The sequence below is a fragment of the Lissotriton helveticus genome, chromosome 9, assembly GCF_964261635.1.
Source record: "Lissotriton helveticus chromosome 9, aLisHel1.1, whole genome shotgun sequence".
Classification (NCBI taxonomy): domain Eukaryota; kingdom Metazoa; phylum Chordata; class Amphibia; order Caudata; family Salamandridae; genus Lissotriton; species Lissotriton helveticus.
In genome coordinates this window covers 125,769,546-125,913,724 of record NC_136070.1, presented here as the reverse complement: position 1 = coordinate 125,913,724, position 144,179 = coordinate 125,769,546, and positions in this window count along the sequence as shown.

The window sequence follows — 144,179 nt, the reverse complement described above, 5'->3', positions numbered from 1 at the left end:
GTTTCAGTGCTCTGGCCATCATTTCCTTGTGTTTGCTTTGTTCTCCCTAAGTTGGCAGGGTATGCCCAGACGTGGGTCCCTTGCTCACTTTGCCACTGGATTCAAGCTGGCCTTGCTGATGAAAGGTGTTATCCAGAAACCGGTTCCCAGGATGCTTGTTTCTGGTCCAGGGAAGACCTGGATTGGCACTCCGGGCTGGACTGTTCCCACGAGGCAGCGGGTCAAGACTGATTTTCATATAGTTGGGACTGAACTGAGGTGGCGAAGTGAGCTAAAGAATGATGATAGATTCAACCCAGATCTGTGACTGGGGGTGACTGTCTGAAAAGTTTCAGTGCTCCGGCCATCATTTCCTTGTGTTTGCTTTGTTCAGGCTAAGTTGGCAGGGCATGCCCAGATGTGGGTCCCTTGCTCACTTTTCCACTGGATTCAAGCTAGCCTGGCTCACATGTTCAGTGGAATAGTGCTCGTCTTTGAGCGAAATGAATGACTGATCTACTTAAGGAGACAATAAAGACAAGAAAATTATGTCATGCATTTTTTTATGAATAAATCAGATTTGCAATTTGTGACTCCTTTGCTCTCCTATGATTTACTGGCCCCACTGCCGAATATGACATATCTGTGATCCAGGTTAGGCTGACTATATGAACCAACTAATATACATTGAGCGTTGTAATACAGTGAACAATACCTTTTGACTTCTGTGGACTCCCAATGAATCAATATTGGAATTTGGGGGCCCCACTGAGTAGTTAGTGGAAGTCAGGGCCATGCCTAAGCATTTTCAACGATTTGAACAATAAATAATACACAAAAAAGTACGGGAACAAGCATTCATCAAACAAATATACAAATGATGAAATATTTTATTTAATTCACAAACAAATTTCAAAAAACGTTTAGTAGGAAGGCTGGAGCTTTTATTAATTTAATTGAGGCCACTCGTCGTCCATCCTATTTTCTTCAGTTTGATGCCCTTGCACTGCTTCCACAAATCAATCTGAGGATGCAAACTTAATATTTAGCTTCCTTCACATTTACAGAATATTCACAGATAGGTTTAAAATGTGTGATTGTACATTTTGCTTCTTTAGTTATATGTTAATTTTATTTCTCTAAGCAGTTGCAAAAACCCTGGGTAGACTTAACGGACTCCCAGGGGTCCCCTGACCACAGGTTAAGAACCACAGTTGTAACATGCTGTCTAAAGTGTTGTGTTGTGTGAAGTTTTGTCCTGTAAGAATTTATCTGGCAACAAGAAACTATACACAATTCATCAGGACGTAAGACGTGCTCCACACTATATTTTGTATAGTACAGTGAATGCAGTGATCTACGCTTGGCTCGTTCTCGCATCACACAGCTCTGAGAGCAGAAGTAAATGTTAAAAATATTACATTGCAGTGTGAATGAATTGTCAGTGCCTGAAGAGTTGAATCAATTAGTCCTAAACCCTTTATATTCTACAAAGAATGACTGTTTTGTGTTACTCATGTAACTAGCCAAGGTGAAATTTCCGTAATGCTGGCGTAATTTTGAGTAATATCAGTAATTTCATATTACCAGGACCGTTTCTATCATTAAGCAAGACTAGGCGGCCGCCTAGGGTGGCAAAAGGGGGATTTTTTTCATTTCAAGGCAGCAGCACCTGTATGTGAGTGCAAACGCACCTGCTTGTACATGCTGCGCAGCGCACACTAGCATAGTAGTGTGTGGAGCTGGCCGGCAATCCCAGTGTGTGGGTCCCCAGGGCCGTCAATCTTGTAGCGCGGGAAGGCGCTACCAGTGACAGCCCTGGGCATCATTTTTGGCCAGTCCCTGAGTGGTGCTTTATCCACCCCCTCTCTCAGCACAAGGGGGACTGACTGTGTGTGTCAGCTGCTCTGGTGCCTAGGAAATAAAATAACCATGTCAGGTAATTGGTTTATAATTCATGAATTTCATTTGTTTTTAAGCAGTGCAAACAAGTGGCTAATAGCACGCCACACATAAAAAAATGTATGGTGTCAAGAGGCAACATATATTTCCATCACGTCAATCTGAAATTCGCTTTTTGTTTTTTCACCCCAAAATACAGGTTCTGATCTTATTATGGTCTGGAAATAGTGAAAAAAAGATGAATAGCTATAATTTATTTTCTAACCTGCAATAAAAACAAGTTCACATTGTGCTCTGCCTCTTGCTCTTTAGCTTTTGGGGTTGTTTGTCACGATTTATGTGGCGAGACATATCAGTGGCGGCTAGATATGAAGTGTGTGATGCTTGACCTGCGTGAATACAATCATATAGCGAGACTCTCCAATCCACCTGGTTCTAGAGTAAGTTTGGCAGCTCTATATGATTTACCACTCAAATATACCCAGGTAACTATTGTACCGCGCTGTGATGTTCTACGGCTAAGTTTGCGCACTACACGCCCACTTACAAAACACACATCGCTAATTAAATTGTGCCTCAGTCTTAGATAATAGGTCAATATTACTCAACACAAAGGCACTCCTTTTTAACTTGGAAAGCTAAAAGGCTGAGTAGACTGTGCAAATATTTCAATTGGTGACCAGCTAACACTGCAGATCTCTGCAGCAAGCGGTTAACCTACTCAGCTGTTTTGCCATGTGCTCTTTGATTGTTGGTGTTATTAATACTCAGGGTAACTTGAAATTAAGCTGCAGGGGGAAGCAAATTATGCGGAGAGTTGGCTAAATTATGCGTCAAAAAAAGGCAAATTATGCGGCAAAACGAGGCACATTTTGTGATCTAAAGCAGTAAGTCTTCTAGCCTGGATGACAGGGGGAGAGAGTGATGGTAGTAAAAGGGAGGGGGTGGCATTTTTCAATTCTCGCCTAGGGCGACAAAACACCTAGAAACTGCCCTGCATATTACGCTTTTAACATAAAAATTCCTGAAATTACATTAAGCCACATCATGTTATGCCATTAGTGACAAAATGTTTAGCATGACCACACAGGACATTGCAAATGACCAGAACATGAGCAGCTCCTGTTTGTGATGCTTGTGTTTTTGCGCTATTTTTTTAGCCGATAATGCGTACTCGATCCAAAGTGGGCGTGAGGAAGCGTTTTACGTAATTACGCGTAATCTTATGTACCTTTCCCGAGATTTCACTTTAGTACGCTACAGCATTCCACCCATGCCAGCAAGACGAGCCAGTGCAAATAGATTACATTGTTTGCTTCCAGAACAGATTCTTGCAGAATATCTGTATTGTTTTTAACCCCTTCCCTGCGGCGGTAATTCCGCCATGGTGCAGGGGTTGCGGGGGGTGAGCGCGGCGCTGCGGTGCTCGTGACGAGACCAGCTCATCATGAGTCACGGTGGAGCGGTGCTCATGACGAGCTGGTCTCGCCATGACCCTGCCACTGATTAATTCTCCCTCAGAGACGGGGAATCAATCACGCGTGGGCGGAGCGGAGCCGTTATGACGAGACCAGCTCGTCATGAGCACAGCTCCATTCTGACTCATGACGAGCTGGTCTCGTCATAAGCACCGAAGAGGTTAAAGCGGTGATGGGGTCTGTGTATAAGGTTGAGCTAAGGCTAGGCAGTGGCAGAGCATGAAAACAGGACTCCCCATGTGTGCCCCGAGCACATTGAAGGACAGGATTCTAAAGATTCAAATTAATGAAGGGTGTTTTCTTGGCCCCTGCAACCATGCCAGCCATTTAAGTAGCAGGAAAGATGCAGAGAGCAGTTTAGGTGGAAGCAACCATTTGCAATCAAAAGCTGCCATCATTCCTGCAAGGTACTGTGGAGAGTGTGAGTGTGCACAGTTATACGGATCTTGGACATAATTCAAGGAATGATGAAAGTGAATGTATGCGGCCAATCGGGTTCCTGATGCGAGGTCCCCTTGCGGCCAGGAAGCATGTTTCAGGGTAATCAATCCACAGATTACAGAGAGCAAAGAGATTGGTTGAGGTGGACAAAGCAGGGCTGTAGAAAAATAAATATATAGTGTGTGCTGTGGAGTGGAGGTGAGTGAGAACCAGTTTATTTGCAGAAAGAATATATTAAGTCAGCCCAGGTGCAAACTACTCTGGAACCCTAGTGAGGTACTCAGAGTTAAGGTACTATTTTTATAAGGCCAGCAATCCTGCTTTATACCTGGAAAATAGGGAGTGACTCAAATCCTATGATAAATATTTATGAGGTGAAATCAGAGGCGATTTATAATGAATGCAGAAAGAGGCTGAGTTACTCGAGAATATTTATAAGATCAATGTACGAAAAGTAAGACTTAGGAAACATATTTATGAGGTCAGCAGTCAAGATGGAAATTACCTACAATATAGAGTTACTAAGTTCATACGAAACTTTATTAGTTCAACTAAGATGCTTTTTTAGAAGGGACAGAGAGTTCCTAGGCAACATATTCATGAATTTGACCTTGATGTGATTTTCAAGGAATCTAGTGAGTTACCCCACACAAGCAAAATGTAGCAGGTACACCTAGATGATTTTTTTCCAAACATAGAGAGTTCATCCGTTCTTAGGGACATTTATGGGATTAAAGGAGATGTGATTTCTAAATAATGCAGAAAGTGATTGAGTTCTTGGAGAATCTTTATGAGCTCAATGTACATACAGTTTCTCATGACTGGAAATAAATGATTGCAAATATGGGGAATGTGGAGAGTTGTTGGGCAAAATATAGTGTGATAGGTCATCTTTCAAGAAAAATGTGATTTAAATAGTAATTCACATTTTAGCTCCAGTAATAAAGTCTGTAAGTAAGAAGCACTACTGATGAAGCTATACTTAAAAGAGCTACTCTTCTCCAGCAAGAGGACATCTAGTGAATGATCTGTGAGGAATGAATATAGACATTTCCACCGTAAAAAATACTTATTATAGACTTAATTTCCTTGCCAACTAACAACTGGCATTGAGAGTGGGAGCTGCTGGGAACAAATATGCCCTATTAGTATTTGCAATAGTGCTTGTCGTAACACCCCAAACTGCTTGGCCAGGTCCTGGATATTTGGATAGATATAATTTGGATAGATATTTGTTTGATATTTTGGAAGAGCCTTATCATGTGAGGAAAGGGCGCCCAAGAGAATTATTTTCAGGTTTTGAAGTCGAGTTGCACCAACCTTCTATGTCATAGTGTGATGTGGGTCCATGCACCAACTCAGGTTTTGGCCCATGGAACCATCTATGACCAACAGACACAAGCGGTGGAATCGTCAGAGCCAAGGGAAATTTACCACAATGTCTTTTACTGAAGGGCGCTCAAAAGAAGGAATGCCCTAGGTGGTGAACTTAAGTAGATGGACTCTGGACCACATGGTCAGGAACAACACATCAGGATGGATCTGATTGGGGGTAGTGGTGACACGAACCCACTAGCCAGGGCCCTGCCCCTCTCTGTGAGGAGGCTGCTTATCACCATTAGTGGCAGCGATGGAAGGGGGGTGGGAGGCCAGTCTGGAGTGATTCAGAGGAGGTGTGGAGGAAATACAGAAAGGCTATGAGAACCACACAACAACAGCACAAATGCACAAGCCAAGGTCACAGAAGGATGGGAAATGTACTAGCAACACATAATCATGACGTCACAGACACAGGGAAAACTACACAATCTATGTGCATCAGAGGGAAAAAGAAAATACATATGAGGAGTCACACATAATTAAGAAAATATGACCACACAAGGGGTCAAACAGGAAGAATAGATAGGATAAAGGATGAGGGGAGCAGAAAAGCATTCATCTTAAGGGAGCAGGAAAAGCAGAAATAAGAAGGAGGGAAAAGTGTGCAAACCAGGGCTTACAGTGGACATGAGAAAAGTATGTGAGGATTCACAAACATGGGAAAGCAAACGTCCCTGAGAGTTCGACTGGAAGGGAGATAGATCACAATGTAAGTCAGAGAAAAACAATTGAAAACGAAGATGTGATGGGTGGAATGTTTGAATTGATCACAGCCGATGACAATTACTCAGACCTCATTCCAGTCCATTATTTTTATTTTGCACACCAGCCCTGTGCAAATCAGCCATAGCCCTGCTCTATTACAAACTCTCCAACCAGGTCCCCTACAGATGGGAGCACAAGCAATGCCAGACCATTTATTGTGGCCTATTTAGCCTCATCAGTGAGGTGTAGTTTGATTCCTATGATACAGTGAGTACGGGGCCTACATCTGTGCATATCCATTTAATGTAGGGCTTCGCAATGAGGAAACTAAAAGGGTGATGGATGGATTTATCACAGCGTTCATTCAATCAATTTGCTGTTTGTTGGAGAAGATGCCCTATCAATGACAGCTCTGCCAGACATGGGTCCTGCACTTACTGTGCCATAAAACTCAAGCTGTACCTCCCTGATGAAACCAGTCTGGGATTGCATGCGTCCCTGACTGGAGGGGGTCTGGCCTGTCTGTCCCCAGTGGGGGGCGCTATGGACACTAAGGGGCCCATTAGGATGTTGGGCGGATTACTACCGCCATGCAGGCGGTGGCGATCCGCCCGACATCCATGACCGCCCGCCACCTATTTCCCCCCCGCCATATTACAATGGTGGGGGGTACCGCGGCGGACAGAAACACTGTCCGCCACTTTTCCACCCCGCTCGCCTTGTGGCCGGGGCGGAAAAGGGTTCAAATGGCTGGCGGTGTCTATCAGACACCGCCAGCCATATTATGATGTCCTTATTTAGATACCTTTCCGTGGCGGCAATGCCGCTACGGAAAGGCATGTGGTCTTTACTTTGGGGGCTCCCTGCGGGCCCCCATGGTGAAGGCGTGGTGGGGGTGCACATGGGGGGTACCTGTGGTACCCCAGCATTTTCATACACAAAGCGGCAGGCACCGCGCAGTGCCTGCCGCTTTGTTGCTTGTGTTGACCTTCAAGGGGTGGTGCCAGAAGAGTAAACCGCAGGCTAAAATTAAGCGCTGATTGCTACATAACCAGAAGTTTTGCAGCAAGTTTGAAACAAAGAGAGGGTGCAAAGACCAAAGTAGGCACCACCTGTGCATAGCAGGTATACTGTGAGACCGAAGAAGGCCAAGGGCCTGGTTTAGAGTTTGACAGACAGGACACTCTGTCATAACGCGGTAGCCAATCCTCCAAAACTTCAGTCCGCCTGCTAAACAATGAGTTAGACTGGGCTATCAGTTTCCTGACAGCAATGCACCTAGTTGCTCTGACATCAGTAGATGTACTCCCATTAAAATAAGGGCATCAGACCGCCCACCCTATTTCGACTGGACGAGCTTTTTTTCTTTCTGTTGTGTTTTCTGATCGCCTACTTCTGAACAGAGAAATAGAATAATGAACTCCTACATGTTGGATAAAAATACCTAAGATGTGGCATCATTATTTTTTGTTTTTCAGAAACAAATTCGGACTTTGGAAGTTTGTTTTTGAAAAAACACAAAGTTTGGTGTGCAGCCGTCAGAAACATGGCTGACATGAAGCAAACTTTGTGTGCTCTCACAGGAGCCGCTCTGGCGGTGCCTCCTGTGAAGGCACAATGACCAGTACAGGGCGGGTGGTAATGTCTTTATGTAGCAGATGCTTAATTTGAGCTGGTGGATTCCCGGCACTTTATTGTCAACACAGGCGCTTGACAGACTTCCACAAGGTGGCGCTATCTGGCTAATTTAGAGATGACCACAACAGTTAATTAATAATTCAATCTACATTAAAAATGACTATGACGTGCTGCCGAAGCCATTCTTTTAGCTTTGAGGACCTGAAATAGTTCAAATTGTCACACTTGTAGGAGTGAGATGAGTAGTAGTTGTGTTGTTACTATCGTTAGCAGCTCTGGAAGAGGTAATGTGTAATGCAAGCTGCAGTGGCCTCCTGAAGAGAACCCTGGCACTTATGTTTTTTAACAAATTAAGCACTGGGTGGGTGACAGTCGTACAGGGCTTTAAGTAGGCCGGGTCTCACCGGTGCTGAGCAACGGCAGTTTTTTATAGGGTGGCTCGAAACGGGTCTCTATCGGGCTCCGTTTTGTGCCTTGGCACAGGCGTTTCATTTTTTTCTGGACTGCAGTGACAACAGGCACATCGATCTGCGCGTGTTCACACTGCTCACTTCTCACTAGTTGAGAAGTTACTGCATGACATCATGCCAGGTGAGCGTTGTAGGGGAAAGGAAATCCTTTAAAGAGAGACATTTTCTCTCTGGATTTCCCTTCTCTTTTTGAAACTCAGGAGCAGCAACATAATCGTGGTATCACCAGGGCTTTAAGTGGAAGCTTTTTCAATATTATATACAAGCCATAGTTGTAGGATGACCAGAAGTCCCGGATTTTCCTGGACAGTCCCAGGGTTTCAATGACTGTCCTGGTGTCCAGACACTTCTTGCAAAAATGAACAAATGTCCCTGTTTTGAGAGATGGTCAGGTGAGCACACACATTTACACTGTGCTGGGAAGGCTCACCTTCACACCGGCCCTCTCAAGACACCAGGGAAAGAGTACTGTTTCAAAGATTCTCCTACTGTGCTGCCTGACTTAATTCAATGAACACAGCAGGGTATAATGAAGGGTGAATCGAGCCCTGCAAAGGACATCACCCCAGGCCAGAATCACAACGTTCCCCTTGCAACACAACCCAGCTTGGCTGAGGAAGTCTTTCATGTTTAAGCTACTGGGGTTGTGCACGTACCTCTGTAGCAAGAAAATTACAGACTTGCTCGGCCATACTGTATTGTGTACCATATGGCTAGCCTGAACACAAACATACATATATATATATTTCTGTGATTGCATCCAGATATATGATATAACAAGTAACATCAAACCCACAACAAGTCAGGACTATTGGCTTTGTCAATGGTTGTTAGTTGCATAAGATACATCTATGAAGGGTGATCAGATTTTCAAAACAAAAAAACTGGACAGTCATTGACATAGAAATTTGACATGAATTTTCCGAATTTTCTGAAAATCTGGTCACCCTACATAGATGCTGCTTATTTATCTTATGCATCTAACAACCATTGACAAACCCAATAGTCCTGACTTGTAGATATGATGTTACTTGTTGTATCATATATCTGGATGCATTGAGAGAAACAGCGAAATACAAGTTGGGCGACAGGCTGTGCTAAGCACAGATTTTTAGCGTACTTGTTTGTAAGCATCGCCCTTAATTACATTGGCCATGCTCCTTTGAGAGACCTCCAGTTTTTTCATCCCACTTAAAGCCCTGTCTTCAAGTATTGCTTCAAGCTTCTGTTCAAAGAAAAGATGGGTAATTCTCGACAGTTTCAATAGCACCTGTTGTGTGAGCAACTCCTGCTGCAATAAAAAAGTTCTCTCTAAAGCGCTGCCTCTTACTGGAAATAGGAGCACACTACATCAAACTCCTAGTATAAAATATGAAAGCGTACTTCAAGCAGCCACTCCCTTATGCATTTTTGTAATGGTTGGTGGAGTTAGAACAGCTAGAAAACTAGGCAACTATATAGAACTTTGGAGGAGTGCGCCAGGAAACTGGCCACAGTGGATGTCTCTTCGAGGCTTTATCTGCCGACAGTGTGTTCAATTATTAAAAAACACAACATCAACAACAAAAGAGCCCTTCTTTGTCTCAGGGCTTAGAGGCTTAGGCAATAGAATACATCCTAATGGATTTGACACACAATTATTGTATTATACTCCAATAATGTTTCAAAATCATTAAGGACAGAGAGGACAAAATACACGGAAATGCTGATCCCTTTTACATCCCTCGCCTCTCAATCTAACACCTGGGGCACAGGAAATTACTTCTGCTCGTTCCGAGCCCTGCCTGGAATGAAATGATTAAAAGTGGCGCGCATGCTGGCATAATACCTGCTTTATTCCTTCTGCGCCCCTGCGAGCGGTTTAGTCGGTGATCGGGAGGTTTGTGGAGGCAGCAGCAGGACTGATGAGGTAATAACGGAGTCACAGTGCTCTGTGCTTAAGAGCTGTAAATGAATCTCACGGTGTTGGTTTAAGGCCCGATAAGAACTCAGTAATGTCACCTCTGGGCACAGACATAGGCGTGGGCTTAGCTGTTGGAGCAGAGAGTCATAGAGTGGAGTAGGGGGAGTAGAGTTGAGTAGAATTGAGGAGATCGGAGTAGAGTTCAGTCACAGGTTCAATGGCAGAGAGTTTCGTAGAGTGCAGTGCAGCGTTTTGAATGTTCTATAGGTTCTTGAAGAAGTGTGGCTCACTGGTTAGAAGCGGCAGTCCCTGATGCAGAGGTCTGGCCCGACGCGGCAGGGTCTTGGGCTCAATGTCCGCGGACTCGATAATTCTCGCCTCTGTGCCTACTCTAATCATGGGTCTCACTCTGCAACTCTGGGCAATAGCTTGCTTAATCTCCACAACGGCCCCAATAACGCTGGGATGCCTGGCTTCACCTAGGGGGTGCCCAGTAGGGAGCATCTCACAGGGAAAGCCAGGAAGGGTTCCACAGCGGTATATAGCGCCAGGATGCCCCGAGATGGGGCGGCAGTGCGCTTTACAAGTATACCTACATTTACATTTACATTTGAGTTGTTTCCGGGTGATGCTGGTGAAGTGTGTTGTAGTCGAGTCTGCTGGTGATGAGTGCGTGGGTGACCATCTTTCTGGATTCTGTGGGGATCCATCTGAATGTCTTTCGACGCAGCTGGAGTGTGTAGAAGCAGGCTGAGGAAACTGAGTTGATTTGGCTCATTGAGCGCGAAGAGTCCAGTATGATGTCAAGGTTGCGTGCATGGTCCGTAGAGGTCTGAGGGGGTCCCAGATTGGCTGGCCACCAGGATTCGTCCCAGGCTGAAAGGGTGGGACCCAGGATGAGTACTTCGGTCTTTTCCGAGTTGAGCTTGCGGCAGGTGTCTTTCATCCAGGTGGCGACAATTTTCATTCTGCTGTAGAAGTTGATTCTGCCGGTTATGGGTTCGTTGGTGAGGGAGAGGATCAGCCGTGAGTCTTTGGCATAGAAGATGATGTTGAGTCTGTAGCTTCTGACGATGTCTGCGAGGGGGCCATGTAGGCATTAAAGAGGGTGGGGGGCTCAGGGAGGAACCCTGGGGCACTCCGCAGCTGATATCAGTAGATTGTGAGAAGGACAGGGGTAGTCTGACTCGCTATGTTGGCCGGTGAGGAAAGAGTGGATCCAGTCCAGTTTGAATTGGAGTGGGGTGGATTGGATTGGAGTGGGGTGGATTGGGTTGGGATGAGGTTGACTGGATCGCAGTGGGGTGGGGTGGTTTGGAGTGGGGCATATTGTTTTGGATCGCAATGGGGTAGATTGGAGTGGGCCAGATTATTTTAGATTGGAGTGGGGCAGATTGTTTTGGATTGGGGTGGTGTGGGGTGGATTGTTGTGGATTGGATTGGAGTGGGGTGGATTGGGGAAAGAGTTAGGTGGATTGGATTGGATTGGAGTGGGGTACATTGGATTAGGCTGGATTGGAGTGGATTGGATTTGAGTGGGGTGGATTGTGGTGGACTGGAGTGGAGTGAATTGGTATGGAGTGGGTGGATTGAGGTGAGCTGGATTGGATTGGAGTGGGGCAGATTGGAGTGGGGCAGATTGCAGTGGTACAGATTGAAGTGGGGCGGATTACATTGGGGCCAATAAGAGTGAGGCGGATTGCATTGGAGCTAATTAGAGTGGGGCAGATTGGGGTGGGGCAGATTGCAGTGGCACGGATTGAAGTGAGGCGGATTACACTGGGGCCGAAAAGAGTCAGGTGGATTGCATTGGGGTGGATTAGCATGGGGTGGATTGGATTGGGGAAGATTAGAGTGGGATGGGTTAGAGTAGGGCCTATTTTTTGGTATAAGGGTGGGGCAGATTGGAGTGGGCTGGTAGGTGTGGGCAGATTGTTCTGGATTGGAGTGGGGGGGTTAGAGTTGGGCAGACTGTTTTGGATTGAAGTGGGGTGGATTGGAGAGGGGCTGACGAGAGTGGGGCAGATTCTAATGGGGCATATTGCTTTGGATTGGAGTGGGGAATATTGGAGTGGGATGGATTAGAGTGTGCCCGATTGTTTTGGATTGGAATGGGGCAGGTTGGAGTAGGCAGATTAGAGTGGGCAGATTGTTTGGATTGGAGTGGGGCAGAGCGTTTAGGATTGGAGGTGGGGAAATTGTTTTAGATTGGAGTGCGTCAGATTAGAGTGGGTAGATTGTTTGAATTGGAGTGGGGCAGACCGTTTTGAAATGGAGTAGGGGAAATTGTTTTTGATTGGAGTGCGGCAGATTGGAGTGGTTTAGATTGGAGCAGATTGGAATGGAGCAGATTGGAGTGGGGCAGTTTGGAATGGAGCAGCTTGTTTTGTATTGGAGTATGGCAGATTGTAGTGGGATAGACTCAAGTAGGCAGATTGGAGTTGGGCGGATTGCAGTGGGCAATTGTTTTGGATTGGAGTGGGATGGATTGGAGTGGGGCAGATTATTTTGGGTTGGAGTGGGGCAGATTGGTTTTGATTGAGTGGGGCAGATTAGTTTAGATTGGAGTGGGGCAGATTCTTTTGGATTGGAGTGGGAGAGATTGTTTGGATTGGAGTGAGACAGATTGGACTGGCACAGATTGCTTTGGAGTGGGGCAGAATGTTTTGGATTGGCGTGGGGCAGATTGGAATGGGGAAGATTGGAGTGGGGTTAGTTGGGAGGATTGGGATATGGTGGATTGGAGTGGATTGGAGTTGGGTGAATGGTTTGGATTGGAGTGGATTGGATTGGTCTGGTGTAGATTGGATTGAGTGAGGCAGATTGGTTTGGGGTGAGGTGAGGTGGCTTGGTGTGGATTGGAGCGGTGTGACTTGGAGTGGGTGGATTGGGGTGTACTGCACGATTGTGTTCAAGCATCATTTCAGAAATTACACATGAGAAAGAAACAATGTTGCTTTGCAATAAATAAAAAAAAATCCTCATGTTTTGAGAACAGGCCCATGAGCAAAAACAAAAGAAAAACATAAGTGCAAGGTGTGAAAAGAAGATTTGGCAAGATTAAAGAAAAGAAATCCTTGCAATTTTGTTTGTCGTGCGAAGCACGCCGTCTGTTTGCAGGGCACTAAAAGATAAAAAAAGTAAATAGTACCTCAATCACGTCAGGAGCAGCGGCAGGGTTCTGATGAAGTTGAATCAATTAGTGACTGGTCCCTGCTCCACAGAGGGACACGGAAATGATGACAGTCCTGCCTTGATGAATTGTGAGGCTGTAAAGAAGAGTGCAATGCAATACAACAAATGGCAAGCAACGAACAATATTTTTTTTTGCTTCGACTTGCCCTCCAAACAATCTCCACCTATCCCGGAATCACCGGTTAAAGGAAGCCCAGACTCCGCCTCTGCCCTAGAGGCTATCATGCTTAAACTCAATACCGTGCACGACATAGCTCAGAGTACAAAAAACAATACTGACCTCCTTCAAGTTGAAGTGGCTGTGATCCGAAAAGATTTTAAAGAGCTATCAATTTGTATGTTAAATGCTGAAACATGAGTAAGCACGGAAGACTACACAAATATCCAAGCCAAACACACTCAGAGCCTAGAGCGATCTATTTCATCCTTAAAGAGGGACCTTACAGAGCAGGAAGATCGCAATTGGAGGGTGCCGGAAGAATTTGAAAAGTCTGCCCCATCGGTCGCCGATTTCTTGAGATCCTGGAACCCAGAAGTTCTCCAAGTGTCCTTTAAAAAGAATTTCGAGATCACAACCGTGGCCTCTCCAAGAGCCTTGATCTTTAAGCCTCTGCGTTGCCAACACACTGACCAAATCTTAGCCCACATGAGGAAGGTTAGAGTGATACAGTGTGAAGGTCACAGCATTTCTATTTCTCAGGACTATGCCAGGGACACAGTAATTAGCCAAAAGGGTTCCTTAATCTGTGGAAAAGGCTTATGGACATGGGAATCCCATATTTCTTCTCAGGCCCCTCGAAATTCTGAATAACTTTTAAAGGTCATCTGAAAACTTCTATGAACGAGGAAGGCCTCTCAGCTTTCCTGGATAATCACTCCGAATCTCGGACAGAATCAGACTCTCTACCTGGCGCCTCATATCCTTAGCATAACCCTCGATCAGTGGGATCCTGTCAAATCTCCGACGGTCCACGATAGAATGTATCCTTTTACTGTCAACTGCCTACCCACTCTCTTGCTGTCCTCTTACTCTTCCAAGTTCATGTTGGATGCTATATAACCACCATAGGTTGACTTCATAGTATGTGTTAATGCTCCATTTTTGTGGTTAACTACTTATTGTACCTTACATACTGTTTTTAATTACAGGATTCTTCTGCGGTATTCCTACCTATTTGGTCCTATTGCTTGCTCTCAGTTTTTGACTCCATCTCAAGGTGTTTGATACCCATCCCACGTGGCTCTGTTGTCTTACATGGCCGTTTGTCATGTATACTTGCCTGCTGCAATTTTATTGACTTCTATTTGCCCTCTAACATGTGATGTATGGATGCATAATTTCTTACATTGAATAACTATGTTTAAGGCATGCTACTATGTGGTACATACATACTTACTTTGGTGCTGGAATACAAAACAAAGGCACCATGTTAGTTGTTTAGACCTAAATACATAGGGCCTTATTTATGAGGCCGTGCATCACTTTTATGCTGCAGGTGCGTCACTTTTTGTGACACACCAGTGGCGTAAAAATGTGCCTTGTTGCACCATATTTACAAAGTGACACATCTAGGTAGGTTTGTAAACCCCTGCACCACATTATAACTGCCCCAGGTATAACGTATGCAGGGAGAGCGTTCTGACGCTAGAAAGGGTCATAGAAGTGATGCAGTGAAATCTATAAGATTTCACTGCGCCACGTCTAGGACACAAATGCGTCAATATCTTACGCCTGCCTCACAGCAGGCGTAAGACTGACGCAGGCCCTTTCACATGGGGCTTGCCACATGTGAAAGGACACATTGTTGGAGTTGCGTCACTTTTGTGACACACTCCAGCAATGCGTCACTTTTGCGCCATACAGATACGTCAGAAATACTGACGTATCTGTAACTCCTTGCGACATGATGCGTCATACAGTAAATATGACACATCAATCAAGGAGCAAAGAGTGCACACTGAGAAGTGACGCATTGCAGCTTTCTCGCAGAGATGCGTCACTTCTCATAAATGAGGCCCATGGTATCTTGGATTTAAATATACATGGTGTTTCTCCTCCTACATTCGTGTAACTACAATACTTATGTTTCTTTCACACTCTGGGTTAATCTGCAGGTTTTGGTTGAGGTTATCTCTACCTACCATGGCCTGCTGCTTACTCTCAGCAACTTCCCACATCTCCAAAGTAAGCGCCCTCCCCATCTACATCCGTGTCCCTACCTCTATATTCTCCATTCACCCAAATCATGAGTGATGTTGTCTCATTACAAGTACCAACCTTTTCCGCCCCAATAAGCTCTGTAAGGCTATTCCTCTTATGCCCAAGGTTAGTCTACTATGCCTCAAACAAGATCATTACTACGATCACAGAGGTTGTTCACACATCTGAGTGTACGAATACAGGCCAAGACTGGGTTAACTGAAAGAACATTGAACGGAAAAATTATTTGTTAGAATCATCATTTGCGTTGGCAGATAGATCAGCTAATGTCTCTCCATACTGGTCTAAAGCTACCTCTCTATTTGGTGTATATTCCCTGTTTGACCAGTATGGATAAAAAAAGCAAACAGAAGTTCATGGCTAGAGCCAGTCTTATTTTCCCATGGGCTTTGAAAAGCAGGCATAAGTTAATATTACAACTTATAGCAGGTTTCCGCACAATTGCTCTAGTCGTGGGAGTTTCCTGACTGAAGCTTGCTGTGTATTCAATATGTGCGATCACTCAAAGTGTACTTTTGCAGGTTTATGAATTTCTGTCTGGTGAAGAAACAGTTCGGTGCTTCAAGTTTTCACTTTGTATTTAGGCATTTCTCACCTTATACTTACAATGCAGCCTTACTCTGTCAGTGCCCGCGGTGCTTTTAGGCGTAGCGCCGCTTCACTGTTGCCTTGTTTTCCATCGATGGTTTTCACTTGTGACAATATTGCTTATGTATCCTTAAAGGGAGGAAAACAAACATAGGGCTACTGTGAGTAAAATGCCCATAGTTTCGATGTGACACATGTAAATTCATTAAGCCATATAAAGCCCCCAGACCCCTTCAAACCGACCAGAAACATTTCATCATCATTCCCAGAATCAAGAAAGCCCCAACAGGTGGAAGGCGCTTCTCAGTTCACACTGCACGCCTCTGGAACACCCTTCCTCTTGACTTAAGATCTGAACCCATCTACCTACGGTTCAGGAAGCGATTGAAAACACACCTCTTCCCCTAATCCTGTCCTATGCCCCCCCTTGCTGAACCTCAATTGTATGGATCTTAGCGCTGGGATACTCACGGGTGACTACGCGCTCTATAAATTAAAATAATAATAATAATAATAAATGTAATATTTTAAAGCGCTTCAGTCTTGCTGCTCTCTCTACACGCCATCACTCATTAGAATGTGAATTGCAAACTCACTTAGTCAGTGCTCATGGCTTCATTATTGCATTATAGTTTCATGACGGTTCCACTCATAACAATTTTACAAATGTACATTTGAAAAGAAACAGGTATACACAAAACTAATGTTATTGCCAGGCAATGTAAGACTGCATTGCGATTGTTTGACTAATGCTGACTATACAGAATTTATTGCAGATATATCACACTATTTTTTGAATTAACTGTTTCTTCACTAGCCAGAAATTCATAACCATGAGCTTCTGTTTGCTTTTTTCAATAGTTTTTTACAGTTCTTCTTTCAACCATAGTGGACAAAGAGGGAATATACACTAAAAAGAGATGTATCTTTATCCCAATAAGGGGAGGCATTAGCTGATCTATCTGCCAATGCATACAATGGTTCTTACAAATAATTTTTCCATTCAATTTTCTTTCAGGTAAACACAGTCTTGGTCCTAAGGAGACCTCTACGCATTAGGAAGTTGTTGGACGAAGCAACTATATAAAGTCAACCCTGAAATTCAAATTAGGTTTCTGGTCTTTGTTAAAATAATTAGTTGTTACAACCCCTTCACATGCTAGAAATTCAAGAGTCTTGACACCTGAGCTACAACAGCAGACTCCTCCTGTCGAAAATGTAAGACTAGTATGTTGTATTTTATATGTAATATAAAATGTTTATGTGTGTAAGAGCATTGTTTTTTTATCTCCATATTCTTTTGTAGGCCAAATAGCACATACAGCTTTTGGCAATGCTATCCAATGTCTATGATTTGTTAATGTACAATGAATTCACACAAGTGAATGTTTAAGCTACTATGTTACTATGATACCAGAACTCCTGAGGCGAAAAACCGGGAGCTGACAGATCGCTTTTAAAATTTACTGAAAGTCACTTACTTGTTTGTTTTTTAAAATCTGCACTTTACTCTTGGCTACTCACGCCTTCAGATACCCGCGCAGCGGAGTTTAGCGCTACCGCGGGACGGAATAGTCCTTTGCCGCCATTACCACTGGCAAACCACTGGCCACGCCCCCTCACGAGGCCACGCCCCCTGACTAGCGTATTTAAGACGCTGAACTACAAACGCCATTAGATACCAGAACTCCTGAGGCGAAAAGCCGGGAGCTGACAGATCGCTTTTAAAATGTACTGAAAGTCACTTACTTGTTTGTTTTTTAAAATCTGCACTTTACTCTTGGCTACTCACGCCTTCAGATACCCGCGCATCGGAGTTTAGCGCTGCCGCGGGACGGAATAGTCCTTTGCCGCCATTACCACTGGCAAACCACTGGCCACGCCCCCTCACGAGGCCACGCCCCTTCCGGCCCCTCCCACAAGGAGATAAAATGTGCATCTTCCGGAAGCGCAGCGGACGAGCGCAGCGGGAGCGCCGTTTGCGCGCCGAAGGCGTGCCTAAGTCAAGCCCGTCTGCGCCCGTCCGCGCCTGGCCCGTGCCCAGGGCCAGCCCCCCTGCCTGTCCGGCTGTCTCCGGCCTCACGCGCTGGACCAAATCCCAGCTTCTCCTCCTAAAACCCTCAACTTGCTCCTCCACTACACGATGCAACCCCGATCACTTGGAGGATGCCTCTTTTAACTGCCCTCAATGTAATTTTACGCTCCCGCCTTGGAGCCTTCGCCCCTCTCCCTGCCCTAACTTATCAAACCGCCTGTCCCACCCCCTGACGCTGAAAGCAGGTCTGATCAACTGCCGCTCTCTGCCCCGCCATGCCAATGAGATATGGACCTCAATTATCTCCGACGCCTGGGATATCCTGTTCCTCACCGAGTCTTGGCTCACCGATTCCTCCACTCCCGATATCCATCTTGCCACCCCGCCAGGCTACATCTTAAAGGGCATCAATCGTGCAGGGGGTAAACTAGGAGGCGGTCTTGCTATCATCTTAAAATCCTACCTCAAGCTGTCTATTACCAAATTGACAAACATCGGGATGATTGAAGCTATGTACTTCACCATCTCGGATACCGCGGCAGTCATATTGGCGGGAACATTAGTCTACAACCCTCCCACCGCCTCATCTCTCTCACTAACTGCGCTGACCCACCTGTTGGCACATCTCTCCCTCAAACACCAACATTTTTTGGTGCTAGGAGACTTCAACCTCCACGTGGACAATTCCCTCTGCTCGAAAGCTAACAACCTGCTAGAAACAATGCAGAGTCTGAACTTACTTCAGCTAGTCAAGGGCCCCACACACATAGCTGGACATACCCTTGATCTAATTTTTCCTAACTTCTCAAATATCATAGTCCTTCCCTCCCTCCCTCTCACATGGTCTGACCATCATCTTGTCCCTTTTAACCTTGTGCTAAGCTCAGAACCCACCCCTACGGTCCTCAGAAAAGAGCTGGGGAGAAAATGGCATAAAGTCACCTGCGCCACTTTTGACCCCTCATTCCACTTTCAACCTGACCCTCTTTCCAGGGACATTGATGAAAACGTCTCCAGACTCAATTCTGCATTGCTCCGTGCCATCGACTCCATCGTCCCCCTCAAATCCATCTCTTCCGCTAGAACCCGCCCCTCTGCCCCTTGGTTCTCCACTACCCTTCGCGAGGAAAAAAGCAGATGCAAACTACTTGAACGCAAGTGGCGGCATAACTACGACCCTGAAGCCAAAATTATTTACAAAACCGCTCTGAAAAAATTTCTTAAACAAAAGAAAGCCACTATGAGAGACTACTTCTCATTACAAATTTCCAACGCTAAAAACTCCTCAAAAACCCTTTTTGATATCGTCAAGGAATTCATAAATCCTCCCGCCAGGGCCACACAGAACACCTCCAGTCAGGCACTATGCGATGGACTCTCGGACTATTTCCTTGAAAAAATTGACAAAATATGTACATCATTCCCTACTGAGGCATCCCCCCTGATCCCCCATGTGAGGGCCCCGGAATCCGCCTCCCTGCTGTCCTATAATGAGCTGACTCTTGAGACCGCACTCAGGCTATTCACCCAATGCAGATCTGGCTCCCCTTCCGACCCAATCCCTGCCAAAATCATGGGTGACCTAGCCCCCTCACTGGCCAACTCCTTCCTCTCCATCTGGAATGCCTCCCTCCATCATGGCATCTTCCCTACCACATGGAAGGAAGCACTGCTGGTCCCCATTCTGAAAAAGCCCGATGCCGATCCTACCAATTTCTCTAATTATCGCCCCATCTCCCTCCTCCCCAAACCCGCAAAAATCCTGGAAAAGGCCGTGCAGCTGCAACTAACAGAGTACCTGGAGGACAACTCTCTGCTACACGACTCCCAATCTGGATTTGGAGCAGGTTTCAGCACTGAGACTGCCCTTCTGGAAGTGGCTGAGACTATCCGTGAGTGTGTGGATAGGGGCGAGGAGGCCATGTTGGTCCTCCTCGACCTATCCGCCGCCTTTGATACGGTCTCCCACAAAATCCTACTAAATCGTCTACAGCAGGTCGGAATCGGTGGCGCCGCTCTCGCCTGGATTGAATCCTTCCTCACTGGCATAAATCAGAAGGTGATGCTTAGGCCTTTTAAATCAGAGGTTAAACCCCTGTTGTGTGATGTTCCGCAGGGTTCTGACCTCAGCCCTCTGTTTTTTAACGTCTATCTCGCCCCCTTGGCCGCTGTGGTGGAATCTTGTGGAGTCAGAGTGGTATCTTACGCTGATGATACTCAGCTGATATTCTCCTTTAGAGACCACTCGGACTCCACTTTTACCAACTTCCGCCATTGTATGGACAACATCTGTGGCTGGATGACCAACAATCACCTAAGACTGAATACTGATAAAACAGAAGTCCTGTTTTTTAACCAGAAAAATTATATTTCCCCCTCCCTGTGGTGGCCCACAGCACTTGACCCTGCGCCCACCCCTGTCCAATCAGCACGTAACCTGGGCTATCAGTTCGACGACTCACTCTCATGCAAAGCGCAAGTCAACAAGGTCACTTCTGCCTGCTTTGCGAAGCTGCGAATGATTAAAAAGATTCTTCCCTACCTCCCCTTGGACGCCCGCCGAACTGTCACTCAGGCCCTCATTACTTCTCACCTCGACTACGCCAACAGCTTATACGCCGGCGCTCCTCAATATCTGATGATCGGCTTCAAATCGTTCAGAATGCGGCGGCTAGACTGATCGGAAATATCCCCTACCGTCAGTCTGTTGCCGCCTATCGTAAAGAGCTCCACTGGCTTCCCATCGCAAGCCGCATTCAATTTAAGATCCTCACCCTCGCCTTCCGAGCTATCAACGGCCTTGGACCTAGCTACCTGAAAAAGCGAGTGTCAATATCTCAATCTACAAGATCACTGAGATCTAACAACTTACGTCTTTTGATCTCACCTCGCTTCCAACGTTCCAGAATGGGCGGCAGAGGGTTCAGCGTACTCACTGCTAAACTATGGAACTGCCTCCCAATCGACCTCAGGTTTTGCCCATCTGAATCCATATTCCGTGCTAAACTAAAAACCTGGTTGTTCTCCAGATTATGATCCCTGTCTTGTAATCAGCCAACTCCTCCTCTCCTCCTTTGAGGTCTGGTTCTGGCGCCGGAACACCCCTCCGGGGGTAGCTGCGCGCTGTATAAGCTACATAAATAAATAAATAATAAATATGTTTATAAAAAACAAGATCAAGCTAATTATTTCTTGATCTGCAAAGAATGAATAACAGTGTTGGCTAAATAATTATCGAGGTTCTTTTTTGTCATTATAATTAAAAGTGGTCTAACCTGGATGATCAAACACACCAAACACCTTAGTCAAACTTTCTAAAAAGGTCATGTTCAGACTTACAATTTAACATCTGACTTCAACATAAGTTGGGATTTTAAATTGTGAGTCCAGATTCACCAAACTCCAAAATTCGCTCTGCTCTTAATTGGAAATGACACTTAAAAGCTAGTAACGGCAATCCCAATGTTAACCTATGGAAGAGCTAGGCCTTGCAGTAGAGAAAAACACATTTAAGATTATTACACTACCAGGACATGTAAAATATAAGAATACATGTCATAATTTTTAAATACATTGTACCCTGCACATGTTAATGTTAATTTAGACTTGTAAAGCGCTTCATACCTGCAGGTCTCTCAGCGCTTTGAGCAGATCTACTGGAGTTCTCGGAAGAGTTGTATCGTGGTGGGGGGAAGGTGGGGAGGGGTGATATGCCCAGGCTTTTGTGAATAATAGGGCCTTAAGTTTTTTTCTAAATGACATGAGGCAGCTTTCAGAGCGGAGCTGACCTGGCAGCTTGTTCCAAAGTTGCGGCATGAGAGCTGAGAAGGCTCGGCTGCCTTTAGAGGTGTAGTTGAATTGTGGGCATTTTAGAAGGCCCTCCATGGAGAACCTTAGTGAGCGACATGGGACATATTTCTCCAGGCGTTCCTTGATGTAGCTGGGTGCCTGTCCATACAGGGCCTTATGTGCCTTATATGCTCTTTGTCGCCTGTCACGCCATCTAGAGGGGTCGTGTGTCGTCCTGTCTCTCATCGTCATCCTCGTCCTTAGGCCTGGTAGTGCCTCGTGCGTGACATCGCTCATGGTGAGTGCAGTGCCCCCCCCCCGCCCCGTCCCTGGGCCTGTCCCAGGTTGTACAGGGGCCATGGCATTTTTTGTGATATTTGTGAGGTTATTTGTAGAGCGCGACGTTCGCTCCGGAGGGAGCATCTTGGCGCTAAGATCCTGAGTGGCAAATCCTGCGGTTGAAAAAGGGATTAGATGGCCGCTTTAGAGTAGTCATCGGGGAGGTTGAAAATCCAGGTTTTTAAGAGCTTTCTGAAGGGTTTTTCCAGCGTTTGTTGTCTGAGGGTTTTGGGCAGGTTGTTCCATGCTTTCGTGGCCAAAAAGCTTAGGGTTTTCCCACCCTTAGTCTTTAGGTTATATTTGGCCGGGAGGATAAGATTGTCAAGAGACGAGCGTAGGGGACGACTAGGGGTGTAGTGGGGAAAGCGGCTGGAGAGGTATTTCGGGCCGGTTTTGCTGAAGGCACGGAAGGCAGTGACCAGAATTTTAAAGAGGATTCTCTTATGGAGAGGCAGCCAGTGTAGTGAACGGAGGGCGGCGGAGATAGAGGATCTGCGCGGTAGCCTAAGTACTAGTCGTGCGGCGGAGTGAAGCACACTTTGAAGTTTTGATAGTGTGTTCTTTTTTGCCCCTGCAAGAAGGCCGTTGCAGTAATCTAGGCGGGAAATTATAAGCGCTACTGTAACGGTTTTCCTGGCATCGATAGGAAGGAAGTTGAAGAATTTTCTGAGAGATTTGATTATTCCAAAGCATTTTCCAGCTACCGTTCTAGCGTGTAGGTCAAAGGAGAGGTCAGAGTCAAAGATAACTCCGAGATTTCTGGCGAATGTAACAGTCTGGGGGGGAATAGCTGAATCGTCTGGCCACCAGAGGGCTGGGTTGAAGGAGACGTTTCTTCCAATTGGAAGGATCTCAGTTTTGTTGGAATTGCATTTTAAATGGTTGCGATCCATCCAGCGGAAGATTTCAGTTAGACAGAGTTTGAGATTGAGCTCTGCGTCGGTGGAATTGTCATCTAGTGGCACGATGAGCTGTGTGTCATCGGCGTATGAGGTGACTGGTATGCCGAAGGAATCGATCAGGGACAAGAGGGGAATGAGATAAATATTAAAAAGAAGGGGACTCAGGATGGACCCCTGCGGTACACCTGATGAGACCATCTTCTCTTTCGAGTGAAAGGGACCTAGGGCGACAGTTTGTGAACGGTCGGTAAGGAAGGACTTAATCCAGGCTAAGACAGTGTCGGTGACGCCAATGTCCCTCAATCTACTGATGAGGATGGAGTGGGATATGGTATCAAACGCCGCCGTTAAGTCAAGGAGGATGAGAATAGAATTTTTCCTCTGATCTTGTAACAGTCTGATGGTGTCTGATAGCTCTATTAGTGCAGTTTCAGTCGAGTGTTTTGGACGGAAGCCTGATTGTTTAGGGTGTAGAATGTTGTTTTCTTCCAGGTGGCGTTTTAACTCTCTGTAGACTAGTTGCTCCGTTATTTTTCCCAGGGCAGGGAGTAGTGAAATTGGGCGGAGGTTGGTCAGGTCTGTCGGGGACTTGTTGGCCTTTTTCATTAGGGGTTTAACAATTCCCTTCTTCCAACGACTGGGGACATGTCCTGTGAGGAGTGAAGAATTAACTATTTTGTTTATCGTCGGGTTCAATACCTCGATTAGTTGGTGAAGAATTTTCGGGGGACAGGGATCCGAAGGGGAACCGGATTTGCAGGCCAAGATAATTTCTTTGGTTTGCGATAACGTGGCCGGAGGGAAGCATCTAAGAATCCCGACACTCGATTCCGGGAGGGAGGGAACAAGGGAGGCATCCGGGATAGGAAAGTTGTTTAGGATGGAAGCAATTTTATCATCGAAGTAGTCAGAGATTTGGTCACAGAGGTCTTGAGAAGGAGGTATTTCCGGTAGGAGTGCTTTGGGCTGAGTGAATGATTTTGCTATTTTAAACAGCGTCTTTTGTTTTTGGCTGGCATCTTTAATGGCGTTAACGTAAAAGTTTTTTTTGGCTGATTTAATTTTTGAGAGATACGTTTTCCTAATTAAAATATAGGAAAGGCGATTGACCTCATCGTAAGTCTTACGCCATTTACGTTCTGCCTTCTTACAAAGTAGATGAGCGGTAGCTAGGTCAGGAGTGAACCAAGGGGCATTAGTTTTGGTTTTTTGTTGGGAGGAATAGGGACGCTTGGGGGGGATTCTGGATTTAATTTCCTGAGAGATCCAGTTGTGGAAGTGGTCGGCGTCGATTTCGACGTTCCCCGATAGAGTGGGGGATTGAGCAAGCATAAGGGGTTTGAGACTAATGTTTTCTTGGACCCTTTTCCAGTTAATGGAGTTAGTAAGGTGGGGGTTGGATTTATTGCCAGGGGGCAAATTCTCTGTTTTAATGAGGAATGGGATCAACGAGTGATCGGACCAAATCTGTGGCAGAGGGGGAAGGGTGGTTAGGGAAGGGAGGTTAGAGCACACACCATCAAGGGTATGACCAAGAGAGTGCGTCGGAAGAGTGACGAGCTGCTGGATGTTGAACATATCCAGAGTTTGCGAGAAATTGATGGATTGTGCATCGGTTTTTGACTCAAGATGTAGATTGAAATCGCCGAGTAGAGTGAAGTGCGAGTATTTTAGAGAGAAATATCCCAAGGAGTCACATAATGAGTCAAGAAACTCAGTAGCATTGCCGGGTGGGCGATAGAGAAGGCCGCCTGAGAAGGAGGTGTGTTCATTCAATTTAATTGAGAAACCTAACCCTTCTGTTTTTTTCAATGGTTCTAAGTTGAAAGTATGACAGGAGAAGATGTTCTTAAGTATAATGGCGACCCATTGGGGGTGGGGGGGTGAGAGCTCGTTGCAGGCGCGTGTGGCGGGGATGCGGGCACTTTCGCTGTGCAAGGCGAGTGCCCCTCAGGGGGCAGTGTGGGGCTTGGCGGTGTTGGGCCAGTTGAGGTGTCCTCCGGGGCTGCCCCTGGTGTTTGGTGGCATGGTGGGGGGTGATCAGGGGACAGTGGTGCCCCCCTCCCGACATGGTGGTAGCACTCGGTATTCATGGGCACTTATGCCCTTGTGTCGTATGTATTCGAGGGCCGATCAGTAGGGAGCTCTGGCCGGGAGCTCCCAGGCTAGGGATCGCCTTTTCGGAGAAATTTCCCTGAAAATAGCCCATCTCGACTTCACCACACCCAGAGATCGGTTGGCTGCAACACCGCAATTCTCCAGTGCCACCTAGCTGCCGTCCCCACGGGAGATGAAGAAGAGCCGCAGATAGCATCAGTGGAGTGCCGCCAACACTGCTGCCGAAACTAATCCACTGCCCGCCGAATGTGTTATTACGGTGAACGCACGTGGTCTCAGAAACCCCGAGCACTCCAGCGAGCCTCGTCTAGCCACTCACGGTGCAGGAGATCAGAGCGGAGTTGGCGGCTGTCGATGTGCTTCTTGAGGGAGAAAGCAGCGCTGAATACATGAGGTCTCCACTGTTTGCCATCACGCACCACGGGATAATAGACTGTGAGCGGGGGCACTGCTGATGACCCTGGGTTCCCCTGATGTTCCGGTGTTGCCGGTAGGGGGCTCCGATGACCTGTCCCACCACCAGCCTTAAACTCCCCGGGTCAGAGACGCGCTTTCTGGGCACAAGATGGCGGAGTGCTCCTCGGCAGCGCTTGCTGTTGGTCCCTATTTGTTCAGAGTCTCGCTCCAGTTCTCAATCTCCATGATGTGCTGATCGTCAACCCTGATGCCCTCGTGGTACTGTGTCTGTGCACGTAAACAGCAGCCATTCTACTGCCCTCCGTCCTCCCCTGGTGCTATGGCTGGGTCCCTCCCACCCCGACCCTACTTAATTGAACTCTGCTCTCCAGGTTTTTTGGGGCTTGATTTGGTGCATCTGGCCTTTTTGTGATGGTTTCCTTTGATGCCCACGACCCGGATCTGCCATTTTGTTGATTCTTGTCCTGTCCTTCAGTCCGTTAGACTCCATCTGACAAACTTCAGACATTTCTCTTTTGCTGGACTGCCTTATCTCTTTCTCCCCCTCAGGTCTCCCTCTCACCAATCTCAGCCTCCGACTCTTCTCCCCCCCACCTCTCTCTACCCCTTTTGATGTTTTATTTCTCCATTTACTCTGTAAATATGTAATATTTAATTGTCCAAGCCTAATTGCTGGTAAAATGTAATCATGAGTAAATTTACTATTTGTATATATATTTATGTATAACTCTAACCACTAGTATATGTAGTAGACCTTTGTACTTACTACCATTCCTATGAGTTTGGAGTTTATCCGTTTGTATCTCTTCCTTGAGTGACTTTACAACTTGTACATTTGCAATTGTTTTCTGTGTGTATCTCTTCGTTGTGTTACTTTACAACTTGTACATTTGCAAATTGTTCCTGTTTGTATCTCTTATGTAACTCGTGTAATCCAAAGCCCTTATGTAACGCAACTGGTTCTTTTGTAAAGCTCTCTGACACCTTCGGGTAATGTTTGCGCTATATAAAATCGCATTAAATAAATAAAATAAAAATGTATAATGCAGAGGCCTTTAAATTTGGCCCTCTGTTTGATGGGTAGCCAGTGCAGTTGTTGCAGTAGGGGTGATGCCCGAGTGCGCCTGGGTGGCTTAAAAATCAACCTGGCTGCATCATTCATCACCACCTGGAGTTTGACCAGCAGTGAGTCCGGTAGTCCGATGTAAAGCGAATTTCCATAGTCAAGCCGGGCCAAGATCAGAGCAGCCACCACTGTCCTCATGGTTGAGAAGGAGAGGATTGAGGAGAGTCTCCTCAGCTGCCTAAGTATGCTCACACAAGTTCCAAACACAGTGGTTATTTGATTGGTAAGAGAAAGTTTGGCATCTATCTTCCAAACTTTTCACGACCAAGGCTGGTGCTGGGGTATCACCCAGCTCATTCGGCCAGAAATGGGAGTTCCAGGGGTTGCTTTCATTGGTGACGGCCACCACCTCCGTTTTGTCCGGGTTGATCTTCAGTGAGTTGGCTGTCATCCAGCTAACCACAAATCGCAGGACTTCTTTTACCCGAGAGTGGGCCTGAGGGGTGTTATCTATTTGTACGGTGATTTATGTATCATCCGCATAGTTAAATACCTGGCAGTTCATCAAGGCAAGATTCTTTATCAGGGGTCTGAGGTATATGTTAAACAGGAGAGGGGACAGTGCCGACCCCTGTGGAACTCCACAGGGGATAGACCCCCTCTCTGACACCCAATGCCCCATCTGAATTTTTTGGGTGCGATCTGTCAGGAAAGACTTGGTCCATTGGAGGATTGACCCTCCAATGCCGATGTCTTTTATTCTATCCAGGAGTTGTGAATAGTTGACCGTGTCGAACGCTGCCGACAGGTCAAGGAAGACTAGGACACTTGGCTTCTTGTTGTCTGCTTTGATCCTAATTTCATCAAGGACAGATAGCATCACCAACTCCGTACTATGGTGAGCCCTGAAGTCAGCCTGCCTATCTCCAAGTAGATGATGGTCCTCCATGAACCTGGAGTGGGTGTGCAGGACATGTTGCTACAAGATTTTGGCCAGGAGAAGGAGTTGAGATATGGGTCTGTAGTTCTTCATATTAGAAGTATCTGCTCCTGTTTTCTTGAGCAGGGGGGCTACTCTGGCCTCTTTGAAAGGCCTGGGGACCATCCCAGTTTCCAGGGAGAGGTTTATCAAGGTGAGGATTTCTTCCTCGATTGCTGGGAGTGCAAGTTTAAAGATCCTGGGTGGGCAAGGGTCACCGGGTGAGCCCGATTTGATTTTTGTTGCAATACATCGCAAGGTCTCTAAATCGAGAGTTTGAAAGGAAGAAATCAGCTCTTCCCTATTTTCCCGTGTCTCCACCTCCACATTGAGGGGTTGGTTGAAGGGAGAGTTTTCAAAGTCCACCAGGATATCTTGAACTTTTTCAGAAAAGTAAGATAAAAATTTACTACATAGTTCTTGGCTAAACCAGCGCCTGTTTTTGACTAAATTCTTTGAGTATTTTAAATGTTTCTTTTTGTTTGTTAGTTGCCACCAGGATCCTATTCTCATAATATTCTGCCTTCCTGCTAAGGAGTGCTTTTTTATAAGTAGAGAGTTTTGTCCTGTGTACTGCAAGGGCCTGTGGCTCATAGGCTTTCTGCCACATTCTTTCGTGGTGGCGAAGCGTGCGTTTCAGAGCTCTAAGCTCCTCCATGACCCTGGGTGCACCCTTACCCTTGTTTCCTGTTTTTATTTTCTTGACTGTGGCTAGATTATTCATGGCAAATGATAGATGGCTGGATATGGATTCAGTCCACTCTTACTTATCTACTATCATAGGCCTCCTAGCAGGGTTTTCTCGGAGGGTGCTCTCTAAACTGGGTCCCTTGATTTTGTTCCAATTTCGTACTAGTTTCCAGTTGGGTGGCGGGTCAGACTCTCGCCTCGCTCGAGGGAGTAAAAGATTAATAAAGTAGTAGTCTGACCACTCACCAGGTGTAGAATTCACTAGATTCACAGAAGGGAAGGTTGTCCAAACCAGGTCTAGGATGTGTCCCTTCTCGTGGGTAGAGGATGTTATTAACTGTTTAAACCCAAGAGTGGTGAGCGTATCCTCAAGCTGTTGGGCCTGTGCCCCTCTTGTTTTTTTTATTCCAGTGGTAGTTGAAGTCTCCTACCACCAGAAGTTGTTGGAAGCGTGAGCGGAGATTGGTAACACATTCAGTGAAGAGATCCACGAAAGACGGCGGGCATTTAGTCGGGCGGTAAACTACCATAATTGCTATATTTGAAGAGCTGTGGCAGACTTTAGTTATTAGGATATCCGCCGCTTCAAGATTTTCTCCTGACAGCTTCTCAATGGTCAGGTGATTTTTGTAGAATAACGCCACCCCACCACCTCTTTTTCCTGCAGGCCTGTTGTACCAAATGCAAAAACAACAATTGATGGACAGAATGCAGAACAATGTCATACATTCACCCCAGTACAAAGATCTGGTCCTAAATCCATCGTTTCTTTGCACTACACACCACCCCAGGTCAGACATGGCCATATGCAAATCAGCCTTGACCCTGTGCCTCATGGGAACAGTCCAGCCCGCACTGCCAAGCCATGTCTTTCCTGGACCGGAATCAAGCATCCTAGGACCGGTTTCTGGCTATCAGCCGTCTTCAGCCAGGATAGCTTGACTCCAGTGGTGCTCTCCACACCACTGGAGTCAAGCTATCCAGGCTGATGAGTGTAAAAAAACGATGGATTTAGGCCCAGATCTCTGTACTGGGGTGAATGTATGACATTGTTCTGCATTCTGTCCATCAATTGTTGTTTTGCTGTTGTACCAGATGGCATCATAGCCATCAGGAAGGGATGCAGTTATGATAGATCCAGAGTCCTCGTCGAGCCATGTTTCAGTCAAGGCGAGGATGTCAGGAGCTTCATCTTGTAGTAAGGTGAAGTTCTCAAAGGCATGTTTTTGTAAGGAACGTGTATTGAGGACAGAGAGTTTAATGTTGTTACTACTCCTAGAGGAGAAGTTATCCGGGGTGTGTGGAAGTATGGGGCTCGGTGTCTCCCTCCCCTGTGAGATAAGGAGTCCTTCTCTCTGGATTATGTTTGCTATATCTGCCTTTAGAGGACTTGGTCTAGAGCCCAGTGCTCGTAGTTCATTGCCCGAGTATGACCGGATTAGGCCAGGGTTCCTGACCCCTGGACCCATATCAGAGCTCCTGTCATATGAAGTCGTGCAGCATGGTGGCTTACACGGGCATCGGAGAGCTATGATATCTACTGACTTGGAAGGTGAACCTGCCACTAATCGGGACCTCGCCATACTAGTACCCTTAATAATTGACTTGGACTGGGCTACCATAATTGGTGATTCTCGCCCTAATATATAGAGATCGCCACCGCAATTCTTAGGACGTCCCTGCTTGGAATACATTTATAATTAAGCCAAGGTCGTTCTACTTTTGGGGGGCACTCGATACAAGTACTCATCCCGTTGGCACTCCTATTGGACTCGTTTTACCCGTTAAATAAAGAGACGTGTGACAGGTCGCTCTGCTGTTGGGTGCACTTGATATGAGTACTCATCTCGTTGGCACTACTATTGGACTCGTTTTCACCCGCTAAATAAGCGTCAAGCATATTAACTTTTGAAGAGTCCGAAGTCCTTTGTTTAATCTCGTGAATTCTAATTGCTGAACCTGGATGACGTTATTTGGTTGTGACTTTCCGATTACTCATCTATGAGCGATCACGAAATATTCTATCCTTCAGGTTACTGAACCTTTATATATTAAAAGCTCTGACGTAGTTCCCGTGACACTGGGGAACAAAACGCGTTGGCTGTGTGCCGGTGTTTTTTTCAAGAATTCAATAAAAAGAAGAACTTATGACGTATTTAATTGTCACTTTTCCTGACTTCTATGTATTTTTTTATAACTGTTTGAGTGTGAATAGTAATTTGTATCTCTCCGCTGTCCAACACTCTCCTTAATGTTGCACTCACTGGAGTGGGAATAGTAATTTTTACCTCTCCGCTATCCAGCATTTTTCCTACTATTGTACTCATTGGTTTTAGGCCTCAGGGGGAGGAAGGGGCAGTTTTCAGGGCTGTGGGTCAGCAGACAGGAGTAGTTTTAAGGGCTGGGGCAGGGTGGTTTGCAGGGCTTGGGTATTGGGTGTTAGGACCCAGGGCAAAGGGGCTGGGGTGTGCAATTTACCATGTATATTCCTTTAGCAAATAAGCTATTATAGCAAAAAATGTTGTAAGGGCATGCGTGGTAATGGCATGCATGGTAAAGACGCGGTCATCGTTCTGACCGCATTGTTTAGGCATGCGAAGTTGTATCATAAAACCCAGACAAAGGGCTGCATACCACCCTGTGAGTCTGGAGCCAGGGCAGGAAGGGCAAGGACACTGTACACTTCAATGACCCTTCCTTGAGGTCTCCCTTCTTCAAAGGCACAACTGAGTATAAGTATTATACCTCTGACTCCACCTAATCAGATGCTCCTGGCCCTGTGAAGAAATTCTACCCCGAGGAAGGACTGGTGTGCTGCTTCAAAGGACTGCAACTCTGCTAGACTACTGCTCTAAACGAACTGCTTTTCTTCTGTTCTACCCTGCTGCCTGCTACCCTCTGGCTGCTGAGGAAGAACTGGACTCTTTAACTTGAACTCAGAGTGATCTCCAAGGCGTGCATAAGGGGCGTAACACAGGCTCCCTCATCCCACGTGGTGCTGGGGCCCCCCTGAGCTGCAGGGAGGTCCCCTCAGCACAGTACTCAGGACTGAGCGCTCCAATCCAGAGTGGGGGCCCCTCATTGTACATTGCAGGGGGGCCCCTAAAACATTTGTTACGCCACTGGCATGCAGGATTGCCTCCTGTTTTAAGACTCAGGGATATAAAAGTTGTTCCCACTGCTCCTGTGCCTGGTCCATTGAAAGTGGATCCAGATGCTAGCTCCAGTGGAATTGATGCATCCTCTGCTGCGTGAAGCAGAATCACCGCACTGCCTCAACGAACTTGGAAACAGCACTTCACCATCGAAAACGATGCATCGGAAGTACCACATCGCCGTCGCTGCAGAAAAGATGATCAACGCATCCCTTTGACTAAGTGAAGAAACCCAGCGCATCAACTTCGGAACCAACGCATCTTAGAACCGGTGCTTTGTCTTTGGAACTTTTACATAAAAAGGGTAAACCCAATGGTACTGGGACCTGGGTAAGTACTAGTACAATAGATAATGGCCCCAGTATTTAAGGACTGACTGACAAATAGAATCATAAAAGCATAAGAATATTCTCCAACAAGGATTTTTCAGAAGCAGATGTTATTTATTTACATTGCTACACAAAATTTACTTGTCATATAGAAATAAAATAATACTATATGTACAAAAGGTGCCCAGCAGGACAGAAAATTAAGGAGGATGGGTAAGTGAATTGGAGTGAGGATAAGTGATCATAGGAAACACATGGAAAAAAGGGTGAAATCGTAAATCAATTTTAAGAACCAGATCAGACTTCCAATATCAAGCCAATGATACATGAGATTTCATACAATTTGTACATAGCTAGGCCCAGTTCATGAAACACAATAAATATAGTCTCTGATATTTCAAGGGCTAGCATCAAGCAAAGTCGACGTTTCAACCCCAAAATTATCAACGTAGGTTGGTTAGCACCTTACACCGGGGTCTTCATCAGGACCCAGATGGGGGAGTGCACCGAAATTCTTCAGTGAGGACTCAATGAAGATAAAGGGCCAGGTAGCTCCTATGTGTAGAGTGCGACAGCGACACTCTAAATGCGGAACATGCAGCGTGTCCCTTCTAAACATACATCATTTTATATCTAGGTCACTTCTTTGGCTGCAAAATCAGTGGCAAATATCTGAACTAGATCTTGATGGGGTAAAAATGACCGTACTGGAACAATCTTCGGTGAGTTGTAAGTCAAGGTAATCAAGCGGTGCTCAAGTTGCTACTTGCTGATTTGGCCGTCCTTGTATGCAGACATACAAGGACGGCCACATTGCACCTGTTTTTAAAATGTTTGATATTAGATGAAATGCTCAGCACATGAATAACTTGCCACACAGCTACAACACTGCTGGCCACTCTACTAGAGTGTGTAGAGTAGTGTTTCAATGAGGTATCTACTGCACTGATAGTATGAATAAATGCCCTAAAGCAACACTCCCCATCTTCTCAGGCAGTATCGTATTCTTTAGATTTAATTAGCAGACACACTCCTTGCTTTCCTTTTTTGTAAAACAAGTTGTATTATTTTTGCATAAAAGAAGACAAGAGACAGAGCATGAGGTTTCAGTCTTTTTTTCCTGTAGCACATATAATAAACATTAACAAGACATTCCGTAGTACCAATCTGCATCACAATTCTTGTCCATTAGCACTGTGCATTCATGTCTTAACTAAAACCTATGAAATGTAAATGAAATCTCCTGGGATTATTGAACAGTGTTGCATGAAGTCTCGACCTATAACAAAGTCTAGGTTTCCCGTATCCTCCCCAACCCTCTATACTCATATTCAATCTTTCAGAGCTACTAGTCCATGCTCTCTGTCCTCTTTTAATTTGCAGCTCATCGCTTTCTATTGCTTTGCTAGTACCATGGATTACTTGGGGAATCTGATGGTGGTTTCCCTGTTCTGCTTCTGAGGCATGGGAAGAGACCAAGCAAAAATGTCTTTGGTGTATTGTCCACAGGTCCAGTGGTGGCAGGCATGGATCGGGGATTGTGGGGCAGGGCGGGTGAGGGTACAGGGATCGAAAATAAGAAAAAAAGTACCTTACTACCGTGTCTCTCCTCCGCCTCTCCGCCTCATCCCTCTCCACCTCCGGAACAGGAAGCACATCCAGGCTCCCCAAAGCCAATCACAATTCTGCAATGCAGCTCTTTGATTGTTATGAGCGCCGTGGTTTGGCGCTCAGCCAGGGAATGGAAGCCTGGGCATGGTCTCCACCCAGGCTGTAATGCAGCCTGGGTGGAGAACATGCAAAGTGCGCATGAATGCTGGGCCAGTCGTAGACGGCCGGCCAAACATTCATGCACACTTACAGAGTGTGCTCAGCACCACTCTCCCTGCTCCTGTTGACAGAGCAGCCCCACCCTGCAAAGCCGTGGCAGCAGAACAAAATGAAATGATAGTAACCTCGAGTTATTATCATTTTATGTATCTTTCATTTCACTGCTGCAGAGCAGTGGGGCGAATCTCCTCCACCTTAGCGGAGGAGCCGCCACCGATCTGTCTGTCTGTGACTTAATTAATAAGCTTCACTACCTCGTCCACATTTAGATCCATGTCAAAATAGTCTCAGGATTTTCACACACCTAGGGCATTGAACTGCTGCACCACACAGTATTCAATGCGTTTCCTAGTGATGGTGTAGGTTCTACGTAAGAAATGAAATTGTATCAGCTTGAATGGAGTGTTGCTCATAACACCTGGGGTAATTCTCAATACCACAGCCAGTCTTCCTATTCAATGACTTTATCAACGTCTGCTGCCCACTTCCCTTGTAGCTCATTTAGTGAGCATTTGCTATAATTCTGTAATGATTCATTCAACAGGATATATGCTTTGGACACATGGTAGTCTTGTTTTAGGCCTTGGCAGCTTCAAAGGATCCCTTCTTTGTGCAGTTCAACCACCCACATAATTCCCTTCACCCTGGTCTCAGGTCCTCCCACCTCCACCCTTGACCGCATGTAGCCATGGTAGCCCTCTTAGTGGTATCTCTGGAGTGGAGGGCCCAAGCGCATGTGTCCCGCAAAGGCACCGTGCAGCAATACGTGAGGACCCTCGTCAACCGTGGCAGGTCCTGGGTACCACCTAGAGATATAATCGGGTGCTCATTAATTCTCTCATTGCATGGACATCAGCGCTCCCTCCTTCCCCGGCCCTCGCTGGCCCACCCAACCATCCGAGCATTCATGCTCATGGAGCGAGCTGTTTGAAAACTTCCCTTTTTCCTTTTCTTCACAATGTAGCACTGAGAGCTTTACCATCAGCACGGGGGGCTTTCTCCCTTGGCTTCAGTAGTAATGGTTACACAGTGTAATAAATGCATGTGATTTGAATGTATCAGATTTAAAATGATCAAGACTCCCATCTACTCCCTCTTATTTCTAAGCTCTAGGCAAGTCTGAGAGAAATACTCACAACACTCTTAACAGTCATTAAAAAGATATCATTTATTTTTGTAGACGTTTTAATATAAGTAAATAATTTTTTATTATTTTCCATTTCTTTTCCCCACAAATTCTGTTTTATAGCTCTTTTTCTTTACTAGTTTGCAGCAGTGATTTGAGTGGATAGTGGTTTCAGGGATGTGGCTCTGCATTGCATTTCAGATAAAGAAACTTTGGGGGGTCATTAGGATGTCGGGCGGATTGCCCCCGCCAGGCTGGCGGTAGCCACCGCCAGCCTGGCGGGGGCAATCCGCCCGACATCCTCACTCGTTTCCCCCCCCCCGCCATATTTGTAAGGCAGAGGGGCCTCGGCGGACGGAAAGACCGTTCGCCGCTTTTCCGCCCCGGTCGCCTTGCGGCCGGGGCGGAAACGGAATAATATGGTGGCGGTGTTTATCAGACACCGCCAGCCATATTACAATGGCCATTTTACAATGCCTTTCCGTGGTGGCAATACCGCCACGGAAAGGCATGCGGTCTTCACTCTGGGGGCCCCCTGCGGGCCCCCAGAGTGAAGGAGGGGTGGGGGCTGCACACGGGGGGTACCTGTGGTACCCCCCACATTTGCATAAACAAAGCAGCAGGCACCGCGCGGTGCCTGCCGCTTTGTTCATGCAAATGCTGAAATGCATTTCTAGCTAGAAATGCAGGATGTGCCCGCCACTGTGGCAGGCACATCCTAATGCCCCCCACGGGACCCCCGCCCTTATGGCGGGTGTTCCCAATCCCCGTCAGGATGGCGGACGGGCAAAGTCCGCCCGCCATCCTAATGACCCCCTTTGTTTTCAAAATTTAACTTAATGAGCCTTATTCTGATGTCGGGCGGACTGCCATTGACAGGTCGTCTGTGGCGGTCAGCACGACATCCAGTGTTTCGATCCGACTGCCGGATTACAATTCCGACAGTTGGAGCGAGTTGGGCGGGGGAATAGACCACCGCCTCCAACAGGCTCAAGGAGCCCATGGCGGTGGCGGTCAGAGCCTAATCCCAGCAATGGAGGCAGAACCTATGGAGGCACTGCCGTAAGGATTAGAATGTCCCTTTCCTTCAGCCTTTACATGGTGGTCCCACTGCCAGGTAAATGCAGACGAAAAGGGACTTTGGGGGCCCCAAGCAGGACCCAGCCCCTGTATGCCACTGGAATTTGGCCACGGGCACATGTGGTGTCCCCCCAAACATCAATGCAATGTGTGGCAGGCACCACATATGGTGTCTGGCACATGGTGCGTAGAAATTAAAAAACTTGCATTTTCCAATTGCATCTTGTGCTGTGGCCCTTTTCTGGGCCGCAGCACAAGCCGCAAATGGAAAAAGCATGTTTCCAACTGCCTTCATGGCAGGTGGATAGTACTATGGCAGGTGAAGCCACCTACTACATGAAAGGCAGTCTCCATCCAACAACGATGGCGGTCGGACGTCATCGTAATGGGGCCCTATATTTTTGTCTACGATTTTCTTGTCAACAATATTTCTGATATCTTGATATTCTTGTCACAAAATTTTTGTATGACAATTTTTTTTCCCCAAAAATTGGTCTAATCACCTCGGCCAAAATGGCATTACAAGTGTCCAGGTATTTCCGGGGACATTCCCACATGCAAAAAGCAGGTTGACACATGCATGAAAAAAAAGCGAGGATTCTGGGTAATGTGGAAAATGGAGCATGCTGCAACTCAGAATCGCTCAGTACTGGTTTGGTATTACCGCAGGATATGAGTGATACAGGCTGTGGTATTACACCACCTTCTGAGTGGAATACTTGTGATGGGCCCTTGAGTGTATTGGCCCTGTATGAAGGGTCTGGGTGAGTTTTAGTAGAAATGAAAGAAGATCTTAATTGGGTTGGACTGGATCGCGAAGGACGGGTGTAGTATTCGCATGTTTCATATTAATGTGACATTCACCATGAATCTAATTTCATCATCATTTAAAGGCAGTAACACAGTTCTGCGTGGCTTTTACCGTGGGAACGCCTACCCTGCATACATTATGCCTGGCACTGGTATAATATGCTGTAGACCTCTACAGACTAATGCATTGCCTAATGACTCAGTTTGAAAATATGGAGCAGTGTGAAGCACTGATTACGGCGCCGCTGCGTCAAAAAAAAGGATGCTACAGCAGCGCTAGCTACTTGTAAATATGCCCCTAAGTGAGCAACATTCTCCGTTACCTAGTCAAGGGATTTTCTTTTTTTCAAACTATTTGCAGACATACCAAAATTATCAGGGGTCAAACAAGTGGGTATTTTTAACTAGCTGAATGAATTTGTTTTAAGACAGGCTCCCTACTATTTTACGTTGATATGCGGATTTTCTAGGACCAAAAGCATGACATTTAGTAAAAATTAATGGAAAAGAAACCCCAGTGCTCTTTCGAGCACCGCAGGTTCTGAACTCGAGCCACACTTCATACATTGACTTTCGAGACTGGCACATTTATGGGCATAATTAAGCGTCAGTGTTTGCCCAAGAACTGGCTCTGGTAAATATTTCTTAAAATTATACGGGCAGGTTTAATTTGGCATTAAAAGAAAACTGCTAACCGAGGAAAACTAACAGGCCTGGGTATCAGTGCCAAAGAAGTGGTCTGTAATGCGAGAGCACCTCCTCTGCCACCCACGGGCCTTGTAATTGAAATTCAAGGCATGTATTTCCCTAGCTTAGTGAAAGTGCAGCCTTACAGACTGGCATGGGATGGACCTGTGGGACAGCTCCCTCCCACTAGTTCCAGGGCCAGAGATGCTCATCTGACAGGCCCTGCTAACCCCAGTGGCTAAATGGATTCTTGCACTTCTGCACACCACCATTGCAGGCTGCATGTGAAGACCTAAACTGAATAATGTAGACCGCAAATCAGCCATTACTATGTTGACAGCTTAATAAATACCTGACTTCAAAAATAGTGACACTCACATAAACCCAGTGCCCCTAAACATGCTAGGAGCGGATTTGGCTAGATTTTGGTATTCAAAACACAATTAAATTTTTGAACTGAGATATACATTGTATTGCATTGAATTGAATTGTATTGTATTGTACTGTATTGTATTGTGGCATTTTGTTTAGCACTCACTAACCCTTTGAGGGGCACTCAAGCACTTAACCATGCAGATAACAAGCTACACCGTGTGCTGTTTGGGGTGTGTGGCTGGAAGGGCGTTGTTGTGCGTATATATGAGAGGTGTTTTCATGTTGTGTGTGATGACTATCAAGGTCCGATTGTTGTGTTATGGGATGCAGCACTTGGCAATGCACCAATTGTCTTTCTTTCTTTCTTTCCCTGCGCCTGAAGAAATACATCCCATGAAGGAGGAAGTATGTGGAAGAGCAGTCCAGCCTGGCAAACTGAGCAGAAACTACACAAACTTTAAAAGGCCCAGATTCCACCCAATCCTGCCAGGCCAAAGGAAGCAAAAATTTGACCAGAGGTTTACTCTGCAAGACCTTCTCAGGCTCTCAAAAGTGGATGAGTACAAGTCGGGGTAGTACTAGTCAGGTTATTTCCCAGGCCCCAGCTGGACAGGCCAATGTACACGTGAGAGTGAGAAACTAAGCGCTTGGTAGGTTGCTGCACTGATAGCACAAGAGTGAATCAGCTTACCTACTCTTACCCTGCTGTCATCACTCCTCCATCTTTCCCAGTACTTTTCTTAGAGACCCTTGTTCTTTTCAGTTTATATTTATATTCTGGTTTGTGTAGGTATCCCCATACCTTCTAGAATGTCCTCCCAGGACAACTCCCACTTTCACTATTTGTAGTGAATGACTTTTCAGTGTAGAAAAGATGAACCATCTTGCTTCCATCATTTTGGTAGGAGAGCAGCATGGCTTCAGTTTGGTAGTTCTCAATGTGTCACATTCCCTTCCTTTGTCTGGGCCATTCCCAATCTCCCCAATTCTGTGCCCAGTAAGTCAGCTTTCTACTCTTGCCTGAGGCCTTGAACTACAACAATAGTAGCCTATAGCTGACATTTGCTGTCCTGCACAACTCTTAGTTCTTCCTCTCTGGATATTGGCTCCAGGCAGCAGTGCGTTGTTGAGTCAAGTGCAGGTGTGCTCTGCTCTGAGAGAGCACATCCTTTGGCTGTCTAGTACATTCAAGAACTCTGGTCTTGGGCCAGACAGTCACACTGCAGGTAAAATTAGAATACACCTTACTTACTATTTCAAGGCTGGCTGCTATGTCCAGGGCTATCCTCGCTGATTTCTGGGCAATGGTGGCCATTCTTCTGACCCTTTGCAAGCATAGATATCTGCATTTATCAGCAAAGAAGATGCAAGTATGCGGAGTCCTGCCAGCCAGAAATGATCTAACTACCCTCACCGCATGCATTAATGCAGGCCACCATGTCTCAGGCTAGCCTTGCTGATTCCTGGGTGCGTGGTCCCATCCTGCTCAACCTTCACATTGATGCGACATGACCCACAATCTGCCCTCATAGGCGTTGGAAGATGTATGCTGAGCTCTGGCAACATCCTCCACCACTTTGAGGTTGTTTGAAGTGTTTCAGGCTTGCGTTGCTGAGTCCTAATTTTAATATTATATTTTGGATTCTATGTTATGTGTTTTTAACTTTATTTTTCACATTGAAGCCATTCTCTGGGTAGAAACAGACACTTATTTTCTTGGCAGCTCTCTGGTGTTATGGTCAATGCCATGTCATACTGGCACCATGGCACCATTTGATAGTTCACTACTGTATAACGAGAGACGTTGTGGAAGTGTGGCATCGTAAGCAGGCAGGACGCTTTCGGACCCAAGAACTCGGACAGGCACCACAGCGCCAGGATGCCCTTTGGGTGACAGATGCGCTCTATAAGTATGCCTACATACATACATCTCTTCCGCAGGATTTAACACTGAGGTTATTTCTCATGGCACATGATTTATGATGCCCATGTCTCCACTGGGACCCAATGCATGGGATAAGCAGTACTTTTCCTGCAGTGCCTCAAGTTTTTCAGCTGGTCACACTCTCTGCAGACATAAGCAGTTTACTTGTATTTGCTGTTGCAGCTCAATATTGCTGCAGGAGACTGTGTCACACACTGAAGTATTGGGTCATTATATGACCTCCTATTCGGTTCTGAGTCTCACATCTGAGTATTGCAGCCATGGCAGCAGCAAAATGTTTTTTTTAAATGCACCTTATGGCCTTGTTATTCCAAACATTTCCTTGTGGGCAGTTAGAGGAAAAGAGAATCCCTTCATGTAACAACTAGGGGCCAGATGTACGACTATTCCATTTTGCAAGTCGCTAATTGTGATGTTTTGCGATTCGCAAAATGGAATGTACAACAGTGTCTCGGACACTGTTTGTGATTCCTAATGGGGGTCGCAAACCTACCTCATTAATATTTATGAGGCAGGTCGCAATGTGCAACCCATTGGAAATAGCCAGCACTGACAGGGATGGTGGCCTGCTGGGTTTAGCAGACCACCACGACAGTGACTTCTTTTTAAATAAAGCAGTTTTTTTTTAAATGCTGCCTGTTTTTCTTAAAGGAAAACGGGCTGCATTGAAAAAGAAAAATGAAATGTTTCTGTTTCTTTTTTTAAGAGTAGACAGTGGTCTGAGGGACCACTGCCTGCTCTTTAAAAAATATGTTCGCATCCATCCACAAAGGGGAAGGGGTCTCCTGATGACCCCTTCCTGTTTGCAAATGGCTTAACACCTACTTAAAGTAGGTGGTAAACTGCAAGTCTTTTGTGGTTGCAAAACAATCAGTGCGACTCGCTATTATGAAGAAACGTCACTGAGTGCGACTCGCTATTAGGAAGGAATGCCCTTGGCACGCCTCTTCCTAATAGCGACACACAAACCCTTTCTTGCGAGTCGGTAATAGGTTGCCGACTAGCGAAAAAAGGGTTTGTACATACCACAACCCTTTTTAGCAGTCGCAAAAGGGTCGATTACCAGTTTGCCACATCTGGCCCAGGGTCACTTAGAAAAGGTAGGGGCCTATTCGCAAAAGCAATTTTGGAGTACCTAAATAAGTATTTTTCATTCTCCAAAATGTCAATAAAAAACCCACGCAGATAGTAAATATTCGTTTTATTTGGGAAGTTGCAGCACAGTGAATGCAAGTCTGTTCCAGTAAAATAAACAGCCTGACGCGTTTCATGCTTCACACAGCATTTCTTCAGAGGCTGGAGTCCTTGTGAAGTGAAGCACTCGGCATTACAAAAATAGTCTCACCAGCTGCCCCAGTGGGCGTTGGCTCTCGCTTAGTCTGCTGGTTGTTGTAGTGCCGACAATCAAACCCCAGTGGGTTGCTATCACTCGACAAACTTTGGACAAATTTAAAACCAAGTGGTTCTGTAAAAGAGTCCTGCTCTCACCATGTTGTGTCTTATTGCCTCCCAAACGGCTATTCTGCCTGTAGTGCTGCCTCTAGTGAAAAGCAGCGCAGTCCAAACATCCATGGCAGGTCTCTCCCACGACCGGGACCGGCCGTCTTTAATTGATTCTCACAAAGCCCACTTAGGAGAGCGCACGCAGATAGCAAATATTCGTTTTATTTGGGAAGTTGCAGCACAGTGAATGCAAGTCTGTTCCAGTAAAATAAACAGCCTGACGCGTTTCATGCTTCACACAGCATTTCTTCAGAGGCTGGAGTCCTTGTGAAGTGAAGCACTCGGCATTACAAAAATAGTCTCACCAGCTGCCCCAGTGGGCGTTGGCTCTCGCTTAGTCTGCTGGTTGTTGTAGTGCCGACAATCAAACCCCAGTGGGTTGCTATCACTCGACAAACTTTGGACAAATTTAAAACCAAGTGTTTCTGGAAAGGAGTCCTGCTCTCACCATGTTGTGTCTTATTGCCTCCCAAACGGCTAATCTGCCTGTAGTGCTGCCTCTAGTGAAAAGCAGCGCAGTCCAAACATCCATGGCAGGTCTCTCCCACGACCGGGACCGGCCGTCTTTAATTGATTCTCACAAAGCCCACTTAGGAGAGCCCACGCAGATAGCAAATATTCGTTTTATTTGGGAAGTTGCAGCACAGTGAATGCAAGTCTGTTCCAGTAAAATAAACAGCCTGACGCGTTTCATGCTTCACACAGCATTTCTTCAGAGGCTGGAGTCCTTGTGAAGTGAAGCACTCGGCATTACAAAAATAGTCTCACCAGCTGCCCCAGTGGGCGTTGGCTCTCGCTTAGTCTGCTGGTTGTTGTAGTGCCGACAATCAAACCCCAGTGGGTTGCTATCACTCGACAAACTTTGGACAAATTTAAAACCAAGTGGTTCTGGAAAAGAGTCCTGCTCTCACCATGTTGTGTCTTATTGCCTCCCAAACGGCTATTCTGCCTGTAGTGCTGCCTCTAGTGAAAAGCAGCGCAGTCCAAACATCCATGGCAGGTCTCTCCCACGACCGGGACCGGCCGTCTTTAATTGATTCTCACAAAGCCCACTTAGGAGAGCCCACGCAGATAGCAAATATTCGTTTTATTTGGGAAGTTGCAGCACAGTGAATGCAAGTCTCTTCCAGTAAAATAAACAGCCTGACGCGTTTCATGCTTCACACAGCATTTCTTCAGAGGCTGGAGTCCTTGTGAAGTGAAGCACTCGGCATTACAAAAATAGTCTCACCAGCTGCCCCAGTGGGCGTTGGCTCTCGCTTAGTCTGCTGGTTGTTGTAGTGCCGACAATCAAACCCCAGTGGGTTGCTATCACTCGACAAACTTTGGACAAATTTAAAACCAAGTGGTTCTGGAAAAGAGTCCTGCTCTCACCATGATGTGTCTTATTGCCTCCCAAACGCCTATTCTGCCTGTAGTGCTGCCTCTAGTGAAAAGCAGCGCAGTCCAAACATCCATGGCAGGTCTCTCCCACGACCGGGACCGGCCGTCTTTAATTGATTCTCACAAAGCCCACTTAGGAGAGCCCACGCAGATAGCAAATATTCGTTTTATTTGGGAAGTTGCAGCACAGTGAATGCAAGTCTCTTCCAGTAAAATAAACAGCCTGACGTGTTTCATGCTTCACACAGCATTTCTTCAGAGGCTGGAGTCCTTGTGAAGTGAAGCACTCGGCATTACAAAAATAGTCTCACCAGCTGCCCCAGTGGGCGTTGGCTCTCGCTTAGTCTGCTGGTTGTTGTAGTGCCGACAATCAAACCCCAGTGGGTTGCTATCACTCGACAAACTTTGGACAAATTTAAAGCAAGTGGTTCTGGAAAAGAGTCCTGCTCTCACCATGTTGTGTCTTATTGCCTCCCAAACGGCTATTCTGCCTGTAGTGCTGCCTCTAGTGAAAAGCAGCGCAGTCCAAACATCCATGGCAGGTCTCTCCCACGACCGGGACCGGCCGTCTTTAATTGATTCTCACAAAGCCCACTTAGGAGAGCCCACGCAGATAGCAAATATTCGTTTTATTTGGGAAGTTGCAGCACAGTGAATGCAAGTCTGTTCCAGTAAAATAAACAGCCTGACGCGTTTCATGCTTCACACAGCATTTCTTCAGAGGCTGGAGTCCTTGTGAAGTGAAGCACTCGGCATTACAAAAATAGTCTCACCAGCTGCCCCAGTGGGCGTTGGCTCTCGCTTAGTCTGCTGGTTGTTGTAGTGCCGACAATCAAACCCCAGTGGGTTGCTATCACTCGACAAACTTTGGACAAATTTAAAACCAAGTGGTTCTGGAAAAGAGTCCTGCTCTCACCATGTTGTGTCTTATTGCCTCCCAAACGGCTATTCTGCCTGTAGTGCTGCCTCTAGTGAAAAGCAGCGCAGTCCAAACATCCATGGCAGGTCTCTCCCACGACCGGGACCGGCCGTCTTTAATTGATTCTCACAAAGCCCACTTAGGAGAGCCCACGCAGATAGCAAATATTCGTTTTTATTTGGGAAGTTGCAGCACAGTGAATGCAAGTCTGTTCCAGTAAAATAAACAGCCTGACGCGTTTCATGCTTCACACAGCATTTCTTCAGAGGCTGGAGTCCTTGTGAAGTGAAGCACTCGGCATTACAAAAATAGTCTCACCAGCTGCCCCAGTGGGCGTTGGCTCTCGCTTAGTCTGCTGGTTGTTGTAGTGCCGACAAACATATATATATATACACACAAAATCAGGGGACATCACTAACGACTAAATTATATACCTTAATACAAGAAAGAACGATTACATACATATCTATCCTCTGGTGCGTAGCTCTTAACGAGCTCTACTTACTCCAATGTTGCACAAACTGTAGGCCGACACGCTCTCCGACTCAGTGCTGTAATTCCAAACGGCAGACAAGGCTCCCGGCCATGTTTTTAAATCCTACGCGAATTACACAATTCTCGCGATGTTTGATAAGATGCCGGAAATAAATCACAAGCGGCGGAGAAGAGCTAAAAATAAAGAGCGGACTGCGATTGTATTTACGAGGGTAGCAATTTAAATATAATGCAACACAAGACGATAGAAATGTAATGTCCTAATAAAATACATCCGTTGAGAACGATCAAAAAAGTTTTTTGTGGAAAATCCAACTATTGGGTTCTACCACATGTTATAAACCCGAACGATAAAATCACGGGCTATATAGGTAGAGCAAGATGTTACCAGGATTTCATGAATGTAGTGAGGTAGAGGTTCTTGTGGAAGCGCCTCTTACCGGACACCAAAGTCACAATATAGTAGAAAAACAAATCTAAAGAAAAACAATGGTTTACATGCGAGATGCGTTGAAGAACAAATTATCTCAAATATAGCCGGTCGGTGCCGAAGAAAACAAAGGTCACCAGAGAAACTAAATTGTATAACCATCATTAAACATTTAGCTCAGAAGCTCGAATAACAGATAACAGCTACGTGTAATAAGATGGCATCTATTTCGTGACATGCCAAGCTATTTCTTCATTAAGGCCACGTTTTACACAATCATGGTTCATCCTTGTGATATCGTCCTCCATGGACAGAGAGTAGAAAACTGTTTTAATCGTAAGTAAATGCGCATTTAACATTGTCCCTAAATGCGTTTACCTGCAATAATCCTGTGGAAATGTACTGTGATCCTGAGAAAAGCCTATAGATAATTATTGACGTTTATCAGATTCATATAGCATTAATCACACTTTTAGTATTTTATTAATTTCTTTTGGTCTTCCGCACAATTGTGGTTAATGTACACTTACTGAGGACTCGTTCGTGTTTGGTCATGTGATGAGTTACAGTGTTACTTTGGGCATTGTTACTTAGTGATGTATATTGTGGTGTTTTCTCTCTTCCCTTGAGTATATATGGTGACAGTATATATTTTTTGTGTATATTCTAGGTCCCCTGGATATTTGGTCTTGATTGTCTGAAAGAGGTCCTGAGGAAGGTGGCCTTGAGCCACCGAAACACGCGTCGACCAAGTGCGGGGTCTCATACTGAGCCTTGAGACCTATAAATTGGCGGGTTGTCCCTGCTGATTATAATTCAGTTCTCTCTCTTTTCAGAGATTGTGGTTTTGAATGAAGTGAGAGTATGATTGTGTGGGTATGTTGTGATTGATTGTATGTCACCAGGGGGATAATTATTTGGATACATTGTTTTTTTATGTACATAGCTATTGTTATATTATATATTTTCTATTGTATGAACCATGGGAATATTTATGAAATGTATATTTGGTAACATGTTTTTTATGAAGTATAATGAAAAAAATACAAAAATATTAAAGCACTGAGAAATTGAAAATAAAAAGCTTTACATATTTTCGAAGAAAATAAAAATGACTGTTGTGTATCTGTCACCTATATCATATTAAGAATAGGATTCATACCAGTATTGAAATATTGTGGCCATTGTGGGAACACCGTCTTTCTAGTGTTGTCTTTATTTCCCCTCTGTTCCCTGGCCGTTATTAATATTGTAGGGGGTCCCATCATCTTGCTAATAACATATGGCTAAACATGAACAAATGAAATGGAATACAATTTTTTAATTAAACTTGTTTTTTCCATCCCCTGTGCCACTCTTATGCTGATGTCATTTCTATTCTTTGTAAGTGGAATATATTGTACTGCAATCTGATATATGTTTGTAGGAGGGATCTGCTGACACCATATTATGTACTTGTATGGTTGGTTAATTGTCTAAAATGTTAATAAAAACCTACTTAAAAAACAAATAATTACTTGGAATTGTGTCAGAAGAAACTTGTTACAGGGGTGTATCAGGCGTGAATGAAACTAGTACTGGGTTAGATATGAAGTTTTGTAAACAATTCTGGAGAGCCGGAACTAAAGTGTTATATTATTGAATACATAAATCAAGGAGATTACATTTTTCTTGCAATTGATGGAAGGGCAAAATCAATTTGTTAACTATCAATTGATTAACATAAAAAATGCCCTTTTCTCTCCAATGTTTGTAGTAAAATGATTTATGATGAAATTTGATGTATTTATTAAACCATAGTGAAGAGGGCAGAAAAGATTGATAACTGTCAAAATTCTTGAAAAAAGTGTATGTAAAAGGTATTGAGAGTATTTCAAAATTGGGTATTTAGAAATAAAGGTACAATTGGTCATAAATATAACATCCTGTAAAGAAAAATATTTTAACAGTGAACATTCAACAGTAACCCAAGATGGCCTAAGTAAATCTTGATAATCTTTGGACATGGCATAAAATTGACGAATCAAAAAAGCATTCTGATATAGTCTAAAATCAGGAAATCGAACACTGCTCTCGGTTTTAGGATGAATCAATTTAGATAAAGCAATCGGTGCATGCCTATTATTCCATAAAAAGTTAGTACATATAGAATTAATCTGTGTAAAATAATAATTGGGGATTTTGAATGGTAACATTTAAAGTGTGAATAATACCTGGGGAACAATCATCATTTTAATCGTATCTAGTCTGCCCCACCAAGACAGAAATAAAGGTGACCAAGAGGCCAACAAGTTACTAATTTTAAGTTTTAGAGCAGTAAAATTGTGGCATAGGGTGTCAGGAATGTTAGAGGAAAACCATGTTCTTAAATATTTAATTTTTTTGGGGCACCATGTAAAGTTGGTTGAATCAAACATATGACGATAACATAGTGAAATTAAAGGTAAAACATTGTCTATTCCTCATTGGGACCGATTGTGGCAAAACAAATTCAAGACTTCCAAGGCCGCCAATATCACACAATCCCTATATTTTATTTATAATAGAGTTGTTATTACTCCCCTTTTTCTTCATAAAATCAACCAATCTGTTTCACTATTTTGTTGGTCATGTCTCGCTCCTGAAGGATCTTTGATACACTTACTTTTCTATTGTCCTATGGTTCAAATTTTTTGGAAAGCTGTATGGCCGAAATGCCTTTTGCTTTTTTCTTATGGGATTCAAGTTAACATTCACAATTTATTTTTAGGTACTCTATCTCCTGACTTTGAGAAACTTGCTTCTAAATCCATTTTATTTGATTGATGTATTGCTGTTGCTTTTAAGGTCATATTAACATGTTGGAAAGACAATTCTAAATGATCCTCTTTACTCTGGTGGAATTTAATATATGGTGAACATAGAATTGCTTCTGTATCCCACGCATCCATCCATCTAAATATTAAGTCTGATTTACTATGGCTACCGTTCACTACTTTTTTGTCATCACACTCATCTTCCCTATAATTTCCTCTTTTATTCAGTATCTTCTCTTTCTTTTTCTTTTTTCTGTCTCTTTCTCTTTGCTAACCTTTTTCTTTCATATTTCTCCCTTTCTTTTAATAAAATAAAATTCACTAATACATTATACTCTCCCCTAATTTCTACCAGAACACAGTATTTTAGTACAAAGTTCAGTTTTATAATTATTATGTTTCTTTATCGAGCAGTTTTAGGAGTTTTCATACAATTATATGCAATCTTTTGATTCCATATATAGCTCTTACTTTTCATAGATTGTATTATAGTACAATATTTGTTTATACTTCTCTTCTGAGCGCAATTTTGTATTTGTATTTCTGTGTTCTTTCTCTTAAATAAAAAATTATTTAACAAAAAAGCAAATAATTAATTTAAATTATTTGTAAGTTAGTTTAAGTTTACTATTAAATATTTTCAGTTTAAAAAATAAAAAATACTTTTTTAATATACACAACATTTTAAAAAACTTTATTTTAAAAGATACATTTTTAAAAACAATGTAAATTACAAACCAAATAATGCATAATGTGCATCGAAGATTCATGCATATTCAACACAAATGACACTGTAAGGAACAAGGAAGGGAAATTTAACTCTGAAATTCAGGTACAAACTACGACATCAAGTAGTCTCCCTGTCACCCGCGAAATGCTCCTGGACCCCATCCTATCATCATCTTCATATGGAACCCTTGGTCTGCCTTGAATGCATCCAAACTGGTTGTCAACAAACTATCTGATGTAAAACCCTCAAAAGAGTTAATAGGCGCGGCGCACTGCTGGGTTGATGGGTGCAGAAGATGCGTGGAATTTCAGGGAATTTTTTAGAAAGTTTCTAGGTGCACCGGCAGGTGGCGTTACTGTCCGGGAACGCTGAATTCAAATTAACGGGTTGAGTGCATTACCTCACATGTAAATGCATCCCTGCGTTTGGGCACACTAATGATGGTTCGTGGTTGAAAAGACAACCGACTCCAAAGAATGTACTTTGCTGATTCACTATTTATTAGTGTATTTTTGAATTGATAACTTCTCAATTTTCCAAATATATGTTCATTTACTCATAGTTCATGGTTAGTTATTCAGTTCAGGTTAACCATGCGAGCTCCGATGCATTTCGGGCTGGAATTGCCCTTTGTCAAGGAGCACTGTAAAATAATGCAAAATTACGAGCTCATCAATGATTGGCGTATGCAAAAATACTTTACATTACATTGCATCATCCAAGGTAGTGATAGTGATGTGTGCATGTGAAAATGTGACATGCAAATGCATACGCGTGTGGTTACAAGTGTGTTCGGTTAGGAACGGGGTGAGGGGTGTCTAAAGGGGAGTGTGTAGAAAGAAACGGTTGTGATGAAAAATACAAAGCGGTAGGATCGAGGATGGTGAACCGGATTACGGGTGGTGGTTTAAGGAGGATAACTGGTGGATCGGTAAAGTGAGCCATGCAATGATTAATGGAGCGGGGTGTTCGGGGTATAGTGATGCGCTGGATGCGCCATTGCGGAAACAGTAAGCTGTGCCTCGTGAAATACGAGACTTACGTATCAAAGCTGGGTCCCAGTGTGCGGGAGCCTGAAAATAATGGGCAAACGTTAGTTGTAAAGCGTAACTAGGCAAACGCGTGGGTTGGGTGCTCAAAGGCGGTGGTGAGACACTTACGGTTGAAGGTTGTTAACGTCGCATAAGCGGGAGTCTTCACCTAGCGAGGGTTGAGGACGACGGAGTCCATGAACTCCGCGGGGGATCAAGCGGAGTGCTCCGTGGGTTCGAGTTAAGTAAAGTGTGGAGCTGGAAAAGGGACTGGGGACTGAGACGTCTAGGGGGCGGCCATTTTGGAGTGGAGTGAGGTGAATGAGAAGAATTGAGCAAAGTGTCAGGGTTAATACGGAAGATGTACGGATCATGCAGAAGGATTAAGCCGTTGCAGGTGGCAATGTGTATAACATGTACCAAGGAGGTACTATAAATAACAACTAAATTCTTTTTTTTTTTTTTAAATATTTTTATTGTCGCAGGAGACGAAAAAAAGCACAGCCTAATACATAAATACATTTTCAAGTATCTTTAGAAAGCATAAATTTACATTGGTTATAATTAAAGGGTTAGGATATTGGGAAACAGAGTAAATAAATAAAAAAAAAAAAAAGAAGAGAGTAGAACAAGGGTTAAATTATACAGCCTCCGGACGGCCCTAGTAATAAAAAAGGTAGTAAACAAAAAACAAATAATGGTGATTTAATTATTGTTCACATATATCTTCATCCATCTTCACTAACCCCGGGTTTCTTTTTTTTTTTTTTTTTTTTTTTTTTATTTATACCTCAAAAAATTGCTTCCAAATCTTTTCCTTTCTAGCTAGAGTTTTTGGTCCTCTATATTTTGCGAGTGTAAGTTCCATGGTTCTGATTTCTATAACCAATGTTAGCCACTCAGCAACAGTTGGAGTGTTCTTAGATATCCAAGCTCTTGCTATAGTTAATCGTGCACAGGCTAACAAGATTGTTATGAGATCTTGGTTGGGACAGTGAGTCTCATATATATCAAGTAAGACCAGTTGGGGGGATAAATCCGGTAACTTAATCTGACTATCTTGAAGGTGTTTTATGATTCCCATCCAGAAGCTAGAATACGCCGGGCAAGAATAGAGCATATGTTCTATATCAGCAGCATAAGTGTTACACTTCACACATTTAGTTTTGTCTGATGTTTGGTTCCCTTGAGCCCAAGCAGATATTCTCTCTGGAGTGTAATATAATTCTGTAATAGTCCTATATGATTGCAGTCTTAAGTTGGAGAAGTGCACAACATCACTTATGTGAGTTAAAGCTTTACTAATCTGTTCTGAATTTATGTCCCGATTTAGCCGGCGAGACCATTTAGTAGCAATTTTAGTAGTATTTTCGAATTTATCCTTGGTTAAAAGTTGATATCCCAACTTTATAAGTGATTTAGTTTTATCGGAATATATGCACTCTATAATTTCAGACTGAGTAATTGTTGTTATTTTCATTTTATTGATAAAAAAGTCTCTCAGCTGGCGATATCGATAATGCATATCGTTTGTTACGCCATTTAATATTTTCATGGTTTCAAAATCTACCATACCGTTATTTCCAAATATGTCGCCTAGTGTATTAAGACCACAATTAATCCAACGATACCCAGTCCCATCCGAAAAAGTTCCCGGAAGACCCGGGTTGTCCCATAGCCTGAGTTCCGTATTATAAAATGAAGTCTGACTGATGTGCATAATTTTCTTCCAAATATTTATAGCATGTTTAGCAGTCTTAAATTTCACCCGTTTATAGTAATTTGGGTCGTGTGTGCGGAGTAAAAATTGGTTAGAGTCGGTACCTAGCAAATATTGATAAAAGAATAGGCAAGCCTCTTTCTTTAATAAGCTCCGAATTCGAGAAAAAAAGGTTGCCAAAAAATATAAATTAAAGTCCGGAAAAACAAGTCCCCCTTTTGAAATTGGTAGTGTCAGAAATTTTATAGCCCTGCGTGCCTTTTTGTATCCCCAGATAAAGCTGCTACAGACAGAGTCTAGTTTTTTAAAAAAAAATTGGTTCGGTTGTAATGGTATAGCTCTAAACAAATAGAGTAGCTTGGGGAGTATTTTCATTTTGATCAAATTTAGTCGGCCTAGTAGACTAAGAGGGATTTTGTGCCATTTTTTAAGAGTTATGGAGGTTTCTTTTAGAAAAGTATCGTAGTTTGTTTCCAATATTTTCCCTACTTTAGCCATTAACTTGATACCTAAATAAGTAGCTTCTCTGCAAGTGTCATAAATATGTATATCAGGAGTATAATTAGCTATAATTTGAGTTTTACTCACGTTCAATTTGTAACCTGAGATTGAGCCATATTTTTGTGCTTCGTTAATAATTTCTGGCATAGCTCTATTAAAATCACTCGTATAGATAGCTATGTCATCAGCATAAGCCGTTAATTTCAAAACAGTACCTCCATGACTCACTGGAATAATGTTTACTTGGTCATTTAATGCGTTTAAAAAAGGTTCTAAAGATAGGGCAAAAAGTAAAGGGGAAAGGGGGCAGCCCTGTCTCGTGCCTCTTAGTATTTTAAAATTCGCTGATTCTTTATCTCCATAACTAATCAAAGCTAAAGGTTCGTCAAAAAGGGACATAACCCAATCCAGGTAAGACCCGGAAAGCCCCAATTTCATTAACACTTCCCACAGATAATCCCACCCCACTCGGTCAAAAGCCTTTTCTGCGTCTAACAAAATCATACCGAGTGAGGTGTGTGTACCTTCAGCCACATCAAAGGCAATTATTGAAGTGTTAACGTGTGTAGTAGTATCCCTTCCCATAACAAAACCGTGCTGTTTTAAATTAACAATAGAAGGCATACTAGGGGCAAGCCGATTTGCCAGTATCTTAGAAAAGATTTTAACATCAGTGTTGAGTAAGGAAATCGGTCGATAAGACCCACATTCTTTTTCTGGTTTCCCTTTTTTCAAAAAAAATATTATTTTCGCTATTTTCCATGAAGGAGGTGCCTTTTTAGAGAAGCTAATTGAGTTTATCACTTTCTCTAATAGAGGTAGTAATTCTTGTGCGCAAAGTTTATAAAGTTCGCCTGGTAAACTATCTTCTCCGACCGCTTTCCCAGATGGTAAACTATCTATGGCCCGTTTTATTTCGTCTAGTGTTATTACAGAATTGAGTTGTTCAATTGTTTCAGTACTAAATATTTGGGATGCGGTTAAGTGTTTTTCGAAATATTGTGTTATTGCTGATTTTGCAGGTGATGTCTCTGGAGTGTACAATTGTTGGTAAAATTTAACAAACTGGTTTAATATTTGATCCGTTCTGTCATATGTATTTAAGTCATTCCCTACTATTTCTTTAATTTTTGTTTTCGCTTTCCTATCCGCGGTTTTAAAGGCCAGTAATTTCCCAATGCGATCGCCACCCTCATATTGTCTGAATTTATATTTTTGTAGTTGTGAAGTGTATCTTTCTCTCAATGTTTTTAATAAACCTGCTTGTAATTTCGCCAACTTTAGCCTAATACTCTCAATGTTATTCTTTGCATATTTAGTTGCCTCTGCCAAGCTTATTTCCATATTTCGTATCTCGTCTATTATTTGTTTCTTCTCATGGCGAATCTCAGCATTTTGCCTAAATATATACTGCTGGGCGAAACCTCTGATACTACATTTACATGAGTCCCATACCATGTTAATGTTAGCCGTATTAATATTAATAGAGATAAACTCCTCAATATGTTGCTTAAGTAAGGTTGAAAATCTTGTATCTGTTAATAAATGTCTCGGGAAAGTAAATTTGCGTGTTTCTTTAAAAAAAAAAAATAAAATAACAACTAAATTCAAGGCGATCGTTGAGACCATGAGGCTTCATGGCTTGAAGTCTATAAATCGCACTCAAACCTTCCTTATGTAAGAACTCTAAAGCATTCCAAGAAAGATGGAATGCCATCTTAAATAAATGCAGTTTGGACCTCATTCTTCTCATAGTGGAAGAATTGTCTGGAATACTTTCTGAACTCTCCAAAGAAATTACAGAGATTGAACACGAACTGGAAGAAGCAATGGATCCCGAAGAATTAAAATTGATCCTGGAAGATGTTAATAAACAACTAGACAAACATACAAAAGAAATAAATGAACGCAAGATTCGTAAATTCCGCCGGGACACCCTGGATTACAAGTTAGGGGAAGTTTATACATGGGCAGATATATACGCCCAACGCAGACGCAATAAACCATTCAATCAGAACACCGACACCTCTTCTTCAGGAAGCGACACTACCAATCGTCCACCGAGAAAAACAGGTACGGAAAAGACCACCTCCTCGGATCCACAAGATCAACATCCTAACCGCACTCCAAATAACACCTCTTCTACTATTTCTGTACCTTTTTTAGAATCAGGCCAAAACACAACCAACGACCCAGGCGGGGCAAGAGAGCAGGAAAAAGATACAGAAGGGGCCCAACAATCGACAAAAACGAGACAAAAGACGAAGAAGAATCGTTAGTCATTAACATCTCAGACACACAACTCAATGATCACGAAATGCATGTGCTTCAGAGGGGGATGTCATTCGTTCCCACCAACAACACCAATCTCCTAGAACTGGAAGTAAGCACATTTAAGTTGACCCGCAAATTACGCTTGAGACATTTTTTTGAGAAAGTTTTGGAACCTCCAACTGAAGTTAAACCAGATCTACTTTTGGGTTTGAGACCACCTAGCACCTACATGCCTCCATGCAGCCACAAAAGTATAGACACCTTTGAAACGCTGGTTAAACAAGACATTTCCAAAATAAACTTTCGCAAAAAGCACAAACAAAACTTAAGCACTAAAGACAAGGACACCTTGAAAAAGATTGCTAACAACACCTCGATCAAATGCCTGAAAGCTGATAAAGGAGGAGCTCTTGTGATCCTAAACACCGACCTATACGATCAGAAAGTTATGGAACACATCGCTGACCCGGACATCTACATGCCATTAAGTGGGAATCCCACCAGCCAATTTAAAACGGATTTGATGTTACTGATCACTAAGGCTTTCAATGAAGAAATCATTGATGAAAGAACGAAAAGATTTTGACAGTAGAACACCCAAAAAGCCCCACCATAACCATGTTGCCAAAAATACACAAGAACTTAAGAAATCCGCCTTTTCGCCCAATCGTCTCCACAAGAGGATCAATACACGAACCGATAGGCAAATTCATTGATCGTTACCTTCAACCGAGTGTCACCAGCCTAAAAAGTCATATCAAAGACACGACTGAATTCCTCATCAAATTGTCTCAGATACCGATAGATGAAGATGAACAAATCATCCTGTGCACAGCCGACGTAAAAAGCCTCTACACCTCCATCCCCCATGGAGGCGGCATCGAGGCAGTTGAAAAAGCTTTGCTTCACAGCGACATTGCGGAACAACTTCAAACTTTCCTAATGGAATTGATGGTTTTCACCCTTTACCATAGCTATTTCTCACATGAACAGAAATGGTACTTACAAATGTTAGGGATGGCCATGGGAAATTGCGCAGCACCTACCTACGCGAACATCTATATGGGTGAGTTTGAATCCAACTTCATTTACTCAGACAGTAACTGGATGAACAACCTTAAATTCTACGCTCGTTACATAGACGATCTTTTTTTCGTCTGGAAGGATTCACGTGAAAACTTGGAAACCTCGTTAAGAACATTGAATTCTAAAGACAACCGAATTGAGCTCACATGGAACATCAGCAGCGACGAAATAACTTTCCTTGATGTACTCATTAAATCAACCAACCAAGGCCTACAAACAGATCTATATCGAAAAAACACAGACCGCAACAACACTTTACATTTCACAAGCTTCCACCAGAACTCCCTGAAAAAGCATCTTCCCTTCAGCCAGATGTTGAGGATAAAGCGCATAGTTTCAGATCCCGAAACAAGTAAAACACAAATGGAAACTATATCAAACAGATTCTCAAAAAGAGGGTATCCCAAAGAGGTTATTGATGAAGCTCTCACAAACGTGTCTACCATCTCACGATCTCAAGCCCTTCAGGGCACTCCAAAGCTGGAAAACAAGAGGACAGTAATTGTCAGCAAATACTCGACATCCAGTCAAGCGTACAAAAAAATCATTATGAAACATTGGCGAATCCTGTCCTCAGAACCCGATTTCGGTGATCTATTCAAAGAAACACCAATCTTCGCTTACACTCGAGCTCAAAACATCAGAGAAACTCTATCGAAAAAAACTGCGAAAGAATGCACATACACCGGCACCCGCCCGTGTCATCACTGCAGTAACTGCAACAACATCATAAAAGGGAACACCATTAACCATCCGATGAGGGGTTTTGACATAAAACTGAAAGTGAATGCTACATGTGATTCATGCAACTTAATCTACTTGTTGAAATGCCCCTGCGGCATGATTTACGTAGGCAAAACATCCAGGAAAATAAAGACTCACATTACGGAACACAAGTCAAACATCAGAACTAAGAACGTCAAATCCAACATCGCCGCTCACTTTGTTGAAGCTGCTCACAACATCGCACAATTGAAGTTTCTCGTCTTAGAGATGGTACCCAAATCGGAAGGAAAAGACCTGAATAAAATACTCCTATAGAGAGAAACATCCTGGATTTATAGACTTCAAGCCATGAAGCCTCATGGTCTCAACGATCGCCTTGAATTTAGTTGTTATTTATAGTACCTCCTTGGTACATGTTATACACATTGCCACCTGCAACGGCTTAATCCTTCTGCATGATCCGTACATCTTCCGTATTAACCCTGACACTTTGCTCATTTCTTCTCATTCACCTCACTCCACTCCAAAATGGCCGCCCCCTAGGCATCTCAGTCCCCAGTCCCTTTTCCAGCTCCACACTTTACTTAACTCGAACCCACGGAGCACTCCGCTTGATCCCCCGCGGAGTTCATGGACTCCGTCGTCCTCAACCCTCGCTAGGTGAAGACTCCCGCTTATGCGACGTTAACAACCTTCAACCGTAAGTGTCTCACCACCGCCTTTGAGCACCCAACCCACGCGTTTGCCTAGTTACGCTTTACAACTAACGTTTGCCCATTATTTTCAGGCTCCCGCACACTGGGACCCAGCTTTGATACGTAAGTCTCGTATTTCACGAGGCACAGCTTACTGTTTCCGCAATGGCGCATCCAGCGCATCACTATACCCCGAACACCCCGCTCCATTAATCATTGCATGGCTCACTTTACCGATCCACCAGTTATCCTCCTTAAACCACCACCCGTAATCCGGTTCACCATCCTCGATCCTACCGCTTTGTATTTTTCATCACAACCGTTTCTTTCTACGCACTCCCCTTTTGACACCCCTCACCCCGTTCCTAACCGAACACACTTGTAACCACACGCGTATGCATTTGCATGTCACATTTTCACATGCACACATCACTATCACTACCTTGGATGATGCAATGTAATTTAAAGTATTTTTGCATACGCCAATCATTGATGAGCTCGTAATTTTGCATTATTTTACAGTGCTCCTTGACAAAGGGCAATTCCAGCCCGAAATGCATCGGAGCTCGCATGGTTAACCTGAACTGAATAACTAACCATGAACTATGAGTAAATGAACATATATTTGGAAAATTGAGAAGTTATCAATTCAAAAATACACTAATAAATAGTGAATCAGCAAACTACATTCTTTGGAGTCGGTTGTCTTTTCAGCCACGAACCATCATTAGTGTGCCCAAACGCAGGGATGCATTTACATGTGAGGTAATGCACTCAACCCGTAAAACCCTCAAAGACAGAATTTCTTCTTGTCGGACCTGGCTCTCTCTACAGTGTCAACCCAAACCATTTTTTCCAATTCGATTTTGTTGGCCTTAGGACTCTAAGCATCTTACTACTGTTAACCAGTGCTAAAAGGGGTTGTGCTCTCTCCTCTAAACATGGTAGATTGGCTTATACCCATTTGGCATATTAATTTGTGTTGTGCCACCCATTTAATTATCCCTTTAAATATGTCTGTAGCCTGTGTATGCAATTTTAAACTGACATTTCAAAGCACCTGACAGACCATTTGTGATAACAACAGGATCTTTGTGCTACAGGAACTACTATCCGTGACGCTTACTTGCTCTTCTCAGCCCGATACACCACAAATGGGAATCTTTGCGCTGGACTGAGAAGGTAACTTTTCAGAGGGACCTACCTGGTCCATTTATCCAACCCGCACTCCATTGCAGTCCCCTTGAGCTTTTTGGCACCATTTTAACATAACTCTTTAAAATTGCATATCTCCTTTTCTACTGATTGACTTTTTGTCATTTTGGTCTTGTTTTATTTATTAAAATCTACTCTATTTTTCTAATTTAGTGTGGAATAATTTTTATGTAGTGTTTTCAATGTATCACTATTTGAAGTGATGCAAAAATACATTACACTTTGCCTCTAAGTTCAGCCTAACTGCACTGTGCCAAGCTTCTACAGGGTTGAGCACAAGTTAATTCAGTGTTTGCTTATGACTTCACTGTTACCAACATTGGGGCTGCTGCTTGAGAAGGGTTTCGCCCTTCTCAGCCAGTAACCCAATTTCATACAGTCCTGTTAGCCAACAACACCAAACATTCTATGATTCAGTCATGGTTCTCCAAAAAACACTAATGGACTTTATACTGCATCTATTAGGACAGGCCGAATCACTCTGGTTCACCCTCAGCTTGAATCTATCACTCAAAGAATACACTACCAAGAAGACTAAAACAACATGGGGCCCGATTCACAAAGGTAAACTTAGACTTTTGTGCAAGTTTATAATTATATGCTATTCACAAAGGTATTATGCAAGTGGTATCTTTACAACGGTGGTGGCTCCTCGCAAAAAAAGGACAGCCCTATTGTTTTATGTGCAGAGACTCTGCATTGTAAACCTATGTGAATAGCAAAGAATAGTACATTTACACAAAAGTGTAAGTTTACCAACAGTGAATAAGGCCAATAGTTTCAACTCTTGCTCCTGAAAAAGTCAAAACCTTTTCTCATAGGACAAGACCGCAGAGCAACCTTTCAAGACAAGACTTCAGAATAATATTTCAAGTCGTAGTCCCCTCTGACCTAGATGGTGGCAATGCCCAGCTCAACAGTAACACAGAGACCACCCTGGCATCTTTCATGCAGCAGCATGGCTCATCAAGGGTCTGAAGGCATCCATCCACTTTGCGCTAGTGCTATAGGATTCCCTGCAAGCCCAGGTCATAATCAAGATGAACGGTATTTCTTACAAAGCCTTTACACCAGCACCTCTGTTTACCTAGCTGCAGTGCTAACAGTATCTGGAGATCAATTACAGGTGAGGAGCTCCAAAATCGTCTGATTTGAGACTCAACAAAAGAGAAAACACGACACAAGCCTTCTCAGCAGCAACTCTCCTGGATCTGGAACAATTTACCCTATAACATCTTAACAGTACCAACCCTACTGCAATTCAAGAAGAAACTGAAAACCTTTCAAGGAGCACAGCCTCAAATAGGCTGACTTATCACCCCTTCCACTAGCATTGCTTCCTTAATTTGTCCCCCTCCTCCCATGTATCCTCACAGGGCTTGCCCCGTGTACAGTGCTCATTTGGTAGTCAGCTAGGTTTGTTCTTTCAAAATACCAAAACATACATATATACATTCTAGTTTAATGAAAAAATAATTTTAATAAAAATAAAAGATAATTAAATTAAAATGTAATCATATATTACGTTTTACTGCAGGTGTATGGTTCCTTGTTGCTGTGGTAGTCATAGGTGAATAGGAGTTTGGGAAATGTCTTTTAATATTAAAAATAAATAATCAGTATACTTTTCTTAAAATTCCATCCTGGGCACCACCAGTGCTAAAGCAGGCTCTGCATATGCAACGTGACAACAGGTATGTCATCATAAGATGCATAAAAGGGGATCTCGAACACACCAGCTCACTCCCTACTAGTTTAACTCCATGTCTGTGTCATTATTTGCGCTGCCACCTTGTTCACATCACACTGGAGACCAGGACGTGAACCTGGCACATGACCTCCTTGCTATAGATAACCTTATCAGCATTGGGGCATGTAGTGTGCCCTCATTCTACCATGGTGGTTCTTGGTCAGGACCACTGCACCTGCTCTTCACCACCTCCAGTCCATGGCACCTGAGGCAGCTCCATGACACAGCGGCGTGAGGTTGGCTGATGCCTAGCAAGTATTCTTGGAAAGGTGCAACACACCACACTGCCTGAATGCTGTGCGATGACATGTCCTGCTTACAGATAAAGGGAGAGCATGTTTCATGGTGATGCCAAATGGGCGTGGCAGAGAAAGATTGTAGCAACACAAAAAGATGATAGACAGAATGCTGAACATTATCCAATATGTTTAAAGAAACAAGGGGACCCAATTGTAATGGTCAGGAACCTTGGGTAGTAGTAAGTTACAAACACAGTAGTCCCTGACAGGGAAAATACAAAGGAAAAACAATACATATAGACCTGAAATCAGTCCTATATTTGGGCTGTCCAGCCGGACAGAGTCATTTTAATAATAATTCAGTTTGCAAAGGATAGAACGGGACATAATCCTGCGTCCAACGCAATACATATAACACAAAAACACAAGTAACAAAGACTCAGGCAGGACAAACGGCTTGTATGTTATACAAAAAATGAAACAAGCGAAGATAGGTAAGGTCGACAACGTTTCGATCCCGTAAAACTAATACTGGGATCATCATCAGAACGTGAAGTTACATACCTGAGAAATATTTGTCTGTAAACAATATGGAAGAATTAGAGTTGGGGAAAAAAAGGAAAACAGTGAGAAGATCAGGAGAATCTAGAACACATCCTTAATAGCAAAGTGCTGATGAAGAACTGATGGTAAAACATCCATTCGGATGGCGTCGTGTGCTAGGTGTCATACCATAAAACATGCTGGACACTAATGGTTACTACTGATGAGTAGCGGAATGTGCGATGATCCAATACCTTAAAGTGTTAAGGTGAAGATGTGACCCAGTCTGTCTAGTGGCCTTACACTGTCATTGCCCATCAGACAGGTCTCTGCCCTCCTGGGTAGTTGTGTGAATGACTCCCAGACTTAGGAACAATAGTGAGATGTTACCTCCCCTTTGCAGGAAGCCAATCAGGGTGTTTTCCAAAAATGGAAGCTTCAATGGCGAAGCTGCCTTTAGTGGGCAAATGAAGATCACACTCTTGAGGGGCTGCACTTTTTTCAGAGAGACAGGTTGGAGGTGGGGACAGATTGGGGAAGCCCACAGATACCCACACCTGTAGGGTGGGCTACCAAGCTATTAACATCCGAGGAAGGGTCCAGGCCTCTTAAGAGTGGGCAGAATAATGCACTATGGGATTGCTAGATGCCACACACAGCTAGAAAGTCATCATCAAAAGAAAGGGGACCTGGTAGCCAATTGGCTAGTGACTGGAACCTCCCCCCAGGACACTTTCTGGTAATAAATATGGCATAAATATTATTATTATTATTATTATTATTATTATTATTATTATTATTAACCCTGGCAACCTGAACCTCAGATCACGTCAGAACTGGAGAAAGGACTTAAGAAGGACTGCCCTGCACTTGACAAAGAGAGGCTGCAACGTCTGTGTGACTGCACCTGGCACACCTTAGACTACCAAAGAGGAGACTGTTCCTGTGGATCCTGTCTGGGGCCCCAGAGCAAAGAAGTAACTCCAAGGGTCAGTCGGCTGACTCAAAGGAACCAGCACCACAGCCAAAAAAAGTAACCCAACTCAGCAAGTCAGTATCCACTTCGGCAGAATCGCCACTGATGGCCACTGGGCAACTCAAGAGACAGATCCTCAACAGCCAAAATTTTACACCCAAGCCAGCCAGACCCGGGAGTGTCATCTGAGTCCAGGGAAAAGGGACACAAGCCTTCACCGAAGGATATCGCTGGGACTGTTGTGTATGGAAACTGGTAGCACAGCCGCAGCTGGCCTTCTGCTGTCTTAAAGAGGACTTCGAGGGGACTCTGACCTCAGTGTCCAAAGTTGTCCTATCTGACTCGTGGACTGAGGAATAACTGCAAAGGCACCTCCATCGACTGCATTGCACCCAGAGCATCCTTGAGCATCTTCCATCTCCTGCATCCACATCATCAAGATCACTCCATTGAAGACTTCGGCAGCCATGCTGTAAAGTTTGGAACTGGACTGGAAAATGCTTTGGTGGCCAGGTAACTGTCCAAATACTCCACATTGCCCCACCCCCGATCTTCTCGCTGTCAGATTTGGTCACCCTAGTTGGGCTGGAGTAATCAAACTCAATTCTTGCAAACTTTTCAAAAGTTTACAAACTTTACAGTTGCCAGTGCTTGTTTGGGTTTAAACGGAGATTGAAGTTTTCTTTAAAAATCTGTATCTCCAGAACCCTCGAATGGATTTTGCTCATCTTGGACTTTAAAAATTCATAAACATATCATCTATTTTGAGAAATTAGTGTTTGATTTCTTTGATCTCGTGTGGCTTTATTTTGTTGTTTGGTACTTTTAAATGCTTTACACTAGTTCCTTTGTATAAGTTTCGCTGCTCAAAGTCACAGCTACCCAGGGTTGAGCTTAAGGTTTTACAAATTAGCCTGACTGAACCCAAGACAGTTTTTGCAAGTGTATTGCACGGTAACGCTACACATCCATACCATATGATACACCCAAATCTTCCCATTACTGAATCGCAAAATCATATTAAGAAATCATAAGAAATCTCTATTTTGAAGGGATGTGTTTAGGGTGTCCATTCCAAATATTGATTCCTTATGGTATGTAATAATGTGTTTTGCTGGAATGCAGTCACAAATCATTAATATTTTACAGATACTTCAAAGGAGTTGGTAACTTGTTTGCATATGAAAAGCGGTCCCCCAGAGACTCCTTTCCCTTTATGATTGGTTAACTAAACACATTTTAGGAGTAGGTAGTGGTCTTGGGACAACTGCCTAGTCTTAAAAATGGGTTTTAGAAACTTTTCTCTGTTTTTTTGTCGACACATCCCGTTCTCCGTTAAGGAAAATGGGCTGCACTTAAAAAAAAGATTCCTTTTTTTTAAAGCAATCAAAAGACATTGTGTCACCATCCCTGTGATTTCAGCCAATCCTATTGGGTCGCAATTTGTGACCTTTCTCATTAATATTCATGAAGTAGGTCGAATTGTGACTCACTGAGATTGGGTATTTTGTGCATTGACCTTTTAGTACATTGGGTGGGTTTATAAAATACTGTTCGATTTGCTAACAATTGATGTACAAATTAAGACCATTTTCAGTGAATCCTATGTACGTACATCTGGCTCACAGTTCAGAAGTCCCTACAATTGACCTAAAAAACGCAGTTCAGGTGCTAGTTATTTCCAGAATTGAATACGGATGCTCTGCCCTAGCTGGCCTACCAAAGACATTGACAGTCCCCCTGAAAGCTTGCCACAACGCAGCAGCTAGACTCTTTTCTGGCTCAAAAAAATGTGACCAGACTTCATCACATCTGTAGCCCTTGAATTGGCTTCCTCTTGAAGGCCGAATCCAGCTCAAACTGACCTGCATCACTCACAAAGCCTTGTACACAAACTCCCGAAATATCTCGCCCAGAAAATTGTCATATCCGGTAGAACCAGAAACTCCCGGTCCGCCAAAGACCGTGTGCTGCAGCCTCCCAGCTTCTGCAATGCAAGAACATATGACCGAGCGTTCTCTGGGGCCGCACCAAGAATCTGGAACTTACTACCTCCCTCCATCAGAAGAACTCCTACTTTGCCGCGCTACAAAATGAAAGCGAAAACATTCCTAATGAGCAAAATCCTCCAATAATTTCCCCTTTGCTGCACTTACCGCCTTTTTATGGCTTTGTGTCTCTGCATAATCTCCTGTATTCGCTAGGCCCTCTCTGTATAGTAACTGTTCGTCCTGTTTTATTGCTTCTATGTCGCTCGCTGTTTTTGTACTGTACTACTTATTGTATATAACTCTTGCGTTTATCCTACTGCAGTCATTTCCCTAACCCTCATCCCTATATTTTACCAATGCCTATCTTGGACGTAACATGTTTTTCCCTGTAAAGCGCTCTGATCCCCTAATGGGTCATGTTCGTGCTATATAAAACATCAAATAAAATAAAAATAAATTGCTGAACTTTATAAATTTAGAGTATGAAATAGAGGTAAAAACCTAGCAGAGTTCCAAGGAAACTAAGTAGTGCCGAACGCAAGTGTAAAAGACTCTCTTTCGGTTTACAGACTCTACTGGATGCTTTCTCCGATTTTATGACGGATCGGGATCTGGCCATTAATCACACTAAATCTTTCATTATGCATGTGGGCCAGAGACCAAAGAAGGCTTTCCAATTCAGGGTGGGATCTGCTCTTATTCCTCGCACTAGTGCTTTTTCATATTTAGGAGTCCTTTTGAATGATAAGTTAAATTGGGGACCTCAAATCAGTAAAAACAGGGGTGCCATGGAGAGGGCCAATGCAGCTATTTTTAATTTCTCCTCCAAGACAGGGAGAAGACCAATACGTGCAATGCTGAAGTTGTATCATGCCAAAAGTGTGGCATCTGCAAGCTATGGGAGTGAAATCCGGGGCCACAAAAAGGTTAACATCTTACAGATAGCAGAGAATAAATTCTCAAAGCGTCTGCTTTCGGCCCCTCAAAGTCTCTCTAATATGGTGGTTCATGAGGAATTGGGTGTTCAGTATCTGTGTGACACTTTAGCATTGCGCCCCATAGTATTTTGGGTAAAATGCTGGCTGAAGCCGGAGCTATCCCTCTCACACAATATAATACGTGAATGTATGTCCCTAGAAAAGGCTCCCAGAATTCCGTGGCACAGATACATTAGACATAGCTTTGAAGGGATAGGGCATGCAGAACTATTCCATAAGCCTGAAACAATTACTAGGATGGATGTGGAGCTTATTCAGGCTTCCTACCTGGCATTAAAAAAATTGGACAGGGATGAGCAGGAATTGAAAAAATTAAGTGTTCGTAGACACATAATGCTCAAAACAACCCCACTATCAGAGCCATATCTTTTAGGGTCAATGCCAACGCATGAAAAGTTTCTCCTAACCTGGTTTAGGATGCACATGTTACATCTCTTGTTAGCAAGACCTAAGGGCAGTTATACTAGTCATGAGTTAGGACCCTGCGGCTGCGATGGCCTGTCTCCGCAGGACCTATCTCATTTTATGTTTTTCTGTAATTTGTACTCAGTTCCACGAAAACATTTTCTGGTCCCTATTCTAAGAAAGCTGAATTTTAGGCCAGTGCGACCTGCACTTTTATATTTGCAATAATTAAAGGATGATTGTATTCCATTTGTGGTGGGGTACCTAAAGTCAATAATGAAATCAAGACAATGTATGGACAACTGACCTGGGGCCTGATGAAATCTTGGAATATTTATGATCGGATGAGCTGTGAACTCTTAGTGCACCTTGCAAGCTGGTCTTGTCTCTTTTAAAGTTATTGATTATGGCTTTTAGCCTTTTTATTGTATTTTATGTATTTTTATATATGCCTGATCTTTTTATGTATTGTTGCTATGTATCTTTTATGGTTATCTTTCTATAGCCGAATAAAGTTTATTTGTATTTGATTTGACTCTCTTTCATCTAACACTTCTTCTGACAATGTTTTCTTTTAGCGACTTAAGGACTTGTGATTAATGTTATGTTATATGTTATGTTATGTTAATAACTTTTATTCAGCGCACAGCTGCCCCAGCGAAGGGGCGTCCTGGCGCCTGATCCAGTACCACAACACAACAAATCACCACTGAAAAGAAACACGATCAGTCGACAGAGGTGAACAGATAGGTTTTAATCGCGCGTCTAAAAAGAGTCAGGCTATTAAGGGCACGGATGTGGACAGGAAGGGAATTCCATAATCCAGCCGCCATAACGCGAAATGAACGGCCGCCCATCCTACTCAGTCTGAATCTAGGCACACTCACTAGATGAAGAGATTCCGACCTGAGAGACCGCCTGGGGACATACGGGGAGACCAAACCCACCAAGGCAGGAGGCGACGAAAATTTCAAGATCTTAAATGTCAGACAGAGTGCCTTGAATTTAATTCTCTGTCTGACCGGCAGCCAGTGAAGGGAGGTTAAAACTTCAGATACAGAGCACCGTCTCGGGAGGCCCACAATGGCCCGCGCAGCGGCATTCTGCACCCTCTGCAGTCTGGTGGCCTCGGCCTGGTTGACACCAAGCAGCAGAGCACTCCCATAGTCCAGCCGAGAGAGAATCGCGGCTTGGACCACCAGTTGCCGAGTAGGGGGGTCGAAGAATTTGAGGACTGGTCTCAGTCCTCGCAGAATACCATAGCCGGTAGCTGCAATCTTCTTAGTATGGCTGGTAAAAGAGAGATTGGAATCCAGCCAGACCCCCAAGTTCTTTACTTCGGCCGCTGGGATGGGAGTCACCCCCAATTCAGTAGGCCACCATTGATCACCCCACAGTTCCGCTTGCTTTCCTAAGATCAGGACTTCGGTTTTCTTAGCGTTTAACTGCAAGCAGTTAGTACGCATCCAATTCGCCACGGCTAAGAGCCCTGCGCGAAACCTGGGGGCAGTCACCTCAGGGTCCCCACTGAGTGTCACCGCCAGCTGCGTATCGTCGGCATACGATGTCATAGTTAAGCCAGTTTGTCTGACGACAGCAGCCAGCGGTTTCACATACAGGTTAAACAGAGTGGGGCTAAGCGCAGAGCCCTGAGATACTCCTAGTCCCAAAGAGTGGAAAGAGGACTGACCAGGTGGAATGGCTACTTTAAAAAACCGGTCCGAGAGGAAGGAGCGGAACCATTGAAGAGCTTTCCCCTCAAGACCCACTTCCTCCAGCCTCCGCAGCAGAATGTCATGAGACACCGTATCGAATGCGGCGCTCAGGTCTAACAAAAGGAACGCCGCTGTCTGCCCCGCATCCAGCACCGAACGCAGATGTTCGCTCATAAAGAGCAGCGCAGTTTCGGTGCTGTGTTGTGCGCGAAATCCATTCTGACTCTCGTCAAGAATGTTATTGCGAGAGAGATGGGCAGACAAGATGGAATTTACGTGTGCCTCAGTGACCTTGGCGGTCCAGGGCAGGAGGGAGATGGGGCGGTAGTTCTCAGGTAACAGAGGGTCAAGACTAGGCTTCTTCAAAATGGGGCTGACCACTGCTTGCTTCCAGGAGGCAGGAACCACGCCCTCAACTAGTGAGAGATTGATCAACTCCAATATCGGCTCACAGCATAGAGGCGGGAGAAGAGTAATAAGCTCTGGCTTCAAAGGGTCTAGAGGAGAGCCAGATTTGATTTTGAGGCTCAGAGTATCAAACGCCTCAACCGATAAAGCAGGTAAGGAGGACAGAGGTTCGCAGTCCGGAACTCTTACAGCCCTGGGCTCGTCATCTTGCACAGATGGCATAAACCCTCGGTAGATTACCTGCACCTTCTCCACGAAAAAGGATGCCAAGCTTTCACAGTGGGAGTCCGTGCAGATTGCTAACGAGGTGGCCCGTTTACCCATCAGATCTTTAAGCACCTTGAATATTAATTTGGATGGGTTGGGGCTGTTTGAAAACTCAGAGGCATAGTATGCCGCCCGGGCGTGACAGATAGCTCTGTGATAGATCTTAAGCTGGGTGAAATACAGTGATTTTAATGTGGGCTCGAAGGATTTCCTCCACGCCCTCTCAGCTTGCCGGCAAGTTCTCTTGAGCTCGGCAAGGGTCTCATTATACCATGGGCTGCGAGTTTTAGCATGACATTTCGACCAGCGCATTGGTATAAGAGAATCAAGAGCAGTATGGACCCAGTTACAGAACTGTTCATATCCCTGTTCCACATTCGACAGGTTGCCCAAGGGCTGAGCCTCCAAGATTTTAACGAATTCCTCCATTTTAAGCTTACGCCAGTTTCTTTTCAAGGTCGGTCTGTCTACAGGTTTAAATTGTTGGTCATCCAGGGGACATGACACTTTAACCAACAGATGATCAGTCCAGCCCACCACCATCGGGTCAGATACCCTAGCCCGAACCAAGTTGGTAAAGAACGGGTCAAGGATATGACCTCCTATATGCGTGGGGGCGGTGACTAGTTGGTTCAGTTGCATGGCTTCAAGGTCCGCTATCAAAGAGCTAACAGGTAAAGAAGACGTCTGATCAAGATGTATATTCAGATCGCCAACGATGTTAAAGTTAGGATATTTAAAAGCTGACGAGTTGACCAAGTCAACGAGAGCGGCCTTGAAGACCGTGTCATTCCCTGGCGGGCGATAAATAAGCAGGCCACTAAAAGTGAACTGATGACTGACAGTGACCTTAAAAGAGGCGCTCTCGCACATCGGCAGATCAAGAGCTTTCCAATCCGCCGGAAAGCAAGATTTTATCGCCATGGCTATACCTCCTCCCCTAGAAGTACGGTTCAAAGTAAACACCGTGTAGGTGGAAGGAAAAGCCAGATTTATTATGGCAGAGTCGGTGTCCTGTAACCAGGTCTCAGTGAGAAAAATGAGGTCAGGTGAGTCCTTATCAATCATATCACGAAGGGACTGATGGTGCTTGACCAATGATCTCACATTAAGGCTCCATATACTAATTACACGCTCAGAGTAGTCAATACGAGTAGGTAAAGTAGATCTTACAATGGAGCACACCCCAACAGGGGAATCTAAAGAGAAGCTGCCACAGGGACAGACATGAGGTCCCGAAAGAGGGAGCACCCGATCATGTGTACAAGCCAATAGACCGTCCCTAATAAAGAGGAGATCGGCGCGATTGTACCTGATCGGCGCGATGGAATCCATGGTGAGATGAGAGCAGAGAGCCAGAGTCCTGTGCCCGCACCCGCTACCTCGACGCGGGCGAGCGCAGACGGGCAGGACTCTGGCACGACTCCGGCACAGCGACGGCGTTCCCCTGCGCGTTCCCGCTGCGCGGGAGAGGACGACTTTAAATAGGCGTGTCAAAAGTCAGCTCGAGCGTGGGGACGCTCCAAGATGGCGCCCGCAGGAAGTAGTACTCACCCAACCTAAAATGGCGCCCACTGAAATCCACCCCGGGACCCGGACCCGCCAAAAAGCGGTGATCGTTCCACAAATTATGTTGCAAGTGAGAGGACTTGAGCCCAGACAAAAGCGGTGAGTTAAAAGCAGGGGATACTCAAATTAAAAGTACAAACGAAAATACGATAAAGGTACAGTTTTAAAAGTGCAGCGCACTGGTAGCGCGACCTGCGCAAATGCAGCAAAAGATCTAGGCAGGAAGCGCTCGAGTCCGCCTTAAATAGGCGTGTCAAAAGTCAGCTCGAGCGTGGGGACGCTCCAAGATGGCGCCCGCAGGAAGTAGTACTCACCCAACCTAAAATGGCGCCCACTGAAATCCACCCCGGGACCCGGACCCGCCAAAAAGCGGTGATCGTTCCACAAATTATGTTGCAAGTGAGAGGACTTGAGCCCAGACAAAAGCGGTGAGTTAAAAGCAGGGGATACTCAAATTAAAAGTACAAACGAAAATACGATAAAGGTACAGTTTTAAAAGTGCAGCGCACTGGCAGCGCGACCTGCGCAAATGCAGCAAAAGATCTAGGCAGGAAGTGCTCGAGTCCGCCTTAAATAGGCGTGTCAAAAGTCAGCTCGAGCGTGGGGACGCTCCAAGATGGCGCCCGCAGGAAGTAGTACTCACCCAACCTAAAATGGCGCCCACTGAAATCCACCCCGGGACCCGGACCCGCCAAAAAGCGGTGATCGTTCCACAAATTATGTTGCAAGTGAGAGGACTTGAGCCCAGACAAAAGCGGTGAGTTAAAAGCAGGGGATACTCAAATTAAAAGTACAAACGAAAATACGATAAAGGTACAGTTTTAAAAGTGCAGCGCACTGGCAGCCCAACCTGCGCAAATGCAGCAAAAGATCTAGGCAGGAAGCGCTCGAGTCCGCCTTAAATAGGCGTGTCAAAAGTCAGCTCGAGCGTGGGGACGCTCCAAGATGGCGCCCGCAGGAAGTAGTACTCACCCAACCTAAAATGGCGCCCACTGAAATCCACCCCGGGACCCGGACCCGCCAAAAAGCGGTGATCGTTCCACAAATTATGTTGCAAGTGAGAGGACTTGAGCCCAGACAAAAGCGGTGAGTTAAAAGCAGGGGATACTCAAATTAAAAGTACAAACGAAAATACGATAAAGGTACAGTTTTAAAAGTGCAGCGCACTGGCAGCGCGACCTGCGCAAATGCAGCTAAAGATTAATGCGTCGCCATTTATATAGCTTAGCATTGTTAAAAATGCATGAGGTTTCATATACCAACAAATTAAGTTTTGCTCCTCCTCTTACAGGAATTGAAATTGTAAAGGAACTTGTCATAAAAGGGAAATAATGCATTCAGTAAAATGACCAACCTGATCATTTTAGCATGCATGAAAATTATTTGGGTAATTGGGAGAGTGTCGAAACTCCTAGGCAACTTTAGATATTGCCCAGTTTGTTTTTAACAACAAGTCTAAACTAAATATAATTCCTTTGATTACGTACAGGAAATAGTTATTACTCCTAGTACTAATTGCCCTTGTCACAGTCATTACTTATGAAGTGTATCCTACGTCTTCGCGGCAGGAAAAACGGCAGGGCAAAAGGCTGAGTATCAATCCCCACCAATCCTAACCTGTGTGCCATAGAAGTAGCAGGAATTTCCAACACCCTCCTGACCACCCACGCCCCTTATTAAAGACTGGACTAGTCAAGGGATGGGTGGGTCAGTCATAATGACTATGACGAGAACAATAAGGACCATGAGTAATGAAGATTACTAGGAAGTATTTAAAACATTACCCCTGCAGTCTTTGTCCATGTCCCAATCTTTTCATACAAGGAATACTCGAGCACAAACAGCGAGTCTTCGATAACTAGTGATTGTATACATATGAAGCCACGTGTATCATTATTTAGAATAGCGATTCCCTAATTGCGATTCTCGGCGAATCATAATTAGGTAATCGCTATTTGAATATATGAACCTCCATGAGTTTCATTTAGCGTTTCCTAATGGGTTGCAAATCGACCGACCTCATTAATATTAAAGAGACAGGTCACAATTTGCGACACATTAGGAATCACTAAAATCACAGGCATGGCGGCCTGCAGGGGTCAGCAGATCACCATGTCTTTGATTGTTTTTAAATAAAGCAATATTTTTTTTTAAATACAGCCTGTTTTCCATAAAGGAAAACAGGTTGTGTTGAAAAAATAAAATAAAAAGTTTTCTTTTTATTTTTCAAGAGCAGGCAGGGGTGCATGGGACCACTATCGGCTCTTAAAAACATTTTACTAACATTCACAAAGGAGAAGGGGTCCTACTTGAAGTAGGTGGTAAAATGAGAATGTTTTGCAACCGCATTTTGGTCACAAAACATTCCTACTTACCGCTGTGATTCGGTATTAGAGAGGGATGCCCAAAACATGCCCCTTCCTAATACCAAATCGGTATGTATTTGCAATTTCAAATTTCGATTCTGTGACATGTTGCTGAATCCCAAATTGGATTTCATACACACCAAAATGCATTTTACTGGTAGCAAATCCTGATTCTGCGAATTGGGCTGTTTGCGACCTGAATAATGCATGATACATGTGACCCATGACAAGTGGAAAAAGGAAATCCAGACTCACATCAGAAAAGAACTGAGACCCACTGCACCAAAGTTCTTTCTGTCCAGTTCCAATCCATTCAGTCTGCAATGCAGCGGTGGCTCTTCTGTTGAGGCAGAGGAGCGTCGCCCCACTGACCAGGTCAAAGGACAAAATAAAATGATAATAACTCATTGTTATTATCGTTTTATTTTTCCCCTTGCTCAGCTGGGTTGGGGTGGGATGCTCTGCTTACAGAGTAGCGCAGGGAGAGGAGTGGTTTGCCCACTCGAAGTGCACATGATCCTTTTGCCGGCAGTCTTGAGCCGGTCAAACAGTCATGCACACTTTGTATATTTTCTATGCAGGCTCAAGGCCGGACTGGCCGTAGTGGGCACCAGGGGTTTCCACAGTGGTACCAGGTGTTGCCATCGGCCCTCGCAAACAGCTCGGCTGCACCCTCCCTCCCACCAGGGGGGGGGGGCAGCCGGGCAGTTTGCCAGGGCCGGTTTCGGTTCCCAGTACAGCCCTGTGCAGGCTGCATTACGGCCTGCATGGAGAACATGCCCAACTTCCCATTCTCTGGCTGAGCGCCAATCCACGGCGCTCATACCAAGCACAACACTGCATTGCACCAGGCTATCGGGAGGCTGGGAGCTGAGTGCTTCCTGCCCTGGAAGCTGGGAAGAGGAACGAGAGCGGGAGGCAGTAGCTGTAACTGTAGCAGAAGACAGGTAAGTGTTTATTTTTTTCATTGCCTCAACCACCCACCGCCGTGACCTGACCCCTTCAATGCTGTGTATTCCACCCGCTACTGCCGCAATGATGTGCAGAAGTATTAACAGAAGCCCTGCCACAGTTCTACAAATCTCTGCAAGAGTAAGTCTCTGAACCTCTGCTGACAAGGCAGCAAGACTCTTTGTCGATGAACCCAGTATTACTAAGCCAAAGCTGTGGTAGATCCTATCCATTTGCTGATCATAAAGTAGGAACCATTTCAAACTTGGTGTAAAGATCTAAGAGTCACAAATAGATGATTGGACAAGTGACAGCTGGGGATGATAAACTACGCGCAAACTCAGGGCAGCGTTAAATTGCTGGGATGGGCCTTGTTTTCAAACTGAGGCTTACAGTCAGCAATTTCACATTACAACAACAGTGAAGAATGTCCCGCCCCACAGTAAAGACAAAGATGAGTAACATTGCAAAACGTGAAGGTTTATTTAAACATTAGTAAAAATGAAATCTCAAATCATTTCATTGAGTCGTAAATCAGCCAGGCGAGTACAAAAAAACTATGTAAAATGTATGTATTTCAAGGCAGAGATCCGCTACATGAAGTCTCAATTTCCATTTAAGGGAATCTCCCTGTGTTCATCGAAAGTGACAGTTAAAATATGAGAATTCATAAGCAGCAGGTGTCAGCGGATATAGATTCTCAAATAGAGCTAGATTCTTATGAAGGTTCTTATTAGAATAAAGCAAAGTGGGTTGGCTCTAGAAAGGAACAGGAGTGGCTCCTCCGAAAGAGGGAAGGAGCGTCGCTCCACCTGCTGCGAGTTCAGCACGAAAATACAAATCAATAAAATGGCATAACAGTACCTTTTTATTTTGCCACCAGCTTGCGCTGTGTACCGTGTGAGGGCAGGGGGCGGGGCTGCATCCTGCGATTGCAGGATGACTGCTTCCCCTGTCAGTGCGCATGTTGGATTAGTCGGCTGTCTGGAATGGCGAGCCCGACATGTGCACTGCAGATCCAGCAATCCCAGGGCTGTTAAATAGCCGAGGAATTGCTGGCACAGGCTCCAGGCTCAAAATGAGCGCCAGGTTACCCTGCTCCCACCAATCCTGGAGCTGACGTAATGCTGAAAACAGCATGAGAGCAGCTCCAGGATTGGTTGGATTTACGTTCCACTGAGCAGGAAGGAAGTCCTTCCAATCCTGCTCGTGGACACTGGGGGAAAATGCCGCACCAGGGAGCCACATATATGGTGAGTTTGGCGCCATCGCGCCCCACCATATTTTAGTCCTGCTGGCCATCACTGGAAAGTAACTTATAAGCAGACATAGAAGGAGCATTTAGTCTCAAATTAAGGAAAGGTGCACCCACCGGCACAGATGGACTGTGAAGGGGTCTCAAGCCAGTGCCTAACAAGGTCTGCTTAACTTATACCAAAGCACACAATTAAATCATTGAATCCAGGAGAAAGAGAACCTCCCACATTTCTCACGGATCAGAGCCAATCAGAGTACAACATGTGCAGTCAGCCAGGTACAGGCTTTCTTCTCACGGAGAGTATAATAACATCTTCTTTATTCCCAATGACCTTCAGGATATCTCATGAAGAAGTATTCACCTCCCTTCCTCTTGTCTAGTGAAGGTGCAGGAAATCACCACCCAACCCAATTAGTACCAACCCTTTGTCCTTCAAACAGGAGACGAACAGAGTATAACAATTTCAACAAGAACACAGTGATTCATTTGCCTGGAACAAAAGGAGAATTTTACCTGGCAAGCAAAAATACAATGTCTACTGTTAAAATAGCAGCAGGCGTATAGGCCTACCTATGGCAATGCTTAAAAGTCCACAGCCCAGCTACCATTAATAAAAACATAAAATTCACTCGTTTTGCTAAATTTATGTATAAAATAAAGTGTGCACACTTTACGGAGTCAGGGGCATATTATCAAGAACGTTGTAAAATTATCGCGGCTTTAGCGGCAGGAAACTGCCGCTAAAGCGGCTATAATGGGCTTGATAATATGCCCTTGTGAATTCCCATAGCAGCCAGGTTAACACCAGAACCTGGGCTGCTATGGGAATTCACAAGAGCATATTATCAAGCCCATTATCGGTGCTTTAGCGGCAGTTTCCTGCCGCTAAAGCGGCGATAATTTTATCGCTGTTCTTGATAATAAGCCCTAAATGTTTTGCAGGTTACAAGTTGGCATTTTATTAAGCACAAATAATTAACTGTGTCACTGTGTCACCTCATACGTAAACTTTTTATTATATCCAAATAAACCAAACAGGTCTTGTAACATCTAAAAAATGTAATATTTCTTCCTCTGAAGAAAAGGGGAGGGAAGGAACAAAGGATGAAGAATATGTTGATCTGCATTAGAGGCATTAGCAGTATTTAGTAAGAAAATCATGATCGGTCTGCAGAACCAAACTATTTTCCAGAACAGATAAATACAGACACCACAAAGAAGGGCCACTATTTACCCAATCCTGCGGGCTCAGGTGATAGTAGCTGAGAAAGTAAGTGAGAAACTTCACCTCTATAGATCCAAAGATTCTGAGACAAAGCAAAAGAATTTAGGGGCATATTATCAAGAACGGCGTTAAAATTATCGCCGGTTTAGCGGCTAAAGTGATGATAATGGACTTGATAATATGCCCTGGAGAATTCCAATAGAAGCCCATGTTCACACCAGAACATGGACTTCTATTGGAATTCTCAAGGGCATATTATCAAGCCCATTATTGCCGTTTTAGCGGCAGTTTTCTGCCGCTAAACCGGCGATCATTTTTCACGCGGTTCTTGATAATATGCCCCTTAGTTCAGAGCAAAATAGAGAACAACTCTTCAGCAATCAAGCTGTGAACATTTCACCCCAGTTAAGTTGGCCCAGGGTTCGCAAAAAGCTCAGATGGCTGCCCATTACGGTATTAATGTAGAGATTGCCAGATTCAAGTATAAACCGTCCCATAAAAATTGCAATGTGGAAGTTCTGTGTAATTTCTGGATTGGTTCAGCCAAAAATGGAAGAAGCTATTTTTTCTCTGGACCCCTCTTCTCAATTTCCATACCAACAGTACCATCAAGAGGATGTAGTAATTTATACCCATCAAGATTCACCAATATTCAAATATTCACTTTCACTGAAGAAGGAGGAACCAAGACATGCTCTGCCAAAATGGAATTACTACAATCATTTCTCTTTTGATCCCATAAGTGAGCTAACTACTTTGGCCTCCTACGCTCACTCCGTCTGAGACAAGGAACAAAAGAAAGGAACTTAGGGGCACATGCATCAAGCATTTTTCCGGTCGCAAACAGGCCGATTTACAGAATTGGCCTGTTTGCGACTGGTAAAATGCTATTTGCAATGCATCAAGCCCAAAGGCATTTACAAAACAGGCAATCGCAATTATTGCGATGGCCTATTTTGTGAATGCAGTTAGGGAATCGCAAATTGCAATTCCCTAATTGCAATGTATTATGTATTCGCAATTTGGACTCGCAAATTACCATCAAATTCAAGTTGATGGTAATTTGCATTTCCTTTGAAAATGCACGAAAATGCATTTTTCAAAGTGCAATGTGGTGTACACCACATGTGCATACTTACCTTTGTTGGGGGAACATCAGGGTGTCCTTTTGGCCCCCTTGCAGCCTTGAAATTGCATGAGCAATTTGCGATTACCTATTTGGTAATCCCAAAATGCAAATGCTGTCCTATTCATTCCTATGGGCCTTTAGGCCCATAGGAATGAATGGGAAGGCATTCCTTAATTGCGAATGGCAATTTGCAATTCGCAATTAAGGAATGTGTAGGAATCGCTAATATTTTAGCAAAACCTATGTGCATAAGGAATATTGATTTCTTACTAGCGATTCCTTAAAAATCGATATTAAGGAATCGCTATTCCTTAGCTTGATGCATGTGGCCCTTAGTATTGAATGGGGGATGTACAAAGGTCCAGGAATGCCATCGGGAACCATTGACAAATTTACTGAAAGACCAGAGGAGTCAGGTAAAGATTCTAAAAAGATGGGAATATCCTGCTCAGAAAATCCACTCTGACGTTGTCTGAACCTTTCACATGAGAAGTTTTAAGAAATAGTTGGTGTTGTTCTGGCCAACCCAGTAAATGAGCTGCGACTATGTTCATTGATGGAGAATTTGTCACCTAGTTGGTTGGTATTAGTCACAATGAAGGGTGTGTGAAATTCAGATAATTTGCTTTCATACAATTATGTGACATTTGGGTAAAATTATGCAAAATTACTTTTAATTACGATGATGCCGGATTCCACTATAAAAGTTTCACTAAGAATCCTCAGTTGACTGGATCTTTATTACCTGCTGATAGGGTGTAAAGGGGAAAAACCATACATTCATGACAAACTAGCATGGACCAATTAAATATAACTCGGAAAGGATCACTGACTCCGAATTCCAATTTAGGGGTTTTACTACAAAGCCAAAATAACTGAACATACAAGCACCTCATGACGAGGTTGTAAAAATACATAGGCCCTAATACAAAGCCCATCCTACGAATCAGTCTAATCCGGTACAGCATTAAAAGAATAATCAACTCCAAAAATACTAAACAGGCAATAACTGCCCAAACATCTATATTAGTCTTCATTAGTCGCTGTAAAGAAATCCGTTAATCTAGCCCTACACTATCCCTAAAGTGGCATCCCTACTTAGCATTTCCCAGGCAAGTCAGGAAAAGGTGTCAGCGCATGAAGACTTCCTAAGAAGTGCACTCATGTTGTAAGGGTCAGTAGCCAAAGCTACAGAGTTCGCTCTAAGACCTCCTTCTGCTAGAATGTATCCCCTCCTTCAGCCCTTCTAACTACATCTGCCCCCTCATCCCTCAGGGCACAATCCCTAATACAAAATGCACCATTGATAGAACACGCCCCTGAAACACCTCCTCTGGCCAGGCATCTCTCCTAGGTAATTTTCCACTAAAACTTGTACTCGGTCCTGCAACTGTCGATGTGTCCTTGGGTCGCAGGCTTCTTCAGCAAGAAAGTATATCGGCTCCCAATTATCAGCATTCCTGAATACTTTGTAACAGGTCTCCTCCATACCTAACTCCTAAAACAAAAGCCGTTAGTCTAACTAACGAGGACGGTGTCCTTGCACCTGCAACAGAAACATGAGAACAGAACAACCTTCCACGCACATGAATTTCACTGACTGCCTCCAAATGAGAGTTTTGCCAGGGGAAAATGCATTTCAGGCCTACACAAACCAGCTAACATAAGAAAAAGAATTAGGCCTTTCACAGCATGAAAGAGTAAATACTCCATCTAGGCCTTTGACATCCAATTAAACCCACATTTATAAATTGTATCTGCCAGCACTACATTTCATCACATTTTAAAGCACAGTCAATCATCTCTATGAGTGCAGACGTTTATATGGTGCTCGTTTAAATCTAATACATTACATTACATATGAGCTACCTTGTTAAGCGTTTGCAATGAACATTGAGAATTACATGGTTCCATCTAAATGCCATTTTACTTTTCTTGAATGGCATGACTCATTCTAACACGTCATTTACCATCGATTATTACAACACAATTTACTAACTAAAATTAACACACATAAGAATATATGCAGGTACGGACTATTCATGAAATAACGTACCCCTACAATTTCCAGAATATCATGTCACTCTATCAATGACATAAAGTGCAAATACATAATTTAGCGCTATATTGTAGCATAAAATGCACCCATGAGTGAATTTTTGACACAAGGATGCATTTTGTGTTAAAAATGGACAAAAAATGCAAATTTCGAAAACAACAGCTGCTGGTATTATGGTTGTTTGTGTTGGTCTAGGGATCCCATGCTATGATATCGTTGCAAACAGCGTTTAATTATGTGCCATGGAGTAATGGCGTAATTTCGCATAACAGACTTATTGCAAAATTCCAGAAATTCTTTTTCCCAGGCCTAGTCACAATGCCATATTAATTCTGGATCTGTGACAGGAAAAAAACACAAAGTGCTCTATATACACCTGTCAATTCTCTCCAGTTTGAGAACTTTTGCCTCTCCATTAAGCCCCCACTGGCATGTGGTGTTAAATCTTCAAACATGGCTTCCCATGTGATCGAAATAGCATCTGTTGTGACAATCATTGGCAGAATGGAGAGAAAGGCCCTGGGATGAGGTTGCAGGATTCATTTATTATTTAAAAGAATCCTCTATAGCTTTTTAAACTGCAGTAAATGCAATGAAATATTGAGATGTCTACTTCCAATGACCATGCAGATGAAGTATCAATGAATAAAGATGAAGACACATCCAAGGAACCATGAAGGTGCAAGATGAAATGTGTCCCTGCACCTTCAGTCATAGTCTCACTGGAGTCTGAGCTTTTTCCATTTTAATGATAGCAAATGGCGTGCCTCAATGATTTATTGTCCAGAAGAATCCTCTTCTGCAAATCCGTCCTCAGATGTGCTCCTATGCAAATGTGGTCTTTTGGGCGTGTCATCTGCCATTTTGAAAGATTCAGCAGGAACTCATAAAGAGACAGACATTCTTGGACGACTCTCTGCTTTTTTGAACTGATGGAGCATGCAGGAGGGTAAACATCACTTACAACGAAACTTTTACAACGCACTACCATTACAACGCGGTCATTACAACGCAAACCATTACAACGCATTGCGCTGGGGGGCGCTCTAGGATAGGGAATAGATTTAATTTACTATCCAACACCTTCCCTACTATCCACGGGGACTGGAGTTGGAATAGTAAATTAAACTATTCACTATCCAGCACCCAAAAGCGCTATGCGTTGTAATGGTATGCGATGTAAAAACCGCGTTGTAAAGGCAGGCGTTGTAATAGCCTGCGTTGTAACATCATACATCCATGCAGGAGCCAATCGACCAGATATGGTTAAGGTTATATCACTCATTCTTCAAGATGAAGTAATACAATTATCAGAGCAACCATTTTGGTAAACACCAAAAGAGCAGTTTTGAGGCCAAATGGTATTACCTGAAACTGGTAATGGTTGCCAGTACTAGGCACCTGAGAAAGTGTTGTCTTTCACTATTGAGATGAGAGAGTATGCATCCTGACGGCTGACTTTTCCATGTAGTTACCTAACCAGATTTGATGAATTTCCTCTGAAGCTTTTCCATTTTCAATGTGGTTGACATCACCCACTGAGTCAGAGATGCAAGGCTTGGTGCACGTAGGGAATTTAGGCAGAAAAGTTTCCAGAACTGGGAGAACACCGGCAGTTTTTGACGCCGGATTTCCAGGTCCAAAAAGTTATTTCTCAATCCGGGGAATAAAACTCATAAAGTAATGGTGCAGGGGCAGAATTACTAACCAGAATGAGAGATTCTGGGCCCATTCCGATTTTCCCCGGCCACTGTCGGAGGGAGGCCCTGTAAAAAATCTAGGGGTTTGGTTCGGGGAGGATCTTAGATTTGTGATGTATTCCTATAGGTACTGTATCGATTCCCCTATTCCTGACCCTGGTTTGGTTAATAATTAACTAGCAGCCATCCAACGGTGCAAGAACCGTTATCTGATTAAGCCACAGCACGGCACAGAAGCGCGTTATCTGATTAGGTCATAACGCATGCCATCTAATTAGACAAGCGATATTCCTCCAGCCCCTGATAAGGCATACGGAGTTCTCAAAACAAATCAAACTTACAGCGACCTGGGAAATTCCCATAACCATTGTTTTGATTTCACCGAGAACTTCAGCAAAAGAATGTGCGAACGAGCCCGTTCATATGACATCTTATTGACGTATATATGTCCATCCTTACGTCAATCTCGGCACCTTTCAGGTATAAATATTACCGACATTGCCTTAAGCAAACACATGCGGTGGTGACGAGATCGGAGCAGCGAGACGTGCTGAGGAGCCCAGCAGAGAGCGAAGCCCACAGACGCTGCCCCGCCTTCCTGACGCGCTGAGAACGAGACGCTGTCTTTCTCCTGCCGAGAAATCCAGCTCCGGCGCTTCCATGCAGCCCTCGCAGGCAGCTGGAATATCAAGACCTGGGATAAGAGATACCAGCCCTCCATCATTCTAGATCTCAGGTACAGAACTGAATAACCCCTTGCAGAGAATTCTCGAATCAGTCCCTTGGCAAAACAAACTTAACTTAAACTGCTACTTATCTACTCCCGCCCACGTATTAGGCTTAGGTCAGGTACATTGGGGTAGGCGTGGTTAGAAGCACCAGTTGAGTATGATTAGTCAAATGTATATATGTATGTATCTATTTTATCCATTTTAAAGTATCATATGGCTCAGAAACCATATCAATGCTTTTACAGTATTATTTTATAATTCTGTCTCTACTGTATGCACTTTACTTAACTACAAGTATTGCAATAATAGCGATTCATTTCTCTTGTATGAGAAAAGAGACTGATCAATAAATAACATCTTTTATTGAACCACGCCCATCTCTTATTTCTCTACAAACTGGTGAAACTAAGAATGCACGTACTGACTGAGTAAAATAAGTTGTCTATTGTTTTCACACGACTCTAGAGATACACTCCTGATTAGGGGAGAGCAAAGTTGTCATGTTCTATGGTTGTCAGAAACTAAATCCCTTCTTGTCTATCCAGGGAGGTTAAAATCCTCCTTGTCTATTCGAGAAAGTTTCTAGTGAACTCTGAGCTAGCTGGCAAACACAAACCTTTAAGTCTAATATCGTCGGTAGAAGACCTAGTTAACCTCTGCCCTAGGTCTATACTATTGAAGATATTATTCCATTCTGATCACATCAAGAGACTTTCAGGTGTCTGTTTCGGCACACTCAAGTCACTTAGTTGATTTTTCCCTCTGCTACCTCAGCCAGCCAAGGAAATGGTGGCTCGGGCACTTATTCTGTCCCGCTTAGATTATGCAAAGGCGCTTTTTGTGGGTATTCCGGGCTATTTAATGAACAAACTCCAACTGATTCAAAATGCGGCGCCCAGACTCTTATTTAACATCTCTTAGAGAAACAGCATAACGGCCCGCCTCAGTGACCTCCACTGGCTGCCTGTGGCCCAGAGAGTGCAGTTTAAGGCCCTTACTTTAGCGCACAGAGCCCTGCACGACTCGGGACCCTCGTACATTAGGAAACGGTTGTCCTTTTAAATTCCCCAACGCTCTTTGCGTTCTGCTTCACACCATTTGATGGCCACACCCCGCTTCCGACGCTCCAGATTGGGGGGCCAGTCACTCTCGATTAAGGTAGCTGTGCTTTGGAACAGTCTTCCAGTCGCTTTACGACACACGCAGGATCTCTGTGCCTTTAAGAGACTTCTCAAAACCCACTTCTTTAAGCAACCTTTCCTATAATTTTTCCTTTTCACACATCTGAGTCCGTTTCGCTCCGGTATACTCCAGAGTAGTTGTGCGCGTTATAAGTCTTTTATAACATGACATAACATAACATAACATAACATTCATTTTGAGACTTGTGAAGCTTGTAACTTCCAATTACTTTGTGGTCTAGAAATTTGATAGAGTCCACTCCCACACTTTTCTCTGGTCTGTGGTGCTGGAACAATTTTCTGGGTTGGTGTGCTGTCATTAATGCTACTGAAAAATAACAAGTTAATCGATGGAATGATCCAATTAATCTCAGTCACTGGCAATAGCGCGGGCCGCATCCCAATCAATAATTATTTTGCTGATCATGCCACCTCACTTTAGACCCAGCCATATACAAATCAGTCTCGACTCTACTTCTCATGGGAACAGTCCAGCCTGAACTACCAAGCCAGGTCTTCCCTTAACCGAAGCACAAGCAACCTAGGACCTGTTTCTACCTAGTTAGGGCTCTTCTGCCAGGTATAACTTGGTTACAGTCACACATTGAGCCCGTGAGCCATGTCTGTGTATACCTGGTGCACTTAGGATGGCAAATGCAAAAACAACAAGGTGATGGATGGAATGCTTAAATTAATCTCAGCTACTGGCAATCGCTTGGGGCATCAATGCCACATTACTGAAGTCATAAACTTCACAAAAAACAGAAGTACAGAAAATTAGCAACACCAGTTCAGCAGGAGAGTGGTGAGGGTGTGGTATGTAGTTGGTGTTGCATTTTGGAGCACACTGTCACAGTTACATTACTAAATCATGGTGTGGTAGCACACTTTTGTTTAAAGGCAGCACATTTTTTATTGAAATTGCAACAAAATGAGATGCAGTTTTACTAATAAAGCTTTAAAGCACCCAAATCATAATCTGTAGGAATCAGTTTTGGCAAATATCCATATTTTACAATTAGCACAACAGGAAGTAAAGTGTCTTGATTAGTTTTGATCCCATTAAATTCTTTGTTTCCATCGCCGTTACAAAAATGTATTTCATGTGTGCTCTCATGCTATCATACAGAAAATTCTTTCTTTGTGCTTCCCTAAGTGCTGAAATGGTTTGAAATCTTTCTTCAATTCATTTACTGGTATTTAAATGTTGTCTATTAGACAAAAACTGACATCCTGCAGCCAGCCTTTCCTTTCATGCCCACTGTACCCCAGCAAGACTGTTAGATAGTTAACTTTACAAAATCCTCAAATTTTTAAGTCAGAGAAAGAAAAATAAACACCAATCTGTATGTTAAAAGAATAAGCAGCAACTTGTCAGAAGATATAGCCTGACATTTGACTTCTGCCTTTGAACGCAAATATGAAAAGATAAAAACTAAATTTGAAGCATCTTTATAGCTCATTCACTTTCTGAACTCCATCATGGTTTTTTGGGGAATGCTGTAGCATCCTCAGGCACCCTTGCTTCTAGCGCTATGGTCCTTGGCATTCGGGCTGTAAAGCATCTTAGAGTGCCAATCTCCTGTTTAGACATCAATGCCACAGTGTTGAAATGACTCTGGAGTCTGGAAGGAGAAATAAGTATTCTGTTGCATAACCCTTCTTCACTACTTGTAGAACCCGAGGATCTGAAAGTATTTGTTCTTAGAGTTTTGCAAAATGGTGAATTCAAGCTCCAACCAGTAGCTCATGACCATCCCAGGAGGAGTTTGGGTATTTGTTGTTTGCCTGTGAAACCTTCCATTTGTTTCTGCCGATCCATAAAATTATAGCCTTCTACACTGATTTAAAAAAATAAAATTGAAGTTGTCTGTTGATGTTGTTTTTTTCTATTTAATTAGTTCATGCATTTTGTCCCAAACATGTGTCTTGTGAAAAGTCATATGAAGGGTGGTAACTTTTTGTGCTGAATCCTTGTGCCAATCTTTTAACAAGGGGTTCTGCAATCAAGGCTCCAGTGAATAGGGCTAAGGCCCAAAAAACATTGCATGAGATGTTTGACAGAAACTCGATTTGTCACTCTGTACACTCTAATAAAGCAGAAAAGTTAGCTTCACTCGCCATCAGTGGTTGCTCCTCTAACTAAGGCGGAGGAGCGTTGCCCCACTGAACAAAAGGAAAAATAAAATGATAATAACTTATGTTATTATAATTTTATTTTTCCTATAGATGTCAGTGGCTCGTGGGCGGGGCTGGGCTGGTGGATTAGGGAGAGGAGTGGTTTGCACTCCCGAAGTGCGCACGACTGCTTAGCCTGCCCCCCTGGGACAGCCAAACAGTCATGTGCACTTTGCATGTTCCCCACCAGTCTGCATTACACAGCCTGGTGAGGAGCACGCAAAGCCTTCCTGTCCCTTTCTGAGCGCTGAACCACCACGCTCAGACCAATCACAACGCTTCATTGCAGTGTTGTGATTGGCTCAGGTAAACCTGGGATCCGGGTGCTTCCTGCTGCTGGCCGGGAGTCTACAAGAAGATGACACAACGCAGGAGAGGTGAGGGCTGGCCGGCCAGCCGATTGGCCAGCCATTCCAGGTAAGTGTTTTTTTTTCCAATTGTTTTGTTGTTCCGTCCTTCTGCCCCCGGCTCACCACCCAGGTTTGTTAGCAGCCGCTACTGCTCTCTACAGCTTCAAAAGGTTATTTAAAATCAGAGAAGGGTATTGAAGGATGCTGAGCTGTTTTTTTATTTTTCTGATCTTGTCATTAAGCCATGTAGTCTTTTTGGCGTTAACACTGTTAATGGTCTTTAGTAATAACTGGTTGTCAAGCACAGTGCAGGCGTTGCATATTGATTGATGTTCTATTGAGGTGACAGTTAGGTGTTATGGGGTCCAATTTTTTCAACTAGTGATATGTGGATTTATTATTGGTTCGGCTGGCAGAGAGGTGCTGTTATGCATTGCTATATTCATCCTGTACTGGCAGTGTGGTCGCTCCCAATGACTGGGGAGGCATATCCTGGGAGTGTGGGGGGGCAATGAATATAACATCCAAATGTGTGACCGGCACAGTGAATTAGACCCAAGTAAACCTGTTAGAGCTGAACATCATCATATTTGGATGTGATACCAGTGATTGTTGTTAAATCCTTCTTGGTGAACCAAGTGCTAGGGTCTCCTAGAATGTATAGTTTGGGATGGTAGAGTAGAGTCTAGGTCACTGAGTCTAGCAAGGCGCTCTTAAACTTTCCATTGCCGTGTGGTGGTCTATAAAACAAAATGAAGGAAAATCCCAATGTTTTGAGTAGGGTGACATCTTACCAGGAATAGGTTCATAATTGCTAATAGCAAAGTCTTTCATTTAATATATTTGCCAAAGTTACTACGGATGACTACTAGGCCACCTTCAATTTTGAGATACTATTTTTATTTAGGATGCTGTATTCAGGTGGGAAGGCTACATGGCATGTGTGTGTGGAAGCTGAGCCACGTTTCTGAGATGAAAGTGAGGTCTGGCGTTGCTTCTTATAGTTGGTCACATATGTTGAGACGGTTCTTGTTCATGGATCTCAGGTTGAGGGCAGCAGGCAGTTTAGCTACTCGATCTGTGTTCTCTTGTCACAATGATGCTTCAAGGATATGGACCCTGATGTAGGAAGAGGAGGGAGGCATTGGGGGATAGTGTAAAAGCCAATGGGGGTGCTCTAGCTGCACACTGAGACAGGAATAGGGAATGGACTTGTGTGCTAAGGACCACATGTGTTGAAGGATGGAGGGTATGGGAAGGGGTCAGTTGGGAACTGGTCTGGCTGTAGCCTGAGGTAGGACTGGGGAGAGGGCGTGTGGGCTAGGAACCCCAAGTGTAGAAGCAGGAGGGAGGGCATGGGGGTATGGGTGAGGGCAAGTGGGGGGGCTGCTTTAGTGGTAGCCTGAGGTAGAATTGGAGAGCGGGCTTGAGGTTTGGGGAGCCCAAGTATAGCCCACATATAGAAGGAAGGGGAGGGGAATGGAGGATCTGGCTGGAGCCCAGGGTAGAATTGGCGCAATGTCTTGTGGGTTAGATAACCCAGGCATTAGAGTGGTGAGTATGTTTGTGGAGGTTGTTTGTGAGAAGTGGCTTTTGTAAATAAATAAATATATTTTCTCTTTTTTTAATGGGGTTACATCTTCTTTGCTTTTAACTTGTTTTTTTGCACCAGGCATAGAATCTTGGAAACTATATTTGCCTCACTACGAACCAAAGCAACTTAATATGGGGTCTTTAATTAATATAGTTCTGCTGGTTCCTTCAAGATAGTCTTGCTGCGATGTTCTGTACCACATAGATGTATTTAAACATGTTTGCACCAGTAGCGTAGCCAGTGTGTAACTGGCCATAGTGGAAGGAAGGAAGGAAGGAAGGAAGGAAGGAAGGAAATGGGGCACCGGCTGCTGTCTGAGTTCTAAAATACAGCAATAATCTGGGATCAGCAGACTCCTCAGGCCTCTAGGACCAGGTGCCACTTCACCTTCTGCACCAATGGAAGCTTCGCCCCTGGTTTGGGCCTCCTTTTTCTTTAGAAAAGTTTAGTTTAAGCAACCTATAGAATATTCATTAAAGCAGCTAAATGGAAACCTTGGAGTCAGCTGAGATTATACAGAAGCGGCCAGAGGTCCCTAGGCGCTCATTCTAGTGTGCTCTGCATTATTGCCACAGCACCACTTACATTTCCCAAAGACATTAAATTAAACATGAGAAGAGATATTCAAGCCTCAAATGTACATGTAAGTAATAATGTATGATACGCTATAGTACTACTAGGCATCATCGAATTCAATCACAGTTACAGCGTCCGAACGACCCGCGCTCACTGCCTGGATATTACAAGAGCCAACGAAAGACAACTTTGCACTAAAAAAATAGGTGTACTCATTTCATTTTAGTGACTGAGCGTGTTTTAAAGTCCATATTGTGCTTTTACACACCCTTCTTATATTGCTATTTTATTTGTTATTTATACCATCAGGCATTCTGTGATCATCTATGACCTATATTAAAAGGCTCTTTGAAGGATTCAGTTTGCTATAGGTGTTCAAGGATTGTTTTGTGGCACGTTCTCCAACAAGATTTTACTTACAGTGTGATAAATTCTGAATACCTCGTAAAATTTCGCCACATTAGGGGGCATATTATCTAGGAAATGTTATAAATATCGCATTTGCTGCTTTGTGCGATTTTGGCCAACGCCGGGTATTGCTGGATTTAATTGCCAAGATATCGCAGTATTATCAAGGCACATCTCCAAGGCGATTAAAAATCCGGCGAAAGCGGCGAAATGTGGGAAAATCGCTGGGAATCCAGTGATAAACTTGCAGCGATAGGGAAATCCTTACTGATAGGGATATGTGGACTTAGCTGTACAATCCCCCTCCCATGATACAGATAGGCAAGTCAGGATTTTTGTTGACGTTAATTATCGGCAATAACCGCGGTTAGCGTGGCTTTTTTTTGGGCTTCGCGGTTTAGGGGCCGCGTTGATGATAGAGCGAAGTTGTGTCTGCTAGTGTTTCCATTACGTGTTAGTCAGGAATGCCTACTTTGCATGTCATTAGCAATATATATCACTGACATGCAAAGTAGAAAAGAAAACGACAGCTAACGTCTGTATTCCTGCACTAACGCCTGTTAGCACAGGTTTGTTAATAGGGCGATTAAAATATTGCCGCTTTTTCTGCAAAAAGTGCTGCAAAAGTGGCGATATTGCCCTTGATAATATGCCCCTAGGTTTTTCCCAATAAAAACATAATCATATTCTGTATTCATCATTGAAATACACCTTCGAATTTGATACTTGCCTTTACATTCACGTAATCAGTCCTCATGGCTGATCCTATTAATATGATGACACTGGGGGCCTGATTCACAAAGAGCCTCCGCATTCGTGGTCGAGGCCCCGCATTCATGGTGAGGACCCCGCACTCATGGTGGGACTTCTGTACTGCAGTTACCCATTGAGGAAGTCCTGCAATGAGTGCAAGCCTCCCTCACGAGCGCAAAGGCCCTTTGTGAATCAGTCCCGGCAAACTGCTCAACTGCCCCCCCCCTGGAGTGAGGGGGAGTGCAGCCGAGCAGTTTGCAAAGACCGGTTTTGGCCGGTTTTTTTATCGCGGGCCTATATTGCCGACAACTGGTAACAAAAATGGCCCTCCAGGGGTCCAAATCCGGCCCCCACCCTGGCGGCCTACCGGGGAAACGCCGGGTGCCCGCTACGCCCAGTCCGGCCCTGGCAGAGGTCCTTTGTGAATCAGCCACTGGGATTGTGGCGGGGGCCCCACACTCGAGGTGGGACCTCTGTACTGCAATTCCCCATTGCAGAAGTCGTGCAACAGGTGAAGGGCCCCCACCACGACTGCGGGGCCTCCGCCACAAGTGCAGAGGCCCTTTGTGAATCGGTCCCTGGCCTTGTTTTCAAATATGTTTCTATCAAGCAAAAGGCGCAGCAGGAAGGAAAAATAGACCCCGGTGAAATGTTCAATACGCCAGCATAATCTTGCATAATCTCCAGCATTTCGCGTTACACTTGCTATGTGAAATTCATGAAATTACATGTGGTCGTGTGGTTAGATAACAATCCTATCGCAGAAGTCAGGGAACAACACTGATGATTGGAATGCAAGCAGCTCTTATGTGTTTTTTGCACTGTTTCTTATACAATGAAATTATTCTTTCTATCAAAAAAGGGCGCAAACGTGCATTTCGCACTTATATAGCGCTAAATCTCAGATTCCCATTTCATATAACTTCCCATAAGTTTACATAATTTTTCTGAAATTTAGCTGAACTACAGAAAAGTACATAACTCACATTTCGCACACTGCACCACAATTGCTCTCATTGGTGCACTGTACAAGTGTAACTAAAACCAGCTACAAAGTGGAAGCGGACACAAAAATATGGAAGCAAAGTTTTGTCACGTTTCTGGTCATTGACCTTGGTGGAGTGCGCTAAATTACTTGCGCTTCCTTTGCCTATGCGCATGAGTAGTTTAGGTTTTTTTTCTCACAATTACTACAACCATGTTGTGAGTGCATACCGTTCCTAGCTTTTCCTCGTGTGTGACTCAACACTCGCGAGCGAAAGATGTGTCAAATGACGTTTGTACAAATTGTTGAAAATGAGGAGTGTGCAAACTTTTCAACAATCATGATTTTAACAGAAAATCTATAATAATAACTCAGGTTTTGCATATTTGTTTTTGCAACAAGTATGCAAATGTCATGAAAAAACGTTATGCAACTGCACACGCCCCTACACAAGTCACCAAAAAAGAACACAACAAAGGTGACAGTAATGCGCAAAAAATAGATGGTATCGTTACTGCACCAGCTCTGAAATACAAGGTAATGGATGGAAACCAAAAATGCCCTCACTGAAAGTAGACTGTTACTGGTTAAGAGGTAAGTTCCTCTATCGAAAAAGAAGTAAAGAAATGCATGATAACATCTTGCTCACTGATCAAGAGCTGAAATATTGATCACAGGGGAGCCACCTGGTAAGACAAAATCAGCAATAACTTCTGATTGCCACACTAAGGACCAGATGTGCAAAGGTTTTAGCATATGCAAACCCTCTGAATTAGAAAATCAGAAGGTTTGTGAATGCTAAAATCCCTATTCTTATGCACTAAAGGCAGAAAAAGTGTTTCCAAATCACATGCAGCTAGATTCATCATAGTCCCGTTTTGAGAGTCCTTAATAGCGATTATTAAGGAATCGCTATTAAGGACTTGCTAAACGGGATTCATGTAGGAATGGCACAAAATATAGCGATTCCTACATCATCCTTATTTGCGATTAGCAAATTGCTAATCGCAAATAAGGAATAACTTCCCATTCATTCCTATGGGCCTACAGGCCCATAGGAATGAATGGGGAGTTATTCCTTATTTGCGATTAGCAATTTGCTAATCGCAAATAAGGATGCGATTTCAAGGGTGCCAGGGGTGTCCAAAGGACACCCTGTAGCACCCCTGAATTGCAAATTTACACAGGTGTTGCGCACACACATGTCCATAGGACATGTATGTGTGTAACATGCAACTGAGAAAAATGCACTAAAGTGCTTTTTTCTTTTTTTTCGCTATTTACCACGAAGTCAGACTTCGTGGTAAATAGCGGCAAAAAATTGCAAATTCGCAATTTAAAATTGGTTAATGAATTGCATTTAAGGAATCTCAAATAGAGATTCCTTAAATGCAATTCCTCGCAAATATGCGATTTCACAAATAGCGATTTTTGCATTTGGGACGATGAATCCCAAATGCAAAAATTGCGCTCGCAAAGGGCCAGATTCTGAGAATCTGGCCCTTTGCGATCCGATTTTTCGTTCATGAGTCTAGCTGTAAATGTGTTTAGAAATGTATACCCCTTTGTTATTAGGAAGGTGTGTGTTCTAGGTGTCCGTTCCAACATACCAAATTAGTATCCTATATAGCAATGCATTATTAATGAAATCCGGTCTCAAAACATTAATATCTTACTGTTGGTACAAAAATCTACTCGGAAAACGGCAACCACAACGCAGCAGTTTCCACGCATAACATTAACCACGCATGCATTACAACGCATGCGTGGTTAACACGAATAGCCTTTACCACGCATACCTTCACTACGAGATACGTAGTAAAGGCATGTGTGGTAAAGACTATTCGTGAAAAGGGGGGCACGGGGGTCTCCCACCCGAAAGAAAAAAAAGCGGGAGAAAAGAAAAGGGGGCTTGGAGGGGTCTCCCCCCCAAAAAAAAAACGCACATGATAAAGGCAATCGACGTAGTTAGAGGAAACAGAAGTCTCACTTCTGTTTCCCCTTAACAACGTAAAAAAAAAGAACTTGAAGAACAGACGACAGACGAGACAAAGTGGAGAGGTAATGGGAATTTTAGAATAAAAAAAACGAAGGGGTCAGAATTTAGGGTAAAGGGCAGGGTAAGGGTGTTTGTAAGAAGGGTTTAGGGAAGGGGAATAACCTTAAAAAGAGTATGCCCTTACCATGCATACATTTACAACGATAAAGGTTGTAAAAACATGCGTGGTAAAGGAATATTTGTGCTAAAGGTTATAAGTGGGAAAGGCATTCGCGTTGTAACGCATGCGTGGTAAAGGTATGCGTTGCAATGGAATTCATTGCAATATCATACAACCATGCACTCCCTCTTCCCTTAAGGAAAACAAGCTGGATTAAAAAACCCCAGCAGACCACCAGACCTAATATGGCAACGAATCGTAGTGTGCCATATTTGCGACCTACCTTATAAATATTCAACAGAAAGGTTGAATTGTGACCAGTGGGTTTCGTTTTTTTTTGTTGCAAACCTACCTCTTAGTACACAGGTCAGGTCAAAAGAATACTGGTGGAAAATTGTGACCAGTATTTTGCAACAAGTATATAGTACATCTGGTCCTAAATAAGTACCAGTGAGGTGGATTGTAAGATGGATAGAGCAGTATCCCTAGCCTGGGGGTATATGGGCCCAGCTGATTCCAAGTGGTCCGGTGTTTTTGCGCCCAGGATTGCTAAGTGTGGGAGCACCAGGCCTGATTTTACTGGATGCAGAAAAACATCTGGAGATACCACCCCCTCTGCCAGACCCCCTACATTAGCATAGGAGCAGCATGTAAAGCCCCAGCCCCTACTATGCCACCCCATGGCCTCCGCACAGGTACTGTTTATATATCCCCCCTCCCCTCCCATCAGTTTTACACTTGTTTGATGCACGTGGCATATGCAAGAAAAAAAGTCCCTGGGACTGGAAAAACTGTGGATTTTCAACCCGCCATTTCAAGACCACAAGGCTATTTCTCCTCTCCTTCTAAAGCACATAACTGACCAGAACGAGTGATTCTAAGACCATTAATTTCGGGACTCCAGCAAACTGTAATTAGTGATGACCTCAGCCTTAGTCAGCATTCCTTAAAACTGCCTGGTGTTATTGTTGTTCACTCACTGCACACCCGAGCAATATGTAACACTGGGGAAACAGCTCACACAAGCCTAGAAGTTATCACTCACTTGCAGACATCAGTCAAAAGACAAAAATGCGAAATCCGATATTACTAAATATTTGTTTACTATTTTTAATCCTGTTAATTTTCTATGTTGGATTTTAATTAAACAGAATATATCACAGTCTACTTTTCTTTTAGACGTTCTTAAAATCGATGCAAGTGGCTGAAGTAATTTTCCCTTGTTTGAGCACTAGTTGAACCAAGCGTGTAAAGAAAAATCCAGGATGAGGGAATATGAATCGAGGTACCGCCTGGAATATTTATAGACTGTGGCTCTGCCTGCCAGTGGGTTTTCTGCTCGGGCAGAGTAATGGCTAGGTGTGTCTGCCTGCCTAAAATAAAATAAAACCCCAATAGCTTTGGCAGCTGCTGCACGGTGTACTCGCGTGCCTTTGTACACATCTACACGTGTACTTTATGTCTAAAGAAAGCGTCGCCTTTGATGTATAATTACAGATTTCGGGACCACACGTGTTCACAGATGACAGCGTTTGAAACCAGGGTCTATTTTTGCTTTAAACTACAGACTTGCCCTAACCCAGGACTGCGTCTTGGGAATTCCAAGGCCCTCGTTAGGAAATGGCCAGTATCAGATTCAATAAAAAAAAAAAAAAAATCATGCTATGGTATTCAGTGTTGTGGGATGTGATGATTTTTAGGTATCACAAGTTTTTGGGGAATAACATGGCATTGTGGTGCTGAGGGCACAAAAATGAAGTTCCAGAATTTTGTAGACATGTTTCCTCTGATAAATATTGATCGGTTTGACCTGCTGATGTTTATCACAAAACACACAGGGCCAGATGTACTGACATTGGGGATAGCCACTTTCCGCAAATCGCAATTAGGAGATCGCTATTCCCGATGAGTGAAACTTTTTATTTTTTAATTAGCAGTTCCTAGTGGGTCACAAATCGACCTACCTCATGAAGATTAATGAGGTAGGTTGCAATGTGCAGCCTATTTAGGAATGATATGCATCACAGTAGGATTGTGCCCTGCTGGGGTCAGCAGGCCGCCAAGTCTGTGATTTATTTTTTTCAATGCAGCTCCTCTACCTTAAAGGAAAAAAAAGATATGTTTATCTTTAATTGTTTAAGAGTAGGCAGTGGTCCATAGAACACCACCAGTTCTTAAATTTTTTTTTTTTTTTAGCATTCTCGAAATGGAAGAGGTCTTTCGGTGACCCCTTCTTGTTCACAAACTGCTTACCCCACCTTTGAAATATCAGTACATATTAATATTTTGCGACTGCATTTTAGTTGCAAAACATTAATACATACCATTATGATTCAGTATTTGGAAGGGATGCCCTAAACACACACCTTCCAAATTGCAATCCTAAATTGCAATTTTGTACAATTGCGGTTTGTTTTTTGTACTTAAAAAATACATTTTTGCAGCATCCTAATTCTGATAATTGGGTTTGCAACCTCAAAAATGCTTTGTACATCTGGGCCATAATTCTGAAATGTGAGGTAACAGGAGTTACTGTAATTATTGAAATGTATTGGCCAACAAGTGATGAGGGACCTAAGCACATCCCCAAAAATACCACAGCATAAAAACTGATCAGTTGTTGCAATTGTTGTATTCGAAAAGTAGACCTTTAAGTGAATGGTTTGGAGAACAACACATCTCTCCCTGCAAAGTGGAGTTTGTGCCAGGTTTTCATGTGCCTCTGCGTTTAAATGGATGGGGGTGGGTGCTTGTAGTTGTTAGACACCATCTGTGTTTTCATACCCCATATCTGAACTCTTTCCTGCTTCTTCTCATGGGGTCTGTGATTCCTGGCTCTGAACATATGTCTGTAAATTGTTTCCAGGTGCTGGAGCTCCTGCAATGGTGACTCCTTTTTGGAAACCACATTTTTTTTCTCTCCCATCTTTGCTTTTCTGGGATATATGTGGAGGTGATGGACTTTGTGCTGTGGATGCTCAGTGACCCGCGGCTCATTACGTGTCTCGCTGCAATTCTGACTCAGTTAAAAATAAGATTACATGATCGCATTTTTTGCATCCAGTAATTTCCTACTCCACCTTTTCCCAGGAAACATGACAAATTGTGACTGGTAAAAAGTGCCTGGAATGAGAGGAAAAACTGCAGAAATCAGTGCGCACCTACACATTTGTTGCTTATCCGAGGGTCAATGACGAGGAGGGACCCTGCACCCAGTAATTACTGCACCTTGCAGTATGGCTTATTACCAGGTGCGGGGTTTTCATCTGGAAATACAGAGAACCTGTGACTAGGCAGCATTTTTTAGAATACATGTCTGATTCTGATTTAAATACGTTATATGTATAAGGAGTTTGTTGTAAAAAGAGAGAAAATTGATATTTAGATGTAAAACAAGAGGATAAAGTCTCTTCATCCACAGTGGGTAGTATCTCCAGCTTTGCTGTGGGTCACCGGGCATGGGGTCTCTGGGGCCACAACATGGCTCAGGGAGAGTGGCATCATGCCTCCCGCTTTGAATAATTAGATTTTTCGCAGGGTTTGGGGAATGGGTGCCTGGGGCTTTTGGATGTCTTGAATAGGGACACACACCCTCACTCTCTCTCCCCTTTATTTAACCCGTTGAACGCTCATGACGAGCTGAGCTGAGCTCGTCATGAGGGACGGTGCTCGTGTGCTCATGACGAGCTGAGCTCGTCATGAGCCGTTGAATGCTCACACGCGGGGATAATTCCCCTGCTGTGCTGAACGTTCCATGAAAACGGGTGTGGCCGTGACGAGCTCAGCTCGTCAGAAGCACACGAGCACTGTGCCTCATGACGAGCTCAGCTCGTCAGAAGCACACGAGCACTGTGCCTCATGACGAGCTCAGCTCATCATGAGCATGGGGCGCTGTGCGCGCCCCCCCTCCCCCCAGCACAGCGGGGGAATCATCCCCGCATGCAAGGGGTTAATTAATAAACGATGGCCCCCACCCAGACCTTTTTATTTGAAAATGGCAGGAGACTGCAGTGCCGTTAAAAAACAAATCAGTCTTTCCCCGCTCAGGGCCAAAGACTGATTTGAACCCTGCACCAGACCTAGGTGGTCAAGGTGTCCTTACCTTGCCCCTAAATGTTTTTTATGAGTTTTATGGGTTTTTTTTCAGGACGCAGCTGTTGAGTCCCAGAGTCCTAAAATGACTACCAAGCATCTTTGCTGATGTGAGGCAGACAATCAGATCTTATCTTTAATCTGGCGGTCCAACACCTCTATATATGCATACATTTTTAACCTTAATTTCTCAAAAACGACTGAATTGCTTTACACTAAATCAGAAAAAGCTTGTTTTCTGGGTAAAGATTTAGCTTTCTGCCTAATGTGGTGTAGTTCTATTCAGCAGTTTTTGCTGTATCACTGTAAAATTGTCCTATGGAAAATTGCATGTGAAAAATGTGTATTGGGAACCCCCTTTTCTCAACCAGCCCCCTCTTGACGGAACACCATGACATTGTCCAGGAAGAAGCTGTGTTGACTTAACCTTTTTTGTGGAAAGATGTGTGAAACATGCCAAAGTTATTAGCAAGCCAAAAAATCAATTCCCTATGGAAACCCGGTCCTCTATCTAATCTATCTATCTATCTATCTATCTATCTATCTATCTATCTATCTATCTATCTATCTATCTATCTATCTATCTATCTATCTATCTATCTATCTATCTATCTATCTATCTATCTATCTATCTATCTATCTATCTATCTATCTATCTATCTATCTATCTATCTATCGCTCTATCTACATACAGATATATATATATACATATATACACACACATATATTTACACACACACATACAACACACACACACACACACATATATATATATATATAAAATCACAATGATGTATAGCACTTATATCAACTTATATCACCTTATGTCAACTTATGTCACCTGCCCACCGGTAAGCTACTTTCGACCTTTTACTGCTCTTTATATTTCCACAGAATGCATCTTATGTACAGATTGAAAATTAACATTACTTATAGCTGATAATTATTCTCTCTCACTAAGTTTCTGTTTGGATGATATTCTACTTACACTCACTCTTCTGCTGTCATTAGTACCTCTAAGTATACTCTACTCACATACCTGTCACTTTGCTCTCTACTACACTTCAGTAAACTAACCATACTCTGCTCTTTACAAATCATCACAAACTCTCATTCTGAGTAATAATTCCTACAATACCTTACCTTCTTTGTAATCTATCTACTCATACCACTCCATAAATCGCAATTTCTCCTTCTGTATATCCTCTCCTTGCAATCTCACAATATCTAACAATATCCACCATATTTACTTATCCCATTGTTTTCAACTTCTATGAACTCACTGTAATGATTACACCTAAGTCCTATTAACATAATCCACCACTAGAAACTGGAGGAAATACTTCAGTTTCCTCAGATCACATGACTAGCCCAATACCAACACATTAAGATGATGGACGGAATGCTGAACATTGTCAAATATTCACCCCTAGTCACAGATCTGGGTCATATGTTATGTTATGTTATGTTATTACAATTTATAACGCGCACAGCTACTCATGAGTGTCCCGGCGCGGAGCTACAGGTGAGAGAAAAAAGAAGGTACCAGAAGGAAGAAAGACAGAAGGCCAAATTAGACAAATAGGTGGGTCTTCAGTTTTTGTTTGAACAGTGCTGTGTCCTGGATGGAACGAAGTTCAAGGGGGAGTGCGTTCCAGGCCGAGCTGGCCTTCACAGTAAAGGAGCTACCTCCAAGCCGATGAAGCTTGTAACGAGGAACTCGGGCCAGGCGAAGGGACTGAGAGCGAAAAGCACGTGCAGGACGATAAAAGGAGAAGTGTCTCTGCAGGTATAAAGGGCCAAGCTTATGGAGGGCGCGGTGGGCCAAAACCAGAACTTTAAACTTGACTCTGTTCGCCACAGGGAGCCAGTGAAGAGAATGCAAATGATGTTGGACACTGATCCTAGACGAGATGCCCAGCAGCAGTCTAGCCGCTGTATTCTGCACGACCTGGAGTCGCTTTAACAAATAAGCCGGGATGCCAATGTAAAGAGCGTTCGCATAATCCAGGCGAGACAAAATCAAGGCGCAGACTACCGTCTCTTTCGCTGCTTGCGGGAGCAGTTAAAAGAAACTCCTCAGGGTTTTAAAGAGACCAAAGCAGCAACCAGTCAGTTTGTTAATGTGTGTTGAGGAAGAAAGGGACTCATCGAACCACACCTCCAAATTTTTAGCAGGCTGACCCGTGGAGGATGGCGGCAATGAGTCTGGAGGCCACAGGAGTTGACGAAAATTGGATGGAAATTTGCCAAAAAGCAGAACCTCTGACTTTTGTTCGTTGCATTTCAGCTGAGCATCCGCCAGCCAGCTGAAAACTGCAGCGAGACAGTGCTGAGCCGTTGAGACAGAAAGCGAGATCTTATCCCAGGTAAAAAGCAACTGTGTGTCATCCGCGTAGGCCATAACCTTAGCCCCTAACTCCTCAGCCAAATATATCAAAGGTGAAATATAGATATTGAAGAGGAGAGGGCTAAGGACGGAGCCCCGTGGAACCCCGGTTGTGACTGGTTGAGGAGGGGAAGAACACAGTGGAAGCCAAATCTGCTCGATACGGCCTTCCAGGAAGGACTTAAGCCATGCCCACACTGTGCCGGAAACGCCAATCCCCGCAAGCCAAGCCAGGAGAAGGTCATGCGGCACAGTGTCGAACGCTGCGGAGAGATCTAACAGAACAAGAGCTGCTCTTCCGCCAGGGTCCAGGCACTCCCGAATGGCTTCTGACACCTCAACTAGCACAGTTTCAGTGCTATGAGAGGATCAAAAACCAGACTGTGCAGGGTGTAATAATGCCTCATTCTCCACAAAGTCTGATAATTGTTTATTAACAATTTTCTCACAGACTTTGGCGATGGCTGGGAAAAGAGAGATGGGACGGTAGTTTACGGGGTTACTATGATCCAGAGAGGGTTTTTTCAATAAGGTCAGAATTTTAGCCTGCTTCCTGGTCGGCGGGACAGCAGCTGTCTGGAGGGATCTATTGACAATTGCGTTCACCTCAACATATACACCAGATGCAGCTGCCGCCAGGAGCCTGGCCGGACAAGGGTCTAACGGTGAACCAGACTTTAGACTAGTAAGAAGTTTCAAAGTTTCCAATGGCGCAACTGGTCGAAAATCAGACAGCTTGCAGGAGGAGACATCCAGGGGATCGATACATGAGGCGGCTTAAGAGATTGTTCCAGAAGAGAAGGACGCCTGGATTGACTGAATTTTGTTCCTGAAAGCACCAGCAAGGATATTACACCAGACTGATGAAGGAGCCAACACTCTGGATTGTGCAGATGGGGAGGTAAAGCTCTGAACAATAGAAAAAATGTCTTTGGAATTACTCCCCGCAGACTCGATGCGTGCCGGATAGAATTGTCCTTTGGCAGCAACTATTGCTTTGTAGTATGTTTTTTGCATGGCTCTTAGGTTTAGTTTGGCCATGGGGCAATAGTTGCATCTACGCCAGGTCCTTTCCAACCCTGCTTAAGGCCTTGCAACCCTGCTTAAGGCTTTTCAAGTTGGCATTAAACCAGGGCTTGGAGGGAGAATCTCTGCTTGGCCTGCATGTCCGCGAAGAGGACACAGATTCCACTGCCTGAGACACCCAATGCGAGAATCCAAGCAGGCTCTCCTCAAGATCTCCAGATAGAATGGGCCTAAACTGATCAAGGGCCTGAATGAAATCCTGAGGGTCAATTTTACCAAAGGCTGCCCTATGCGGGGGCAGTGTCGGCATTTCTTCCTTCACAACCAACCAGGAAAAGTAAGAAATGAAGTGTTCCGACCACGACACCGGGCTTGGAACGTGAAGAGAAATCGGAAAATTAGTGCAAATTGGGTCCAATAAGTGACCAGCCTGATGTGTGGGTCCCTTAACATGCTGCACAAGTTGTGCAAGATCTAAGATGTCCAGGAAGTCGATAGCCTCCTAGATATCAACTTGATCGAAGTGGATGTTAAGGTCACCCAAAACCATATAGTGGGAAAATCTAACGGCTCTTGTAGCGATGGCATCCCCACAACTCTGAAGGAAAGAGCACGCCGGGCCCGGGGGTCTATAGATAAGGGAGACTCCCAAGGTATAGTGGGATGAGAAACGGATATTAAAATCAAGAACTTCGCAGCTATTCCAGGCTGTGGAGTCTCCCACACAGAGATCCCAAGTGTTCCTAAAAAACACAGCTACCCCACCCCCTCTCCCTTCCAAGCGGTCTACTCTAAAAATCTTAAAGCCCGCAGCAATGGCTAGGGAAACAATCGGGTCTGAAGAGACATCAAGCCAGGTCTCGGTCAGGAACAGCAAATCCAAGGCATGGTCTGTAAGAAGATCAAAAATGTCCACATGATGTTTTCTGAGAGACCGTACATTAATCAGAGCAGCCCGGATGGAAAGATCTTTTGCCGAACATGCAGGCCGGCTAGCTGCAATAGGCGGTTGCTCACTGTGCCAACCCAGTTTAGACCCAACCATTCGTAATTTTTTTGTTTTGCTATAGTCAGACGTGAGTCCCGTGCTCGCTATGCCACTGGATTCAAGCTAGCTGGCTGATGAGGGGTCACACCCTGAAACCGGTCCAAGAATGCTTGTTTTCCTGTCCATGGGGGACCTGGCTTGTCAGGTGAGCTGGACTGTTCCCAAGGGGAGCAGGGTGAAGAATGAACGGCATATGCCTGGGTCCAAACTGAGGCAGAATGGTGACCAAAAAGACGATGGATTTAACCCAGACCTTTGACTGGGGGTGTGTATGACAATGTTCAGCATTCCGTCCATCATCTTTGTGTGTTGCTATAGTCGCCCTAAGAGGGAAGGGTATGCCCAGACGCGGGTCCCGTGATCGCTATACCACTGGATTCAAACTAGCTATGCTGATGAGTGATGATACCCTAAAACCGGTCACAGGATGCTTGTTTTCCAATCCAGGGAGGACCTGGTCTGGCAGTTCGGACTGGACTATTCTCATGGGGAGCTGGGTCAAGACTGATTTTCAATGCTTAACAGATGGTGGTGATTCCCTGGTGATACCTGGACGATGCCACCCGCAGGGGGCACATGCCTCACGAGGACACAACTACCCACACGGCTGGCGGGGCAACAGAGCAGACCCCGATGGGGCGCGGGTGATATGCGAGCGCATTACGCCCCCTACTTCAAACGCTCCATAAACAGGGTGACAAACTCCGAGGGGCGCCCTACCCAGACTCATTCGCCGCTACTTCCTTCACAGGACGAGAGACAGATCAACCTACCTGCTAGTATGGGGAAGCCCAGACCTCTGCAGCAAACATCGGTCCAAGAAACAGCGCCGGAAAATCAACCTCGCACCAGTTCGCTGACCAAAGCGCCCCCGTCCCAACCCGACCTAACAATCTCGGACAAACTAGACCAGGTCCTGGCGGCCATTGAACTATATTGTGCCTCCATGGAAGAACGCCTCGGTACCCTGACCACGGACATCAGCCTTATTCGCGATGACCACCGGAAGCGAGCGGACAGGGTGCGGGACGGGGAAAAATCCCTCGCTGAACTTCAACCCAAGCTTACAGCGCAAAAACACCCGATTTGCACAGTACTGGAGCGCCTGACCACAGTGGAGGAGCGCATTGATGATTTGGAGGGACGCTCCAGGCGCTGTAACATCCGCGTTATAGGCCTGCCGGAGGGCATTGAGGGGACGCACCCCATCGAGTACATGGAGGCGTGGGTCAAGTCCTTCACCCCGCTCAAGGACCGCACCACTTTCTTCTCCATAGAGCGATCTCACCGGGTGCAGGCCGGCAAACCTCCCCCTGGCAACACACCGCACCCGCTACTAGCTAAATTCCTCCATTTCCAGGATCGTGATGCAGTACTACGGGCCGCCAGACGAACGGGTCCGCTCCAAGTCGAAAATACACATGTGATGATCTTCCCGGATTACGCAAGGGCGGTGCAGAAGTTAAGATCATCCTTCCTGGAGGTGAAGCGCGTGCAAATAACATATAATATTCCCTGCTGTTTCCAGCCCGCCTCAAGGTGCTACACGCGGGTACCACACACTTCTTCACAGATGCCGCGGAGGCTTGCGATTGGGCGAACCACCACTGCACTCTCGACCCCACAACGGATGCACCGCGGGGGCGCACCCAACGACCAGCGCGCAACAGAAACCGCGCCACAAAGCCCCCACAAAAGCAGAACTCCCAGAGCTGGAGGGAGCCCACCAGACGCCACACGCCGGATTCCCCGGATTTGGAACAAATCATGCAGGACCGACGCAAGGCCCTCCAAGCAGTGACTGAAATGGGGACCCCCCCACCCGAAGAGGATGCAGTGGGAATTCCCTGCCTTTTTGCTTCGGGAAGCGAAGATGACAGCAACGAAGCCCACACCTCGGGAGACTCTGTCACCCTGACACCGGCTCTTCCACGAACAGCTGACACCATTCCCTAAGGGACCTAACTCTGCAGCCCTGGCACACCTCTGCCCGGACGAGCTGATGGCAACAGTCCCGCCAGATCACTGGGGGCTCCAAGCCAACGACACAAGATGACCGGCCCACCACAATATCAATAGACGATCAATGATCCTGCCAACGCCCCAGCGGACCCAGCCTCGCAGACGCGAAACATCACCCCCACACATTGACTGTTTACTCTCAAGTTTCATGAGAGCTCATTTGGACGTGTCGGTCCTGCCGATACGTCCCAGGTATTGGAATGGTTTCCCCACCCAGTTAAATGTTTTGTTTCCCCGATTTCCAACCACCCTGCGTCACAAGGGGGGTGCAATTTTCAGCGACACCAGCACAACTAGATGGGCGGAGATATCAGGCATCTACGCAAACCAAAGGGCTACGCCATACAGGGCACACCTAACCACCCCATACAGCGTCACGCCACGGGGTGCAGGCCAGGACTCTCAGATTTACCAATGCCAAGCGCGGACGTTAGCATCTTAACCCTGAACGCAAGGGGTCTCCACACACCACGCAAGAGGTACGCCACCTATGCATACATCAAGCGCCAACAGGCACATATTGCACTCCTACAGGAGACACATATCACAACCCCCGAAATAGATAAACTGCGGACTCGTTGGCGAGGCACCATATGTGCCACGTCTTACTCAGCTTTCGCAAGAGGTGCACTAATTTGGATACGCCCAGACACTCCATTTCTGGAAACGCGTAGAGTAGTGGATAGAGAAGGCAGATACGCCCTGCTAGAGGGGACGCTAGATGGCCAATTAATCCTGTTGGGTAGTATATACGCACCAAATATCGAACAAGACAGGTTTTGGGAATCCCTCACCAGTGTTCTGGCCCAATTCACGTCCATCCCGTGGATCCTGGGGGGTGATTACAATTGTGCCCTCGACCTCGCACTTGACAGATCGCACCCACCCCCAGTTCACTCTCCGGCCATCAAACAGACAGAGCGCTTCCGCCGCTGGGTAACTCACTGGGCGATGGAGGCACACCATCCTCAGACACGGCTATACTCATTCCATTCCATTACCCACAACTTGCGTGTCCGCTTGGATAGATTCCTATGCACCCCGTCACTGCTTCCTAAGGTTCGGCACTCAGATTACTTAGGGCGTGTCCTTTCTGATCATGATGCAGACATAATGCGCATACAGTGGACACCCCCCGCCCCCTGGTACCTACATGGCGCCTCCCCAGAGACTGTCTGACCGACCAGGTATTCCTACATGACCATACACATAGAATCCAGGAATATTTCACTCACAATGCAGGGTCCGCCACAACTAGGTTAGTTGAATGGGATGCACTTAAGATACTAGCCAGGGAGGAATGTATTAAACAAATAGTGGGGGTACGCCGCACACTGGAACGCACGCTCATTGACACCGAACGCAAGCTTGCGGCACTCACAAAACAGGAAGACGCTGATACTGCCGCGGTGGCCCAAGTAGCAGAGGCCAAAACGAAATACTCTACTGCGCTCGCGGACCTGCACAAATGTAACTTCAGGGCCTACGCCACTCGCATGCACAAAGAACGGGACAAGACGGGTACACTCCTTGCGTGGGTGGCAAAGCAAGACACAGACTCCAAACCCATCACTGAGATTCTCACCCCCTCCGGGGACCTAGTGCGTTCCCAAATAGACATCCTAACAGCTTTTCAACACCACTACACTGCAGTCTATGCCACCCCACCACGTATCCGACAAGAGTCGATAGATCACTTCCTAGACCCACTGCAGATCCCGTGCATCTCGGACGCAGATAAGGCCACGCTAGATGCAAAACTAACAGCAACTGACATATTGTGCGCGATCCGCGCGTTAGCCCGACAAAAGGCGCCCGGACTAGACGGTTTCCCCCTCGAGTATTACAGCACGTTCTCTACCATATTAACCCCTCGACTGACAGAAGTGTTCGTGGCCGCGTTTGAGCGTGGTGAACTCCCAAGTTCCCTACGCAAATCGGTCATAGTTTCGTTTCTTAAGCCCCTCCGAGACCCGCAACAACTGTCATCTTACCGCTCCATTACGCTCCTTTCCGCGGACAGCAAAATCTTGGGGAAAATTCTTGCTACCCGCTACGAACAAATTCTGCGCCCCCTGATCCACCCGGACCAATGTGGGTTCGTCCCCAGCAGGAACACGTCCCAAAACATTAGACGGCTATTCCATATCCAGGATCAGGTCGAGGACTTGTACCCCAATGCAGCCTGTGTAATCCTCGACCTGGAAAAAGCCTTTGACACCTTATCGTGGCCCTACCTCTTTGCCGTCATACAACGTGCGGGGATCGGTCCTACCCTCCTCCGCAATACGCGTCTTCTGTACACCAACCTCACGTCTCGGGTCAGACTCGGTCGCTACATCTCGCCTCCATTCCGAATCGGGAGAGGCACAAGGCAGGGATGCCCCCTGTCCCCTCTAATATTTGCCCTGGCGGTGGAGCCCCTAGCGATCCGTTTACGCAGCGAGGGAACTGCATGGGGCATACCCATGGTGGACACTGTTCACTGCGTGTCCCTCTACGCGGACGACCTCCTCCTGTACATCCGCGACATTACTATGGACTTAACACCCATATGGAGGACCCTAACGGAGTTCGCGGAGGCATCCGGGCTGTGGGTGAATTGGGAAAAGTCTATGGTGTACCCACTGCACCACTCCCTTGCACCGCGGACGGTCCAGATGGGCACGCAGACCTTGACCTGGGACGCGGATGCTCCCCGATATCTCGGGGTTCGCCTTTACCACTCCCCTGCTGACATGTATGAAGGCAATCATCGCGAGGTGTTAGCAGGAATCAGGGCGTCAGTAGGCTTCTGGAAGAATCTCCCATTGGCCCCGATCGGGCGGAAAGCAATAGCCAAGATGATAATCGTTCCTCGCCTGCTATACTACTTTACGAACTTACCGGTTATTCCATCTAGGGCGTTCTGTCGTGAACTTGACACGCTCCTTACAACACTCATGTGGGGGACGGGTCGTCACAGAATAGCCCTCACTAAACTGCAGCTCCCCACTGCGCAGGGCGGTCTAGGGGCCCCGTCCTTTGAGTCGTACTTCTTGGCAGCACAGCTTCAATGGCTGTCCTATTGGACGGCGAGCAGGCACGTCGGAGAAACTCACACCGCGCAGGGGCCGGTTCCTACTCCTGAACTCTGTCGCTTGCTGCTCCCGGGCACCAAACCACAACAGACATACCAGCTACAGGTGACGGTGGCGCGCCACTGCATGCACAGAATTCATCGCATAGCGCCCAAAGCCCCATGCTACTCCCCTCGCTGCCTCTGGTCGGCTGGCCCATGTGAGAGACCTATTTCGCGTCGGCCACGCTCCGTGCCTGAACTGACCGCGGACTGACAGAGGCAGAGGGGCTATTCGGGGATGGGCAATTGCGTCCCTACCACACTCTGATAGACGATTATGACCTTCCCCCGGGCCAATTCTTGACACATCGTCGGCTCATACACAACTTTCGTCCACACTGCGACCTCACAGTAGGTGAACCGGCGACACACCCGGTTATCCACACTATTCGGCACATGGGCGCGGGGCATCACCTGGTGACTTGGATATATAAAGCCATAAGGGAACAAGTAAACAAACCACTGCAGGACCTGCGGGACACATGGGAAGACGATTGCGGGCGACAGTTCCATGACAGCGAATGGCTCAGAGCGCTAGAATTCCCGAAGAAAGTGTCTCGGAACGCGCGTTTCAAAAACATACAATTTTACCTTTTGCATAGGGCGTACCAGTCTCCAGCGCGCCTCCAGCGGTTCTATCCTGACACTATATTCCTGTGCCCCAGGTGCCACTCCCCGGATGCGCACTTCCAACATATGTTCTGGGGCTGCCACACCCTGCGACACTACTAGACCACCATCCTAGACACGGTCCAAACACTGACTGGTCTCACGGAGCTCCGCTCTTGGGAAGCGGTGGCTCTGGGAATATATCGTAGGCCAAAATCACACAAAGTGCAGATCCGCTTCGCAGCCCTTTCCCTACTCCTGGCCAAAAGAAACATCGCCATGCACTGGCGAGCAGCGACAGGGCCACCTATGGAGGCATGGAAGGGAGCGGTACGGAAGTGGGCAAAAGCCGAGGAGGAAACTCTGAGGGAGGAGGAGGTGAGAGGGCAGAGGAAGCATCCTATATCAATGGAATGGGCCATATTACTCCACCAGTTTCATCAAATGCACCCAAGTATGACCCCAGACGTCCCTCACAATACTCCTACGACCCAGACAACACAAGTCGCACAACAGAACGGACATGGGGCGGCTCCCGCTGGATCAGCCTAGACCGTCCAGAGCAATGTGTATACGCTGAGTTATGCCATCACCCCCAGACAGGCCCCATTGCGCCCCCAAGCAGCTAGCCCACACATATATATCACTACAGGTATATCTCCTTAGCAGCAAGACTGAACCAGACTGACAGTTATATGCTGACACGCTTCGCATTCCCCCCACGTGATCCACTCCCAGCCCTACGCCCCCCCCACCCCTCCCCACGTTACAGTCCCGGTTTATTTCCCCCTTGGTTCCCCTCCTTCACACTCACTATACAGTAAGGACAAGTGGACTCATGCTCAGTATACTCCTGCCGGATATAGGTGATTGTTCACTTACAGACTGCCCACTCACCGTTTATTGGAATGTACACGTAATACTGTAATGTGAGCATTTTACCGAAAAATTTTAATAAAAACAATTTTTAAAAAAAAACAGATGGTGGTGACCAAGGTGCCAGCAGTATCATTGATAGCTAAGTAATCTGTTATCACTTGGGTGAGCTTCGAGGCCCCCCTCTGGCCTATGTAATAAAGTCTCTGCCCGTTTCCATGTCCCGGAGGTGCGCCGCATGGGGGGAAGAGCTAGAGTAAGGGACACTGCTGCATGGTCTGGCAGTGAACGTGGCTCTATCTCTGTGTCTGAGATTAAGTTGGAGCGCCCTAGCACCTAGAAAATGATCCAGACGTGCATATGTTTTGTGGGCTTGTGAGTAAAAAGCATCATCTTGGATCTGGGGGTGTTGGTCTAGCCAAAGATCCCTCAATCTTATCTCCTGTAACCTTTGAGCTCCCTCGCCTGAAAAAGACTTTGAGTGGGCAAAATGGTGGGCTGAGACGTCCAAGTTGGTTTGGAATACTAAATTGAGGTTTCCCCCCAGAAGTACCAGTCTATCCTGAGAGGACATCACCTACGCCACTGCCTACCTCAAGATTCACTCTTAAACCTTGTTAGTGGCATACCCAGAATAAATGTGTAGTTCCCCCATACTCATGGAGTGTGTCAGGAGGCGCCACTTGATCTCAGCGAGCTTGGAACGCACGTTACCTCGTAAAGAGCAGCACAGCAGTATGGCTACTCCAGCTGTTTTAGAAGGGGCGGAAGAGAAGAACTGGTGTGGGAATGCGAGAGACTGCCAATCAGCAGGGAACAGGTCTGTCCCTTGTAGAAGACAAAGGTCCAACCCATCCCTTCCAATTGTGACAGGAGGGCCCTGTGCTTTACATGGTTGTTAAGCCCCTTTACATCAAGGGTAACCACCTTCAGAAAGTCATGGGCGAGGGAAGAAAAAAGAAGCGCTCAGTAAGGGTCCCTCAGAAAAAAGCACCCCTTGCTCCCTGCTGGACCCCACATCTTATATCTGCTGGATGTTGAAAGTGTAGTACATCTCTTTATGGTGTGAGTAACTCCCCCGGAAATCACAAACAATAAACAAGAACAAAGTCATTACGTCTACAGATCTTGAGGTTCCAGCTAGAAATGTCCCACTGGGAAGTTGGGTTAAAGGGTCCGTGCGGGGGCAAATGTTTCTCTCCCGCCTACCCTGTCCCTCCCACCCCCTCCAAACTCACAACTGTACTCTGGGTCCTTCTCAATGCTCATGTCGTCTCTGGATAGACTGCTTCACCAGACAACATCGGGAGCACTGCTCTGCATTCCATGACAATGGCCCCTGGATCTGGTCGCAGTCCCTTTGAGCGCCCCTTCTCCTCTACCATCAAAGAAGTTTCTGAACCTTCTTTCCCTAGGGACTGGTTGTTTAATCTCTTTCTGCAGACTCCTCGATGTTCAGCACATGTCAGGCCTCCATTATGGACCGGATCTAGTAAAGCATGTCTTCCCACCAGAGCACAATATACCCTGTTCATAGAGATATGCACTCACTGGGCAGAAATCACTTCTCTTTTGTTGTGTGAGAGCAGACAGGTCCTGGTAAGGCATCAGCGTGTGCCCTTTAAATTACAGGGGATGTTGTTCCCTGGCTTTGCAAATAATGATTTCCTTGAGCTGGAAGTCATAGACACAGAGCAATATGTCAGTTGGATGTGAATTTCCGGGTCATGGAAGGCCCACTCTGTGAACTCTATCGAGTTGCATACCCCGTCCGGCACTGAAATGAATTGAAAATTAGATTTATAACGCGTGCTAATAACCGGGGGTGTCTAGGCGCAGCAGCTACCCCATATAAACTAACCAAAGTGTATAGTTAAAATGCTGTGAAGGGCTAGTTATTAAAAATCTGACTTTTTAAACGTCTACGAAATCCCAGTAAATTGTTTTCTGTCTTTAGAGCCAGTAGGAGGGAGTTCCTCAATCTGGCTGTACCTGAGATAAAACTCCCCCCCAGGAGGCCATCTTGGCCCTGGGGATTATCAGATTTGCCGAGGTCGCAGAGCGCAACTGACTTCCAGGAGTATACCACTTGAACTTGAAATTCAGGGCCCAGGCCAGGCCATGTAATGCTTTAAAGGCAATACAGAGGGCCTTGAATTCTATCCTTCTTTTAACTGGGAGCCAGTGTAGAATTGGGAGGGCGTGGGCCACTGATTGACATTGTGGGATGTCAAGTAAAAGGCGAGCTGCTGGGTTTTGGAGAACTTGCATTTTGTTAAGGAGATGTGACTCTATATTTAGAAACAGCCCGCTACAGTAATCTATTCTAGTCAGGATCAAGGCTGTAACCACTGTTTTCTGGAGTTCTGATGTGATGAATGGGAGATTTTTCCTGATAGTTTTGATCAAATAAAAGCATGCAGAGGTGATTGCGTTTATTTGCCCTTCGAAGGACAACTTGGTGTCAAAATAGAGTCCTAGATTTTTCACATTTGAGGGGGAGTAGGAATCTCTCTCAGTTCCTGAGTCCACCAGTTGGGTTGCCAAAAGGAGGTATCTCGCCCAAACAGGAGAACCTCGGTTTTCCGCGTGTTCAGCCTCAGGCAGTTTTGGGACTTTGCGCATACAGTCCTGAAGTCTCCGAGCAGTGTTCATTGAGTCCCCTGAAAAGGATGCTTTGATCCATGTATCGTTGGCATACGAAAGTGTCTTAAAACTGAAAGACCTAATAAGAGAGCAGAGGGGGAAACATATAGATTGAAAAGTGTTGAGCTCAACAAGGAGCCCTTTGGTACCCTGCATAGAAAAGTGAACCAGGAAGACTTAGGTCCATCAAGTTCTAGTTGTTGCTCCCTGTCACAAAGAAAGGAGTTCAGAAGGGCCAAAGCCTTGCCCCGGATCCCTACAGAAAGCAAGCGGTTTATTAGATCATGATCCACCGTGTCGAATGCAGCCAAGAGGTCTAAGAGGATCAGGGCAGTCTTCCCATCCTCATCCAAGACCTCTCTTATTTCCTACGACACATTAATCAGGGCCAGCTCGGTGCTGTGCTGGCTTCTAAATCCATATTGGGCACTACCTAGAAGATTATTGTCCTTTATAAACTGGTTAAATTCTGTATTCACGGCCTTCTCTAAGGGCCCGATTCACAGAATGAACTTAAGACTAAATCCTAAACTTACTACTATTTGGTATTCACAGAATGCACTTACTACTTTCGGGATTCACAGAGTGAACTTACTACTTTTGGGATTCACAGAATGAACTTACTACTTTCGGTATTTACAGAATAGATTTAAGACTACTAACTTTACGTCCGCACTCGGACTGTAAATATCGGCTTGGGGTGGAGCTTGCGGCCCGGAGGCGGAGCTTGTGGCCCAGAGGCGGAGCTTCCGGCCCAGAGGTGGAGATTTCAGCCACTGCTAAATCCCCACCTCTGAGCCGGAAGATCTGCCTCTGGGCTGCAAGCTCCGCCCCTAAGCCGGAAGCTCCGCCTCCGGGTCGGAATTTACAGCCCGAGTGCGGACGTAAAGTTAGTAGTCTTAAATCTATTCTGTGAATACCGAAAGTAGTAGGTTCATTCTGTGAATCCCGAAAGTAGTAAGTTCACTCTGTGAATCCCGGACGTAGTAAGTGCATTCTGTGAATACCAAATAGTAGTAAGTTTAGGATTTAGTCTTAAGTTCTTTCTGTGAATCGGGCCCCACGATTTTAGCTGGAAGGGGTAAACGGGAGATAGGCCTGTAGTTGCTAGGATCAGTATTATTCAAGTTAGGTTTTTTCAGTAGTGGGAGGATAGATGCCTTCTTCCATAGTATTAGAAAATACCCAGTGGAGAAAATACAGTCAAAGATGTCAGTGAGGTAGCTAGTTGTAACCAAACTACAAAAAAATCTGGTGGTCCATACTAATATACAAATTGATGACACTGGTCACAGGGGGGAGTTGATGGAGATCTGGTTAGTCCGTATTGGTCTCTATATTGGTCTGTATATATATTTACCCTAACTAACATTATGAGGCATGCTTTACTTAGGCTCTCTTCCTTTTCTTTTGTATATTAGTATGGACCACCAGATTTTTTTGTAGATTGACTAGTTGAGTTTGGGATTGAATCTTGTTTCTGTGGTTGGTAAACATTCCCTAAGACCCTTGTCCTTTGTGGATGTGTTGTTAATAGCTAGTTGTAACCCCCAAGGCCAGGTGGAGGATCTTAGGTGGGCAAAGGTCCCAGGGGGAGCCTGAACTCGTCTGGCTAAGAATTGTCATGACCTGTGTTGTAGAGGTGGAACTCAGCAAGGCCTACCAGTGCTAGGGGTTAGCTCTTCTCTGCACGCAAGTCCTCAGATCAGTAAATAGAAGTTGGCACAGAAGCTGAAATAGTAGAAAGATATTTTATTAACCTCATGAGGTGGAACTACATTCACACAACACTCTTCGGTAGTGTATGAAGTAGCACAAAGAGTAGAAGAACCATGGATCTTTTATACCCACACAGGAGCTCAGAAGAAGGCGGTACAAGCACACATAGGAGAGTTACATACATAGATGGTCATACAGAAATGCACAGTCAACAGTAAAGGAGGAGCTAGCAGTTGCTGACTTTGGTAAAACAACCTGCCAGTTACAGACTAAAAACAGATGCATGGGCAGCTACAAGCTCAACTGAGCATGTGCAGAGTAGCAGACGCTAAGTATAGCCAGTCCTTTGAGCAGAGAACAAGGGTAAACAACAGAGAAGAAGGAAAGAGCACATGGCGAGCACATGACTGACAAAATGGCTGCCGGAAACAAGATGGCATCAGCTAAATGCTAACATCGATCGCTGCTAATTTCAACAGACAACCCTTTTAGCATTAGCTGAAGACATTTATGATCTAGAATAGTCTGAGTATACATCTTGTATGTCAACCTGCATCATATTATCAATTTCTTTATCTAGCATACACTGGGCATTCATTTGTGCAACATAACGTTTAGCAGGTGTACAGGCAGTAATACAGATGGAGCAAAGCATTGGACCACATTGTAGTACATAAGTAACATGTCAGTACAATTGCAAGTACTGTAAATAGGATTGTTAATAATTTCCAGCCCCAGGTAGCGAGCAACGTCCAAAATAAGCTTGCGAAAATCCACATGCCAGTGTCAGGATGAATCTCGGCAGCAATCTTATGAAGTTTAGCGATCGAATCAAAAACTGAAGGGGCATGTTCTGGTATGTAGACACAACAGCTACTTCCGATGATGCAACATGCACCTCCTAGGTCAGCCAAGACTACATCTAGAACCATACGGTTTTGGAGCGCCACAATCCTTGCAATTTGCAGTTCCTCTGTAATGTTCCCAAGGGCCATGGTTGTCTAGTTGGCAACAGCTTACACAACACGAGTCAACTGTCTGATTTTCCTGCTGTTTAGCCACATCGCTGCTTGGTAGTTTCCCCTGCTGTGCTGGACAGCAACGAAAACGGGTGTGGTCATGACGAGCTCAGCTCGTCATGAGCACCTGAGAGGTATATGCCATGACGAGCTGAGCTCGTCATGAGCATGGAAGGGGTTAAGGCAGCACCAACAAAGAAGAACAGTCCCAAATTGAAATCAACATATTGCTGTAATGCAATGTCGGTCTGGCCCACCTCTTCATTACTTATTGTCCTCTTATATCTGGTTTGGTAATATCATCAAACAATCGGTAGTCCTTATAATATGATGCAGATGCCAAAAACACAGGAGGTAACAAAAGGGACACAGCATACTCCAGACCATCCAACAGGTAGATGATAGTATCCTTTGTTACTGCAGACAAAGTAGGTATTGTGTGAAGACATAAAGCTTCTGTTATTCACACTTTCAATGGTCAAAATCTGAGTGCATTCACTTCTTCCTACTGGAATTCTCCCAACACTGCTTACACACAAATCTCCTCCAGCTCTAGTAACAGCTATTACAAATGGTCCATTACCCTTGGTTGTTCACATATTTGGGTAAACATAAGGTGTAGAAGCAATTCCTGGTCGGTACTCCTCCCACTCCCATTTATTCCCTTTAGTTTGTGGATCACATCTTCATCTGGGTAAAATACTTTATTGAGATAATAATTTATTTTCCCTGCGGTCATACTAGTAATATTAGCATTTTGAGAAGCAACTAGAAGTGCAAACCAGGCTTGACAAGAACCGTAATGGGAAAAGGGAAGAGGAATGAAAGGTGTTCCTCCCTTTTTCTGGTGAGCAGGCATCATCCCACACACCCAATAGTTAGTAATGTTTGTAGCATTGTGAGTGGTGTAACATCTGGATGAATGTGGTGTTCAGATAAGATTGTCTATGCTTCTGCTCATGCTATGGGAGAGTAAAATAATGGTGTTCAACTAGTACTGGGGTAGTGACAGTCAGCAGTTGTCGAGCAGGAGCCACTTCTTCTACAACCCAAATTATCACTGCCATAGCAACCACAGTGACAACAAATCCAGCAATGCATATAGTCATCTTATCGCACATTTTCACAGTATTCGATGTTTTCCCCACATACATGGTTGTTTCTTCGCTGAAATAATCGTTGGAGCTCTAAAGTCCTGGGCAGCTGTTGGTTTCTTCACTGAGGGTCAAGATGGGTGTCACTATGTAGGACTGATCCCTCCCTTGCCACAACAGCTCCCTTTCACTAACCCAGGACGGTAGCTCAACCAGTCTTTTCCAACAAGGAAGATTCTTTCCGGGGTCTCAGTTGGTATCGGGAAACACCAGGGATCGGGTGGTCTGGGAAGACTTCCTAAGGTTCGTCAGGTGTTATGGCTTGGCCTCTCTCCGTATTCAGAATGTCTCTATGGTCGATCAGGGCAGCAGGTTCCACCAGGGTAGACAGCACCTTTTTGTAATGGGTGGAATGCACTCAGTTCCTCCGGTTCGTCACTTGAACCGCAGTTCTCGTTGAGAGGAGTACCTGCTCTGGGCCGCGCCACCTAGGCTCCAAGCTGCTTGTTCTCTGGAAGGATCGGACCATTACATAGTCCCCAGGCCAGAGTCCATGGCCTTCACCTGCAGACTTATCAGGAAGAGCTTCTCGAACCTGTTGATGAATAGAAATCAAACTGTCAGTCAACTCTGATAAGTGGTCACTCATCAATACACATGGTACATCATTTAAGGGGCGTGGCTTAGGAATTCCCCAAATGCTCATAGGCCTCCCAAATACCACCTCATATGTTGTAAGACCAGATCGTGAATGTGGCACTGATCTACTGGACAACAGTGCTAAGGGTAGTGCGTCAGGCCATTTCAAAGATGTGGAAGCCTGGATCTTATCTAGCTTCAACTTGAGTGTAGCATTACATCTTTCCACTAGCCCTGCTCATTGTGGATGAGAGACACCGTGAAACTTTTGCTTGATCCCTAACCCTTTCAGGACGTACTCAACAACTTGCCCAATAAAATGGGGTTGGTATCACTCCACGAAAGTTTACAAACACCAAACCTGGGGTAGAATTCCTTTAAGAGCACCTTTGCTGGAGTGAGAGCTATATTGTCTTTCATATGGTATGCCTCTATCCACTTACTGAAGGCACATACCACTACTAGAACATACTTTAGATTATTGCAGCACTCAAGCTGGATGCAATCCATTGGCAAAACTTCAAAAGGTGTAGTTGGTGTAGCAAACCCTCCTGTAGGAGTTTGTGTCCCTTTACCAGGATTATACTGGAGACAAATCAGACAGGACTGCACTATCCTTTTAGCTGTGCTGGCAATTTCTGGATGTTCCCAAACTTTCGTGAGCAATTTCGTTATCGAGGAGGCTCCAACATGTGCCGGCCCATGTGCCATATGAACCATAGGTTGTAAATAGGCTGTATGCAATCTTCACTTGGTCATATCTTTATTCCTCCAACAGCCCTCATCATCTAATGTGCCCTCTTTAGACCATTTCTCAATTGCTTCTGCAGATGCAGATCTTTGCATGTCCAGCACTTCCTGTCTGGTATCATGCCACCATTCAGCCTGTGACTTCACTACATACATAGAGGTGGTACTTCGCTCCATTACAGTTTCACGGGCTGTGTGATCTGAGAAAGTATTGCCTTGTCCTATTATGTCAGCCACTTTTTTGTGTGCGCTACACTTAACAATAGCTATTTTATTTGGGTATGTTAAAGCAGTCAAAAGGTTGTGTACTAATTCTCCGTGCAATTTTTTGCATCCTATGGGTTGTAAGAAAGCCTATTTCCTTCCAGAGTAACCCGAAATCATGAGCCACTCCAAAAGCATAGCGGTTATCTGTATAAATGTTTACGGACAAGTCAGTACTAAGTTCACACGCTCGTGTCAAAGCTATTAGCTCAGCTGCCTGAGCTGACTTCTGTGGACTATGAGCTGTCTCAACTACTGTCTAAAGTGTTGTAATTGCATATGCAGCTGATGTTGTGCCATCTGGTAGCTTCAAACAAGACCCATCAACCCATAGTTACCCATCAACGCTTGAGAGGGGCGTTTCTTGCAAATTGACACAACCCTTTGTCTGTTCCTCAGTAAGGAATATACAATCATGAGACTCCTGTGACTGAGGCTAAGTCGCTGTGTACGGCAACAAAGTAGCTGGATTCAAAGTTGAACATCTTTCCAAAGTGATATGAGGGGCCAGAAGTGTCAATTCATATCCTGTCAAACAAGCACTAGTTAAGTGTTGCGTTTTGGTTTGGTTCAGAAGGGCATCAACTGAATGGGGTACTAACACCAACAGTCTGTGTAACAAAACTATCCCTTCACTCTAACGTATAGACACAGCTGCCACTACACCAAAGCGGAAACACCCAGGCAATGCATGAGCAACGGGATCAAGAACAGCTGAAACATATGCACAAGGACGTTGCTTGTCACCATGTGTCTGTACTAAAACTGACAGCGCACAACCTTTCCTCTCGTGCACATAGAGTGCGAAAGCCTTAGTGTAATCTGGAGTGCCTAATACTGGTGCAGAACAAAGAGCTGGACGCAACTGATGGAAAGTATTCTGGCATTCAGTCGTCCATGGAAGGGGCATTGTAGTGTCTTTCATCAAAAGAGCCAACAAGGGTTTAACAATGTGTGAGAAGCCTAATATCCATTGCCTACAAAAAGAAGTGAGACCAATAAATGCACGGACATCTTTTTGAGTATGGGGCACTGATGTGTCTAAAATAGCATGAATGCGGTCTGGTGTAAGTGCATGTCCCTCCTTAGACAGAAGGTGACCTAACTAAGTCACCTTCGGTCTACAATACTGCAATTTATTCCGTGAAACTTTGTGAGGGTTTGATGCAAGGGATGAAAGCAAAGACAGTGTGCCTTCTTCACACTGTTCAGGCGTATCAGCTGCCAACAAGATGTCATCGACATATTGTATGAGAGCCACCCCCATCGGCGCAGGGAAAGAATCAAGCTGTCTTTTCAATGCTTGGCTGTAAATATTAGGACTCTCTGTATACCCCTGAGGAACTCTACAGAATCTGTAGGATCGATTATTCAAAGTGAAGCCAAACAAATATCGGCTGTCAGGATGAATAGGGATTGAGAAGAAGGCATTCTTTAAATCAATTACAGTAAAGGTAGTCGCTGTTGGAGGAACCATGGTAAGGAGTGTCATAATATCAGAAACTACCGGGTTTTGTGGTACTACGATCTTGTTAACTTCTCGTAAGTCAATGATAAACCTGTAGATTTTAGTATCAGTGTCTTTCTTCAGAATGGGAAGGATAGGGCTATTGCAAATATTGTAAGGGACTTCTTCCACAACCCCCACTTTAATCAGATCATGAACAATACGTACAAGTGCCTCTTCACCTTCTCGAGAAATTTTTCATTGAGGCAATCGTGACAATGAAGCTCCCTCCTTGACACTAATATGCACTGGTGGAATAACCATTTGCCCTACATCAGTGTCCGAAGTGGCCCACAAAGTACTAGGGAGTGAGGCCAATGCAATATCCTTTCTAATAAGACAGGACTTCTCAATCACTGGATAGTTATCATTCAAAATAACATGCACACCTTCTGGGGAACAACGTATCGTAGCCCTAAAATACTTTATCATATCAAGACCCACAATATTGTATGGTGTGTTAGGGGAAAGCAGAAATGGACATGGAGCAGTAAATTTATCAACATGGAATGCAAGTGGTTGTGACAGTGGGCTAAGGAGAAGGTGTCCCATCGAAACCTATCGATGTAATATTTAAGCCAGACAGGGGAGCCCTTGGAACTAATTGTTTAGACAAGGCGCTACGAGTAGCTCCAGTATCAACCAGAAACCGATCAGTAGAAGCCAAAAAGTGTGTTTGGACATAGGGACCCTTCTGATCTACTGGGACTTCAACTGATTCCTTACCCCATCCTAGGCCTTCCTATACATAAGAGGAGTCCTGCAAATCCGAATTCAAATAGTCAGATATTTGATATTGGTTACGCCTATCAAATGTATTTGAAGAATTGACGCCCAACAGTCTCAAATCTAGCACGATCATCCATACCTTCCCTATGTCCTGGATTTCCTGGGCGACCTCTCATTTGTCCCCAACCATGCTGATACTGCTGAACACGCAATGCCAGACAATCAATAGCCCAATGTCCAATTTTCCTACAATACGCACCCTGATCAGAAGACAAAGTTAGTCGAGCATAAGTGGGTAAGGTCGGACCATAAGACGCACGTCCGCCTCTGCCATCACTTCTGGAGGACGGGCCATAAGCTTGAGATAGCATACCCTTCGTTTTCAACTCCTTATTCTTTTTATCCTCATTTCCCTTAGCTTCCAATTCCTGACGTTCATAATACTGGGCCATAGTCAAAAGAGAGACTGGGGAGGACGTAGTCCATGAACTTTCGCTGGCCTTTAGGCGAATAGCTATTCCTGGCAACATGTTGGCGACAAACTTATCGACAAACAGATGCCTGCCTGTGTCATCCGTCAATGACTGGCCACTAAAGTCGTGGAATTCCTCCTCAAAACGTGTAAAGAAATCAGAGACCGATTCATCTACCTTCTGTTTGCAAGATGCTAACATAGTCCAATCTATCTTTTTAGGAGGAATGAGAGTTTTCAATTTAACTACTATAGCTTTTGGAAGATCTAAAATCACCTGTTGCGGTTTCTGCGCAGGTTCCCTTTCCGCATCAATCCTTTCTAGATCCTTCCAAACATCCCCAAAAGTTGTATGATCATCGACTTTACGAATAGTTCTCCACATATCAGGGGGTAAAATCAGACCAAAAAAACATATCAATATCAGATAAGGTCAGAGAACAAGAACTATTAGCTCCCTCAACTTCTTCATAAAAAGCGGCTGGATTTTTGCACGGGTCAGGCAAAACAGTGTTAAGAGCCATGACATCTGCTCTTCTCCATGGAGTATAAACTCAGCTATACATAAAATAACCCTTCGCATCAGTGGAATCCTTATCATCATCTGTACCCGTACCCCAAGGAGGAACATACAAAGGTGCGGCTTCCCGCATGGGTTTCCCATGAACTACAACATTCTTATCTGTCTCTGAAGCAACGGCCTGCATCACGGTGGTCTGAAGTATTTGTGCAGCCGCAGCAGCTGACTTTTTCTCCTCTCGCAAACGGAGTGCATCAACTCACAGTATAACCAAGCATCTAATGAAGTCAGCCACCTGAGAGGAGAGAAAAAGACTGTCATGCAATCGTTTATAATCCTTTGCTATATCCTCAGGCTTTAACTCTGTGGAATGCTTCCTAAACCGTTCAACGGCTTCTATGGCAAATACTTCCGCGAAATATAATTGATCCCTTTCCTGCCATTGTTGCACATCAGCTAAAAGATCAGAAGCAGAAATATTATCACAAGCAGCTTTACGAGCAGCATATCTAAGGGTAGCCGCACGATCGGTGGTCAGCAGTGAGTGAGTCTCTCGCAGAGAATCCGATTTTAACTAATCCTGATCCGAAGGATGATCATCATCATCAGAATCAAGTACAGGAGCAGAAGGAAAAGGATATGGGGGAGAGGACGATCTAACAGAAGTGAATCATCCTGTTGTTTATTAAGGAGAGGATAGAGGGGGCGCGGGACAGGGTATTGGCCATTTACCTGTAAACGTCGCTCCCTACCCTCCCTGTTTTTCATCTCCTTCATTTCTTTATTATTCGATTCCAGCACTTTCGCATGGATACTTTAGCATTGTTCTTTTTCTATCAAAGCTTTCTCCCTTCGGACTCTCTCACACGCTTCTTTCTACCACATTCGTACACAGTCAAACATATCCTGTCTACTTTTAAGTTTAAACAGACATTGTTCCACATACTGAATCTTTTGAAAATCAAATGACCCATTTATAGGCCAACGCAACTCAGGAACCTTACTAGTGTATTTATTCCATAACGTGTTGTACATTATAGAAGAAATACCAATTTTAATATGCATGTCCCTAGTTTGTGTCCCCTCTGGGGGAGCCGGCTGATTCCGCTTGAGTTCCATAGGCGTATTTCCACAAAAGCAATACATTCTACGAAGTGTACTAAGAACAGGCATGCCAAAAATATTGCAGTATATGCAATATTATATGCAAAGTAGCACTTAAAATACGGTGTGCCATTCAGATTTTATAAAAAGTAGAGAAAAGTCTCCTCATTACCTGTCTATATACATTGCAATTTATAGATATCCTAATTCCAAATCTGGGCCAAGTTCAATACAATTCCAAAAGCGTCGCATTAAACGACCTTAACCAAAAGCGTCGCAACAAAACAACCTTACCAAGCAAAAGTCTCCAGATTCCAACTGCCAAGTTCTGAATCAACCAAATGGTCTCTGCACGGCGAACACCAGAAGAGATCTCAGTCGAGGACCGGCACCACCTAGAGGGTCAGAGCAGGGAGAGAGGAAAAACGCTGTGGGTGCCAAGACGCGGTCTCCTCGGGCAGTGATCGTCCACAGCGAGATTCCAATCCTCCGTTTTGACCACTCATTCGGGCATCTGAGTCGCCAATGAGCCCCAGTGGTTGGGTGCCAATCTGTAGAGGTGGGCCTCAGCAAGGCCTACCAGTGCTAGGGGTTCACCCTTCTCTGCACGCAAGTTCTCAGACCAGTAAATAGAAGTTGGCACAGAAGTTGAAATAGTAAAAAGATATTTTATTAACCTCATGAGGTGGAACTACATTCACACAACACCCTTCGGTAGTGTATGAAGTGGCACAAAGAGTAGAAGAACCATGGGTCTTTTATACCCACACAGGAGCGCAAAAGAAGGCGGTACAAGCACACATAGGAGAGTTACATACATAGATGGTCATACAGAAATGCACAGCCAAGAGTAAAGGAGGAGCTAGCAGTTTCTGACTTTGGTAAAACAACCTGACAGTTACAGACTAAAAACAGATGCATGGGCAGCTACAAGCTCAACTGAGCATGTGCAGAGTAGCAGAGGCTAAGTATAGCCAGTCCTTTGAGCAGAGCACAAGGGTAAACGACAGAGAAGAAGGAAAGAGCACATGGCGAGCACATGACAGACAAAATGGCTGCCAGAAACAAGATGGCTTCAGCTAAATGCCTACATCGATCGCTGCCAATTTCCACAGTGTTTCTGAGAGGGTGTTGAAAGCATTGAGACAAGAACTAGAGGCTACTGGCATACCTTCACCACTCGGACCCTCTAACGTGGTTCAAGGGGGGCCATTTGAAAGCCCTTTCATCCCCTGGCAGGTGGATAGAAATAAGTCAGAGACTGTTTTGACTTTGGCTGGAAAAGAGTCTGCTAGCCGGTTGCAAAAGTCTTGGTCCACTACTGTTTTTTTCTGACCGGAGAGTGTACTCAGCTTCTGCACTGTGGAAAAGATTTTTTGGGTGGAGTTAAGGGATGTGCTAATTTTGGCTGAGTAGTACTGTTTTTTTTTAGTTAAGGTTTTTTCATTGTACTCTGCATTAGCTTTTTTGTGTATGATCTTGTCATCATGGGCATAATGCAAACGCCATTTTCTTTCCAGCCTTTGACATGCTTGCTTAAGTAATCTCAGGCTATCGGCGAACAATGACTCAGATGGACAAGTCCTTTTATTAGTTGTACTTTTTAGGGGGGCAATGGTGTCAAGAGTGTTCTGAAAGGTAATTGTGGCCTCATTCAGGTCCACTGGAAGCCTCGGTTTAGAGAGGTGCAAGTGGCTGGTGAAATTTTGTGTGGTAACTTTATGCAAAGGGCGTTTCCTAAAAATAGGTGGAAGGGATGGCCCTGGTTCAGTTATCATCTCTGGACAGATGCTGAACATCACAGCTGAATGGTCTGACCAGGTTAGAGGTATAATCGAGAAAATGTTAAGATAGGGACTGTCGGAAAAAATGCCATTGAGGGTATAGGCTGCCTTGTGAATAGGACTGTCCACTAATAGTGTGAGGTCGACACTTCCCATCAAGTCAATGAGGGCAGCCGCCTCTTTAGATGCTACGTTTTCAAGATGCAGATTAAAGTCCCCTAAAATGGTGATGTCAGGAAATAGGACTTTAATATCAAGCAGTTGGCTGCTGCTGTATATACAATTAGCACTCTGACCTAGGGGTCTATAGAGAAGCACGCCGTTAAAGGAGTACCGGCTGGTCAAAGTAACCTTAAATATCAGTGCTTCACAGTTTGATGAGGTTTGGATGGGTTCAAAGGAGACTTTCAGCTTTTCCTGAGAGATGATTGCAAGCCCCCTTTATGAGGCCGGTCTTGTCTGGAAATAGCAAAGCCAGGAGGTATAACCAAAATAAGATCTGGGTCAGACGCAGCGTCTGCCCAAGTTTCAGTAACGAATGCTAGGCTCAAACCCTGAGAATCAATCAAATTAGCGAATGCCAGTGCATATTTTATCAACAAGCTTGAGTTGATAAGTACAGCTTTAAATGTGTCTTTCCCAAGTGGGGTGGAGTCAATGGTTATGGAATTTATGCCACGTGGATTGTACGATGCTTTGAAAGGGGGAGTGCCCTTAATTTTATGGGCCGTTAGGGAACGTTGACAAAGAGAGCAGGATCTAAGGCCTAAATGTTTCCCAGGTTCAAGAGTGGGACCAGGGCAATAGGAGTCTGTATCTCAAAACCAAATCAGCTCCCCTCGTGAAAATTGAAGTGGCTTAAAATAAAATCCCAGAATCTGAAGGAAGAGGTCTTTGACATATACTCCTATTTCTGTGCCTTCTGTGTTAGTTGGAGCCCGCGTTATGTGTATGTTATTACGGCATGACAAGGTTTCCAGGTCCTCCTCATGTGCTTGCAATTCAATGTGCTGCTCCCTAAGTCATTGACCTCTTGCTGCAATTGTTCAACCTCTTGAGCACGACTGGACTCATGATCTTCCAATGTGGAGACTTTGTCCTCCACTTCCACAAGATCTAGTTGGACCTCTTTCAGGTCTTGAGATAGTTCCTTTTTGACTGTATGGAGGTTGTCCCTGAGGGACACAAACAATGCTTCCAGAAAAGCGACCCTTACTGGAGCATCCTTGACATCCGAGACATGCTCCTGGGCTGGGGTCAGCAGTTTGTCTCCTGTTTGAGTCCTGTAAGAAATTGAGTTTCTGGTTGGCTAGGGTATGCACATTAGCCAGACAGAACCCACCCCTCTAGTCTGGGCAAGGGAGTTACACATCTAAGTTAACCCCTGCTCACCCTCTTGTTAGCCTGGCAGAGCAGTCAGGCTCATCCCAGAGGGAATGTGTAAACGTTTGCCACAACACACCCTCAACAGTGAAACACTATGCACACCACAAAAAGAGACTCCACACAAGGTTATATAAAGATATCCTTTGTATTATTCATAAAAACACATTAGGTCACAAACACATAGATCACCGTGCCACTAGGCACTTGTCATGACGTTACATAGATCATAAAATCACGTTACCATGCGGGCAATTGTCATAATCACATTGACCATAAATCACTTTGCCATAAGCAAATGGGCATGAAATCCCCTGCTACGGACTCCTCCGCACCTCCCGTAAAATCCTGCCCCTGCTCCACGTGCAGTGCAGGAAGCTCCTGATTCAGGGTTTGATATTGGCCAGATTGAACTATGGAAATGCCCTTTACTTGGGGGTACCCAAGAAAGTGACAGACAGACTGCAGGTGGTACAGAACGCGGCTGCTCGGATCCTCACTGGTACCAACAACCGCTGCTCGGCCAAACCGGCCCTTCGACCACTCCACTGGCTGCCAATATGCGAAAGAGAGCAGTTCAAAGCTCTCTGCATGACTCACAAAATTCTGCACGGTAAAGCTCCGCCCATCCTTAAAAACCTCATTGTCCCTTACACAACTAAGAGAAGACTTCGGTCCACGAACGCACACTTGACCTTGATACCGAAGATCAAGAGGGCGCGATCCGGAGGCCGTTGGTTCTCGTACAACGCCTCCAAATTGTGGAATTCGCTCCCCCTGGACATACGGGCACAACCAAATCTTGCCTCATTCCGCAAAAACTTAAAGACCTGGCTGTTCCCTTAAGCCATCTCCTTCCAATTTCGCTTGTTCCTATCAATTAGCGCTGGGACGCTCACGGGCAGCCATGCGCTCTATAAATCTTTAAATAAATAAATACATTTAAAAAAAAATCATAATTACTTTACCATAGGGTCATAAGCATACATATAGTGCACCAAAGTAATTACTTGTAGGCTGCACACATCATAGAAATATAATTACTGACATTTTACATACCGCTATTACGTCATACCCAAATATGGCCATAAACACAAGAAACATGGAATGATGAAACACACATTATCACTCAGTATTACGAGGTAACGTCCAGGATCACCCTGACTTCATAGAGCTAATTATGCCTGGGCAGTAAATTCTGTTCCGCTCGCGGAGTTTGCGGAATTTTGGTAATTTTGCGTTCTGCGGGTAATGCGAAATTGCCCAAAATTCTGCGTTCCGCGACTTTGTGAAATTTTTTGCTTGTTTGCGTTCTCAATATTCGTGTTCACAAGATATTTCCCCCCGAACACGCAAACAGCGATTGCGAACAGTAAAATAGCATAGCGAACAAGCAATTCTGTGTGTTCGCGGAATTTATGCATGTCCGTGGAGATTTTTTACCGTTTCGCGGAGATTTGGGTAACGCAATTACGCAAATTCCGCCCACCCCTACTCCTAATACCCACAATACAGTAATCTTTCCTCCACAATGTGGGGCCCAGAAGCATTTGTACCCCTAATACCGGGAATACAGTAATTTCCATGGGATTCTGTTGGAATTTTTGAATCAGGGGCCCTCGCTGAGGTTTACCCCATCCTTCCAGATCTGCTACCATGCCCCCAGGTATGTGGCAACAAAAAGGGAGTAGGCACAAGAAGGCAGCTGCTATACTTGTTGTTTCGTCGTCTGGCAAGGTCTGCCTGCTGCTACATCCGCTTCACTGCACTGCACCGAGAAGACTGGTGTAGGCTGTGGGCTGGCAGCTGGTTCAGTCATCACTGGGGCAACGCAGAGAGCTGGCTCTGTAGACCGAGGATGGGAACGCATGTCCAACCCCACTAGCGGTTGTCATGGTGCTCTGACCGCGCTTCCTTTCGCTGGTCTCCCCAAGTAGAGCCAACACTGACGGGAGCTCTTCTCTTTGCCTCTTAAGGCAGGGGTAGCTGTAGCCTGAAGCCCGTGAGGCTCCGGTCCCTTCCTGGTGTGTGGCCCTGCCCTCTTCTGTGATCACCAGGAACTTCCGGGACGGAATTCCTTGCTGCTTGGGTGCCATCGCACAGCCTGGGGCCACGTAGCCGAACCCCAGCTGCAGGCCCACAGAAACAAATGCAGGCAGTATGGCAGGAAGAGGGTGAGCCCCTCATTCCTCTTATTTGTACCCTCATACTGCTCAGGCCCCAGAGGACAGTGCAGCACTGTTGAAAATTAGTACGTTTTGGTGAACATTATCTGCGCCATCTTGCCTCTTCCCCTGATGCCACACTTTTGTCGTGCGCGCCCGCCATTTTTTTAGATGCCCCGATCAGAGCGAACCCTTTTGCATGCTGCTGGCCCCTGACATAGCCCTTCGCCTTCACTAAGCCTGCACGCTGACCACCCCCTGCTTGCACCTGCCTTGAGTCATAAACCCCTCTTCGGCGCTGCTCTGCCCCAGGCCCTCATCCTGTTCCCAGCGCGACACCTCCCTGCTTCCCTTTCATGATCTCCGGCCCTTAGATGCAAACCCCCTTTTTCCCTGTGTGCCCGTTTTGTCCTCCCCGTTCCCAGGCCGACACCCAGCTCTGCCGATACCATTCCTTGCCCCTCCCCGTACAATAGAAAGCTTCCCCCATCAAAGGATCCCCGGGTTGATCAAAGCCCCCACTCCATGAGATCCGATCAAACCCCCCACATTCCGTGAATCGGCGGAATATCCAGCTGCGTGATACTCATCACCTGTTGAGACTAGGGTGGGGACTTCAACTGTAAATGTGTGTGGGAACGGGCCCAAAGGGGGATCTGAGGATGTCTTTCTGTACATCAAAGTATCGACGAGAATATGTTACATGCAATAAAAAGATAAACTTGTGTATAAGAGGCCAGGCCTCAGGGATGCAGTTAGAGCACCTCAGAACGATACCTTCTGTCCGTTTCGTTGTGTTCTCCTCCGGAGAAAATAAAAACCTTGTTTCCTGCTTTCCAGTCTCCAGCGCCTGCCTCTTCATTGATTAAATAACTAGAGGGTCACAGAGGCAATACCGCCGGGCAAATATCGATTGTCCCCGACCCGCCTCAGGTTTTTACAATTGGCGTCCCAAGCGTGGGGCCCATCAGCGACTCGTGGATCCAGTGGGAGAGGTCCCGACGACAGAGTGAACGACTGCAACGATCGGGAGAGCTCTTGCCCAATAGACCCTCGTCTGGCAGCCGATCATCCGAACTTCACTAGTTCCGAACAGACCTCTCTCGAGTGATCTACGGTCCTGACTGGGGACCATCAGGAGTGCCGTGAGAAATACGAGAAAAAGAGGACGATCGGGCGCTGGATTCGGAAGACAAGAAACTGTCCACATGGTCCGGGTAAGGTCGTGTAATCACGACAAGTTGCGAAATGATTGCTTGATTGCTTGATTGTTTAAAAATACTAGTATTGCTCTTTTTATTTATTTGGAGATTCACTGTCTACAAACGGAGAAACAACGGGCTCTCTCTTTGCAAGCAGTGGAGGATAGGTAGGGCAGCAGCCGTGCTTATTTTTTCTCCCCCACTCAATAATTACTTGAAACTGAACTGTTGTTCGCAAAACTATTGTTTCCTGGAGATTCCCTGTCTGCAAACAGGGAAGAGACCACCCTTTTTGCAGATAGTGAAAAGGGTAGGTAACGCAGATCTTTGCGGACCTACTCATTCTCCCCATTGTTATTTATTGGTCTTTTTATTATTTTTGATCCATGAGGTATTCACTGCCTGCAAACAACGTTGAATAGAAATATTCTGTCCGGTCTTTGCACCTAGTGATAAGATAGGCAGTGCTGACTTTTTAGTCCCTCGTTACGAGCCGTCATGTCTGTCTTCTCCCCACTGATTAATAGCCTGTTTAGCCCGGACCGAGTATTAGAGGTGGACCATATAGCTCCACTAGAAGGCACCCCTAATAAGGACATGTTCATAAACTATGGATTAGTCACCATAGCCTATAATAAATTGTGGCACAGGTATACCGAAGATAGTCAAGACAAACAGTGGCCACTGGCAGGATCCTTTGACCTTGATAAAATAGAAACGTTAGAAATAGCCCTTCGAAATAATAAGACAACGCCAATTATGCTCGACAGTCTCGGTATGTGGCGCAGAGAGGCTATGCAACGACAGAGAAAAGACGAGGACAAACCAAATAGAGAAATATACCGACAGGACAACCCCAGGACATCGCTACCCACAACTTATCCCCCGACACTATGCAAAAGACGACCAGACTTAGGGCCAGCCCAATGCGCTTTTTGTAGGTATGTCGGACACTGGAAAGCCCAATGCCCGACTCTACTGAGCGTGAGTAAAGGCAAAGGGCCGACAGGAACGATAGACCGGCAGTACAAGAAGAAGCGCGAGACAAAGAAGAACCCGACTTACATAGACAGACCAGACAGAACCACCACGTTTGATTATGCCCGATGGCACAGATTTCGCCAGGACAATTTCAGCGGCATGCTCAAGTTCTCCTAGGTCGGGCAACGTCAAGACGGGAACCCAGCCTCGTTTCAAATTCACAGACGGAAAGAGATAATTATGACCAATAACTGTTTTATATTCGTCTTGGGTCTTTGTATGTCGTACTTGTACTGTCCCCCCGTCTGAGTTTGTGTGTATGTAATGTACAAATCTGCGTCATCCCTCTACACGTGTTTCCGTGTTACTCAACCTCTGTTAGCAGAAACTTAGCATAAAAACAACCTGAAAAGAAAGAAATGGTAAAACAAAATCCGTAGACCATTAATGAACTTGAACTTTTAATTTAACACAACAAACAAGGAATAATAACGGTAAACTGTAGAAAATGAAAGTCAAACAGAACATTCGCCCCCCCCCCCCCTCATTCTGGAACCTTCCAAAGTAGGGCAGGGTTACGGCTACGCCCAACCAACGGCAACCCATATAAGGCGGGCCCGGCCGCCAACTCTTGGTCAGGAAATCTTAACGTATGGGGGAGCCGGAGGAGAGGCAGGAGCCAGCAGCCGGGGCAGTTGTAGGTAGTCCCGCCACATGTCTCCTCAGCCAGCCGCAACGGGCCTGGATAGACTTAAGTAGTCCCGCCACATGTCCAGAGGAGAACGAGGCACCTTTTTTTCCTTTTCTCTTCCGTAACAGCCGCAGCAGCTCTGGACGGCGGGATGTCCTGCACGTACCTCCACAACAATTTGTCCAAGTTGGGCTGGGAGGGAGAGGCGACGCGGACGAGCCTCTCCCACCTCCACCGATAGGAGGTCTCCCAGCCCCCGGCCCGACGCCGAACACCCCCAGTCAGGCGATGGTGCCAATACTTCCACAGCACCGAACACACCATGGTGGCACCCCAGTACTTGCGCAGCACCGAACGTGCAATGGTGGCCATATTTTCGGAACACCGAACCTGCAATGACTGCACTGATACTCGTGCCGCGCCGAATGCGCGCCACAGGTGGCCATGCTCCCACAGCACTGAGCACAGGACTTGGGGAACGCCGGATGTGGAGAGACCTTCATGCGGGGCGATGAAAAGGAGCGGCATGGAGTGCACCGGGAGAAGGAGACGATGCGAACGAGTCTCCCTCGCCCCCCCCAGGTGGGGGCATCACAGCTGCACCCCAGCTGAACGTCCCGCTTTCACACAACAGGGACCTCTTCCGTTCACTCCGAAGGATCTCTCCCACTCTTGCAAACTCGACGAGAGTGGCCCCTGTAGGGCCTCAAAATGGCGTCTGGGTCCGCTGGAAGGCGGGCCCCGGCCACTAGAGTAACTTTGACCAGCAATATAACTCGAACATTTGCCCCTTGGAGCACGAGCCCCCATCTCCGACAGCATCTCCGCAGCCTTGAAGATCCTACAAAGGTCCCCGGCGGAACCTTCGGCCTTTGCAGGCTTCCGGTAAGGGACGGCTGCCTTGATCGCCAACGAAACAAACATGACATTGCCACTCCTTCTGTTAGCATGAATTCTAGAACTGCCGAAAAGGACTCTGGTCCAAACTGCCAGTAATGGGAAACATTTCCCCCTGATGCTGCTTCCGGACTGAGCCGGCCCCGCCCAAAATGGCGCTGGTATCAATCGGAACTTACGAACACCTCGTGGTGTTCCTTCGCACTAATATAAACTTGATGTTCTAAGATTTTATATGATCCTTTGTACACTTGGCTAGAAAAGACAAGGAGAACTCACTCGACGAACAGTATGAAAGGATCCCCGTTACAAATGTTGATTACAAATGTACAATGTATTATATTTTTATAACTGATGTAAACCTCATTTACGACGCTCACGTACGGTATGCATATAGGAAATCTGATTACCACTATTATGATTATGCTTCTAAATTATGAAAATAAATGCCCCCGAACCCCCAGCCAATTAATAGACGTTTTAGTCTCTTACAAATGAATGAGTAAAACTTTCCGATGTTTTTATTGCTGCAAACGACACCCCCCACTGTACGCACTTTAGCCATTGCCACGACCGGCCAAATACGACCGCACCCTCATAATCCTCATGCTGAAATGATTTTGCAAAATAAAGTTTTTGAAACTATGGACGGGTATTGCATGCTTTATTTTAAAAATGTGGGGTCGGTGGGAAAGTTCTTTTCTGTGCACCCTACTCTGCTCTCTCTTTAAGGTTAAAAGAAGATGGTTGCCCAGCCCTGGAGGACGGATCGGATTGACAACACGACACTCCGCCTTCAAAGTACGCGACTGACTCATGAACTCTCGCGTAGAGGAAGACCTTGACTTCCAAGGATGGGTAAAACGAACGGTGTAAATAAGGGAATGTAAAAGGAGGGTGAAATGAAATAATGTAAATGTGATAAAGTACAACGTTCCAAAGTATCAGGGAACGGAGCTGACCCAAGAACCGAAGAACCTTAGAACGCCACAGCGTTGAACGAGGTTTTAAGGATCCCGATAGTGAGATACATCCTTTGACTAGATACCTCGCACTAAGCACCTCTGGTTTCCTTTTTACGTTTCCCCGCACACGACCTATATGGACACACTACCCCCCCCCCTCGACTCCAGAAACCATATCCCCGGGGACCCTGCCCCGAGGAGGAAAGACGAGTAAGAGGTAAGTAAAGGACTTATGAATCCATGTATTTGAATATGCGCGAATGCTGTCTCCCCCACCCCCCTTTTTTCCCTCCCTCTGCAGGTTACACCAGAGATTACAGCCGAGGTGTGGCGAAGATCTGAAGCCTTGCCATGTCTAATACACGAAGCTGACTAGCGCCGCAAGGTGGTGTCTAAGCGCGCCTGCAAACTACTCACGTATCGAACAAACCCAAAAAATTAGCGCAACCTGATAAAAAGTGATCACCCTTAAACCAGACCGGACGAATGAACCCATGTCACGTATGATGCGAAACTATGAGGGAATGTGTGTGTGTGACTGAGGCGTCGACCCAACTGGTCGAAGGACCGAGAATGCGAGAAGTGCGACAAAATGGTACCTCCTTTCTTCTTTCCTTTTTCTCAAGGCACGTCCCCTCTACCCTGTCTAATGCTCAAACTGCATGATTACAAGATTCTAACGCAGACCCGTGAATGCCCTTTACTGTGTAATGCACTAAATAGCCTTTCTTGAATACACCGCCACCCTCTCTGTCGCACGTATACTATTTAGCCTGCCGTTGCACTCTCTCTCTCTCTCTCTCTCTCTCTCTCTCTCTCTCTCTCTCTCTCTCTCTCTCTCTCTCTCTCTCTCTCTCTCTCTCTCTCCCTCTCTCCCTCTATTTTTGCACTCCCACTCTTCCGAGTGATTAGCCCCGAAATTGGCAGATTGCCACCCCTAGCACACCACCTAATTGGCTTCAAATACCGTCAGTATTTGCACAAAAACTTGTCTTTAATACAATCACCCTGAGGCCGCGTCATTACCTCTCCTTTTCCGCTAGAAGTCAATGAACCGAGGTTGGGCCGTAAGGGAAAGGACAGGTAAGACGACAGAGGTTCCCTAATCTGGCCCGAAATAAGGGAACTACATGTCGACGGCTCCTATGGTATAAAACAAGGACCTCAGAATACGCGACCCTCCCCTCCCCGAATTGTCGCAATACCCAAACCAGAAAAATGATCACCCCTGTTACCCCCCTGTATCAGCCGCCCAAAAACTGGAATTATGAAACTACCCCTCATTTCCGGTTGTGAGAGATGGGTCGATTTATGCCCTTACCACAAGTTTCCTATGTCCCTGGTTGTTCCCCATAAAACCCCTGTCCCTCCTAATTAAGTAATCGGGCTGTAAAAGGTTACGTAGGATCCAGAGTGATGTTTTACAAGGTTAACAGACTAGTCCAAGGTAAAGAAATCATCGAAATGAACCCCGTAGTAGTTGAAAGGCAGGATGCATCGATAGAAAGGAAATGTTTAGCCATGTTCGTCTCTCAGCAAAATACCTGTGTAGTACTATGTTGACGACTCACAGTACCCTTTGTAAATGTAAAACTCTAGAGAACGGCATATCTTTGCCAGGTTCGTCTCACGAAGGTGGGTCACTATCAGATGAACTGTCGTGACTGTAATAAATAATTGTAAAGGAAAGTCATAGTAAATCCAACAGGCCCGTCACCGGTCATTCATATGCCAGTTGTGAACACTAATATAACGGGCATTTTTCATTCTTTGCCTGGAGCTGGGAGAGAAATAGACTTTTTGATTATCTTCATCTGCAAATTCTCTAAAGACTGTCTTTTCAAACTTGTTTAAGGGTACTGCTGTTGGAGGAGAGAAGGACCGGATGTGGGAGCACGAGGCCTGACTACAGACTAAGGAACACCTGCGACATTAGCCAAGGCGAGACCACGACAGAAAAGAGCTGCAGGACGAGGCACTGTTTTCGACAAACATGAGAAGAAAGGGTCGACCTGATGCCCCTGCTCGATGTCCAGTGTCTGTCGACAAGTCCCCGCTCTCTGAATTCGGTCACACGCCCGCCTATTTGAAGTCTCTCGTTCCCCTAGTTTGTTCCTAATTTGGCCTTGCTCCATCCCCCTTTTCCTCTGACCTACCCTATGGACTGTTTTGTACGCTCTTCTTCCATCTGAACTTTCTGACAAACACCTCAAAGGACACAGGGCGAAAAGGACCTTTTCGACCAGAAACGCGAGGAAAGGGTCGTGCCCTGCAACACAGAACTTAGAACAGAGCTGGACTTGTAGCTCCACCGCCGGTGCTCAACAGCGCCAACGAAAGGCAACAAAGAATGATGAGAACTCGTTAAACTTCGAACATTTGACATCCCCAATCGCCGTTTCTGCTAGACCTCATTTCTCTCCCAGCCGCCATCGTATTGATCATGCTCCAATCCGAACCTGGTATATATGTAATAACCTGCCAGTATGAAATATGCTTGCTGCTCTCGCTACAGAATCGTTTTTGTATTGCATTCCTATGACTTTCCTGCTAAACAAATTGATCAAAGTTTATCAAATAGGCCCACCTCCTAAAAACTAGAAATGTTAAAATGTATTGTTTACAACTCTTTTCCTCTAGGGTTCCTACCGTTTTCTTTCTCATGCCCACCACAATAGAACCGAGTAGAAAATGAACCAGCAAGATGTCTTGAATATGTTAAAGGGAGGACTGTTGAAAATTAGTACGTTTTGGTGAACATTATCTGCGCCATCTTGCCTCTTCCCCTGATGCCACACTTTTGTCGTGCGCGCCCGCCATTTTTTTAGATGCCCCGATCAGAGCGAACCCTTTTGCATGCTGCTGGCCCCTGACATAGCCCTTCGCCTTCACTAAGCCTGCACGCTGACCACCCCCTGCTTGCACCTGCCTTGAGTCATAAACCCCTCTTCGGCGCTGCTCTGCCCCAGGCCCTCATCCTGTTCCCAGCGCGACACCTCCCTGCTTCCCTTTCATGATCTCCGGCCCTTAGATGCAAACCCCCTTTTTCCCTGTGTGCCCGTTTTGTCCTCCCCGTTCCCAGGCCGACACCCAGCTCTGCCGATACCATTCCTTGCCCCTCCCCGTACAATAGAAAGCTTCCCCCATCAAAGGATCCCCGGGTTGATCAAAGCCCCCACTCCATGAGATCCGATCAAACCCCCCACATTCCGTGAATCGGCGGAATATCCAGCTGCGTGATACTCATCACCTGTTGAGACTAGGGTGGGGACTTCAACTGTAAATGTGTGTGGGAACGGGCCCAAAGGGGGATCTGAGGATGTCTTTCTGTACATCAAAGTATCGACGAGAATATGTTACATGCAATAAAAAGATAAACTTGTGTATAAGAGGCCAGGCCTCAGGGATGCAGTTAGAGCACCTCAGAACGATACCTTCTGTCCGTTTCGTTGTGTTCTCCTCCGGAGAAAATAAAAACCTTGTTTCCTGCTTTCCAGTCTCCAGCGCCTGCCTCTTCATTGATTAAATAACTAGAGGGTCACAGAGGCAATACCGCCGGGCAAATATCGATTGTCCCCGACCCGCCTCAGGTTTTTACAGCACTACCCACGCTGCAGGGCAAAAAGCGCTCCTCTCCAGGTTTAGCAGAAAGTGAGCAACAGAATTGAAAGCGCTCACCAGTGCTACATTTTCTCCAGCACAATGCAGCCCCCAGGAGCAGTCCACAGTGCTCCTTTCATGCTGGGCTTCTTTGGTAGCAGGCTAGCACACAGGGTCCTTGGGCATAGATCCAGTCTTTCCAGCAGATCAGCACCACGAGGCAAATTCACGGTGGTGGTTCCCTAGCAGCACACCAATCCTCTGGTGTAGTATGTAGAGCCAGCAGCACCTGGTTACAAGTCCAATACAGTGTCTTCTCTCAAGGGGTCACAGCCCCTGTATTTATAGTGCAAAAGTCATTGTTCTGGGGCACTTCAAACACATATTAGAAGTGTATAACACCCCATTCACTTTTCAAGCCCCAGTCCCAGACACACCACGGGGGGGCAGAGACAGCATTGTAGAAGGCAGGCAGGGGCCCTATTCAGGTGCAGATGCAACTCCTCCCACCACTCTATATGCAGACCAGGCCTATTCAGGTGCAAGGAAACTCCTCCTGCTACTCTAAATGCAGCCACGTTCTAATCAGTCTAGCGCTGAGTCACCCAGGGAAGACTGTCTAGAGTGAATGCACATCCCCTCTCTCCTGTCAGTCAAAACCAGACGGTGAATGCACATCCAGGCAGGGCACAAAGACACATAAGCACACAGAAATGCCAATTTCTAATAGTGGCATTTCTAAAATAGTAATAATAAATCTGCTTTCACCAATAAGTAGGATTTCTCACTACTATTCCAAACATACCAAACATGGTCAAGCTACCCCTCTCAGATCAGGAATAACCACTGAAGCACACATCAGGGAATTCGCAATGCAACCCTATGAGAGGACAGCCTCATAGCAGTGAGAAACCAAATAGGCTGTTTGTCACTACCAGGACATACCACACAGTTAAGGCACATATCCTATCTTTTACCTACACTGCACCCTGCCAATAGGGCTGACTCGGGCCTACCTTATGAGTGACTTATATGTAGTAAAAGTGAAAGTTTGGACGTGGCAACCACTTGCCATGCCATTTCACTGTGGCAGTGAACTGCATGCAGGACCTGCAGCTGCATTGGCCTGAGACTTCAGTGGGTGGTGCAAGCAGCTCTGCAAGCCCACTAGTAGCATTTAATTTAAAGGCCCTGGGAATATGGGATACCACTATACATGGGGCTTACAGGTAAATTAAATATGCCAAACAGGTGAAGACCAATCTTACCATGTTTATAAGAGAGAGCACATGCACTTTAGCACTGGACAGCAGTAGTAATGTGCCCAGAGTAATAAAACCAACAACAACAGGTCAAAAAAATACAGGAGGACGGCAAAAGGTTCTGGGATGACCCTGCAGAAAGAGCCAAGTCCAACAAGTCCCAGCAGGTTTGGTTAACAAGTCTATGAGGGTGCGCTCCCTCTTTGCTCGAGCTGCCGCCATGTTTACTCACAGCCCCCAAGAGGTGTGTTATAAGGTTGAAAATTGCAAGGGTTTTGCAGGAAGTCTAGCTAGGCAGGAAGGCCGTAATAGTAGACTGCGACCACGGGCACCCCTACATGGCGTAGGTCAATGTCCATGAGCAGCTGCCTCCCCGAGGCAAGAATTTTGCCTGGACCTCACCTGTATGCCTCACACCTTCCCAACAGGGCCTCGTTGGGAATAGTCGCAGTTTCTGCCGGGGTCTTGCTGCGATGGTTACAGTTGCTCGTGCCCACCTGGCATGTGCTTACGCACATGGCTCAGCTGGCTTACTTGGATCGTGGAGATTTATTCTGGTTGCTTTCTTAGGTCTGACTCTCACCTTGTCGCTCTTGGTCCTCCAGGTGGGCAGGTGGATAGCACTATCAGCTCCTCTGAGGCCCATAGGCTCCCTCGGGAATCACCAACACTCTCAGCTGGGGCAAGGCCTCAGCCTCTTCCTCCACCCTCTCTAAGGCTGTCGCACCATGGCCTCAGTGGCCCAGATGATCCTGGGTGGTTTATAAGCTGGGGGCCCCACCCGAATGCCCCTTCTCTAACTGGCTGTGTGCTCGGGGACCCCAGCACACACCTTATCATAAGCAGAGCTATGCCTCCCAGGCCCAGTCTCTCTGTGTAGGCCTCCTAGGACCGCAAAAGCAAAAGGGATCCTCGGTTGTCGTGTAGCCTCTACCGGGTCCTGGCAGGCCTCAAGGAGGTGAGGGGGGTCCAGGTGCCACGTAGCGCCAGAAGCACGGACACAGGCAGCTTGTCTCAGGGGGTGCGGTGCTGCACAGGCCTTATTTGTATCAGGCCCAGGGCTGTTCTGTAACTGTGGAGGCCATCACTCATCTACCGGTCACCTTCACCCGGTTAGTCTCATTTTAAGGACTGCGTGGGTGGCCTGCTGTGTCTCACCCACATCGCCAACATCTGGCCGCAGGGCCATTCTCAGTACTTGATTGCAGGGGCTGGCCGCATCAAAGACACCTCCAGCTTCCCGGGCGCTTCTGTGGAAGGCAGCTGCAGTGTTGTGGAAGGCATCTACTGTCCAGGGATGAGGCATGTGCATAATGTGCTGCAGTGCTTTCACGCTTAGTGTCGCTGCATGGCAGGCTACTCCATTCATTGCGGGCTCAGGGCACTTGCAGAGGACTGCGCTGCAGTTTAAGGGTATCGGTGGATGCCCAGCAGTCTCTGCAGTGTTAGTGGACACTTCAGGTTGCCAGCTGTGTTGAGGGAACCGTGAGCGGCAATGCCTGATCTGCGGTAGGGACAGAGGGACCAGGAGACACATCCTACCAGTCTGCCATCTTGGTTATGCCTGTGCCATATTTATAACATGAAAATAAGGTCATATGTGCAAATGTGAGGAATTTAAAGTGAAGAAACATACTTCATAAAACATTAGGACTTAATTGGCTTAATATAAAGGTGAGAAAAACATTAAGACAAAGTTTCATAGAAACATTTGTCTTCACTTTAAATTTCTCCCATTTAACAGAAAATGACTGTATTTTTCAGTTATAAACAAGTTTGCTCCCCTGCTTAGGAGCCACTGGGAGCCACTTGCTCCCCTGCCTAGGAGCCACTGGGAGCAAGCAGCCTGCTGTTTGTAAATGCCACATTTGTAAATGTAGAAAATTAAAATGAAGAGGTAACTTAATTATCAAGTTAACACTTAATTTGAATTTTTTCTCATTTAAAAGCATTCAGAAACATCATTTTGTTCTCATGCTCATCTATTGAGTTGAAAACGACTTTTATTTTAGAGTTAAATACCTCAGTGCTTGAGTTCTGAAACTCTGTGACCCACCTGGGTCATAAATCTGACTGAGCGCTGCTCATTGTCAGGCTCTGATATCTGCAGGTAGATCATAATGTAAAATAAATGAAGCCTTTCCTTAACTTTAAAAGCAAAATGCAACACTTATTTATTGCAATTCTTGTGAGCTACTGGTAGCTTGGGGACACCTGGTCTATATACAATCAAAGAAACAAGTTGTCACATAAATCTCTGGTGTCTCTATCGCTATCCCATGCCATTTCCTCCTCTACTGCGCCAAGTCCTTATACTGAGCAGGATGAATGCATTAGTCCGTTCACTACTCTGGGTGAAAGCTAAGTTAGGTCTGTGGCTGTATTCATGCATAACGTTTGGGAGGAGAAAACTACACATGCAATAACTATCCAACCTCAATAACGCTGTACTTTATAGAGCAATAACATTCAAAGTGAATAATAAGAATGAAAATGTACTTAATTTAAACCATTTTAAACAAAACAAAGCCAGTCTCACATGGTGAACTTCATGGACATCATTTAGGGGTCACCAGGGGTCGCAGCTGCAACTCATGGCTTACCCCTTGCTAACCCCGGCACTGCTTTTGCGACCCCTGGCCTTAGAGGTGGCAAAACCAGTGCCTGGAACACAGCGGCAGCTCTTCCAAATGGTCGCTGGTTGGAGCTCCACTTGCCTGGTTTCTATCCATTTTTTTATTATTCAAATAGTGAATAATATTATTCACTATTAGTGTAATACCAATGAAGGACATTAGCTGGAATATGACCCTATCTGGAAGCTAAGGTAAGTAAAAAATGCTGTTAAATGTATGTTGTATACATGCTTGCGGGTGAGAGTGTGTTTGTGTGTGTGAGTGTGTCAATGTGTTAGTATGTGTAACTATGTGAGTGTGAGTCAAAGTAAGGGTCAAATGGTGTGTGATGTCACTTCCTCTACCCCAGGCATTTTGGTGAGTTGACATCCATGGTGAACGTTAGGCAAAATCCTCAACATTCTTGAGGTGTGCAGAAAATCTGTAACTTTGTCTCCTGTCCCTAAAACTCTGTTTTCTGCCTGTGTCTCTTGTCACCTGTAATGAAACTGAAAACAACTCCATCAAAATAAGAGAATGTTTTTTTTAAATTCAGTTTTATTTTAAAAATCAAAATGTTCTGAACATACAAAACCTCAATGACATACATACAAAAAAAGAAGAACTAGATGGCGACCGAGGCTATAAAACAAATAAAACTGTATAAAACATTTGATTTGGAGTAAGTGTAACATGTAGAGCTTGTCGAGCGTTCAGTAGCCCATTATCAATACACATCTTGTATAACAGCAACGACTTAGGTTCTTTAAAGATGGACAAATAGATATAACATGCTTTGTATCATGGGCTGCCAAGGGAACGCATCGAATAAAAACATCCATATGCACACCATTTCACTATATGTTCATTAATATGCAGTTCCTTGTTTGTTAAAATGAAAAGCCATCTACGTAAACTCGCTTCATGTACACATGCATGTCTTAAGGTTCAGCATTTAGACATACAGATTTCTAATGAACTTCCCATGTGAATTTTTTTTAAATCTTTTTCATAACTCATGTTTTCAGTTAATCTTTCAGTTAATTAATCTTGCAAGTGAGCGTTTGGACAGGGAGGTAGAATTTGCGTTGGGATTTAATCTTAATTAAAGGCGAAAGTAAAACCTTTCAACAAGGTGTCATTCCTATAGTCATCAGACCAGAATTATTCTTTAATTAACTTTGAGAAAGTGTAAAATGGGACGTTAAATATTTCACGTCCATATTATTCCATCTTATTGTGGGTACATATACTTCGGAGATCACAGACCTGTTTCTTCAGTCTAGACCAGGCGTCTTCAAACCGTGGGTGTTACCAGGGGATGTATGACATTACAACGCATGCCTTTACAACGCGGTATTTACAACGCATGCCTTTACAACACATAGCGCTTTGGGGTGCTGGATAGTGAATAGTTTAATTTACTATTCCAAGTCCAGTCCCCGTGGATAGTAGGGAAGGTGTTGGATAGTAAATTAAATCTATTCCCTATCCTAGAGCGCCCCCCAGCGCAAAGCGTTGTAATGGTTTGCGTTGTAAAAGTTGCATCGTAAAGGCACTGCGTGGTATAAGTTGCGTTGTAAAGGATGTTTCCCGTTACCACGGGGTGGGGGGAGGGAGATGAGGGCGGCCATGGCTACATTCTCTGCGGGGTGTAGGTTTCCCTGCAAGCACTTGAAGGTGGCCTGGAAGCGCGACCTTGTGTATTCAGTGCGTTTCCATTCTGTCTTTATTTACATGCAGAGGTTGGAGTGCTTTATACAATGTTTGGGAACTGTAATCTAGAGTGCCCTAATCCTGGGCAGGGTGAAAGACCTGGCTGAAAAGGCCAAAATATTCTGCAACTTTTTTGTCATTTTTTTACCTACCGGTAACTGCATATAAAAAAAACTTGCACACAACTTAAATAAAAAAAAGCTGTTACACCAATCAGTGGGAACTGTAATCTTTTGCGTTATGAAACCTCGGTTGACTCAGTGGAGAGTCCCAGAACTGAATACTGGATGGTACGGTGGGCCATAGTACTTGTGTGTTTATAGTGCTACAAGTTCCCAGCCTGTGACAAAAAGCACTGTGCATATAGAAATCATTATTCGTATCTACGTATTTTAATAGTAAGAAATCAGTTTACATCCAGAAATATTTTTATAAGTGTCCTTTTTAAAGAACGCACTACAGAACTCAGCTGGTAACAACCTTCTGTTACCTCTTAAGAAGAATAAATCTTAGTAACGGTCGAGCTCAAAGTGAATCCATCACTCAAAGCCTGTACGAGCCCCCAAGCAGCCTTTACACTCGGTGCTTAACCAATTGCACACATTTACATTTCTTTCAGGTAGCAGGCGAGGCGCCCTGCAGAGAAGGCTTGTTTCTTCTTTAAGTGCCTGCCCCTCCCTGGGCTTCACAGCACCAGAGTACCTGGTTCCCTCTCCCCCCCTTTCACTTTCTGGTAAGAGGCCAAGGTCAGCCTTAACCCTTCAGGTGCTGTTGGTTTTGTTTTTTTTAAATAGGAGAGTCCAATCCTTTGCAGGGAGAAGGCCTGCAGGGCTGCATTCAGATACCTGGATCCTCTTAACACTTGGGGCCCAAGAGTAATGTCCCAGGCAAAAGAGGAAAGGAGCCAGATCCATGGATATTGTCAAAGAGATGTGGAGCTTATTTTTCCTATTTACAAATGGACAGAGGTACCGTCCTGTGAGAGGTGCCCTTGGGGAGGAAGGGGCACTTTGGGCCAGATGTAGGTAGCCCAATACCGGTCGGTAACGGCCGAATGTACCAATTTTCGGCCGTTACCGACCAGTATTGGGCATTTGGGATGTAAGGGACCCAAAAACATCGGAATCGGCAAATTTACCGATTCGGTATCTCCTATTCATTCCTATGGGCCTTTTGGCCCATAGGAATGAATGGGAAATACCGAATCGGTAAATACAGAATCGGTAAATACCGATTCGATAATTTCCGATTGACCGATACCGAATTTTACCGAATCGGTATTTTTTACCGATTTATTTATCTACATACCATTTACCGATTCTAAAATACCGATTCGGTAAAATTCGGTATTTTAGAATCGGTAAAATCGGATTACCTACATCTGGCCCCTTGTTTTTAAATGGCTGTTACTACCATTAGTGCAGCAGGTGCTGTGGCACCGGGGCCAAGAGTATGAGCAGCTGCTGCACTCCAATTATGGTTGCCGTATTATGAAAAAGGAAGGGGGGGGGGGGGTTGCTTGTACTATGGACCAGGTCATGCTTGCTGCACATGGAACAGGGCCCAAGCAAAAGGGGGCTTTGTGGCTTTATTTATACAAGGGTGCAGAAAGACGGCTTTGTGCTGCAGGCTTAGGAGTGATGGCACAGTGGAACGGGCAGAGCAGACAGCGTGCTCCGCAGAGCTGGTGGTCTCAGTGGTGCTGCAGATGCAGTGGCACCAGGGATGAGCAGTATCAGGCCCGGACTGGCCGTTGTGGGCACCGGGCAATGCCCCGGTCGGCTGCAAGGATGGGGGCCGGTTTTGGGCCCTGGGGGCCGTTTTTGTTGCAGAGCCGTTTTTGCAGCATAGCTGCAAAATCGGCCCTGTAACAAAATCGGCTGAAAAGCGGCCCTGGCAAAGCGCTTGCCCCCCTCCCGCCCGGGGGGCGGGGGGGCCGGCCTAGCACTTTGCCAGGGCCGGTTTTGGTTCCCAGTCCGGCCCAGAGCAGTATGAAGGGGGATGTATGTCATTACCACACATGCTTTTACAACGCATGCCTTTACCACGCAACTTTTACAACGCAAGTCGTTACAACGACTTGAGTTGGGGGGTGCTGGATAGTGAATAGTTTAATTTACAAGAGAGATGTTAGGTAGATGGGGCAGGAGTGGAACCCATGTTTGTGACAAAGAGCAGAGGAGACATTCCACTTTTCAAGATACTAGCTATCATTAGTGAAGCAGGTGCACCGGAACTGGGATCCAGCGGTCTGAGGAAAACACTGGATCACAATTATAACGGTCTTCTTCTAAAAAAGTGTATGTGGGGAAATTAAGGGGCATTGGGGGACTCATTAACTTGAAGAGGATTACGGTGAGGCCTGCCCATTCACAATTAAGTATAATGGGAGGCCTGGGGAAGTGAATCTTAGTTCCAAGGCCTGCTGTTGCCAGCAGTGATAGAGGAAGCTGGTCCCAAAGCCAGTTTGGTGGGATTGAGGAGAAGGGAACTGCTTATTACCCTAATCACACCGCTGCCTGCGACATCAGAAACCTCAAAGGGCAGAAGGGTGCTGCTGCATTGGATTTGACCTGAAATAGTGCACTGTGGGATAGCTTGCAGTAAGTCAAACAGGATGTGCTGCAAAAGTGGGAAGGGTTGCCCCTGGGAACGTTTTTTCATTGGTTAGGGAGTGTCCAGGAGTCACCACCCCTCACTGGCTAGTAAATCCTACACAACTTGCACCTTACCCACGTCCCATAAGAACACTTTCTGAGCCTATGGAAGATTAGAAGAGAAATAGATATGCTACCTGTGACCTGTATGGAAGGAAGCCTGAGGGGCTATACCTACTCCCACTTATACCCAGGGCTGAGAAGTCAACTCGAAGGGTTAGTTGGCTGGACTCTTCTGGGGCTGCAGGGACACATCAGGCTGCAAGAGGCCTTTTTCTCAAGTGACTAGCTGTTTAGCAGCAAGTGGGCCTTGACTGGACGCTGCTAGGGGCCTCTGCTGCAGTGAGCCCCGACCCCTAAGTGCTGCCCTTGTGGACCTGCAAGCCTTAGAAGACACCAAGCAAGTCTAAAAAGTTGTGAGTTTTTAGACTTCGAAGAACTCTGGAGCTTCAGCAGCACAATCTCACCGCAAAGGTGTCCGAATTCAAAAGGACTTTATTGGATACAGTTTCAGGCTTGCCTCGCTGGAGACATTTGAGGTCCATAAAAAAGATTAAGGGGGTGATTTAGACAGGCAGGGCACTCTGTTGCAAACATGACTGAGTACTGTGTCCCCCAAAATGGCATTCTGACGGCCCGATTTACGGTTGAGGGGAGTGTCAGCTTTCTGTTAACGCAGCCTCAATTGGTCTTGTGAGCAGAAAGCTTTCCCTATTGGCCCAAGGAAGTAGGAGCCAACGGAGGGAAGACATTACACTACCTGCTTAATTTAGGGTAGGCTGTGTGATGTCCTTTTATTTTTCCCTGTCTGTCACTACCAGGTAAATTCAAGTGGTGAAGGAGGGACAGAACGGGAAAAATGGCACACACGGTGTAGTGGCCATTGTTTTTTTGTTTTTCAATAACAAAAGCAAAACATTTGTCAAAGTTTTGCACCTTGACAGAAACCATCATGACGGCAGTTGCTGAGATCGCAGCTAGGCCAGTGGCGATTGTTGAATTTGCAGGCAATTGTCTATTAGGGTGGCAGACTTAATGCCCTCTGTCACCCTGATGGACAGAATACCATCTGGCAAACTCAAGATCTGTCTTTAGGCCAAATGAAAAATCTTTGACGGTGATGACCCACTTGGGGTATCTGACCCCTGGTCCATTGTCAAGTCAAAATATCTTTATTCGACTTATTTACAAGTCATACAAAGTATTTAAAAAACATTTCATGCACAAATTTAAAACATTTCATATGTATTGGCATTTAACACTAGAAAGCCCTTTTCGCTGGAGTGAGTCTAGGCATACAAAAAAATAAGATAAAAATGGGACTAATTTAAATTCTTTTTTATCCTTGCAGCCGCTACCAAGAAATTGGCCATGCAGAAAGTAGAGTGTATGTTGGATAAGGATTGTAGAAAGAGCAGAGCCGGCCTTACTTGTGTGAAGCCACTCGCCTTCAAGAGTGGTACCAAGTGTTTTTTCCTTGGCTCTGCGTAAAACCGACAAAACATGACAAAGTGCATGGTATCTTGCACTGCAAGATCATCACAGCTGCATGGGGTTGCTAGTTCCGGTTTTTCCCATTTGTTAAAAGTGCCTAGATAAAAGTGTAACAAGTTAAACCTCAGTTTGGTCAAAAGGAACCTGTGAAACGGGATTGTAACGTGACCAAGGTAAGGTGCCAGGGAGGGAGAGTTAATAAGTAAGTAATGGCACCTCACTGATGGTTTCATTAGTTCCTTCTCTTCACGAAGCGCTCTTGCCCTTTCCATAAAATTGGTCTTGACCAAATCAACATCCTGTGCCTTGATGTCTTGGGGGGAGCTGAAGAGCTCTGGTCGTCCCAAATCTAAAAACGCCTTCTGCAGATAGGCCAGCCACGGGATCTTTTTGGAGTGGTCCAGTGATAAAACATCCAGCAAGATACTGTGGTTAAGTGGCAGATCTTCGTTAAGCCATGTCTTTAGCCAAAAGATTAGGGGGGCCATATTCAGCCCGTCGGTGAGGTAGTCTAGGCCAACCTCCCTGTGTATTGAGTAGGTAGGAGTGGACTGTGGCAAGGAGAGAAGTGACCTTATAAATCTGTTCTCAGCTCGCTGGATAGGTTCCAAGTTTACATAAGCCCATAAAGGTGAACCATATGACGCAAGAGATACAGATTTGCTCCTGTATATTTTTAATAGTGCTTCCATAGGCCTAGCACCTAACCTACCCGCAAAGGCCATAAGGGCAGACGACGATCGCGAAACCGCCAACTTCTTTGCCCTCACCTGAGGGCCCCAAGTTCCTCTTTGATCGAATAGGACCCCAAGGTAGGGAAAAGTAGAGACCCTAGATACTATGTCCCCTCTGCAGCTAAAGCTTTTTGTTCTCTTTTTGCGGCTTTCTTTGCCCACTACCATTGTATGTGACTTGCTGATGTTAATTTTCAGATCGAGCTGATCCATGAATTGGCCAAAAGCATTTAGAAGGCGTTGGAGACCAGTACCCGTGCGGGCGATTAGCACGGCATCATCCGCGTACAGGAGCGCTGGGATTTTAACTGCACCTGCACGCGGGATGTCAACTTTCTTCTCTTCCAAATAGGTACCCAAGCCGTTGATATAAATGGTAAAGAGCAATGGAGCCAATATGCAGCCCTGTCTTACTCCTTTCAAGGATTTAAAACGAGACGTACACCTGCCCTCATTTGTGACTCGTACGGCCGCGAAAAGTTCCTGATGTAGGTAGGCCACAAACTTTACCAGGGACTCCTCGATCCCCATCTCCAACAAAATTTTCCATAGCTTGGACCTGTTAACCAGGTCGAACGCCGAGGAGAGGTCCATGAAAGCTAAGTACAGGGACCCCCCCTTGGCCACCGTGTATTTTGAAATAAGCAGATGTAGGTTGGAACATTGTTCAATGGTGCCCTTCCTTTCTCTGAACCCATACTGGATTTCAGACAGCCCTCCGCAGCTCTCTACACTATCCCTCAACCTGGACAATAGCACTCTACCTAAGATTTTTACGGAGGAGTCCAAGAGGGATATGGGCCTGTAACACCCGGGATCGTCCCGCTGGCCCTTTTTAAAAATAGGCACAATGGTTGAGATGCCCCAGGAAGATGGTACATAATTGCTATTTACAGCAGTAAATACATTGACCAATACCTTAGCCCACAATTTAGGGGAATGTATAAAGAAGTCAGCTGGCACCCCATCAGGCCCTGGGGCCTTATGCTTAGTTGTGGCTATGATAGCTTTCTCCACTTCGAGGCTAGTGAACTGTAGTGGGGTAGCTTCTAAAGAGGCCGGCAACGTGTCTTTGCTTGCCCCATCATTTTCCCTATACACATTTTTAAAGTGGGTAAGCCACTTGTCGTCAGAGATAACACAATCCATGACCTCGTTCTTTTGGTCGGAAAAAAGAGGGTGTTTAATTATTTCCCAAAATTTGTGACTGTCCTTACGGACTGCCACAGAGATGAGGTTTTCCCAGGCATCTCTTTTAATTGAGTCTTTTCTAATTCTGATTGCCAACTTGTAGTTTTTCCTTAAGCTAGCAATTTCATCCTTTACCCTGGGTTTTTTTTTCAGGGCGACCATCAAAGATCTATGTGCCTTTTTGGGTTTAGCCAGGAGGTCCTGCGCTACCTGACTACAAATTGCCTCAAAAGCCCCTATAACTTCATTTCCTGGGGCACTGGGGTTCTGACAAACCTCCACCTGATCCATAATTTTAGGGAATACTGCTGCATAGAAGTTATCTGGTGCCACCTTAGCCCACTTGAGTCTCCTGCCCTGGTCGGAGGTACGCAAGGTATGGTGAGGCCTCACTTTCCCCGGAGCTGGACCCATATGGTCTCCCCATGCAACTTCCAGTAGAACGGGATTGTGGTCACTAAAGTGGGATGGTATAGTGCAGTAGGCCGTCGCTCTATTTAGGATGCCCTGTGAGATAAAAATGTAGTCTATTATGGTTCCAGGGTTGGTGCCAGTAAAGGTAACCGTTCTTGAGCCACCCTCTGGTTCATACAGGTTGAAATCTGCCAAGAGGTCTTCTAGCTCTTCGCCATCTGTTGTATGTTCAAAATGTGGGAGCTCGGGGCCCTCGCCCCAATCCTGGTTAATTGGACTACAGGCTAGCTTACAGGGATGAATATTAAAGTCGCCTAATAATATATATTCTGTATCGCACTGTAAGTTCTGACTGCCTGACCTTAGTAAAGCGTCTAAAATAGCAATGTTACTACTACTATCCTCCCTTTTCTGTGAGTTGTAAAAGTTAATATATAAGGACCTTGTGGCGCAGTTGATGACTCTCTCTATTAGGAGGATGTTTTGAGATCCACTACTGGTCCATTGTGATTAGCATGAAAACGTACCTAGCTCCCGGTCAACCACAAAAAGTGACTTCTGATTGCCACTTCACTTTTTTTTGGTGTGTTTTGCCCCAAAATGTAAAAAAATTATATCTCTGGTTCCTTTCTTAGAATTTAGTCATTTTGGGGTAATGTTTCCTTGTAAATGTTTCTCTATGTTAGAAAATGGTTTGGGGATTTATATTGTGTTCCCTTTTGGCTTTTTAACTGTTTTGGTACTGCCAAATACTTTACACCCGTTTCCTTTAGTTAGCCTGTCTGCTCTATGCCATAGCTATCAGGGCAAGAGGACAGGTTTATTTATTTAACTTGTGTGTTGGAGCTGACACGATTTTGAACTTATTACTTGAGAAGGACTTGCATCCTTCCCAACTGATCATCCATTTTCTTACAATTGCGCTTCAAGGAGCATGTTATCATAACAATTTGATCCTCTTTGTGAACTAAAAGGTTTTCAATTGCTTTTTGATGTCAAAATGTCCTCCCTGAGATAAGATTCAGACTGGTGCATTTTTATACTATCATACAATAATAAAATCGATATATTATGATACCTTGCGTCCAAGAAGGTTAGTCGCATCTGAACAATAAATAGAAATAAACTCCAGAGAGGCAACTCGATGATCCCCTTTTAGGGCTTTATAGGTTGAGAATACTTGGCTGTAGTTTTTTGTCCGTTAATTTACCCTAAGGACACTCTACGTGTAATACATTACACA